The following is a 144,179-nucleotide window of genomic DNA, read 5'->3' on the forward strand; positions in this document are numbered from 1 at the left end:
TTCACCTTGAGAGGCATCGTCACCCATGAGAGGATTTATTGTGTTTATGCTCAAAGACAAGGAAACGTGCAGTGAATAATTAGTCAACAGTGAGCTGCTGATGGGAAGGGATGCCAATACAAGATCCCTATCTATCAGTTTTATGAATATAACAGCTTCTGTGTAAGTGTGTGTACGTGTCTGTCTGACATGTACTGTATCCAGGAACCCTCAATTGTAATTGCCAGTTCCATTACACACACACACACACACACAAAAGACACTGCACTGCCATTGTTACCTTCAGGAAAAGAAACACAACTCCACTGTTTGTAGAGATGCAACTGCAACTCAAATGCAAATTATGAGGCTGCTCAGATAATGTGCATAAGCATATAATAATAATCATACAATACAAAATATAATATAACAGAATAGTTACAGTTCTTGGTTGTCACTATTATAATAGTTATGAAAGAAGCAAGAAGCTCTGGGGTCTGACACTTATTTTGGTTATGTGTTAAAGAGTTCATTCATGTGTAATCGTGAGTTAGTGTGGCCTCCCTGAAGAAAAACCCAGCCTCACTTACAATAGGAAGTCTATTTATAGCACAACACCAAAACTACAGCGTTTAGTCATGGCTGGATAAGATGTCAAGTGTGTGTCAGGAGGATATCTCAATATCTGGGCTTAAGGTGAAGGCCTTTTGAAAAGCTGGTTTCAAAGGTTGTTGGAGGAGAATTGCCACCCCGAGCCTTTAGCTTAGAAAATAAATGATGTTATATTGATAAAATAACATAAAATCAAAAGTTTTCAGAGCACCCCCGCTTTCTAGTTTTTATGGCAGTGCTCATAGTTAAGTTACAGTGAGTGGTGCAAAGGTCAAAGTGGTGACCAGGAAATAATAGGAAATCCTGTTAATATGATCAAGAATAGGGCTTTTCGGGGAAGACATTGGTTAACTCAACAGTTTCCCACGAGCAATGAGTGAAGTTGAAAACTTAAAGGGATAGTTCACCCAAGATTCAAATTTCACTCATTATCTACTCACCCTCATGTAGACTAAGGGCTGGGAGAATTTTCAGAGTCCTCCATGCCTTCTCTGAGTTACGGGGGGGTCCGCGCAGCAGTATTTGTCCATATAATGGTTGTGAATGGTGCTCACTTTTCTTCGTCCAAAAAGACACACCAAAAAACATCCAAATACCTCCATACTGCTCGTCTGTATTTGGATGTTTTTTGGTGTGTCCTTTTGGACGAAGAAAAATGAGCACCATTCGCAACCATTATATGGACAAATACTGATGCGCCGACCCCCCCCCCCCCCCCACCCCCACCCGTAACTCCAAGAAGGCACGGAGGACTCTAAAAATTCTCCCAGCCCTTAGTCGACATGAGGGTGAGTAGAGTAAAAAAAATTCCTCCACACACCCAATGAACTCTGTTTGTTTTCATAGGCAGCAGCATAAATCAGTATGCTGTGGCAAAAACGAAACACCACCAACCATCTTAAAAAAACAAACACTGGAAAATATGCGTTTGTGCATGGGTGTGTGGTTCTGTGGGATACCTTGAACAAAAGAAGGTGCATAACAGGTGTCATAACGATTCTAGGTCAAAATATTTTACTATCATTACATCACGAGCGGTGTTACAATAACTGCCATGTAGCCTACTTTATTGCACATCTGCTTAAGACTGTTATATTAGTTTACAGTAGTAATAGTAGTTTAACAGTGGTAGAGTTCACAGTTTATACCCACAATACATGTACAGTATAAGCTGTTCAGTTACTCTGTCTTGTCTGGCTCTGTCTTGTGTGTCAGTGATTTCTTTCATATCTCATGTCATCTGTCAGACTCAGCTCCAACACTATAGTCTTCTCTTTGAAGCTCTGACCATCATGGAGTCATGACAGAGATTAGAGCAGCTGTAGTGTTCTGTTCAGAAACTGATTAAATTTTCTTGATGAGCAATGCAACCATGAAGTTGCCCCGTCAGTGCTTCTTTGACAGCTGCTCTAACAGGAAGTACCCGTTCTCCTGGATTCTAAGTGGCAGACGACAAACCTCAAGTCATTCATTATTGTATGCGTATGAATTAATTGCAGAGTTGTTGTTTTAATTGAGAGCTTTAATGATAGACTTAATGCTTCCACATGATCTTATAAAGTAAGAAAAAAGTTGGAAGCATCTTCACCAGTGCAGAAAAAAGGATGTTTATTTAGATGGTAAATTATTTCACTTGATGTCTTAATTTAATGTTGTGGCGTTTTTACTAAATGTTTTTCCATTACACATTTGCTGCTTAACCTGCAATATCTTCCTCACTATGTTGGATATGTATGACTCAGATGTGACCTTCAACAGACAAGTGACAATGATGAATAAAATCTGGCCTTTTTTCAGCTAATATTTTAGAATATAGGAAATCAATCATTTCTCATGGGCGTGTTTAAAAACATACATTCTGATATTATTCCATATTTTGACACTTCTTGAGTCTTCCATATACATAAGAGGAGATCATTGTGGCTTTGAAACGTAAGAACCATCTTATGTAACATAGTTTGTCATCTTCTCTCTCACGCAACCCTCAGGTGTCTAAAATCTCCAGATTATGGACACAATAGAATCTATTGATGGTTGATGCTTTGGCCTCCCTCATTGTCATGCCATGCGCAAGAACATGGTCTATGGCAGTAGTCCGAATGTCATTAGAAATGATCACTGTTTGTCTTCTTGTATTCTAAAGTGGTTTATTTTGGTTTCCACATCATGAGAAACAAGTGTGATCAATTTTGAGTCATTCTGTTTGATGGATGACACGTGTGGTTTATTTGTGTTCATGTTTTGCCACTTATTGTTACCATTATGCATCAGAAGTTCATCAAAGTGACAGCTGTTTTTTATTGCACAAGAATTGTGCTTCGAGTTTTGCAAAATGAATGACTGAGATCTGTTGTATGTAGACCACTGTATATGCAACTTTGTGTTGGTTGGGATGTACACTGTGTACATTGTTTTTGTGGGCAAAATAAAATTTATTTGTTACCATGTATGTGTGTGTTCTGTTCTTATAGGTGTTCTCTCACACTTATGTATGTATGTACTGTCCTGAACGGATAAGAAATGTTTTCCATTTATCATAGTGTTTTCCATTGAGCACATCAGTGTTTAACTGGTTCTTCTAAATGTCTTTTATGATGGTTTGTGTGTCATTTGAAAACAAAATACCATTTTGAGAAGAAATAACATTGTTGTGAATGTAAAGTTTGATTTTGCAGGATTGTGTGTGTGTTTTTTGATTTCTGTGTAGAGCTCTGAGAGTATGAGGCATGCTTTCAGAAAATGTGTGTAAACAATCGAGAAAACCTGTAGATTTCAGGTCAAACACTCAGAGAAACCAAAGTCTACGAGGCTGGATGGTAAATCCAGGTCGACATGGCTTACTGCATGGCTGACAGCAGTGACTGCTTTGTTATGACAAAAAGTTACACAAGCCCTGAAATTCCACATCTGGATACAGGCTGTTTGCATTGCTTTGTGGAGTTAGGGCCTTGAAGTTTTCACAGTAGCACCTAGACTTGTTTTGTAATCAAAAAGGACATGCAAATATGGGCCCCAAATGAGAAGTACTTAGATGAAAAAGAAGAAATCCTTATCTAAAAAGGCAATGTGTTTCCAAAAGTGTAGAATAAATTGTTTGTATCTGCGGTGCTAGTTCCATTATCTGGATTTTTTTTCTTCTTTCTTTTCTATTCCACTTTCAGGGCTGTATTCTTTTACTTCATACATTTGTAGAAACATCAGAAACTGAGAATTTATTTGTCTCCAGGGGTAAATTAGGTCATGTTAAAGTAAGAGTAAAAAACCCGATGATAACCTTCATACTGTAGTAGGTTTTAATTACCTGCCCACGCTTGTCTTTGACACAAGATAGTCAGTGCAAACTTCAGTTTTATTGACCAGTTAATGTTAAACTTAGACACTCACAAGGCAATAGGTCATATGTAGTACAAACCCATTCACCACATTAGTCAGATCTGATCACAAGGCTTTCACTTTCCTATTGAGACCGCTGACTGATAGTGTTCTTTACTGTGGTTTTACAAGGTTGAAGCCCCAAGTCCATTAACATTAAGAGAAACTAAGTAGTATTAAATATTCATTAAAAGGTGAGGTATTTCTGTAAATGTTAAAGTAAAGGAAAGGTACATTAATGTAATGATACATCCTCTCTTTCATCTTTTTTAAATCTAAAAGTACAGAACTACACAGATTTCTGTTACAAACTGGAATAAAAAGGAAAGAGGGAAACATAAAGTAGTGAACATTTAACCCCGACAACTCCAGAAAGCCATGTACATTTCCTCCTAAATGACTTCAAAGTTAGACAACATATTGTTCTACAACTGTATGACAATTCCACAAACATTTCCTTGACTTGTTCCTGCTTCACTGAAGCTACATTAGTCAAATACGCTCTCGCCAAACGTGCCATCTTCCCTTGATTGTTCAATGGAATGTAGCATACTTTTGTCTTGTCAAGGTTGATGATTCATCAGTCTTTGGTGTGACAAGAATAGAAGTAGAGGAAGCAGAAGTGCTGCATAAAACTAATTTGAGAGATAAAAAGGTATGTAGGGTTTACGTGGCTACACGATATTAATAGAGAATTTCAATAAACAAGGTTATGATTAAGAATATAGTTAAGTTATGTGTTTGTAGTGTAAAGTGTCAGTCTCAGCGGGTCTGGATGGACTCGGACTGAACATGAAGCCGGGTCTTGGTGGCCAGGGCAGCCTTGCGGGTCATGGTGGTGCATCGGGTCAGGATCTCCTCGGTCTTGGGTCGTGGCGGCATCTTGGGGGCCTTGTCGCTGCTTTCGGACATGAACGATCCAGAGCTGTCGGAGGTACTGGCGGGGCTGCGGCGGCCTGTGGGGCTGGAATTACTGCTGCTGTGCCCGCTGTCGCTGACGTGCGTGGTTGAGGGACTCCGGCGCTGCACTTCATCTTTCAAGCTCGCGGAAGACTCGCTGTCTGAGGAGAAGCCGGAGAGGCTGGAATCCTCACTGGCGTTGCTGCTGCTTCGCCGGCGGCCGTCTGAGGTCGAAGGATCCCTCGCCGGCTGCTTCTGAGACCAGGACTCAGAGAGGACGTCCAGGGACTGGGCCTTGTGGAGCCTGCTGGGCAGGATGGATGCACCTCTGGATGGACCTGCAGCATTCATATCTGGATTGCTTTCCTGGTTCACGCCCTGAGGCTCCCGGCTGGTTGTCAGGTTTAGGGAGGAGCTGTGCAGCTTCCTCTGCAGGCTGAAAACACCTGCTCGTGGGTTGTTGTACGGCTGCAGATACATGGAGGGGATGTAACCGGCCTTGCCATTGAATCTGGTGAGAGAATTACAAGGGGGAAAAAATTATTTCAAACTGTAGATCATAATTCATGGTTTGTAAAGAACATGGGAAGTCATTTGATATAGGTATTTTCCCTCAGCTCTTATTTCAGTTCAGTTCAGTTCCTGAATCTCTATACAGACAATGGAATGTTTGTGATGTAAAGACAGACAAGATGAGCTAGATACCTGATAAACCACCAGCCGTCGTCAGACTTCCTCAGGACCTCCACCACAGCGCCGATGGCCACAGACACCTCATCATCTTTCTTAGTGGAGTAGGTCTTCACGGCACAATAGAGGGCACCTAGAGGCCACAAACAACAACACATTCTTGAGTTACTCTTACTTGAATACATTTCCAAGACAAATATTTTTACTTTTACTCGAGTTAATTTCTAGGAAGGCTGAAAAGTACTCGTTACTTTCAGGTCTGCTCTTTTTTTTCTTTCTTTTTCTTTTTTTCTAAAATCCTATTGGACACAAGCTGTGTTTGTCAAAGAAGGAAACGCTAACCCCTAAAAGCAGCACATCAATGCAGGTGGTTTCAAAGAGTTAATTCTCAGAAACAAGAGTTAAAAGCTCCTTAAATTCATTTAGAAAAAAATATAGTAATTCATTGATGTGAAAAATACTCTTACTCTTACTTTTACTTAAAGTAAATTCAAAAGCAAGTACTTTTTAACATGTCGACTGAGCTACTTTTACAGAGTACTCTGTCCACCTCTGGTTGCGTGTAATAAACTGAACTTAGATGAGTGAATCTCTCACCTGCTGTCTGGAATCCAGCATCATCACCGTCTTCTTCCTCCAGTAACTCCAGATAGGGAGCAGGAAACCAAGCCAGGTGCTTTTCCTCATTCTCCACCAGCCACCAACCTGCAGAAAGAAAACAATGGTGATTGGAGTGATATAGCTCAAAGTTTATAACGGGGAAGATGAACGTTTTATTTCTGGTTGTATTTTCGAGGATGTAAAAACACTGACCTGCAGGGTCTTTGATCAGAACATCCAGCTTCTCGTCCAGAGCAACCTTGAATGGACGGTTCTTGGTGTCCTTGGTCTCGTACGGGGCCACGCAGCGGTAAGTCTGGGTGACAAACGGGTGGGTGATGCTGCCGCCGTGAGTACCACCCCCTCCTCCACCGCCTGATCCTTCACGCATGTCCTCGGACAGCATGATCATGACGCTGTGTGAGAGAGGACAGAGGTTATGAAATATGAGAACAGCCAGGACTCTCCTGATTTGTGCCACTGCTTTCCCCCATTTGAACTAAAACACCTACCTGTTCCTGGTGAAGTCTGGCTGCAGGTCCTGGTCTTTGGGAGTGAAGAAGCGTGTGACCTCTGAGCTCTGAGTCACTTTCTGGTCGCACTTCAGCAGCTCACCGCAGTAGCTCTCCAGAAACTTCATGCGTTTGACGGATTTCTTGGATCCATTCTGCTGGAGGTTGGCCTTCATGGCCTTCCCTGGAAAAGAGAAAAGAAATATTCCAAAGTGACTAAACCAGCTTTGAAACAACATTTATTTTTGTTTGTTTTTCATGAATTATGGCCTAAATGTGTGCATATTTTAAACTGAAGAAATATTAATTCAGATTTATGGAATGCTATGATGAATAACTTCTAATCAATTTGATGTAATAAATTAAATAAACCAAAAATAATCTTACCTCTGAATTTGGGGATCAGTCTGTCGTTTTTCTTCAGAGGGTTGAAGTGAGGGAAGCTCTTTTTCAGCTGCCTCTGTTTGAAAAATAAGAATATATTCTCAGTGAGCTTAGGACTTCCATTACCAAACCTGTTCATCACAAATCTATTTGATGATGTCGATTTGACTTACATGAAATTTCTTGAAATCCCCAAAGGACCTGTAGATAATCACTTCCGTTTCATCAGACCACAATACAGAGGTCATGAACACCTGTAAAAAATAAATAAATAAATGAATAAATGTAAAAAAAAAAAATAATAAATAAAAATCAATGTGTGATACAAATAATCAAATAATCAACCGACATAAAAGAAGCGTGTCTCATCCGTGGCCGTAACTTACCTTGAGTTTAGGTGAGTCCCTGTGGACCGATCCGATGATGCGGGCACTGATAACAAAGCGCTCTCCACTGGCCATCGTGTGCCTCTTTGTGTCAAAGCTCGCAGGAAGATTTGAGAGATTGGCCTTCAGTCGTCTGTCTGTCTGCCTGGTTTGGCTGTGACTGGAGCAGGAGTCGGCCGCAATATATATGGTTCAGAGGGCGGGGAGAGGGAGGCGGCTCCAGAGCACCTGGATGAAGAGAGAGATGCAAAGCTCCGAGGGGCGTGGCCTGCACGGAACGCGCTTAGCGGTGATGTTTTCCCTCCACCTAACCCTAACCTTTACAGAGGAAGAATGTTATGACTGGGAAAAAAGAAAAAAAAATAACTAGGGTGGGTTATCTGTAGGCTATAGGTTATCTGCAGGCTATATTTGTATCTGGAAAGGATCTGGTCTAAGACAAAAAGCAAAGGAAAACTAAGTAAAGTTTCACCCTTCAGCACACTATGCACAATTTTTGCACTATTATCAATCACCCCAGTCATCTGATAGGTCACAGGTTAACTCTTAGCTTATTATAAACAACAGTGTCTGTGCTGCCTCTGTAATCTCTCCTCAGTCTGTCTCTTTGTTCATTTAGCTGCTGTGGTATGACCCAAAATTCTTTTGTCGTTGAAAGTTGTTTAGGCTATACTTCAGTTTCTGTCTGCAGGGCCAAATTTGCATAAATTTCTTTTACTCACTCATTTTCAATTGAATGCCTATGCATAAACAACACAACGCTGTAATTTAAAGTGGTTGATAACAGCTTGTAACAATTTCTACCATCCTTGATGGTGAATATGCTTTTTGTTTTCTATGTTTCCTCAGCATCAGTTATTTGCACACAAACCTGTTTTTATCCTCTCAAGAATTATTTCTTTATCAGCTTCTACATTCCTATTTTCCTTGAGCACTTCCTGGCATTTCTTCCTCAGCGCTCGCAGCTAAAACATATTTGCACGTGCAATCACTTCACACCTGTCATCTGGCAGCAATATGCCTTATCAGCTCTCTGTGCGTCTGTCTGTGTGCTGATGTCTACTGAATATTTAGGGGTGTGCATGTGTGTGTTTGGGGTGAGCAGGTGTTTCTTCAAAGTGAGGACTGCATGAGAGGGCCAGAGTCAGACCGGGTTATCCCAACTAATCATCTGATGGCTGGGGCAAGAGTCCTTGTGTGAAGCGCTGCCAGGACTTTATGGACACAAACACACCCAGTGTTACGGTGTAAAAGGTCAGGACTGTCCAGTTGTCTGTGTGACCTGGGAGAATGTCAGCACCTGAGTGTAAAGCCACATGAGGTTTTTCCCACTAAAACCATGACTCTGGGCAAACATTCTGCACGTGCATTAAAACGTAGTGTAAAACGTCAGTGCAACGTGTTGCATGCCACTGTGGCATGAGAATAATGTCAGCAGCGGTCTGACAGGTACTTGCGTCCATCAGACCACATTAATATCTAATCATCTGTGCTCTCGTATTAACGTCATTGTGGGTGCAAGCCGCCAGATCTCTTTTTAAGCTGTATCTTATCACAGTTTTCCCACGTAGAAACCTGACTTTCAAATCTCTGACACATAGACCGCATTTCAGTTTCTTTTATGTTTCAATAGGTAAAAATAATTTCATATAAAAATAAGAATCAGCACTTTAAGAGATTAGTGAATGTACAGTAGTAGAACATTTTTGGTAAAATACACATTTTTGCAAAACATAAAACTGCTCAAAAAAAGACACAGAAGGGGAAAGAAAACACGTTTATTAGAGAGCTTGTAACCTTTGGACAAACCAAACTACCAGTCTCAGCCTATTCCCGCTCCATATTTTAACAGTTTACTGAATGTGGTATCAGTTTTCCCATCTACTGTAACTTACTCACATACACACACACCCATTTACGCACAGAGCAGTAAACCAATTGTTATCAATAAGTAAAATAATAAATTCATAAAATGCGGAATGGGAGGAGGTGTTGTGAGGTGTGTAAAACCTTGATTAAAAACAAACAAAAAACCCCCCATGAAATATAGATAGGACATAACACTAAATCACCATATGTATACATAAAAAATAATGCATTAAATAAAATAAAAATGTAATTTACACTTTAAAAAGTTGTACAAAACAAAGTAGGTCTTGAGTTGGCTTCTGAAATTCTCGACCTTCCCTGCCCTCAGGTCTTTAGGGATGCCGGTCTTGTGAACATAGTAATAAAAGGAAGTCAAACAAATAAAAGAAGCTATACCATAGGTTTCCATTCTGATTTAGGGTATAATTACAAGGCTGCAACCATCTTTAGGGTTAATACGTTAAAGCAAATATGATAAATAGGACCAAGAACAAAGAAATAGATCTTAGAGTTCTGAAGCAAACAAACTTTAAAACTGGTCGTGGTCAGCACATGTATGACTGAGCAATTCTAGGTCAAATATGGGGCTTATTCTTGTTCGGCAGATTATTATAATAGTTAGTGCATCAGGTTCTAAAAAGTTGTGTGTGCATTTCACATGCAGACTGAGTCTTCAGACTTGTCCTGGCTGAGCTGTAGACACTTCACTGCCATCTGTAATTTGATGTATAACATGTAAGGGAAGTACGTGGCCCTGTGTCATCAGAAAATACAGCAGTATGCTTTGAGTCATCAGCATAGCTATATGGAACTTGTTGCAACGCCCTTAGATGACATTTCCTTGTGGCAGTATGTAAAAGTTCAAATGTATAGGACCACAAATAACCTTTTGGACACTGCACGGCATGCTTATATCCGCATTGACAAAAAAACTCTATTAACTAAGATAAAAATGGAGAGATCATTTCAACAGCTGGAGGAAACATCCATCCACCAATCCATCCATCCTCAACTGCTTATCTGCGGTCGGGTCGCAGGGACAGCAGATCCACCAGATCCACCAGTTAGCCACAGACTTCACTCCCAGCTGGATGTGCGAGTGAGGCGCCCTGGAGGCAGATGCCCGAACCACCTCAACTGGCTGCTCTCCACGCAAAGGAACACTGAACTTTTAACCTTATCTTAGGGAGAAAACTTATTTTGGCCACAATTCAGTTCAGTTCAATTCAATTCAACTGAACAATAGAAGAAATGTGAGTGCTGCCCTGGGTGAGAGTGAATGAACCGCTCAGGTGCTCTTCAAGGACACAGGATGAAAAAAGCTGAAGATATAAAACACACAGCAAGGAGACTGTTCTGGTGCAAGTAAGTGGTAAAAAGTAAAAGGCAGTCCGATACTGATGGGTCCGAGGCACTCAAACTACACTGCCCTAGGCTGCACAAGCCACTTGAGTTTAAAAGCTGAGTTTTTGCATTGACAGACACCATTACATTGTTGCAGAAAGTCAGTTTACTCAGTGCCTCGGACCCATCAGTACTGGACTGCCTTTTACTTTTTACCACTTACTTGCACCAGGACAGTCTCCTTGCTGTGTGTTTTGTATCTTCAATTCAATTCAACTTAATTTATAAAGCGCACTTCACGCATAAGGCAGACTCAATGTGCTTCACAACAGGTAGTTACAGTAAAAACAGTCAATTAGAAATCAATCAGAGAGTGCAAGTAAACAACGTATGTATGCCATGTTCACCACATACACACTTGAACTCACACATGCACACATGCATACACACAGTTCAACAGAACGCTGTCGAAAAAAGATTTTTAAAAAAGGTTTTTAATCTGGCAACTGATGTGGCATGTCTAACTGTGTCAGGCAAGGTGTTCATACATCATTTGGATCTGGTGTGAGGGATGAATAAGCTGCCACTGCCTGTTGACCGAAGTGTTGTTGCTGAAGTGTATAAGTGATGAGCATCAGTGACGTACTGAGGTGCAAGGCCATGTGGTGCTTTGTAAACCAGGAGCAGTATTTTGAAAGTGATTCTTGTTCTAACACTCAAGTAGAAATGATACCTTGGAATTTAACATTTATGTATTTGACCTGAAGTTATTGACATTACTATCATGACTAATTATCTCTAGTGCTGCAAAAAACAAGACAAAACAAAAACAGAAAAATTGTGACCTTCTGTAAAATCATTTAATTCATTAAACTCAAGAGGTTCTATTCAATTTTTTTCTGTAGTCCTCTGAGGTATCTAAAATGTTACTCTTCAGAAAAGGGTTTACTATACTGGTTTTATAAACAAGGAAGAAAGAATTATTGCACTGAAATGTCTAATTGCTTTGTTGTAAAGAGTCATAAATGTGTCATTGGCCCCATTTCCTTGAGGGATGGATTAGTAGATTAAGGATTATGTGTTTATATTATATTCTTCTTCAGATTTAGAGTAATGCGGTCAGTGACCTGATATTTAATATGTTGTATCTGATGAAGAAAAGTCTTAAAGAGCCGGCTACCATCCTGTTGTATAGTTACTGAGACCCCAAAATAAATAGATAGAATAGAAAGAAACAAAACAAGATATCAAAAGAATACTCAATTACTTTGTTTCTTTTCACCTGCCCTGATCTTGAAATTCTGTAATGTTTCCTCAGAACAATGAACACTTGATTAACTGATGTTGAAACACAGAGATTTTCTCTATTGCTCAATGTACAATCTATAATCAGTTTAGTTTCACTTGGAATCAAGCAACAAAAACATTTACCCAAATGACAGATTTACTACATTGACTGTTTAGAAATCCTCCGCCTTCTCTGACAACTCTCCATTGTAAGTTGTTGGTGAACATTCCTCCGAGCATCAACACTGAGGACTCGTGGAGATCACTTGTAGGTTAATAATATGATCTTTGTAAGCCAGTGTAAGCATCAGTTCATTATTTAGCTATGCAAAGGATCTGATACCTAAGATTAATGGCTCCTGCTGTCAAAAAGACAGTGCCTGTCTGTGTGGGGGGAGAAAAAAAAAAAAAGATCAGGATTTTCCACATAGCACCACACATCATTTTGTTTGATTTGGACTGGCCTCACAATCACCTCTTTGTGTAGCCTGCCTTGAAACTGACAATGGAAATATCAGAGAAATTGTCCAGGTGCATGGCTCATACAGCAGCTATCCCTCTGTACGTGTTACCATAGCAATATTTGTCACACATTATTTTGAACACATGACGTTTATTATCATCTATACGTGAAAAGAACAAGGAAGAAAGATGTGTTTCCTGTCACTTTTTGATTTCGGGGACGGTGGGGGTCACATGAGCACATATTTAATTGGCTTCATTTCTTTTATGAGAGTAAAACAGCAGCGAGTAAGAGAGCAAAGATGTGAGGAGGAAAGCAATGACCTCAACTCAGGTGAGGACGTGACATGAGACACTTTTTTTTTTTTTTTATGGCCGGCAGCACAGCCCCAGGACAAACACTACCAAATTCCTCTGGATTGCAAGAATAGGTGTAAAGCGGCTCATAGTAACTGCTGAGACATCAAGCTCATGTTTGATATATACATGGAACCCTGAGACATTTCTTCTGCAGACACTGGTGGTTTTGCGCTGTTGGAGATAGATTTGTTAGAAGCTGTAAACTTAAAAAAAATAAAAAAAAATAAAAAAAAATCAAATCCAGATTCCATTCTGGAAATCATATTATCATTTGTTCTGTGGTAAAATAACCAAAAACATGAATACCAAAAACAAAACCAGTTTGATTATCTTTCAATGAAAATGCTGATTAGATTAGATGAGTGTGATTTAGATCTGATGTCATACTGATTTCATACGGATACTGTTTCCAGCACGTGCAATAAAGATTGCATTGGTAGGAAGCTGCAGATGTGAAATTCAGCCCATGCTTTGGCACGTCGTCCCTGAAGACGTCGCCAAATGTTTGTCCAGGCTTAATCATGCACAAAGGAAGGTGGAGTCAGTGGATAAGGGCTTCTGGGAAGTTCCTAGATGTTTGCAGTTGCAAGTAGACGGAAGTCAAGCAAGAGTAAAGAAACCAGATTGTAATTTTTACACCAGTGCCGGGAATCACTGCTTGTCAACCAAATATGCGCTCGCACGTGGAGCAGGTCAAAGGGATTTGCTCTGTGAAGCCTGAGTCACATGATTACAATAGATGCTGTTGTACTCGTGATCCTTGACAATGCCTTGACTTGCCTTTTCAACTTTAAGCCTGTTAAACATACTTATAATTTTTTCTTATCTAAACAAATTGCCATGACAGCCGCAACAATGACCTACCTAATACAATAAATTACAACTTTGATTTTTTTTTTTCTAAATGCCTCTCACAAAAAAAAAATACAAAAAAAACTTCTACCTGCAGTGGGGTCAGTTTTGACCTGGTTGTAATTATGAGTTTTTTATACAGATAAATGCACACATCATTATAAATATCGAGTTTATATTTGAATGTTTTTATTGGATTTTACTTTACACACACAGCTGCACATACAGCATAAGAACGTCTAGAAACTCAGGAACATCTAGAAACGCCAATGTTTCACACACACATACACACACTCCATAAAATCCATAAAAAATTATAATAATGAAAATAAACAAAATTAAATTGACAAAAATATTAGCTTTAATGACAATAAACGAAATAAACAGACATACCGACAAAGAAGAGCAAAAATAGCTGCAGAGACAATGCAAATCATCTACACAAAACCGACAAATAGATGAAAAAAAAAAATCAATAATACATTTAAATAAATAAATACAAATTAAAAAATAAATTCATAAATATCGAGTTTTACAACAAAATAAAAAATAATATTCTCATGATGAAAATCTGGTGATATTATATGTATAATATGTGTAATCATTTTAATTAATTTATTATTTATGTCAGGTCATAAATCAGTGTGTGGTCATGCAGCAAATCTGATTCCATGTAGACCCAACCACTCTCTCTTTCTTTCTCTCTCTCTCTCACTCACACACACACACACACACACACACACACACACACACACACACACACACACACACACACACACACACACACACACACACACACACACACACACACACTGCAGACATAATTTCAAAGCCATAAATCAGCCCTTGTGTTATTAACACTTCCTGCACATGCACAATGGGACGCAGTATCACGTGCCAAAAGATATTGTGTTTTGTATAGAGAAGACATTTAAATAACTCTCAGTTTCCTGTAATGGAAACTGACCTATTGCTCCTTTTGATAGGAGGTTTTCATTAATTCAATTACAGTAAAACTCTCTGACTCCCGAGTAGGTCCATGAAAAACAAAAATATTCTACATAAAATACAAAACATAAATAATACCATTACAACTATAAAGTAATGGTGGATCATGATATGATGTTAAAACTCTATCACTAGTTCCTCCTCAGCCTGGACACACATCTAGAGCAGCTTTCTCTTGGATTGGTTAACAATACTATTCTTATACCCATTTGGTTGACATGTAAAACTATACACTGAGAAGTTGAACAGTATTTCCTGCAGCTGTATTCTCATTGTATCATTGCTGGCCACATTTAGCCTCTACAGACTGCAGTTGACCATGTGATGGTTGTTTATGATCACAACTGATCTTCAAAACCAATCACCCAATCAATTTTCTTAATCTTCTTTGATGAAATCTATCTTGGTCCTGAGGTCTTTTTTTTTTTTTTTTGCAGATGACCTCACAACCAACTCGTCCTTTGGGATAATCAGCTGGTGTTTTAGCTTCCAGCTCTGGAGAGAATTTGGTAACCAACACCCTCACTAATTTGATCTTGACAGTGTGGATGATGCTCACAGCTCCGGTGCCAACAATCAGCGCAGTGCCAGGTCGCTTTGTCCTTCCAGTAATGTCTGCAGGATGTAATTTTGGTCCAAATACAATGTTCAACGAACCCTGATGGCCTCGATTTCTCACTACCTCATTCCACCCATGGGAGCACGTTTTTGGCTCATCCATCTGTTGGTTCGTGACACAGCACGTTACCTGGTGAAGCTGCTGACACTGATACTAATCTCATTTAGGCAAAGGCGGAAAAATCTCAGGTCATACTGAGATATGAGTATGGGACACATTTTCTGGTCATTGATTCATTAATAGTGGCAGCTGGTGCTAATCTGTTTTAGGCCTTTGTATTTCCTGCCGCCAACTCAGTTTTGATTATTCCTAGGAACAACCTGCATTGCTCCACAGCTCTACTAGACTTAAAAAAGATAAGAAAAGGGCAGATGATCAAAGATTGAGAGAAGATTAACGATATGGTCTGACATTGCTCATCCATCTGTTGGTTCATTGCATTGCAGACTAACCCTGATGCCAATCTTACTTAGGCAATGGCGGAAAAATCTCAGGTTGCGCCTCGGTGGGTGGGTGGGTGGGGTGTGTGTGTGTGTGTGTGTGTGTGTGTGTGTGTGTCATAAGTCATAAATCAGTATGATCTGAGTTTTTTCCTGGTGGGAAGATTATGTTTAATCTTCTCTACATCTTTGATCATCATATTTTTGGGTCAAACAGGGCCAGCCCTAGACTTTTAGGGACCCCAAACAAGATTTTGTTTGTGGCCCCCAAAACACTCCAAACTCAAACATCAAGTCACACACTGTTTACAACTGAATGAATAGACACGCACACACACACGTTTATGTGTTGAATGAATTGAAGTGAACCCTGGTAGGGAACCTTTCTTTCCCACCCCCCTCCAGCAGTTGAGGTCCTAAACAACCACATACAGTGTTTATGCCAGCACCAGCAGCCGGCAAAGACACATTTTCTATAATCACTTCACTTGAATCACAATCAGACGATCAAAGATGGAGAGAAGATTAATGATATGGTCTGCCCCAGCTCATCCGAGTTGGTTCATCATGACATGTCACCTTAAGGAAGCTGATACAGATATCAATGTCACTTAGGCAATGGCAGAAAAAACTCAGGTCATATTGACCTATACAGGACACATTTTCTGATCTGATCATACTGTAGGCCTTTGTGTTTCCTGCCGCCAACTCAGTTTTGATTATTCCCAGGAACAACCTGCATTGCTCCACTAGACTTAAAAAAAAAAAAAAATTCAGATGATCAAAGATGGTGAGAAGATTAATCATCCGGTCTGCCACAGCGCATCCATCTGTTGGTTCGTTAAGGAAGCTGACACTGATGCCGATCTCACTTAGGCAATGTTGGAAAAAACTAGGGTCACACTGACTTATGGGTCAAAGGCACATCACATTTTCTGATCATTGAGTCATGGCTGCTGGTGCTAATCTGTACCAAAGTGTTTGCAGAGTACGCCTTTCTGTTTAACTGCGGCCAACTCAGTTTTTTATTATTCCCAGGAACAACGTGCATTTCTCTGCTCCACCAAATTTAAAAAAGATAAGAAAAGGCCAAAGATGGAGAGAAAATTAACAATATAGTCTGCCACCCTCAGGCCAGACTGGGGGTGGCAGACCACATTGTTAAGGTTTGGTTGGACTGTAGAGGAATGCATGTGTTTCTGGGAATAATTAAAAACTGAGTTGGCAGCATTACAAACACTTTGCATCACTTAGCGGTGCAGATTGGCACCATCATTTAATGAACATAAATTGTGTCTTTGACCCATGTCTAAATGAAGAGTTAATTTGCAAAAGCAGATAAGTGCCATTTTGAAAAAAATGAGCTAAGGCTTTGTAATTATTCTTTGCATAGTTTTGTTTCCAATAAAACTTTATTTTTTTGAGATATGTCTGTTTTTTTACATCTCAAAGTCACTCAACTTTGGTTTGACTGATATCACCTTATGTAAAAAAAAAAAAAAAAAAAATGAAGATTCTAGAATTAAAAAAAAAAAGGAGTTATCTGCTTTTGCAAATGAACTCTTCAAATATAACCTGCAGTTTGATCCACGTCTAAATACCTGCGTATATTCCCCAATTGCCAAAGTTAAATTAGTATCAAGGTCAGGTATTTGTGTCAGCTATTACTTGACAGTGTGATTGCCAAAAAAAATTTTTTTGTTCCCCATGACGGAGCAACATTTTCCTTTCTCATCACTGAAAACGTGTCAGTCAGTCAGTCACTCATATGTCACATGAAACTCCACAACCAACAGTGATGCAATTACAGAAAGGTGTTCACTTGTAACTGATCTGGATTCCATCCTTTAGGCATGCAGGTAGACAAGCATACAAAGCGCAGGACTACTGTACATGGACACTTTTAAAATCTTGGCACACACATGTGTAAGTAACTGACGCCTCAAGACAAATATTCTTTCTGCAAAGCTCTTGGAGCGCATAATCTCCACAGCTATTCCACATGATGGCTGGAGGACGAAGTTGAACCCTAACAATGTTGTCGATGTTTTGACTTGTTCTATGGGTTCACCATGAGGCTGAAAGTTTTGGGGGGTTTTAGTGAAGTGTCTGTACAGTTCTGATTAATCCTGCAAAGTATCTCAACATCTGTCACCATGAGGCCCGACAGCTGTGTTTGTGTGTGAACTGTCTTTACAGCCATTAGATCAGTCTGAACGCTGCCCCTCCCCCAGTGACAGTGACAGATTGACCTGCTTGACATCAGCATATTAAAACTGTCATTTTCAGAATGGCAGCGTAAAGGAAAGTTTGTCATACCATCGTCATAACTCCGGCGCTCATCTGGTTTTCCAACACTTCACCTGCGTTCTCACAGCGTGGGCCGTAATTACCTCCACTGTGCTCTCTGGAAAGAAAACATGTCTGTGGCTTTCGTGCATTTCTAATGTGTGTGTAACAGGTCTCACATCCTGTTGACCATACATAGTAGAAACACTACTAGACTGTATGAAGTGTGTAGACACACCAGAGGGCAGTGCAGGGTAAGAAGTGACAGACAAGTGCAGCATTGAGCTTTCTCGTCCACAAACACCAAGTGCACCATCGAGTTGATTATTTTTGAGGAAATAATCCTCAAACATGTAAAATAAATTCTGAATACATTGTATCCAATCTCTCTGTCTTTTTCACATCAGGTTGTGTAATAATTACTGTAATGTGTGGTATAAAACAAGAACATTTACTTGGGAAACACGAGTCAGATATTGAAGACACAGTGAAGAGTTTTTGATATGTTTTTTTTTTTTCTTCAAATCCACAATCCATTCTTTACATTCACACCAGCAATCAAATCCAGACTTCTTATTCTCAAACAAACACACTTCTGATCTGTTATAATACAACTCTGATAAGCTTTTAAAAAAAGATGGCACCATCACATGGTAAGGGAACATGATCAGGGAGGAGAGTGTTTTCATAGGCATTTTTAACAAAAATACTTCTTTCGATGACGATAGATTCTTTAGGTTTTTCTTCCTTCTTCTTCTTCCATATACTATAACGATAGAATAAAATTTTGTCTCTGAAAACTGAAAGTTTTATGTTTGGAGAGTGCTATGTTGAACGTGTTGCATAGTCGAGGAGACATAAATGTAGGGATGGAGGGGAAGGGTCTTAAGTTAAAACGACACATAAGGAATAAAAAGCTCTTTGTTTAATGCAGTGTGCAGGGTTAAAAAAAAATTTGAATATTTCTATGTGATTGTTTTGGCTCCAAACCTTTAAAAACTAGTCAAATACCTTGAACCTTGAAGCTCATTCATAGGGGCATGTGAGTGTAAAATCCGGACTGTAAGCATTAGTGAGACATCGTCCGTCTTTGTGCAAATGTAACTCAACAGAACAAGATCCACAGCAATCACATGTGATAATAATCTCCCAAGCAGTTTCATGAACACGGAAGGGGAAAGATTGTTTTGTGTATCAGTCACATCACAGCTGTTAAAAGTGCCACTCTGCGTCCATCCTCTTGGCAGGCAAACAAAGAACCAGCTTAGCTTCAAAAAGAAAAAAAAAATACTGTTATTCTAGGTTACGGTCTGATTAAAGCTCCAATCCTAAAACCTGAAGAGCTCAAATCACGAACCAAAACTCTCCCAAACTCTCTTTGCGATTCACGTCTTTACAGATTGTGTTTATAAGAGCAGACTCCTCCGAGGAATCCTTGTCCAACGGTAGACAAATGTGTTTATGTAGCTCATTCCGCATCGGCTGGATGAAAGCTGAAAACATTTCTAGTTGCAAAACAAGTGGGGGAATTCCCAACTCAGCTTATAAAGTGTCTCGAGATACCGTGCCAAGCGTTTTTTTGTGTTTTTTCGTTTAAAAACCAGACGTTAAAACAAATGAAGAAAAGGGTACACAAATATGAACCACACCCAGTCTCTGCTGCTGGTTCTAATTTTACAAGCTCCGGCCAGGGAGCCGAACTGCTGTTTCTTCTTGTCTCATCCATACATACATTCATTTGTCCTGTCCTGTCCTCTCCTCTGATCAGTCAGCTGTCCCTCCACCGAATGAGAACATGCAAGAGTTTGCAAGTTGCCGAAAAAGCCAAAAAATTCTCATCCCCCGGTTGTTCTCCTTTTGCGTCTTCAGTAGCATCCACAGACCTCTGCTTTGCCTCAAGTCTTTGTCCATCAGAAAAAAAACAAAGATCCATGATGCTGGCCGGGGTCACCGGAACTCATAGATGGCTGCGCTGTGCTCGGGAACGTGGGTGAGGTTTAGTGACTGGTACCTGCAGAGTAACAGCACAGTATAGGTTAAAAAAATGAACTAATCCAATAGAAAGCATGCACATGAGTTATAGGCATTTTTGCTCATCCCTTGAGGCTTTCAGGCTGCATGACATTGCTGTCTCCATATCATAAATTCATGAGCTTCAGCCCTATTTCCTGCTTGTGACAGTGCATTTTTCTGATTAAATTAAAAGGGTTTCCAATGTTTAGTTTTTTTTATCTTAAAGATTATAATCCTTAATATTTCTAATGAAATACATATATTTTAATTTCATTTTTGCTCTGCATTTTTCAGCAATAGCCATTTTGTGTATGTGCAAGGTTTAAGGTTGCGTCGCCTTCACCCTTATGAGACATTCACTTAATCTAATGCGATTCCATCTGATCAATATCAGCCGCAGTGTTTACGGTTCACTCTCTTTACACTATATCAGAGCTGTATGGCAGGCATCCTGCTACTACTTAACACAGGGCTTTTATAGTGATGAAGCCACAGCAAGTGTGTCTATGTCAGACATCGACACATCAACAAAATAAAAACCACAACCATCACAATGAACACACACTCACCGAAGCATTTACCACTTCAATTTGATGAAAACAATAAAAAGCCATTCATTTGATTCAGAAAGTCTTAATCATTTGACTTTTTCCGCAAGTATTGTTTTCCAGTTCGTCAAAAGCCAACTGAAAATAAAAGGGTTTACGAGTGGAAGTGATGAATGTTGACATCTGAGATCCGACAGTTAATTATGCTTGAAAAAGCACGAGGAACAAGATGAATTGAGGTCTGGACTGATGCTTGTGTTCAGTCTGGCAGCAGAGCACAAAGTCGATCCTGTCAGACTGTACAGGCATGCGCTCATGAGTCCATAACAACATTCACTCTACCAGTTCTCACAATAACGCTAAATGCCACCATGATGGTAAGTATGACATAAGCAATGGCGGTTAATCATTTTCCACTTCTGAAACATGGTCTAAGATAAAAGGTATTTTGTGGTCGGGAAAAGAAACTGAGCAGACAGAGCAGGGAATTAAAATAAATGAATGGAATGAAATCAGTGGGTTTTTGTAACAATAGTTAAGCCATTATATGCACAGGGAGTTGAAAGGAAAACCAAAGAATGTCAAATAAAAAGGAAAGCGCTGAAGATGGAGTACAAGCAGGCCACTTGTTTGCCTATGAACAGGCAGAACGACCACATAAATAAGACACAACAGGCTGCGGGTGTGATTGTTCTGCTTAGTCAGTATAAAGTCTAATACACGGTCGCTCAGGAAAACCACATTCATCTACGAATCACTGGAGCAGCTCCCAGGGAACCCTGAAAAACACTGCAGAAAGCTCGGAAATTGTGTCTCTTAATGACTTTTCCCATTCAGATTTCCCCCATCTGCTCTGGGATTTGGTCCAGAAACCTTTCCTTTTTTCCCCCCTTTCCTCCCATATAACGACTACAGCTCAGCTCAGCTCACATGCAGGAACAGTAGTGATCATGTGGTGCGTTACCATTCAGAGCTCCTGTGGTAGTAGTAGCCCTCGATCGTTGCTGTGGATTTCTGGAAGCAGATGTAGTAGAATCCAGCAAAGGAAGCTCCGCTAATGTCTTTGATTGTGTGGTCTGGGACCAGAAACTGCTCCTGAGAGGACGGACAGGGAGAGAAACCGCAGCAGCTGCAGTTCAGAGGCTGTCGACTATAGCACACGCCGTATGGTCAGGCTCACTTTAGGTTAGTTTACGCTTACCTTCCACCTCATGAAAATATAGTCCGAGTTCTTCAGATCCTCATAGTCAAAATCATCTGAGTTGAATGTCTTTGCGTACTGGTAGAAGGCCTGGAACTTGCCCTTTACACAAAATTAAAATTGATGTCACAATAAAACCAGCCAACTGTTGAGTCAGTGTGTGGATGTGTAAATGATGAATTCAGTTTTCTGCCTTACCCAATGCTTGCGATCCACATCTTCATCTGCATCCCATTTCCTGGTGAGGAATGGCCGTTTCCTGCTGATGATCTCTCCAGCGAAGAACGTGGTCAGCGTTGGGTATTCCTACGGGAGTGAACGCCACAGAGAAACAAACAGGAATGTTTTGTTTTGTTATGTTTTGTTTTGTTAGCTCTGGTGCAGCCAACCTGTTACTGTTTTGTCTGTTCTTCTCTTTGTGAAAGTGAACAAATACTACATTCAATTCTAGTGTTAAAAGAGGAGACAATTTTCAATTTTCATGCTTGTACATTTCATTCAGAAATATACAAGCTTATATTCCTGGTTTATGATTTGTAAACAACTAATTTTAATTTTGTGGAATATATTTCTTCATCTTAAATTAAGTTTTTCTCTATGTCTTATAATGATCTGGTTACCTTAAAATTCCTCATTAACACCCCCTACTCCCACTCCAGCTTTAAAATACACGTTACAATTATCAGTAGACACCCAGCGTGTGTTTGCCAGCTTCTGGGGCAGCTCTAATGAGAGTGGGTCTGTTGTAGAGTTAACATGCTCTACAATGTAAACAACAGAACACAGAGTGGGGTTTGGCTGGAGCTGGACTGTACCAGTCTCTTCAAACAGCCACAATGAGCCCGTGGCCAGACGCAGCTTAAATTATGTATGTTTGTGGTTGAATGAAGAGAATTACTTCTCTCACCTCAGTCAGACCCTTTATCTTCAGGTAGCCACACAGGTATGAGTCCTCCATGGTGACATGCTTTGAAGGAAAACACACATAACAACAGATAAGGTCACTTCATAGCAGTTTCAGGTGTAATAGTTACCTCGATATTCAAATGACAGTAAGTGGGGATGCTGTAATGTGCTTTTATGAAGCTAATATTACATTGCTGTTAGTATCTTCTTACATAAAAACCATAAACATGCATGTTTATAGGAATTTTGCTACATGGTGAGGCCAAAGAAATACTGAACCTCCACAAGCAGCAATAACACTAAACGAAATGTCTCGTTGTAGTTGAACCGGGTTGTTAACTGCTGGTCGCAGGCACTGCTACACCGACAGCTAGCGAGGCGAGTTAGTCAACGACAGGCCAGGGCCCATTGATTTTCCAGCTGTCAATCACCACACCGTCCGTTTGACAGATCACCAAATAGCCATGACAGCTCGCCCCGAATAATGACATTTCCGCTTCACAACCCCACCTGCAAAACGACCTCCACGTCGTACGAGTTCCCTTTGCTCTTCTGGTGCCCCCTGAACTTGGAGCCGCTGTACAGCAACGAGGTGACAACACCGGGCTGCTGGGTGTTTATCGGTGGCGGCGGGATAAGCGAGGACGAGGATGCGAAGGCCGCAGCGGGGGAGTCGCTGAGGTATCCAGCGGGGACAGGCATGGTTCCCGCTTCGCTGGGTGGCACCGACCGCGGTCACTGGCCGTCTGAACGATGGCCGTCGTCAGCGTCCGTGAAGAGGTGGAGGAGGACTGGTGAGACCCACCAACGTCCAAATCCCCACTTATTCCCCTGTAGTTTAGTTTACCAACCACCAAGCTCCCAGAAAAGTAAGTGGACTTCGACGCGGCGACGTAGCATCAGCATCGAGCACTCTCATTGGCCACCAGAATCCACCTAGCGAAGATCTTGACTGCTCATTGGTTCAATTTCCGGAAGGCTTTGTGGGAGTTTCTGAGTGTAGTTTTTTTCTTGTTGTGTTACAGCGCTGTGGAAGCACTTAAAGACTACATTTCCCAACTGCTAACAGCGTTCACGGTGTTTTCTGTCAAGCGCAGGAAGGTCAGACGCGTGCTTTTGAATGTAGGACCAGTTTTCATGAAAGCAGAGGAAGAAATGTGTGTTTGCAAATAGAGACTTAGTGGCAGTGTACAGTGTGCCAGGACAGTGTAAACAGGAGCCGATGCTAACACGGAAAACAGCTTCTTTTATAAGAATGGTGCATCTAATTGACTGAAGTCTACCGCGTTGCTCTGCACTCAGCTAGCTTTTCTCAACACATCTTCTATCTAAACATCTTCCACTTACCTGCCACTATGTTTAGGAGTCTTGTGAAACTCCAGAGTCAGCTTGGAAGTGCCCTTTCTCTCAGTAAATCGTGCTCAAGAAGTCAGCACTCACGATTTACTTTGAAATACTCAACAGCAGCAGCAGGTAAGATAGGCTACTCAGTCTGACTGCAGCAGTATGTTTAAAAATAATTTCTGTTGTACTCATGTGATGTTTTCTGATGTCACCAGAAAGAAGGAAGTTTTATGAAGATGTCAGCATATCCCAAGGTGAAGGTGAGTGTCAGATATTATTATTATTATTAAAAGGTCCAGTGTAGAAGTTATTAAAACCCTGTGTGCACAGTGTCAAAGTAAAACAATGCTCTCCTTTTGGCATGTTAAAAGACCTACAGTGTTTCTGATGGAGGTGTAATGATGTAATTACAGAATCAGAATCACCTTTATTGTCATTGCACAATAAAAAGAATACAGCACAACAAAATGTGTTTGTGCAACCTCTAAAACAATGCCAACATACACACACCCATTCATAAATGCGTAAGTTCTAAAAGGAGCTAATATTGCACAGTCCCAGTTTATTGCAATTTGCTGTTCCAACCTTGTGTCATAGGTGGTGTATATGAGATTAACCTTGACAGACGGAAGCTGAAAACCCCTGGAGGGAAGCTGTTCACAGTGCCAAATGAAGCCCTGGCCATCGCTGTGGCAACTGAGTGGGATGCTCAAAGGGACACCCTCAAATTCTACACCATGCACCTGGTATGACCTTTGACCTCGGGTTCAAATAAGGGTAAATGTGTCATATAAACAGAGAGAGACTGCTTCTTGTAACATAATAGGACATATTGAATGTATTCAGCTTCAAGGACAATTTACAGTGATGATTTATCACACAACAAATGCCACATATTGAATTGTAGTTATGCTGTGCTTATGCGTACTTGTTTAGTCGTCCATTTTAATCTGATATAAATATTATGTGTTGCTTCCATGCTATAGAAAGATAGTTTAGAATCGAAACTATATCAACTGACATTACAACTTGGCACGGCTTTGTGTGTGTGTGAATTGTCTTTGTGAGAATTAGAGGTGTGAAAACCCGGTCATGGTTTCTGTAAAATATGGGAAGTGACAAAAAAAAAAAAAAAACATCTGCCATGTTTTCAGCTTTTCAGTCCCCCATTTAAGGTAACTTGTAAACTCTTCATGCAGACTACACTGTGCAACACAGCTCTGGACAATCCCACCCAGCGTAATGAGGACCAAATGATCAGTGCTGCTCTGAAGTTTCTGGAGACTGACACAGTTTGGTAAACTACTCATTTTGTTATTTACTTTTATTTATACATTTACATTAAGCTTTTCAAAATATGGCTTTATCATTGCTTTTAATTACTAACAACAGTGATTTATCAGCTTTTCTATACAACATTTATTTCTAACAACACTCAATATAATCATCCTCAGTTTGCACATCAACACATTTTCAGACAGACATTAAATGTCCATTCCCTCAATGAAGTGACAATCTTTCCTTTAACACTTTTATGCTTGTGGAATACATATGGATAATGATGATAGATAAAGACATTGTTAGCAGTAATGGTGTTGTTCTTCTGTGTGTAGTTACAGAATAGATGAGCCCCATGAATTGGTTGAGCTACAGAAGAATGAGTGGGACCCTGTGCTGCACTGGATTGAAAACAGGTAACAGCAGCATTAGTTTTTTTTTTATATATATAATTTACTGACACTAAAGCCCCCCAATACAGGACTTTCAAATTATTACTATTATTAAGATTACTAAGCTTGTTCCTAATTGTCTACATCTTCCTACAACTCATTTGCAGATACGATGTCACAATTGGCTCTTCATCTAATATTTTGGGTCCTGAGATTCCAGAGGCAACCAAAGACACTTTCCGGCAACACCTGAAGTCTTACAACTTTTGGTCACTGACAGGTCAGATATGTCTCAACTGTTCCGACATAAACACTTTAAACCATTTACTTGCTCATGAAAACAGACCTAGATTTCAATATGGCCTACATGTATTTATTGTATTGTATGTATATGTATTTAAGTGCCTGTATTTAAGTTGTGTGACTGGACAAGAGTCAACATGTTATTTTTGTGATAATTAACCTTATTGCTTGGAAACAGGATTTGATTGTGCTGTTACAGTTGCAGTAATATGGTTTCTCTTTTGCAGGGCTTGAGTATGTCATCACTCAGCTGAAGTCTGTTGTTCTGTCCCTGGGCATGATTGACAGACATCTGAGTGTGGAGCAGGCTGTGCTACTCTCCAGACTGGAGGAGGAATACCAGGTAGAGGAGAGTGTTTGCACCCACAATCTTTCCAACAACGTATTTGGTTAAAGGGATAGTTCACCCAAAATTCAAAATTCACTCATTTTCTACTCACCCTCATGTCGACTAAGGGTTGGGAGAAGTTTCAGAGCCATCCATACCTTTTTGGAGTTACAAGGGGGCTCCGCGCAGCACTGCATTGTCATATTATGGTCGCAAACGGGGCTTACTTTTTGTGATTTGCACTGACACCCAGTTCACAGCACTGGGAGCTTCCGCTACAAACAAGCTTAAAATATAGACTTATTTAATTTTTTTTGGAACAATTTCTCATGTCGGGGCTTCAATACAAGAGAGACATTACAGACGAGCAGTATGGAGGTATTTGGATGTTTTTTGGTGTGTCTTTTTGGACGAAGAATAGTGAGCCCCATTTGCGACTGTCATATGGCAATGCAGTGCTGCACGGAGCCCCACTGTAACTCCAAAAAGGCATGGAGGACTCTGAAACTTCTCCCCACCCTTAGTCGACATGAGGGTGAGTAGAAAATTAGTGAAATTAGAATTTTGGGTGAACTTTCCCTTTAATGTTGTTTTCCACTATTGTTTCTTACAAAGATGAGCATTATCACTGTACCTTACATCTGTCATAGTCAGAAAAATAAGTGCATACTGTCCTCGAGAGAAACAGCACCATCTTCTGTTTCAACAGTGTTTTCCATGATAGTTAACATGGAAGCACATAATATGCAAAGGAGTGTAGATGCTGACTTTGTTTATCACATTTTTCTTTACCTATTTGTCTTCTGTCTCTGCTTGTGATAATGATTTTGTCACTTTGTACAGCTTTGTGTATAGTGATCGGTTGCACTTGCTGCTTGGCGTCATTTGCTTACCTCCATTTTTCTCCCACACAGATTCGCCGCTGGGGAAACGTCGAGTGGGCCCATGACTACGACATGTATGAGCTGAGGGCACGCACAGCTGCCGGAGCTCTTTTTGTTCACCTCTCATCTGAGAGTTCAACTGTCAAGCGCAAACTTCTACAGGACTGAGAAACATACTGAGAAAGAATCACCTCAGTTCATCAACAATGTACATTCATGCAGAAAAACACAACATCATGTTCGTTCCATTCAGCAGTGACAGCAGCTCTGTCTGTCATCTGTTGCCGAAACATCTCACTCCAGCACAACATACTGGTTGTCGTTTTTTTTTTTTTTTTTTTTTGCAAAAAGTGTGGAAGCTGCCAAGAGTGGCACACCTCATAGAGTTTCCAGGCGGTTCTCAGTCATCCGTGACATTTTGGACGCTGGTGACTACTACTGTTGTCTGTTTGGTGGTGGAATGTTAATTCCCTGGCTGCTTTTTCTGTGTGCTACGTTTGAAATCTGGAAGGTGCATATGCTATTCTACCAACAAGCTGTCCATATTAACTGTGCTGTGCAGACAAAGGCTTACTGCATGTGTAAAATATCCACCTGCAGTCGGTAAAACATACTGCATCCATATAACTAACTAGTTAAGATTGCTAACTTTATGTTTTATGTATTTTGATATAAAATACCAAACAGAGAAAGCCTGGTCATGAGTAAGTATTGCCTCAACTTCATAGTGCTGTTTCTACAAAAAGTTTAATTTTACAGGTGAAGTGGCCCGCTCTGTGTCATCCTTCCATGTAAAAATCCGAAGGTTTCGTTGATTTTACAGTTAAATGATTCACAGAAATATATATAGTCTGACAGGTATTTGTCTGTGCCCTCTCCTCTGCATCTGAGCAAAACATGTCGGCAGAGTTTATTGTGAATTAAAACCCAAACAAGGCAAAACATTTTGACAAGTGTCTCTCTCTCTATTAATGAATATACTGTATGTACACATTCACTGTCTGTATCCTCTCACAGACCGAGTGCTGCAGTCATATAATAGCAATTTCAATTTTATTGTTGCAACCTTTGTACCTTTTATTTACACTTGCCCAACTCTCATGATGGGTGGTCTAACTGTCCAATCACGCTAAAGGTCAGGATTTGTTGGCCAATGACGTTGCTCTGTGGGCGGGACTTAATCGACGTTTCCTCATGTATCATCATCATCCCATGGACTGACTTGTTTGTTGTCGAGCAAGATGGAGTTCCTTTTGGGAAATCCTTACAGTACCCCAGTGGGGCACTGCATTGGTATGTAAATATATATTTAGGAAACGACCATGCATGCAGCTTGATGTGTTTGTCCCGGAAAGTGTGTGTTTAATGCAGTAGGCATTAACGGTTTTCCTACCATTAGCATGCTAACGTCCCTCAGTAAGTTCCCTACAGCTGGAGAGCCGCCGTTAGCCGCCTTGCTAACTAGTAGTTACGTTAACAGCTGCTGTCATTATGCTCGCGTTACCGTTTTCAAGCTAAAGCTCTTTTTTTCATCCCACTGTCATTTCACCAGTCAGCGTTAAACACACAACTACAGCCACTTTTAGCTCTGAGGTTGGCTACAAACTAAATCAGCTAGCAGTTAGCTAGCCGCCAGTCATCGCCATAAGCAGCTGTTTCTACTGAAACGTTCTTAAACGTTGTATTCTCAGCCTCCTTATTGTGTGTGTGTGTGTGTGTGTATGTGTGTGTGTGTTGCAGAGAGAGCCACAGATGGCTCCCTGCAAAGTGAAGACTGGACTCTCAACATGGAAATATGTGACATCATCAATGAAACAGAGGATGGGTGAGTACCCAGAGAAAAATCAATGAGTGTCCATAGATGTTATTGATTAACATTCATGTTTGTTAGTTTAATTTCTTCTTTAGGTGTCCCTTCGCTGTTTATGATGCATTTTAAATAGCCAGGCCTGTCTTTTCTTTACCTGTGTCATATTTAAACTAGAAGCCTAGCTCTAGTAATGTAAGTTGCATATATACAAGGCCTCTCTGCTTATCTCACTGTTCCATTAACCTTGTGTTTTAGCTGGTGTGTGAAGTCCAGGGTTTGTTTGATTAATGGGTTGTAAACTATGTAAAACATAGGTGGGTCTAGCCTGGCTTTACTCAATGTGCTGTAGCAGTCTATAAAAATAGGCGTGACTCTGCTTCTTTCTTGTCTCTGGGGAATGCAAGGGACTGTCATGTATCCTCCGCTGTGATGTGATGCTGATGTGATTTGTTAGAAGTGGTCAAAGAATTTAGGAAAAGTTAATTATTTCTATCTCACAGCAGAACAGTCGCTGTGTTCGTCCAGAGGTTGTGTAAAGTCAAGGAATCATTGACACACGCCCCGGCCTGGTCGTCTGTGTGTCAGTGCCATCCATTATGCCCCCTCAAACCTTTGGCTATTAACCTCGTGGTAACGCCACAGTTTAATGGCAGTCCATTAAAAAGTAGTGGGCATATGGATCCTTGCTATGCCTGTGTCTTTAATGTGTGCTTTTACTTGTTTGTGTGTGTGTGTATGTGTGTAGGCCAAAAGATGCCATTAGAGCAGTGAAGAAGAGGCTGAATGGCAACAGGAACTATAGAGAAGTGATGCTGGCTTTAACGGTGAGTTGGGTGGTTACACTGCATCAAAAATATTATTAAGTACATCCAGTTGTTCTATTGTCAACGTTGGCCATGTCAGAAATAGTCACATATGATGTCACGTATTTAATGTGTCTCTCACAATATGCAGGAATGTAAGTCATGTAAATATGTAGGTCACTTGATTGTATGACATAATGTGTACCTATTCACAGAAAAGCTGCGTCGTCATGCACTGTCTGGGTTGTGAAATCCTCATTGCAGTTACGTTTGATTTACAGCCTGTGACAAAAGCAGCAGCGTATTCTGAAAACAGTCTCTTCTCTGCACCCACCAGGTCCTGGAGACGTGTGTAAAGAACTGCGGCCATCGTTTTCATGCTTTAGTCACTAGCAGGGATTTTGTTGACGGTGTGCTCGTTAAAATCATCTCCCCTAAAAACAACCCACCTACAATCGTTCAAGATAAAGTCCTCGCCCTAATTCAGGTAAGATATCGATGAGATTGTGTGCACTTTTTTTTTATAGGTGTTTATTACATCAGGTGTGGCTGTGCAGCTGTCCAGGAGGTTGCCTGTCATCCCCAGGCAGCACCTCAGGTAAAGTCGTGTCTCCAGGGCTGCAGCCAGGAGCAGCTCCAGTTACCTGGCACAGCTCAGGTATCCCTGCAAGGCTCATGTGAGCTGCTCTTATTTCCATCAGGGGAACCATGTGACTACAGCTACAGCATTAGCTCCAGGAAGGCAGCACATTATACCTGTGAGAGAAACGAGTGAATCTAAGCGTTTCTTGTTTGTCTTGCCACTCGACAAACAAGTTCATGACAACAGAGTCAGCTGGGGAAATTGTGTGGGAAAGCAGAGCTTCCCTCATGCACACATAGCCAGGGTGTTGTTGACATTTCATTTAGCAGGATGTGTGTGCAGACTGCAGTGGTGTTGTGGAGCTCCTTCAGTGTGATAAAAATGAGCATGCTTGCAGTTAATAGTCTTGAGAGTAAGTTAATATTCCAGCCAATCTCTGTGAAAGACGTGGAAATCTGAATTTAGATCACAGTGGCTTGCAGTTGCTGTCACAAAATAGAACAAGAACTCCCTCAAAGTCTTTGTGCACTTGTATTTATAAAAGTGTGTCATGTGTTTGAGGTGCTGTGTAAAGGACTCTCGCTTTAGCAAGAGCTTTGTGGATTGAAACGATTGAGAGAGCAGACCTCATTTATTATACTGACATTTATTATACTCGCTTTGCTTGCTGTGTGTCCGCACTCTCTTCAACCGTCTTTTTTTTTTCTTCATTCGCTCACTCGTTGCCTTTCTCTCTTGTCTTCTTCAGGCATGGGCTGATGCTTTCAGGAGCAGTCCAGACCTTACAGGCGTGGTCCAAATCTATGAGGAGCTAAAGAGGAAAGGCATTGAATTCCCCATGTCAGAACTGGAGACCCTGTCGCCTATACACACACCCCAGCGGGTAGGAGCCAGAAGATTTTATGCAAAGATTAGTCAGAATAGATTATCTTTCTAATTAATCTTCCACATTATGTTCTGTTTATTATCTCATTGTCTGTTGCCTCTAGTCCGCAACTGCTCCAGAGGGCGACTCCACCCTACACAAGTACGCCGCCACCACCACTACTCAGCCCACACCGCAGGCCGTCCCACCAGCCTACAATACCCCACAGGTCCAGGTCCAGGTCCCCAACATCCATGCCTCTGGCTCCATCAATCCTACACCTGAGCAGGTACAGCATTGTCCCCATAAATAACTGAAACTAAACAGTTGCTTCAGATGTGTATCCAGCCTGTAACAACCCGCAGATGCCTACACATTCAAATTTCTGGTTTCTTCTCCATGGATATTGTTAGAATAAGTCATTGTTTAGTCTACTTTGTAATTGCACTATGATCACTTTTGATTGTCACTGGCACTTCAACCTGTTATCTGTCGCTTGAGCCTCAAGCGCTTATCTACTTAGCAGCCACAATTGCAAAGTGTGTGAAAATTATGTCAATATAATCTACTATCACGATTTTTAATGTTCAAGTAGTTTCAACTAGTTACAACTCTGTTCAGGTTTTCTAACATCAGCTTCTGTGTAGTCAACTGACGGTGGATGACTTTATCTCTGTGTCATCCAGATTTGCCGGCTGCGCAGTGAGTTGGACATTGTTCGCGGAAACACCAAGGTGATGTCAGAGATGTTGACTGAGATGGTCCCTGGACAGGAGGACGCCTCAGACTATGAATTACTACAGGCAAGGAAACACTTGTGTGTCTCTATCTGTGTCAACGTTCTGAAGTGTGTAAATGGGAAAATTTAAAAGGGAAGTATTTTGATTGTTTGAACAGACCTTTGCAAACCATTATGAAAAGCGTAACGTGAGACCATCATGTGTTACATGTGTTCACTTGTGTCTGTACACCTCGTAGGAGCTGAACAGGACTTGCAGAGCCATGCAACAGAGAATTATGGAGCTCATCTCCTGTGTCTCCAATGAAGCTGTGACCGAGGAGCTGCTGCACGTCAACGACGACCTCAACAACATTTTCTTACGTTACGAAAGGTTAGAATAGAAACCTCATGACAAGTCCACATGCAAATGCGGGTACAGACTCATCCGTAGGAGGAAATAAAAACACACACACATTCAAACTCGTCTCTAACTCGACGGTATTTCAGTGTTTGCACAGATTTGGTTAGGTAAACTTGAAGGGCTGTTGTTAATTGCTTTCATTTTGTCCCTCAGGTATGAGCGGTTTAGGTCTGGGAGGTCTTCAGCTCAGACTGTCAACAATGGGGTGAGTCAGCAATCCACTCAGGTGGTGAAACGCCAAGTGTTTGCATCACTCGACTCACCATCTCCAGGCTTTTATTTTCTGCTCATCTTTTCTCATTCGTTGACGTCCACACCTTTCAGTGTCAGTGATGTGTCTTTGCATGTTACATTACCCGTTGGGCTTAATGGTGTCTTCCAAGTGTGCTTATCTGTCAGTTACTGCCCTTTAGCAGATGTACATGCCTAGTTAATTGGGAACAGGCACAGCAATTATAGTTTACACTGACAGTCTTTTTCATGAATTTGTTGCGATATAATAGAGTCAGAGCCGGCCTGCTGTTTTTAAGTCCCGTCCAGTAGGGGGAAACATTGACTGCGACAAAACAATGCAAAGCAAAATCACTGCAATTTGCATATGCATTTTTGTTACCCATGTCAGAAGGAAATATAATCAACATAACAATACATCAGTCGCCTGAGAAGGCTGCCAGCATTATCGGAAGCTGAGCTTGGCTCCACATCTAACAGGTGCCCTTTTATTGTTTCCTGAATGGTTCCCACTTGGCAGTTTTATTGACGTCCATTCCAGTCCCGTATGGTTTCAAATGGACCTGTCAACAAATAACACAGTGTCTAAATCTAGATTGAGAATGGCATTTATCAACAGCTATGATTTAGTTCTGGTTTCCATGAATGTCACACGCCCACAGCTGCTAACAGTAGAACTTTTTCTCTGCTTCATAGCCTCTGTCGGTTTCCTCACTGCTGTTTTAATGCTGCGTAATACTGATTCATGATGTTTTCTCAATTAGATGCCGGTAAATGCCACCAGAAATCTTTTGGCTGCTTCATTGGCTTTCCAATTAATTAGGCATGCTTTATCTGCCATAGGTTCATACCATTACATTGTGTCCCTACACAGGCATGTCAATGGTATTCACTGTCTCTTCCTTTCTGTTCTTTTCTGTTCTACTGTTTCTGTGGCTAGCTGAGACAGGCAAGTATGAAAATATTGTCCCTAAATGACCAGTGTCACCCCCACCACCCCCACCCCCTCACCCCCCTCCACAGCGACGGTTGAAACATGGCTAAATTATATGGGCCCAGCCTCTCTACCACTCTCTTTCACCCCATACGGCATGTTTTGACTATGCAGCCCCCAGCAGCCAATGGCACAATGAAAACTGGAGGTAGACTGACGGCGACGCGGCCGCTGTCACGTTATGTTGCAGTATCTCAGACACAGAGTTTGAGATTTGCAAAATGATCTTGATACAGCAGCCCCTCCAGAGCCCAAAGATTCAGTCTCCCCTCCTCCTTCCCTGCCGTCGTTCTGCCTTCTTAAGGGGGTTGTTTTTGTCTTAATGGATAGCCAGCAGTTAGAACGCATCTGCTTTAACTGACAACAAATCAAAACTAAATGCCAAATTGGTCCATTTCCTCTGCGAAAAACAAAATATATTGTGAAACAGTGTTTTTGGAGCCCCTTAAGAAATAGTTTTCCAGGAGGATGTTTAATTTCCCGTTACCCTCAGTCACAGACATTTTCATGCTCTCCTGAAGCTAACCAACAAAATTTCCATCTTTTAAACTGTTCTTATTTATGCACTGTGCCTTCATTTTTTGTGTAGACCACTTTTTTTTTTTTCTTTTAATCTTTTAGTCCATATTTTGGCAAACACAGTCAAGTGTTGTGTTGTATAACCCTGCCTTTCCTTAGCCTCCCACAAAAGGATTTGTTTTGCGTCTCCTGAGCCACAGACCTTAAATCCTTCCCTCTGCTCCTTCGTGAAACATGAACTATATATTGTGTCTCATCACTCCTCCTTCACCAGGTCCTGAGTGAGGCTACAGAGGACAATCTGATCGACCTCGGCCCCGGCTCCCCGGCCGTGGTCAGCAACATGCCCAACGCAGCCCCGGCCAGCCTGCCCCCCACCATCGCTGCTGCCCCTGCTGCAGCGCCCTCCTCCCCTGCCACCTTGGCCTCTCGCCTGGCTGGTCTTGGTATGCATCTCCTACCTCAGACATTAGACAAGTGTTCACTTTGGGGCAACACAACTATCAGACAAATGAATTTCCCTTTGGGTATTAATAAAGTCATTTATCGTATCACATTGATCCTATCTAAAGAGGCTTTATCAACAATAGCTGGCTGTGTTGCTGACACAGTAACATTAGGCTGAACGGTGTCAACAGGAGCAGCTTTGTGAAATTAGCCTGCTGATTAATTAGTTATATAATAATGGAGCCAAACTGAGTCCCCTCATGCCAGACTTTAAAAAAAAAAAAATTTGGTCACCGAGACCACAGCTTTAGCAGAGACAGTTTATAATGTTGCTTTGTTGCCATAATTAAGTGTTTACTTGTGTATAAATGAGTGGATAAAATGAACAGTTCCACATTTCAGGTTTAACCTCTTTAGGTGATTATGGTTGATTCAACTTTAGGTCTGTGAGTTAATTATAGATCTAGTTTATCTTAGTATAATACTGGAAGTGGGGTAAAAGTAGTTCAAATCTACATCTGGTTCCTGCTCATAACCCTCCATAAAACCACATCTTGTCATTACGTTTGGGTTTGTGTATGGATTAAAATAACAAGATAGAATGAGGTCATTACTGAGCTTCAGTGGGTGAGCGTTGGTAGGTGTGTCTGAACTTTGGACTGAGCCTGGCCTGCTGCTTCCAGTCTTTCTGCACAGATATGATCTGCAAGAAAGCAAGTACACAGATTTTTCAAAAGAAGTTAGAGTATTTATTTACCTCCTGCATCTGAAGCACTCATAGCCCCGAGCTGATTCTGCGTTTGACCTGATAACGGCAGCATTGCACCACAGTGGGTTTCTGACACTGTTGCAGAGGCTCTGTAGTTGGCTCAGTAGTTTCTGCAGTGAGCTTGTGTTTTTACACTGAAGGGATACTTGATAAATCAAGTGTATTATTTATTCTCCAGACATGGGTGCGGACAGCGTGAGCAGCACTCTGAGCTCTCTGCCCAGCTGTAAGCCTCCTACTCAGGACGACTTTGATGTGTTCGCTCAGACCAGGACCGGAGCCATGTCCGAACCATGCAAGACGTAAGAAATCAATTTAAACCTCTTATTGATTCTACACTTCATTCATTTTTAAACATTAAAAATAACAGTTAATATGAATAGTGATATAGAGTATAAATCAGATGTGGCTTTTTAAAACCCACAGCCATCCTGAGGGGAAGACCTGTAAATCAACCTTTGTCATTTTTCATTTTGATATCTAGTGTGATGTTTTATTTATTTATTTTGCTTAGAGAGTGCCTGAGACAATTAATTGATTATCAAAAGATTCAGTTACATATTTGTTTTCAATGAGGAAGCAACAGGCAAAAACAGCACTTTACTAAAAACCCATGTCTGTGTCCTTTGTCAGTGGTGCAGCAGAGGACGGCCAGGCTCCAGCCAGCCTTCCTCCCACTCTGGACGTCGTGCAGCCAGCTGCAGGAGCGGTGAGTGACCCAGGCTCATGTATCCTGTGTGGGCCGTTACTACTTTTCACTCTGTTTTTTCATGGCCATGCAGAGAACATCTTCAGCTTGTCTGTGTGCTGTGTGACAGGCTGTATCTCATGACCGAAATGCTGCTGTTCAAACCTGTTCAGTTTGTAGCATTTTTTGCTTCTCTTAAGAATATCAAGTAGCAGTACCTGTTCTTATCTGTTGTTATTTATGCATTATTGGCAAGACTGGAATAGATTGTGTCTTATCAAACTGTACTCATCAAGTAGGAGAGCAAACACTTCAGACCAGGACCTAATTTATCACTCGCAGGTTGTTTTCCACTTTTGAAATCTAGTTTGCTGTGTATTGAAAGGATAAACTTTCGATCAGATTGTGCTTCACTGGATGAAAGTTAATTTCCTGCTGTGGCAGACACGTGTTTCCTGTATTTCTCCTCACCAGCATCACCAGCGCAATGTGCACACTGTAATGTGTGTTTGTGTGACTGTGGTCTTGCTCATGCGATGTGCTGCTGCACCATCCACAAACATTTATTTCATTAAAATTCCTTCATTTTTCGCCCCCTCTTGAAATATTTTCTTAAGTTGCATTTGAGTTAACTCTGAAGTTCATTTAAGTCACATCTTCTTTTGTGTTTGGGGTGGGATTTTTTTTTTCTTTTCTTTTTTTTTGTTCTGTTCTGTTCTCCGGCCACCTGTGGCGGTCTCGATGCTGCCCCCTGTAGGGTGTCGGCGGCCAGTCCTCTGTCATGGATGACATAGAGGAGTGGCTGTGTACTGATGTGGTGAGCCCATCATGATTTTTATTTCTGCCTGCATTATTCCTCCTCTCCTTTTCCTGTTTTATCCCCTTATCTTTTTCTAAGTGCTTTTTGTAACCAGAAAGTAATGCATTTCTCTAATATCACATTTCCTCACTCTTTGACCACATTTTAATACCCCAGCTTATTTAAAAGTTACTAACAGTGTGTTTTGAAGGTGAACTGACTTTTGTGAAAAAAAATTCTGAAATGAGCATAAGGCCTTGAATTCAATTGTCTATAATGAGGTTGTGTGGGTTTTGAATAACTAACCACTCTCAGCTTCGACAATCAAGCTCCTTCTATATGAGGGAAGGATATTTAGACGTAGCTTCACATTTGTATAAAGTTCCCTAAATACTTTTTGTTGCCTAATCTTAGCTGTGTCTGTCTGAACCGAAGCTTGACTTGAGAGTTTTTTTTAATGTGATGCAGGAGAAGAGAGGATGTATATGTTTGTATTTGTGGTCAAGAACAAGTGATAAAGAATTACAAGACTTCATGCTCATTTCACACTTAATCGAGAGACTGTGTTGCAGCATTAAGTGGAAATATCCTGGTGTTTTGGTGGGTTAGACAAATGGTGGATACATTTTGGTTTCTATAATAAGTCCTGTGGGCATCAATGGAAAATGGCACTGATGGGTAAGTGGCTCCTTGACTGGTGAATGTTAAATGATAAAAATGTTCTCTGCTCTGTTTGGGGCTCATGCTCAGGATCAGAATGTGTCTTGTCTGGTTTGCAGTGGTTTGCAGTGAAATCAGTGTGACAGGCAGTTGTTATCAGGTTTGACATTGTGTTTTTTTTTCGCCCTACAGAAAGGAGATGAGGGTGAAGAAGGCGTGACCAGTGAAGGTAAGACGACTCAAATCATAAAAACTAAAACACAGACAAGTTCTCAAAATGTTCTCCTCACCAGATTTAATTTCACATTCCTTTTACTCCAGAGTTCGACAAGTTCCTGGAGGAGAGAGCCAAAGCTGCAGAGATGACCCCCAGCCTACCGTCGCCCCCCACTGGTGAACCGGGCGCAGAACAGGCAACCCCCAGCCGCAAGAAGCCAGACAGGCCAGAGGACGCTTTGTTTGCCATGTAGAACCTTTCACCCCCGACCCTCCATCCATCAGCCTGAGAGTCCGACCAGCCCAGAAGCATCACCCCCTCCAGGACGGACTGACCTACACTAAAACACATCCACCTCCATTTTCACCACAACACAGTTGAGTTACACTACAGAGATTTGTACATGGCATCCTTGTAAAAAAGAGAAAAGAAAAGAAAAAAAGGGAATTATTCTTGCTCTCCGTTGATTTCCCGTTAGAAAAAGAAAACCAAATAAATAATAAATAGCCTATTTTGATACGCCACTAAACAATGGATCTCACCCACATGACGACCAGTGTCAGAGGCAATGAGGCAGCCTGCTTATTCCTTCTTCTTTACGTGTGAAGAATCTCCCTCCGCCTGCTGTGGACTGCAGAGCTTCGTGTTGCAGCTAATCGTTTAGAAAGATTCCTTGACATGAGTAGGGAATCCGTTTTCCTTTCCGAGCCCTCAGAGCATGCATTAAAACCACCAAACTTGATCATTTAAGTTTTAACTATATTAAAGAACCCCCGACAGAAAACGTTGTAGTTGCTATCGCAGAACCTAAAGGCAGAAACGCTGAGCGCACCCACGCGGATATCGTCGTGGTGTTTGTATCGGTCCCTTTTTTCCAAATCGGCCTGAGTTGAACTGTAAATCTGTAAATGACAAATGTCAAGTTTATGCGTTGTGTGTATATTTAAGCTACTGTATGTATGAAAAAGATGTGGATTTATTGTAGATTTTTTGAAAATGGTTCTATGTTTGCAGCTGCTTTGACAATGTAGGGACAATGTACCTTACCAGGGTCAAGTTTTCCACAAGAAAAGGGAATAATAGTAAACATCTGATCATGTACGAGCTCTAAATCAGAAAGATAAAAAGAAGGGAACCGTAATTCTAGTGACGGGCATGATAATTGCGCACCATACCGACAAAATGTGTCCTTTTACCTTCCTTTTTTTGATTCTGTCGTCTCACGTCGTAGATTTCTCTTTAGATTTAATTGTTTGATGATGTGTTGGTCACGACAGATTTACTGAGATTATTTTGCTGAGATTTTTATTAGCACAAAGCTGCTGTAGTTGGTTTTTACTTCCATCTGCTAAATGATACCGTCTAATTATTCTTGTTTATGTAACGATCTGTGTGCTGAAGGTGTGTCGCGTGTCGACGCTTTGGCGGGGAGCGGGAATGTTATTTTAAAGAGAATCCCAGTCAGAGTTCGTGGTAGCTGAGGAGACGCATGCTGTCGTTGGTGAGTTTTACTCATTGATTGTAGATTTTAACTCCTTTTTTTTGAATGGAAGATGCTGTATCCGTATCTAAAACTGAGTTTAGAGGACCAAATCCGTGCTGTCTTCTGGATGTGGAAGGAAAAATCCCGAATGACTTTGTGTTGTTCTCACCGTAGTCCAGTCCTGTCTGGAACCTAGACTCAGCTTCATATCCAGGGAAATGTAATGAGGGGGTTCCGTATCACACTACGAAAGCCGTTTGCACATTATTTTTCTCCTTTATTTCTTGACGCTGACATCTTAAAATGGCCTGACCTTTCAACGTGACATTTGTTTTCAGAAAATGAGCTTGCCGCAGACACACCGCTACAAATCAGACATTTCACTCTTTTGACAATAATAAAATGCAACATGTTACACAATCACAACAAGCTTAAAACAAGCGTGCACTTTGACAGCCGTGTTACCTTTTAACTCGTACTGTAAATCAGCTAACACTTAGCCAGATGTAAGTAATGAGAAACAGAGGTGTAGAAATAATTTATTCAGCACTATTTTTTTTTTCTTCAGATCAGTATTTGAAATGATTTTATTGTAGAAAGGGGAAAGGGAAATGAACTAAAAATGTGTAGGGAGAGTATGAAAAGTTCTCATAATGATGGAAAAATGTGTTTCAGTGTTTTTGGCTTTTGTTTATGGAGTTCAGACTTTCCTTTTTATACACTGCTGCTGGCTAATGTATCTTCTCTGTCATGTTTGTTCGTTTCATGGCGTGTTGTTGGTTGAATGTGTCCATACAGTGAACATACAGACGTGGTTTATAACAGGCAGGTCACTGATTTGTAACTATAAAAGAATCACCAGTTTTCCCCACTCATCCCATGAAAGAAACATATTTTTCATGAACTCACTCACTCAGTTTTACAGACTAACTAGCAGACGACTAAACAGACTCACATACTTACGGACACTTTCGTCAAAGCATTGACATCACACTTTTTTCTTTATTTTTTTGGAAAGGGACACTTCCTTTCTACTTCTGTTTTCTTGTTTTAGTATAAAATGTTTATACGTACGTGTGTCTGTGAACGTGTGTGTGTGTGTGTGTCAGCTGTTCTGCAAGTCAGAAACGTTTTTATCTCAGCTGAGCAAAAAGACGCCTCCAAATGTGTGTTTAAAGAATACATGTCGTCCCGTTTGATACCGCCCTGGTTTATTTCAGTGTGAGCTCTGTCGGTGGTTTGTAACTGAGTCTCAGCGTACTGTTAACTCTGCCAGAGTCATCTCAGACCTGTTTTGCAGAGGAACAATCCGTCTCTCTGTTTGTCGCTGGATGATATAAAAAGAGATGCTGTAAAGGGAGGCCGTGCTGTGTGACTGCTACTTTCTTGAGTTGCCTCATCTCTCATTTCTCTTTGTGTTGTTTGACTTATGCATGAACTCTAATAAAACATTAGCAGTGTGTGATCCAGATTTTTTTTTGGTCTCTGTTGTTTTTATTTTTATCTGAATCCAAATGTTCTGTGCAACATGAAGCTTCACCACGGCGTCCTGCCACCGCTCCTTGGCACACCGTCCTTTTGCCTGGATCGCTCTTCAGTTGGTAATAACCAAGGCTGACCTGCAGTAACCCTTTCCATTTACCTCACCCCCGCCACTCCACCACCCCGCCTCTCTCTCTGGAGGGCCGTGGGCCCCACACCAGGGGCTTCCCCATTGGCCATCTGGAATCGCCTCATCCCACAACATGGCCCCTCACATTCTGCCTCAGTTACTGGAGCGTTTTCCCGGTCAAAAAAGAAAGAGGGGTGTGTCTGCCAGACAGTAGACTGGAATACACCAGTACACAGGATCCAGTGTGACTCAACATGTGCCGTTTTTAAATGAGTAAATTATGTCTCTGAAATCGTACTGCACAAAAGAGCTGGGGGATTTTTCTCTAGAAGAGGTAAATGGATGCTTTTATGTTTTCAGTTTGATCACTGGAGAGAAAATAGATTCAAAGATTAGAATCAAAAATAATCATGGAAATTTAGAAATGTGAACTTGTTAAAGCTTGTTTGTTCAATTGTTAGAAGAAAAAAAAAAGATAAAAATCTGAATGTGAAGTAGAAATATAGTGATTTTTTTCCTTTGCCAGAAGCAGAGACACCATGTGCTACTTGTTGGCATGAGCACGAGTTACTGCGTGTATGGCAACATGCTGCTACAACTGCTACCACATAGTGTAGATATGTGTGATTTATGATACAGCGATTCAAGATTGAGATAAATTATGGTCAAGATGTGACTGTTGCCACAGTTAAATAGTAATAAGACTCAATAATTATTAAATCCTATGCATCATATTTAATCTTAACATCATAACATCTGTTGCAGAGGCCTGAAGGTGTGGAGCTTTTGATCGGTCAGAGATCGATTTGACTTCACAGAGGAGAAGAAATACGGAGGATTTACAATTCCACGGCCTTTATTCCACCGATGGACACTCCACTCCAGCCAGTGTGTGTGTGTGTGTCTATGAGATCCTCCTGTCCAAACACAGTTATTTAGCACACCCTGCTGGTTGGACTATGGAGCCTGAAGACACACACACACACACAGGTCAAAGCGAGCGGGAAATGAACCGGGTTATAAGAAAATCATGAACCATTAATAAATCTGAATCTTAAATGACAAAAGGAGCCAATAGAAAGTGTCACAGGTGTGAGTGGGACTGCTGGTCAGAGCTGTGGTGCATTGTAGTTGCATTGCATGTCATGTTTCCACAGTGCAATGGAGCTGCTCTGCAACACAGAACTTGACCATAACACAACCCAACACGTATAATCAAAGAATTATCTATTATTATACAATTTACATTTGTCAGCATGGCACAGGTAACCATCAGGTCAGCTCCACAGCACTGTTATTAACCTGAGTGCATCATATTGCCCAGTGTTGGTGAGACTGTTTATACAGGCTGGTGAATGATGTTATCTGTGCAAGTGTTATCTGTATGAGAATTACAATTACTGAAGTCATTCGATGGAAAATTCATAATCTATGTATTTTAATTATGTTTAGATTGTCAGAGATGAGGTGTGTTCTTAAAGATATATATTTTTTCAGCATTGTATTAAATGTGTTTCAACGTCCATAAACTATTAAAAACATTCTAGTGTTCGCCACATTGTTAAACTGAATGACTTGCACCTTCATTAACATAAACATGGGCATTGTAGTTTATTTTCAATCTATATCACATACATCATCTTTCTGCTGTAAATAATTGTATTCATCCACAACACACCACGTGAACTAGTTATTTAGGCTTGTTGTGATTTTTTCTTCTTTTTTTTTCTAATAAAGATTTCCATCCTTATTATTTCAACTTTTCCATCTGCAGTTTTTGTTAGGACTGTACCAAAAAGGTGTTGATCAATACCTATCATCATCTTTGAGAGCACTGTATGCAGTTACTGTTATTTGTTTATCTTCATTTTTGTGCGTCTAACTACTACTTCTTTGTAGGCTTCAGGTGCAGATGGCATTAAAATTTGTGAAAAGGGTCAAATAGCACCTATAACACCCACTCTGCAATTTTTTATTAAAGGTGGCATGTTTATCAAATGAGATGTGACAAATTTAAACAGATGTCTGGCAGATTTCTGACTTGTGTATTTCGAGGCCTTTTCCTTTATTAAATTGCTTGTTTTCCATTTTCTCTCTGGAAACCCCTCCAGTCACCTCCAGTCCTCCACTGCTGCTGTTGTATTCCTAGCAGGGACAACCTTCCAACAGCCTGAATGTAAACACATCTTCCAACTAACATTGATTGACATGCTGTGTTGATTTTCTCATTACTGACACACGCGCACTTGAAGCCATTTAAAAATAATAGCATATTCCAGTGTTAAAGTGTGCACAGGCTACACCTGCAGCCACTCTGCACACGTCACTGAATGGCAAAGGGCAGAGATGAATGTACGTCAAGGTTCCTCGGGCTATTTCACCGATCTTCATTAGCTGGTGGCTCCCAGAGATAGCAATGTGTTTCCATTGTGGCCCCTCAGATTATTAACCTCCCCCGGCATCGGCTCAAGGAAAGAATAATTACACTCATACGCTAAACAGATATGTTTATGTCATTAGATCCAAACAATATATTAATATTTATCTTCATACCGTTATCCTCGCCACAGCCCCAGTGAAACTTCATTGCTAAACAAGCACAGAAGATTAAATGACCTATTTGTGTTTATGATTTACTTTATATTAACGTTGCAGATCAATGGTTTCTCAATTTCCTCCACCTGCAGTTCCGCTGTTTTTTGCCCTGAGCTGCTAATTTAACCTGGGCTGGCACCATCCACATAATGAAGTCCCAACAAAACAACATGTCCACACTGCTAATAATGAGAAAAAATTATAGTGTATGTATGTAATTATAAGCAACTGGCTGAGGATGGCAGAGGGATATAACTTGGGAGTAAAGTGAGCAGATGAATTTGTAGTGGTTTAATAGAGGCCATTCAATGGGACACTGTGCCAGTAGCTACACTTTCATATATTCAGCGACATCATAATATGTGCATTGACTTTTCGGGCCTGACTGGTGCCTTGGTTTCTTTTTAGCTGCCTGGAAAGACCCCCATAGCCTCAGAGCACTTTATGCTAAGTTAATTTACCCAAATATATCCGCGGCGTGGTGGCAGCCGTGGCCCCCGCTATTCAACATCAACAACTTTGTTAATGGAAACTTGCTGATCCATAAACGCTTGTGCCGCTGCAGACGTTTGCTGGGGGGCAGCTCACATATGAATGTTAAAAACCCACAGATCGATGAGGGGCATTTGCAAAGGAGGCATAAAGGTGTGTTTAATTATAATTGCGTCAGGGGTTTCGTGGTTATGTGTGTGTTTGTGGGGGGGTTGCTGTTGAGAATCAGGAAGGGGCCCCTGTATTTAAATAGGGTCGCATCTCGGCCTCACCTTGCAAGTGTTATGCTATATTAAATGCCACTCATGTTAAGTGTGTTGAAACTCCACTGATGTAGTCAAGACATAATATAAAGGTTAAATTGAAAAATGTCCCTTCAATGGCACAAGAACACGCCATGATTGATCTCCCTTGTACGGGCAAGAAATGTTAGCCAGACCTCTGTTTCGTTAGGCTCCTTTTTAAGTGTGTGAATACAACACGTTATAATCAGGGTTGACTGGATTAGGATTTAAGTGTCAGTCAATCAGGATTTCAAAAGGTCAATGAAAAAATGTGTAATATAAGTGGATCTGAAATAATTGAATTCAGTCAGAAAAATGCCTTTTCACAGAGAACACCGTGACTCGCTCCGGTCTCTGTGTCTGTGGTGTGTTAGATGTGTATGTTGTTGGATAAATTGAGATTTTGATGATTAGGCTGTATTGAATTTAGTTCTGTATAAAAATATAACCCTAAATATGTAGAGTGAGTGAGCCGACATGCAACCATGAAAATTAAATGGAGTTTAGCCATCATTCATGTCAAAATATCTGCAATGAAAATGGCTGGCAATGTAGTAGCAAACTAAAAATTGTTAGGAGTTAATTTTGATTCAAAACAAAAAACAAAACAACAACCAAAAAAAAGAAGAAAAAAACACATCAGTGTAGAAACAAGCAGGTTCTTCTTTTTTTTTCTCCTAACAAAATAAAAGAACAGTGGATTGTGATGCTGAAATCCTCCTGCTCCTCAACCTGATGTTTGAAATAATAAAATACCATGACTAACAGCGGCCATTAATCACAGATAAATCTATGTTAAACAGGCGACACAGGGGAAAATGATGAAATTCTCAATTAATTCTTCTTTTATGAAGAAAACCATGAGACCTTCTGATCTGAAGATAATTCAATAAATCCACCAAGTGGGGTTTGTCTTACGTTTTAAACACATCATACTCCGGTTTATATACATACATACATAGAATACTGTAAACCTAGTCTATGTCAGCACTAGACAAAGCACAAACAGTATAAGGACGATATGAACACAGCACTGTATTGTTCACATTTTATCTTGGACAGCATGTCGCTTTCTTTAAGTGACATTTTCCATCTGGAATCCATCACATGATACTGTACCTCTTTTTTTTGTTCCACGTTTACATTTTCAAGTCAGTAAAGTTTTCCCCTTTTGAAAGCTCTCTTGTCTTTGGATGTCCTCATACCTCCAGTTTTGGACTCCGCTGCTTCTGAGGGAATAAGATCAGCCTCTGCTTTTCCTTTGCTCCTATTTGATCACAGAGTCCAGAAGTGCAGGTTCAGGTGCTGGGGCTCCAGAACATGTACAGGTGGCCCCGCGGGCCCAATGTGCACAGGGCCGTGGGAGGATCTGAACCCAGACACAGGTGGATCTGGAGTGGAAAGGATGTAGTCAATGCTAAACTTGATCTCTGACTCTGGTTTTCCTTGCTGGCTGGGGTTTGGGATGAGATGGTTCTGCTGTGGACCCAGCTGCCGCCTTTCTGGGTTCAAAGGGCAGAGGGTGGAGTTGGACTCAGGGTTCCGTGCCGCAGGAAGGTCCTGATTGCTGTGGCCCTCCAAAGGGTGGAACGGGGTTTCTCCTGAATCACGGAGGCCGATTTTCATGTTTCTCCTGCGCCGCCGCCGCCGAAAGTTACCATTTTCAAACAGGTCGAGCATGGATTCACAGCCAGTGGCAAAAGTCCAGTAGTTTCCTTTTCCCTTCTCATTTCCTTCTGTCCGAGGAACCTAAGGGGGAATAGATAGAAAAGACTAATTATTTATGATTATTATAATAAGAGAAAGAAATATTTTTTTGGGAATGGGGAGAAAAGGAACTACTTTACATTGTATAATTTAATTTCAATAATCTAAAGATAGAAGGGACACAATTAGGGAGAAAAAACTGTAAAATTTAAAATCAGCAATATCGGTGACTATAAAAATGCTAAATAGTGTCTGTACCTTGATGAAGCAGCTGTTCAGAGACAGGTTGTGCCTGATAGAGTTCTGCCAGGCTCTCTGGTTGGAGCGGTAGTACGGGAACCTCTTCATGATGAACTCATAGATGCCCGACAGAGTGACCCGCTGCTCAGGGCTCTGCTGGATGGCCATGGCTATCAGAGCAATGTAGCTGACACACAGACAAGTGACAAGATTAAACATGTAAATTGACACACACACACACATAATATTGTGTATACATTTGTATGTATTTGAACCACTTAATCATGTTTTTCAGACCACAAATAGAAGTAATGTGAAATTCTGTAGCAGATCTCTGAAACATGAAGGCAGTCCAAATTGTGCTTATAAGCAAAAGTCATGAAGTAGCCTATTAATGTGATTAAAAAAAAACAAAAAAAATGTCATAATGGTAAGAATGATGAGAGGTTTGGGTTAAGATTAATGAGGAGAGAAGGTTTCTAAAATGATTGCATTGCTTAACTCGGCTGCTGTATAGAAATCATTTACTGTGGTGAGAACTACATTATTATATTATTAAAAAAAGTATTCTAAATACATTTTTTGTCTATTTTTGAGAAATAAACTGAAATTTAGTCATGCGTAGTGCACTTCTTAAATCAAGTGACTACCAAAATAACAGTCACTTCTGGTTATCAATAAGTTATGAGAGATAATATGCAGCATTTGCATTGTGTTGATTAAAGTGAACTAGGTTGCCTTGTAAAATCTTGATGAAATTTTGATGGAAAAAGAAATAAAACTTGTATTCAAGGAATAAATAAATCCAGGTAAAACTTCTTCATAATCACTGATGTTTGAAAGCCTTTTGTATGTATTTGTTACACCAGTTGAAGAACTGAAATAGAAAAAAGTTAGGCTACTCAAATATTTAAAAGAAAAAATGAGATAACAGATGGATTCAAAGTCCTCCATACCTGTACGCGGGTCTACACATTTTCTTCTCCTCGTCAGTGCTAGAGGAAGGGTATCCGTCTCCATCGTAGTTGAAACAGTTGAAGGGGTAGTGGGAGTTATCAAACATAGCTTCACTCTGAGGAGTCAGATGTGTGGTCCAAACTCTCTGGCTCCTCTGACAGTCCTGGCCAAAGCCCAGCAGCAACACCCTGTCCTGCTGCTCTGCTTTGCCACCATGCTCTGCTCAGCCAGCTGACACTCACTCTGAGCTCGGCTGATGACGGCTGCCCCTCCAGCCCCCCTCTCCCCCCCTCCCCGTCACAGCTGCTCTCCAAGAACGGCTGCGAGTCTGAACACTCAGGACCACCTCTATCTGAGCTCTTTGAACTCTGGCCCTGGCCTTGTGCTCTTTGTCATCAACCTTTATTTTTTCATCTCTTTGTCTTCATTTCAATACTGTTCATGATTGTAGCAGCAAAGGCCCAGTTTTAATTACATTTTTGAGAAGAGCTTATTTTTGTCAAGTGGTGGAAATACAGTATAACTCAAAAACCATCAGACGCTTACATCCTCAGTATTAACTTCACGTTTATATCAAATCTAAATAAAAACATAGCAAAAACATCACCAAAATTTTTAATTGAACAAATGTCAGGAATATCGTGTAGTTTCTGGTGCTGCTCTATATACTGTTGCATTTAAAACTTAATTGTGCAAAGCTACAGCTACGAGCTCAGCTACTGGACACGCTTTTGCTGTGAAAGTCTCGCAAACAGGAAATACTCAAGTGCAGAGCCAGTGGGCATCAGTGCATCCAAACTGCTGAAGGCGACATCAAATAACTGCTAGGCTGAGCAGGATTCTAGTCTTTTTATTTCTATTTCCAGCAGCACACATCAACCCTGGGCTGTGGCGTCTGTTGGCCTCTGGTGAACAGTGAATATTGGCTCTCTTGGTCAGCAGCCAGATCCAGTCCAAATCAGGCAAACTATTTGTAAGTACTCAGTCAATTGCGCATTGCTTCCCACAAGACTAAAAATCAATGCAGTAGAACCAGATACATACTGTATATTGTCTTTCTTTTCTCCACACATTCATCTTACCTATCATATTATATCACCTACATTAACCACAATGCAACTCAACCAATGACCATCAGACATTTGTAGCTATCTGAAATAACTCACTCATTCCCTCCTCCTATTATGCATTCATAAAAAATATATATGTATATAAGATAGAAACATCCAAATTCTGTGCATAATTCAATCTGTGCAAACTGACTATGAATAGCATGTAAATATATATATTATTTACTATTGACAGGGTACATTTTGAATATGAATTATAGTGTATATTTGGTTCTACTTAGCTGTACTATATTATTCATATTATGTGATTTGGAGCACTGTAACGCAACAATTTCCTACTGGGAATTAATAAAAGTATCCGACTTTGATTCTGAAATCAAAGCGGAGGACGGCAAAACATCAACACTTTTAGTCCTGAGGGTGAGCCACACCTCAAAAACATTTTCACTTCAAAATACACTTCCCAGAATGCCATGTGACATATTTTTCATAAGGCCTGACAAACACTGAATTTAGAATATAGTCTTCCGTCCTCTTCCTCTTCCCTTGCTTTGTTTCCCACATATGAACTGTTTCATTTTCCAGTCTAAACAGAACTCTACAGGACGGCCCAGTTTGTAGCACAGACTTTGAGTTCAATGTTTTACTCTTCAGTCCTGATCCCAAATAAATTGAATGTCACTTGAGTTCTTCTTTCTCAGACTTGACAAAGCCTCTCCAGAGCCACGGGAGACATTTAACTGCTTCACAGCTTGAGTCGTGCTACTGCTACTAGTAAATAGACTCTGACATATAATACCGGTTAAGCCCCTTTAACTTGGACTAATCTGGTCCGGTCCGGACTGTCTCACTTCAAGTCATCTGGACCTGGAGCGAATGTGCTGGACATATTGCTCCTCTCATCCAGCAGGATTCTGGGTGGTCTGCTGTGTTGGTAGGTCATGTTTTATTTTGCTTCTTTTTATAGCCTAATCTCTTCAACTGTACTTAAAACAGCTAACCCCAAACCAACAAACAAGATCCTTTGCATCTTTGTTTTCTTTTTCTCTCCGTTAACTCTTTGGGGTGTGTGTGTGTGTCCACTCTGTCAGACGTTTAGTCAACAACGGGAAGTTTTGTAGATGCTATCTATAATGCTCTATAATGGCCATAAATTGTTTCCGTGTCTATAAAACAGGGGGATGTGTATTTTGAAGGGTTCTTAACAGGGCAATTGGAGGTCTCCCGTGAGGCGACAGAGGCCGGGAAAACAGCCTGAGGTCTGGCAGGCCTCTGTGTGTGGCCCCGCTGGTGCAGGACAAACCTATAGGCTCTACATCAGTGCAACGCGGAGACATTAAAGCAGCGCTGTTTGTTTCTGATAGGGTAATGAAGCAGCTAAAAGGTCAATGCTGTACTCAGTTTCAGGTTTTTTAAGTGGCTTAATTAAAAGCTGTAGTGTATCTTGAAGCGTGAAAAGCACTCATTGGTCCTTGAATCTGTCTCTTTTTGTCTTTATACTGTACATCAGACTGAAATGCAGGTCAAATAAATGCCATGTAGGATGCAACAATGCAGGGCGCCATAAGGTAATGTTGTCTGTTTTTTCTATACTTTTACTGCTTTTTTTTAAGAAAGTTATTGGGATGAAAATTATGCTATTACAAATTACTCCATGTGGTTTACACATGAAATTCAGTTCAGTATTGTCCAAGGGTCAAATAAATATGCCATCATGTTGCATTATTTATTTTTATTTCTTTGTGAGCTTCACTTGCTTTAATTTAGACATTTTAACTGTCAATTTATTTATTTTTATTTTTTGATAATAATATCAAACAACCATTTGTAGCCCGTAGCCTGTCTTGCCTTTCAAAAATCTAAATAATTAAAATGAGGCGTCCAGTCAAAAAAATAAAAAGAAGAAAGGAATTTTAAAAAAGCCTTTAGAAAAAGATGTTGTTCATCTGTGCCTCTTCAAAGTGGTTTACAAACAGTCGTTATGAGCTCTGTTTTGTTGAGCTGCTTTCTGAACTGCTGTGTTCATTACTGGTGTTTGTTATTTCTTCCTCTTCTTTCATCAAAATTATGTAATACAGCATTTTTGCACTGCAGCGTCACATATTATTTGATTGATCAAAGTATCAGCTAAACTATATGGTTGGGCCAAAATATTATGAGGAAACATTCAGTTATTCTCCAAACCATGACTTGAATGTAAAGGCTGATGTGTAATATAGCTTATTACAAAAACCTACCAAATTAAAAGCCTGTTAAATGCAGTTATACGTAGTCAGTATTTCATCTGTGGAATGGTAGCCTACAGTACTTACTACTTAATAATTCCTCATACTCATTAATCATTAAAGACATTTGTTCTATTGTTGGCAGCTACTGACTTTGTAAATGTGATTTTAAACTAAAAAAATATGATGTGGTTATAAAATAGGAATAATATTTACAATAAGTTTCATCTTTCCCAACCACACAACAGCAAAATGTTCCTTGCACATGATGGATCAGCAATCAAATTGAATGTAAAATAAAATAGTCAGTGTCAGACTTGTAAGCTTTAACAGAATTGAATTCCTATTTTCAGGTTAAAAGGCCTGAATACCTCCACGACCAAATACACCACTCGGTTGGTCTATGCCTCTTTTCTTTTTGGCCAAACACTCAATCAAAAATCAAACAAGTATTGACCAAAGTGCTGAAATGACCTGAGCGCATTCAGCTGTCAGGAGCTTTCTGGGCGTCTTCGCTCCAGACGACAAAAACAGATCCATCAAATCTGCAAATACAGAGAGAATGAGTGCAGAGGAGAAGAGGAGGTCATCGTATCAGGTTGGTTTGAACTGAGATCTGATAAGCACCTCATGGCTCGCTCCCATGACGAGGCTTCCTCTGGCGTCCTGTCTGCGGCCGGCCGCAGTGATTACAGCCCTTAGTTCTCCTCTGGTCTCTCTCTGTCCCTCTGATGGTTGTCTCAGATGCCGCTTCCTCCATTCATAGCTCTGTCTGCCTGTGTGTGTGTGTGTGTGTGTGTGTGTGTGTGTGTGTGTGTGTGTGTGTGTGTGTGTGTGTGTGTGTGTGTGTGTGTGTGTGTGTGTGTGTGTGTGTGTGTGTGTGTGAGTGTACATGCATTTATGTAAACCAACCAAGTAGCTTTTCCGGGGGCTGTTCTGTGAGGAAAGGTTATCAAAACACAACAGTGCAGTGGGAACTGTAAACATGCATGTGCACAGAGTTGGGGCTGAGGGCCATTTTCCTTTGCACTGTACTGTGCAGCCATCCTCACTGCAAACATTCACTGTCAAATTACACTGGCTTATGTGGAGTGCTGCAGATAAGAGCTCCTGAACAGGCTTGTTTTCACCTGAGTTTTTTTTTTTTTTTTTTTTACACTAGTCCCAACAATTCTGCCTTATTTGGGTGTGTTGTGTTTATCTTGATTAGAGCTAATAACACGCTGTAGCTGTGCCACATTTTTCACAACAGAAAGATTTTGTGTATTTATTCTAAACTGCCCAGTATAATGCCATAAAAAAACACTTCACAAACTCAAAAGGAATTAAAAAGTTGCTGCAGCATACTAATGCCAAACTCTTTACCAACACTACAAGACCCTTTCCCAGGGTTGTTAATTAAACCCCGTTCCAATTTGAATAATTTCTCATGATAGCTGAGTGATTCCTGTTTCCCAGGAGCTACAGTCTGTAATTTTTGTGGGCATAATACGTTTAATCACTTCTCTATTGTAAAAGGTCTAACTTTAATTTCCGTAACTAAGATAGCAGATGTTTGGCTTGTGATTTCTTAAAATTAAAAGTAGCATTGAAAGTCAAAAGTGTGTTTCTTGATGATTCTTTACTTTGTGTGCAGAATAATTTATGTTTCTTTTTTTCCACAATCATCCTCTGGAGGTGGTATATAATCTTTTTGTTTACTCTAAATCTGAGTTAAAGACAGTCATGGCTCAGGTAACTTAACAAAGTCTGAAGTGAAAACTTCAAATGTCCAGTGCTATAGTGAATGTGTGAATTAAGTATTTGCATATAAATAGTCACTGTCATTGATAATAATTATAAAAAGTCAAATTATTATTCTAGGCTGTATATTTTTGCAAGTTTTGAAGGTAAAAATGCCTGGAGGGGATCTTTAATCAAATGTCCTGTCGCTTGACATCCAGCGATCTTCAAAATAGATATTACACAAACATAAAATAGGCTCAAGGAAAATTGCACTTATTTGCTTTTCTTCGAAGAGAGAAATTAGAAGATTGGTATGAGCCTCACGCCAATTGAAGTTGGAGAGATGCTCTTTTAAATTGTATCTGTAAATAAGGACAGAGCCAGGCTGCTCACTGTGTTTATGTCCTGCCAAGCTGACCGCATCCAAACTGCATGTCTGTACACCAGTTGACAAAAAGACAAGTGATTCCACCTGAGATTATCTCAGTAAACAAAAAAAAAGCATTATTTTCCGACCATTACCAAACCAATACAACTGTATGGTTATGTAGTCTTTTAAACCGTTTGACTGTATTCCACCACAGTCTTGGAAGTGTGTGTATACCAAGGCTTGAAAAGGCCTGGACTCATTATGTTGGAGGTGGAGTTGAACAGTTGAATTCCTTATGGTCAACATGAGGTCAAATAAGGTCAAAGCACTTACTGCAGAGGGTGCTAGGAAATCACTGGTTCCACCTTAAAACAGCACACAATCAAACATTATACCACTTTAGCTTTACAGGCTGTAGGGTGTTGTTGAACTATATGGATGTACTTAATCCTTTCTTGAATAAAATGTAAACATACATTTCACTGTTAACGAATACTCTGGTGCTTCATCTCCTGAAGGAAACAGAGGCTCTTTAATATTCTGCTCATTTTGTTTTATTGCACTTTTAACCATGATGCAAAGAAATGAACAATAAAATCCACAGAAACAATGAGTTGATATAAAAAAAGAAGCATTTTCACCTCAAGAACACATCATCTAATGTTTCTCCATGGATCCACCCATACGTCCAGACACACTGTACTGACCTGATACAGGACTATGGAAACTTAGACTGCATAACAAAACCCTTATGGAAACCGATGGAGTCAGCACACACATATATATGTAGACCTCTGCATCTTATTTATAGCTCGTACCTGGGAGAAGTTCAAACCTTTCCGCTATGAAACCAGACATTCAAGTATTTCTATCATTGCACAGGCACTAGATTTTTCCTACTGTATATATTAACTTTCAGCCAGTGACTGAATCGCTGACACCAACAGTTTAAGCTAACAGCTGTTGGTGCTGAATGAAATATACATCCTGAAAAATAATCTTTCCACAACAGCAACATCTTGGACATCAAATATATTACAAAGAAACAATAATATAAAACTATTAGTGTCACATTTGGCTCTTGGTACCATAAACTTAACCTCATATCTGTTGCATTGAAAGAAATAAAAACAGTAGTTGGTTAAATGTTGTAAACAGAGGCACAGTCTTGCTCTTCTGAATCTTACCAATACTTACGGTGGCTATAAACCAATTAAAGCATGTTTGACACTTAAAAACGGGGTGAGATATGGAGATGGTTCATTTTACTGAGAGGCACGGACCTGGCAGCTACTTTTGCACAAGCTCAGTTTGCCCTCTTTTGGACAAATAAAGAAGTACACCTCTGTGATGTAAATTTAATAGTTACTCTTAAACAGAAAAATGGAGCTGTGTTAGTATTCACTGTAAACAATAAATATGAATTTTAATAAATACTCTCTCAAGGACATTTATGGGCAAAATTAATGGACAAATCCAGGAGTAAACCTGCACTCCAATCACATGTTCCCATTTTGAATACCGATGATAGAAGCTGAGGCAGCTCAGCAGAAATAAAATTTATATTTATATATATAAAAAAAGACACTATGCAATAAAACATTTTGCAGCAAAACTCAAAACATTATTTTGATCATTAAGACAACAGGAAGTCAACCTCCACCTCCTCCTCCACTGTGAATGTTCAACCAAAACACTTGCAATACCAACGATACGTAGAAACACATAATTCAACTTGTGAAGAGAGCGGAGGGGGAGGGTCAGGAGATTCTTTACAAGTCCCGCAGAATTCACTGAATTCAAAAAAAGGGTCCTGAACGAGACAAAGAGTCTCTTGCAAGACTTTCATGGTTTGGTAATGCTGCGGTGGGTCGGTGGGTGTTTGGGTCAGCTGTGGTGATAACTATCCTACACTACAGTCAGGGTTGGATAATTTAAGGAGTCTAGGTGATGCAGGGTGGGTTTCAGTTCTGTCTGGGCCCAGATCAATCCAGAAGTTTTCGACATCATCACCTGCATCTGGAGCTTTAGGGTGCAGTTAAAGTCGCTGCACTGTTTTGACAAAAGTCCGGTCCTATCCAGCAGGCTTCCACTTCCAGACAGCTTATAATTTACCTCAGGCAGGTGGGCTTCTCGGTGGCTTCAGCAAAAATCAAGCCCTCTGGGGTGTAGGCTACAGATGGAGCTCATCTGTGTTTCAGGATACTAGTTCACTTTAAAAGAAAGACTGAATCTCAGCTCAGTCCAGTCTCTTATCTCCAGGAACTCAGTCTTATCCAGCTGCCAGCGCCCCCGGACAGCTACCTCCGTCGCGGGCCGGTGTGAATGTGGTCTGTCCCTCGGTCGCCCTGGAGGTCGTCCTCCACCACATAATTGTAGCCCTCCTTTTCAATGCACTCTGACAGCACATTCAGCACCTAGTGACACAAGACAAGATATTTTAATTGTCTGTCAAGCTGGGTCAGAGTCTAGCCTCTTACAAAGACACACTGAACGGCAGTTCAATAAGAAGATTGATATTACCCCCAGATCAGACACTTAGTTTACACTGAAATAAGGGGAAACAACTAGCTTCACTCTGTCCAAAGGTTACAAGAACACATTTAACTACTTACCTTAGACTAATTCAGAGGTTCCATTGCTTGTTTAGTTTGTATAAAGACTGGAGGGTTAAAATGTCATTTTATGATTTTTGGAGATGATAGTAGGTGGATTTTGTCGGTTCAGGCCAGAGAGAAGCTATCTTTACTATCTTAAAGCTAAGATATGCTTAGCTAATAGGTTAAAGAGATAGTAGCATTTTTTTTAAGTGGGGTTGCATGATCTACAAATAGCCCATAAGTTCTTTAATTGCAGTAGAAGACTCTCTGCGCTCCTCCCGTTAGCAACGCCAGCCCATAGCCCTGCCCAGAGATTTACAACATACAGTGTTGTGAACAGACCCAAAGAAACGGCCTATTTTCGCGGCCTAAAAGAGGTTTTACCTGAAAAAAAATACACAGTTCCATTGTTCGCTATAATATAATTTTTTTCCAGCCACTCAAAGTGCAGGAAAAACTCTGTTTTTATTTGGCCGTGAAAACAGGCCATTTCTTTGGGTCTGTTCACAACACTGTACGTTGTAAATCTCTGGGCAGGGCTATGGGCTGGCGTTGCTAACGGGAGGAGTGCAGAGAGTCTTCTACTGCAATTAAAGTACTTAGGGGCTATTTGTAGATCATACAACCCCACTTTAAAAAAAAATGCTACTATCCCTTTAAGTGTATTTATCAATGTGTTTAACAGTTTGTGTGACTAAACTGACAATGATTTTAGTTCCCGATTCTTAACTGATTGACTCAAGTCAATCTGTATTCAATTTTCTGTCATAGGAGAGAAGTCAGTAAATACCCACAATTAAAAAGCTGAAACCAATAATGTCTTTGGCACTTTTTCACAAAAATGATCAAATTTACTGATTAAAAAAATGCCAATTACTTGGTCAATTGAGTTACTGCACATTGCACAGGCACACACTATAAAATGAAGCACTGACCAGGCGTAGTCGTCGGTCCATGGCATCCAGGTGTGGCTGGATGAGGATGGGACTCAGGCGGTCCCTCACCAGGGATTCTGCCATGAGCATGGACAGCTTGTATTCTTCCTTAGCCAGCAGCTGCAGACGCAAGTGGGTCGACTTCCTGACCCTGCAGAAAGAGAGCAGTGGGAGAGTAAATGCAATGCAATGCAATCCCGTGAATGCAACAAATCACATGCAAATCCTGCTTGTGTAACTCAAGCAAGATAACGTTGTGGGCAATTAGGAAGTTTAGTAGCCTCTCAGAGATTACTATCTTTATCTCCTTTTAGTCCTTAGGGATCAATAATGCCATAATACCCCTCTAATCAAGCGACATAAAATCCCCACAAAGAAAGCCTTACCTGCAGCACTGAGTCAGAGGCACCAGGATGGACGTCTCGTCGTGGGAGTGTTTTCCAAAGCTACAATAAAAAACAGAATCACAAACTGTGCTGAATGTGATCACTGACTAGTAGTTTCATTCTTCTTGTGCTGTTGTACAAGCGTCTGTTTGTCTAGTGCAATAGTTGTGCATCAGCTTATGCAGATCTTATCATGATATACTTCGTTTTTATATAGAAGAGGCATGTTTTGCTGTCCTGTATACTACTACTACATTCGTCATGTATTTATAGATGCTTATATAATCATTTAAATAATAATAAACTGCTTGAAAAAAACATGATATATAGGCAACATATTATCTGAGCAATAGTTTTCTGCTCAATATTACGCACTGATTTATTATTATTGCATATAAGCTAATTATGATTAAATATATAGTTTATGACTTCTATATGTAATGCATTAAAGGACTGCACTTCAATACTGAAGTGTTTTAAAGCCCTCGATCATTCCCACTGCATCTATAACTCAGCAGCCAACACATTAAGGTTATTAAATCTTCATGTCAGTCAGCATCAGTGTGCACAGCAACCACAGGCATTTTCCCCAGGATAAACTTAATGAAATAGACACCATGTTCACGATACGAGCATGTTGTGAGTTTATTTGTGTAACTTTCGCCTTTTTTGGATTTTAATATGGATGTACAAGTGTATTTTAACATGGATGTACAAGTGCAATTAAGTTCTGAGTGACAAATGATGCAACAAGCTGTGCCTCACCCTCTGCCGTTGTCTAGATGAATGATGAAGGTCTCATTTCCAAACTTTTCAAACGTCTCATAATGGTGGCGATCCATGTTCCCTGTGTTGGAAAACATGAAACTATTCAGGGGACAGTATCGTCCTGTAACAAAGGACATTCACCAGCCTGCATGCATCTGTAGTTAAACAGTGTGAGGCATGCTAACTCACCCATGAGGAAGTCAAAGACGGTCATGTCCATGATGTCCAGCAGTCGTGTCCCACTGTCATATGGTGGAGTCTGTTTGACCTCCTCGCAGTAGTCCGGGTCCACCTCCCATCTGAGCATTTATCACAAAAAAACATTTTGTTCACATTTCTAATCTGGTAGTATTTATTTCATTTATTCATCTGCTTTCCAAAAACATCAACACAATCCAATCTGCCTCCCTTGTTTCTTCTTAATTATCTTGTGCTGTGCAGAATTTGGGAAAACAAGTAAATTGTGACAAGACTGCATTTAGTGTTTATTTGCACAGAAGGATTTGCACAGTCTGTTGTGTTGTTTTTGGATGTGGGTCAGCTGTGACACACGGTGAACACATCACAGACCTCTTGCTCAGCTCTCATGAGTTATTGCCTCTGCTAACCGACGGCGAGTGTAATAAATACCACCAGATAGTTGGACTCCACAGTGTCTGCCTCTACTGAGTGTCTGTGAATGCATCACTGTCTGAGTGTGGGATAGATTCCTTACTCTGCCTTCTTGCGTTTGTGGTAGGAGCGTCTCCACGGGTTCCTCCAGGTCTTGCGCTTGGCGAGGGCCAGGTCTGGAAGGAAAGCGGCAAGGGAGCCCTCTATCTGGTCTGGTTTACCGCACAGAGCGTGTTCAGTGGAGCAGTAGTACGAACACTCGCCGTAGAAACACACGTTGTTGGCTGAGAATCACAGAAAGAACACACATTGTTATTTCTGCTCAGTGAGACCACTGAGAATGAAAAAGTTACATACAGTATATATGTATATATAGTATTTACTACATCATATGTGTTAAATATGTTATATGTGACTTCATTCTTTCTGTCCTTAAGGGATTCACACCAGATACATTTAATGCCCAATTTTGTACGAGATTAAAATTACCTGGGGACGTTCAGTGGCTTGTATTAATTGCTGAGATTGCCAGTAATTCTCCATGTGTATAATATGTAAAGTAAAAAGTTGCATCGCTAATTAACTGTCGTGCTTTAGTACAAGCTAAAGTCCCCTGATAATACTAATCCGTTGCAAATGAATATCCCAGTAATTCAGGGCACAGAACTCGCTTTGCTCTACATTATGAGGAAACCCTCCATTTGGTTCGGACTACAACTTCTTCAAGTTGAGGAAACTGTGCCAAGGTTTTTTTTTTCGACTTTGTCACATTGTGCGTTTCCTTCTGCCTTGTGGTGCAAAAAAAGAACTGGTAAAGAATTTGTGCAGCATTTTCTTTTTGTCTGTTCCGTGGGTGTAAGCAAAATCAGTTCCAAGATTTGATCTCGGTGAAACTTTTCCTCTCGTTAATGTGTCTCTGAAAACCTGGAAGCCTGCACCCCTCGGTGTACCTGGTGAAATGAAGAAGGTCCTCCAGAGCTTTTTGTCTCGTGTCATGTCTCTGATCTCCTTCGTCATGTTGACCAGCCTGCCGGCCACGGGAGGGACGCGCCGAAAGTCCAGGATCCTGCAGGACGGAGACAAATACAGAGGGGATAAGCTCTGGCGTCACAGGAGAGCAGAGGTTGAGGCTCCCCACAGGACGCCTGTTTCACAGTTTGAACTAACGGGGGGAGCTCCGAGGGAGAGACAAGGGGCAAAGATACTGTGTGAGGTGAAGTGAAGGCTACAGCTACAAAGAACAGGAAGTTAATTGCTGATGCGGGCCACGCAACAACAAGGTCATATATAACAGAAATGATACACATACAGAACTTGTATTGTGGCTTTCAGACTCACTGCTTCCCAGGCGATCACTGTCTCTGTCTATCACAAATAGATGTCCATAAATCTGCTTAGAAACTGTAAAAAATATAACTCCAGAATCACTTTTCCTTCCATAAGTAGAGTGCAAACAGAAACTGCTAATCTGGCATTACATTTAATGGTCGTGATTTAGGAACATAAGCAAAACAAAACAGTGGCTCAAAGTGTCACACCCTGTAGGACAGAGGATAAATGTAGGCAAAATCTAAAATATGAATCACAAAGTCATGGATACAGAAGGTTTGTTTGCAAATGAGACAGTTTTAAGGTTTAAAACTGAATTTAAGGAGTAATAATGGTGATAATAACAATAACTCACAGTACTGTTTTGGGGGGATGTTACAGTTTTTGAGTTGTCTGTCCTGAACGGGTCACAACAAGGACAAGCTATTTGTAAATGTAGGCAAAATAAGATGTGACCTGACATGGGACTCAATCCCACAATCTCGCCTGATCCGTCCCCCCACTGGGCTAAAGACCTACATCCAAGTGGAAATACTGTCGTCACGCAATTGAATATCACTGTCAACAGGGGGCACTGTGACATAAATAATATAATACCTGCCATTCACACCGCACGGCGGTAAACCTCGCAGCGGTTCGGCTGTGGCTGTGACTCTACATCAGACACATTTTAACTTCCACATCAGTTCAACGCCCTTCACAATGTAAATTCTCACCCATCCTGGGGATTTATATCAATAGTCCTCCTCTCTGTGGGACTGTGTCTTTGCATGATTTTAATATCTATGTGTATGTGTGTGTCCATTGGGGGAAAAATAAGGTGACTTTTTACAGAGAGCTTGTGTGTCTGTCTCCCTGAGTGCGTGCCACATGCCTATTTTATGCATGTGCAGCCGCCTACCATCAATACCATCCAGCTATAACATCAGCACAGGCTCTTTAAAAATTGATGCCCCTGACAGCACCTAATGGCCAAAGCCTGAGGGCAGAGAGGCACAGGAAGAGCGGCTGAGATTAAAAATGGAGGCAGCAGAATGAGGAAAAGAGGTAGAGAGACGTGGGAAAACCAGGTGGAGACAGAGAGAGAGAGAAGAAAAAAAGGGGGGGACAGCCATTAATCGAGAGCCCCTTGTACAAATGATGCCATCAGGTAGCTTGGTGGTGGGTGGACGGAGACAGACGCACACAGTCATGTCTCTTTCCTGCTCGCTGGCAAACAGACAGAAGGACACGGGAACAAGTGCCACACAGCGTGGTTTGGCCTGCTGGGCCTGGGCCTGCTGCCACGCTAAAAGGAACAGCTAGAGCTGGCTTCACTTCCCTTTGCCACACACACACTTTTAGCCCCCCTCCCCCAGGTAAACCTTATTCCCATGGTGCCCACGTTAAGCTTGGTGATATATTCAGGTTGGGACCGAAATGCCTGTGCATCAAACAAAAGCGAGAATCATCACATTCACATATTCCCAGTAGAAAAATGTAGAAGACCCCAAGTGGCTCTCATGAATATGGAGCTATATGCTTTCATATTTTAAGGTCATATTGTACCTTCTATTGTCTTTATATCTGCTGACTACCTAATGCAGCGATGCCAAGTGCACTTCCCATTTAAATCTAATCATATAATTAATGAAGCTTAAAGCTGTGCAGCCTATATAATAAAATACAGCGTCTCTTTGTGGGTATGTGCACACGCCCGTGCAAGTGCTGCTTTAAAAAGAGTGTGTGTCTGTGGGCCCCCTGGGAGGCAGTGTAGCCTAAGTCTGTGCACCAGCAGCAGCAGGAGCAGCAGCAGCAGCAGCAGCAGCGGCAGCGGCAACTCTGTAGCCAGGCTCTAATTTAGAACAGACAAAATAAGGAAAAAAAAATAAAGCGCTGCTTTTGGCAAACCCTGCCTGGCTTATATTTAGAATGGGCACAGGGCCTTTCATGCCTTTGGTTTCCTCCTCTTCCCCTTAACCCACACATATGCCGGGAGTGTGTGAGCGTGTTTTCATGTGTGTGTGTGTGTGTGTGTGTGTGTGTGTGTGTGTGTGTGTGTGTGTGTGTGTGTGTGTGTGTGTGTGTGTGTGTGTGTGTGTAGAGGAGGCCCAGATGTGTAGCAGACTGGTGTAGAAAGCTGCTGCTAATGCAATTGCTGCTGAACTGTGTCATTGTGCCTGAAGGAAAAGCAGATTCAACATCACATCCCTCCATGGGCCCATATGTGTGTGTGTGTGTACTGTATGTGAGCGGATGTGTATGTGTGTGACCTCAGTATCACCATGTGTCACCAGCATTCGCAGCACAACACCATTCCTCCGCTCATAATTACGTGCAGCCACAGTGACATCAGCTCCACTTCAAAGCAACACGGCTGCCGAAACTCATCGGCCTCTCTCTCTCTGGTCGATCAGAGACCCTCACGAGGTTTTCTCTTTTCATTAAAGTCTCTCCAAGCAGGCGGGCCCAGCAGGCTGGCCATAAAGTGTTAGCCTTGTAAAGGCAGTGAAGTCAGAGAGCATGGTGGTTAGCTAAGCAAGGAGGCTGCAGTCATTGTTCAGTCAGATGCTGGCTGCGGGAGGGAAGCATTCATTCTCTATGACTCATGGCCCTCCAAGAGCTCCAAGCCTCTACTGTACGGGTTCCCAGCTCACACTCACTGTGCTTAAAAAATAAATAAAGATGAGCCTCTGAAGGACAGCAGCAGTGAAAAGGAGAAGCAAACGTAGAAATAAACATGCAGAAGGAGTGCTTTGAAGAGAAATGGTTGTGCCTGCACACATATACTGAACAGCACTGTATCAGTAACGCTATAGCCTATTGATCACAGATAAGCTTTACTGTAAAACTGAGGTACCCAGGTCGAGCCACTCAGGTCTGCTGTTCTCCAGGGATTCTGCTCCTCCTGGGTGGTTAATGAGCCGATACCAGGAAAGGCAAATTAGCAAATCGAGGGGGGAATGGTGGTGGGGGGCGCAGAAGCAGCAGGATGTTGCCCACCCCTGAGTGTTTGGACAAGAAAGAGTTAAAATAGGGGTCGAGTTCAAAACGTCTGTGACCTCCACTGCTGCCTGGGGGCATTTATCTTTTCAGAGCCTGTCATTTAATAATACTTTAGTTAAAAAAGAAATAAAATTGCTACTTCAGTTTGGTTGATCTATATTCAGCTTCTGGTTTGTGTCAAATCATCATCATTAGTCCGTTAACGTTACACCACCAAACGCTCCCTCTCTTCCACACACACACACACACACACACTGAACAGGCTGGTTTTCACCTACTTGTCCAGGTGGAAGGCAGCGATCTCGGCGTTGTGTCTCTCGAAGTCGGAGAAGTAGAAGAAGTCTGGAGGCGTCTCCTGCTCCCGTGTCTGCCTGCGTGGACACAAGGACAAAGGCTTAGAGGTTACGTACTGTATAGCTACAGTGCAAAGCAGAGGTTTAGACAGTCAGCATATGCTAAAGGCACAGAGTTACATTCATAATGCAACATGTTGAATTAGAGCTGCAACTGGAGATTGTTTCTTATTAATTATTTGGGCTCTCGAACATTGAAAAATAGCTGAAATTAACATGTTTTGCCGCAAAAATATTCAAATTACTTTTGTAAAAAGACAAAGAAAACCAGTTAACAGTCACATTTCATCATTTCTGTCTGAGAAATGACCAATATATTTACATTTTTTAATTTACTGCAGACCAGCTGATCAATTGATCACTTATCATTTCATAATAAACACAATGCATACCACAGGAATTCATCATTCCTGTATACACTGATACTGCTGCATCGTGACCCAAATCTTCAGTGCAACTTCACATTCCCGAAGACGCCTCACACCACTGCAGCCAAGTCAGTGATAAAACTCTGCAGCTTTACACCCATGTACCTAATACTGTGAACAGCATTTGTGAGCAATAACCAAGACGCAATAAACTAGTGTCCTTGCCTTGGAGGAGGAGAAAAAAAAGGACCTCCTCAGAGTTAGAGTGGGTGTTTTGTGGGGCAACATGGAGGGAGAGGGACAATTCAAGGTCAAAGACTTCCTCCTCCTCAAAACATCCACTCCTGTTCTCGATCTGTACCTATTTCTGTCCAGCTCTGATCCTTCCCCCAAAAAACTGCTTTTCACACACATTCTGCCTTAAAGCTCTTACTGGAGGGAAAAGAGGCTCTTAAAGGCTTAAATCCCAGAGCTGATGGAACACGGGCCAGGACGGGGCAGCACAGACAGGACGGCCGGGGTAAAAAAGGCAAAGTCAAAGGAAGAGGAGGTGAAAAGCCTCCCAGAGAAGGTGCTGCGTGTTTGAAAATATGTAAATGTCTTTGAAAAGTACAAGCGTTTCCATCATCAACATTGCAATCTTTCTACAGAAGAGCTGCATATTTTAGCCATTTTTCCTTTTATCCTCTCTGCCTTTCTTTCTTTTTCTTTTTCTTTTTTATTGACAACAGCAAATACTTTCCAGGAAGGCAGCGTGTAATGATTTGGACTGCATTTCTGTTTCAGCTAGTTGAGGGAGGATGAGAAGAATGGAAACTATCTTGGCAACTTCTCTGTCTCTACTTCTCTTCACTTTATTCCCTCCGGATGCCTCTCACTGTTTATTTCGCTCAAAATCCTCTATCTCACCTCTTCTGCTTCTCCCTCTTCCCTCGCACAGAACTGCTTCTTTTCTTTTTTTTTCCTGTGTCCACTTGCTTAACACTTTATATCTGTCCGCCTCATTCTCTTTCTCCCTGTCTCTCTTTCCTTTTCCATCCTCTGCTCCTTTCCTCAGCTGGCTGGCTGATTGTAACTCCACAGCTGCGTGGCTGACATTTGCACTAGTCATTAACTAACCCAACACGGAGCCCAGAAACACACTCATCTGCTAAAAATCCCTCTATTTCCTCCTCTCTTTATCACTCTGGTTCTGTCTTTTCCTCAAATCTTTCTCCATCCTCTATCTTCCTTTCAGCCTTTGACAGACAGCCACATACAAATGTGTGGCCGGGTTTGACCATAGTGAGCAAAAAAGTGCAAAAACATGCTTTGAAAACAGTTTAGGGCTCTTTAGCTCGCATTTCTGCTGCTGGCAACTGTGATCAGCATCAAAAATTAACATATCCAGTGTGTCAGTGGTGAACTATTCCTCCTTTTTTATGTCTCTCAGCCTCTTTCCTCTCCTCTCCTCTCTCCCGCTCATCCCTCACTCCCGAGTGGCTGTCGAGGCTCTGCCAGTAAAGGCCGAGCGCTGTCTGTTGATTGTATCGCTCTCTTCTTCTGGATAGCCTCGCTTCAGGGACACAGCTCTCACTCTACATCAAGGAAAAATGATACTGACTTTGAAAGCGGAGAGCGGTGTCTATTTAAACCAGCGCTGCTCAGCACCACAACAAGACAATATCATTCAGTCTAGCATACGAAGTGACTACAACTGTCTTATTGATGGGGACAGTTGTGCAAAGTCAGGCCCTGAATTTATTTCCTGCCGAATGTCAGGAAAATTAGTCTCCGATGAATAAATCAGCCATGTTTCTTAGGCAATGTGATGTATAAAAGTTTGAGATGAACTTTAGGGAAGTGAAGTGAGCGTGAGGTGGAAGGATTCAAGCTGAAAAATTCAATGACGATGTGAACGACAGCCTGCTTAGAAATGTATGTCTAACAACAGCTGTGTGATGGAAACTTCAAAGTTTTATATGCTAAGAATGAGAGAAAATCAGTATAATAAAACATAAAACACATGCCAGAAGCTGCAGGTTAGCTTAGCATAAAGACTGGAAACAGGTGGAAACAGCTAGCCCAGCTCGGTCCTGAATCTGAACTCTGTTTACCAGAACCTCACTAATGAATACGTTTCATCTTGTCTGTTTAAAAGCTGAAAAGGAGAGAAAGCTTTTTTTAATTAATGAACCTTTAGTCTAAGATCTTTTCTGCATGTTAACTGGATGAGAACGGCAACACGGATGCAATGGTAATTAAATCAGAATAATTGGTGACTAATGTTTTTCCTGGATTGGACACACACAAGGCAGTGATGGTGGAACGAGCTAGACTCGTTCTTGAAAACAGGCACCTCTAACGCCCTGACACTCCTAACTCGCTCCTAATGAGCACTTGATTTTCTTGATCTTCTTGCATTTTGTCTGAAAGAACATTTCAGCACTTAGTGCCTCCTTCAAGGTCTCTTTCTGTTCTGACTTGTGTGGGTGTTGTCCCTCTCCTGTGAAACACTTTGAATTGAAGATTCTGTTTAATCTAAATGTAAATGTAAAAAAAATTGTCTTTAATTTGACCTAGGTTTTACCCTAAAAACATGATAACACAAATCATGATTCATCTATTTTTTAATTCACACTCCAATAATAGATAATTGATTTTTTGAGTGGTTTTACATGTTGGGTTAAGCAGTGGTGTCTTAAGCTTTGAGCTTTAGGGCTGCTGGTGTTTTGCCTCCAGGCTGAACCTTTAGATACAACAGACAAGACAAAAGTAGTTTGAATGACAATAGGATTAATTGTCAACGCTATAGAAAAAATGTCAAACCTATAGGATTATTATGTAACTGCCACCAAGCAAAAAAAAAAGAAGAAAAAAAAAACTCTCCTGGAGACATGTCAACGTCAACAATTAACTTTGACATTTGAGCGAAAGCATTGATCTCCAGCATTCCTGAGATAATCCAATAGAGTAAAGAAAGACAATCTGATTAGGTTCACAGGAGAAGAAAGCACACAGACAATATGTCTGATAGCAAAGTCTCACTTGGCAACATTTCCTGACCGTGCTGACTGTACAGGAGCACGGCCGTGGAGGTTTCATGCAGGATAAGCATGAGCAAACATTCTACTGCAATGATTCATGGCCATTCGACCTTAAAGAAATCCACAAGCATACCTCACATGGTGCTACTACATTTCTGTCTCTATAGGGGAAAATACCACAATAAGCCGCTTCTGCCCGTGCTCCTATTCTTCAGCTCCGACAAGCACCAAAAACACGTCAGTCAAACGTGTTTACGTGAGCATGTTCTGTGTCACTGTTTCTGGATAATGGCACGACCGTGTGAACACGAGCGCTGCGTTTGCATCGCAGAGAAAATATTCTGTGCCTGTGGCCCCGGCTCGAGATGTGGCTCTCTGCTCTCCACTGAATGCCAGCCAGGAAGCAGGAAGGCTGGATAATTACCGTGATCCACATCCAATTGAAATGTCAATAAAGTTATTTAGAGCATGGCATGACGCCCCCCCTCCCTCCCCTCCTCAACGCTGACCTAGAGAGAGAGACGGAACAAGTGAAAAGAGGGAAGCGAGGAAGAAGCGAGGTAAGGCGAGGAGATCAATGTGACAAAGGTGCTGCACTGCAGTGAAACAGAGACAATAACCAGGGACAAACTACAGGAGATTTGTGCTCTTTGAACTTAACAAATATGCAGCTGTTCGGCATTACACTACATTATGTCTGAATCCTCTAACAGCAGCACCTGTGTTCAGGCAAATCTGAGCATGTTGTGATCAAGCAAACCATTAGGGGCTTGTTGTTACGAGGAAGCTGCGCTGTCAATGCAAGGCAGAGGGAACATACATAAATGCATGACCACATAATAAAGTCTATAAATGTTTGAGCACACAGTATGCGCTAAGCTCGGAGAAAACAGAGAGGAGGGCAGAGATGCTGGTTACTCAACAGCTTCTCGTCCCTTTCACTTTGGACTGCCTGGTTGAGCTTAACCTTTAAAATATTTACAAATCCACGGCGGATTTATGCTGAATGATAAGTAGAAATCTTGCAGCGGGCCGCCAGGAGAAGCATACATTTATTTTTCCTCCTGCAGCGAAGAGTGGGACCTGCCAAATGCTGATCTGTATGTACAGAAGAAACTGTATATTTTTTTAAGGAGATTTGGTGGCGCCACTACGGCCGTCTGTCTGCACCAACATCGGATCCTTTATCATCGGCAGCAGGTGAGATGTACCGAGCCAAAGCGCGCCCACAGTGACCCCGGCCCCCGCCGTAAACACACAGTTTACACTGGGGTGGCCAGACAGTTTCTTGGCTCTGCTCCCCGCTCCGAGGGGCCCCGGCAACCACCGTGGCAGCGCAGGTCTACAGCAGCAAACACACAGCGGTGGGAGAATATAAAGGTGAGTGAGAGCACTGCATCTGGAAAATCTACCTGTGCACATACAGCACATAGCTGACCTCTGCAACGCCAGCAGGAGAGAGAGAGAGAGAGAGGAAGGAGGGAAAATAAGTAAGAGGCATTTCCTTCTGCCCTGGTATTGACATCAAGTCAGAGAGAGATATCTCACCTGAAGCTGCAGCATAAAACACACTCATCAGATGCACTGTTATTTGTTCAAGTTTCTTTACTTTCAATGGAGGTAAAGAAAGTGCCATGCGCACTCCTACACAGCAGCAAGAGTTCAGCACAGTTAGAGCAGAACATTAGACACCTCGTCCCTGTGATGGGATGGAACCGAGCGGTAACCTCCGAGACTGAGAGATGAAGGCAACATGTACCAAACCTGGATTCTTTGAATGGCTGCGTGAAGCCGGCTCCAAAAGTGAGTCAATCGATTTTAACCATGTTAACTTAACAACAGAAGTTTTTAAGCCTGGTACAAAAAGTGGTTTTGGTCTCTACGGCTGATTTCTTCCTTTGTGAGAAGTTCTCAGGGGTGAATTTTTGTATAACTCGCTAATTTGAATGTTGTAAGGGCTTCAATTTCTGCATAATTTAGAGCGGTGCGACTTTGAGTGACACTTGGGTAAACATATGCATGCCAGAAAAAATCTTGGCCGCACAAAGTCTTGGCCCCTCCCCTTTTTGGATTAGCTGCGATCTTGGCGGAGTCAGGTATTGGCAAGATGGCGACACCGGAGAGGCTCACTCTGAGCTTCAAAAGCTCTCCTCAGAAACCTGTTGGCGACATCGTGGAGCCGACGTCCATCTTTATTTATAGTCTACGGATAAAACCATCATAGAGCAGCCAAAGTGTTCCTGTTTCAGCATTTAACTTCAGAGACTTTCACAGGGAAAGCAGCACTGCTCTCTCACAAAGCTGGGGAGGCTCAAAGTGCAGCGGTGGCCAAGATATTAGAACTTTGAGTTGCTTAAAAAGCTCAGCCTCCCTGGATCCTACATCTCCCATAATGCAATTTAATAGCATGTTTTATTAGATTTCTCCTGCCTGGTAAGTATCCACTTCGTTTGAACTCTATGCTCCAGTTTGCGAGACAGACTTTCTCTTATAAATGTGTCGTCTCCAAGCCAAAGACCTGCAGACTTTAATAGACTCCCGTCCAAACCACAGAAGAAATTATTAGATTTTTTTTCCCGAGAATGAGAAGCTCTTCTCCTGATGTGTAAACCAAATCCTTTGTGTACGTTACAATGTCTTGTTCAACTGGCCAGCTGTGACACATACATAGAGTATGTTTAAAAAATGCTTCTTCTCTTTTTTTGTATCCTCCGCTGCTTTATCCTTGTTGTAAAATTTAACTTGAGCATTCCTGGGTGCTCACACTCCAAATCCTTGTTTCCCTTTTTGAATACAAAGTTGCATCCCAGCGGCTCCAAGTCATTCATCATGAAGAATCCAGAAGTTGTGACAGCTCAACATTATGCACAAAGCATTTCAGTGAATTCCTTCCACACAGATGAACATAGTGTAGTGTGGCTTTATTTTCTCTCACTTCTGAACGCTGCTTGCTCATGCTCTTGCATCCTCTGATTTATCTTGAACTGAGCTGAAATATGGAAATGAAACATTGTCAAAAATGTTGTCTCCCTCGACTTTGTAATAAGGGTGAATATCTGATCCAAGGTGATGTTTAATAACCCAAATGTCACTGTGTCACTGTGCATTTGGGCGTAGTGCAGAGAGGATGTTTTATCTGGTTTCAAAGTCAAACTGCCAATCGATCACCATAAGCCTTTAGCTATAGTCGTAGGCCACAGAGAAGAGGGGAAGCAGAGCGGAGGAGTAAAAAGATATGCTGTAAAATATAAAAGGACAAGGGCATCCTCCATCCCCAGCGGGTGCCCACCAAAGGGCTGACTCCACACACTTGTCACACATCATCTGTCAAACCCACGGGCACGGCAGAGTGCGTGCAGGCTCAAACACAACCTGTGAACACACACATCTATACGTCCTATCAAACTCTACTGTGCACGCACGCACACACACACACACACACACAAGAGGGAACAGCTTGAAAGAGGTTTTATAAAAACCTCAAGAGGGGGGTGTTGCGCTGTGAGGAGGCAGGTAAGCTTTAAATGCGAGAGGGTAAGTAGTGAATCCCACCTACGGGTCAAAAACACCGCCATCATCAGCACCACGGGGAAAACAGAGATGAGAGGAGGCAGTACATTGTTGTATCTCAAGCATAACGTGAGTGAAAGCTGACCTTTGCAATGACATTTGATAAATTGAGAAAAAAAAGTCTTTTGCAAGCGCTTGAGACGGGCGCACCTGCACGTTTGTGTCTGACGATACGTGACCGTGTTTACCGCTGTTCGCTGCTACAACCCTCCTCCGCTGTAATCTGATGTCTGCGTCGGCCATCGCACGCACAAATGGGAAAGTGTGACAGGTTATTTGGTTTGAGTGAGTGTCAGCGAGTGTACACAGAGGTGACATTTTTGTATGTGAGAGCGAGAGGATATAAAGAGGGTGGAATGGAAAGAAGGAAAGAAAGAAAGAAAGAAAGAAAGAAAGAAAGAAAGAAAGAAAGAAAGAAAGAAAGAAAGAACGTAATCCACATGAAAGAAGAGAAAGGAAAAAAGGAATGACAGAGTGTGGGAAGACAACGGCAAATGGTGAGAATGTAAGGGTCAAAGGAATTAAGGAAACATTGGTATATAAAACAAAGATGACAGAAAGAAAGAAATGAGGAATAAAAGGAGGAAGGACGGACAGAAAAACAGAAAGAAGAAAACAAGAAAGATAAAGAAAGAGATTGGAATGAAGTTAACAAAGAAGGAAATGGAAAGAGTAAGAAAGGAACGTTTTCTTTGAGGAAGTAAAGAATAAAATAAGAGAGGAGAGGGAGTAAGTAAAAGAAGACATCTTTACAGGTGGAAAACAGTCAGTCAGACATCAGGCTGCTTCCTGACCGCAGACACATTAGCACCCAACGTGAAAACCACTCACACACTTTCATTCTTTATTTGGATCATTTAGACGCTCAGTTCACTGAGACGTGTCTGAAAATCATCTCAGATACTTTTTTCTGCACTGACAATATGAGAACTAAACATGAAAAGAGTTAGCTCACATTTAGCACATTAGCTCCGGCTCTGAGGACCCCGTTAGGTCAAAGTGCGCTGTGTGCAGCCACAATGCGTCAGGTACTAAAAGTTTTTAACTGGCACACCACAAACACCCAGGGGCTCTCTACATAACCTTCACACTGTGATCCAGGTGTGTGTGTTGGTCCTCACTTTGTGTGTGGCTTGGGTTATGTGAGGTTTTTTTGTTGTAAGTGTGATGGCTGTCATAGCTCCCCAGGCACTGCCATGCTCTTCATCCTCTTCTTCCTCCTCCTCCTTTACTCCCTTACCTCTTCAGATCCCAGGCCTGACATACAGAGAGACAGCTGTTTCCTTCCAGCAAAGCTCTCTCTCCCTCTCTCTCTCCCAAAAATGTGTGTGTGTGTGCATGTGTAAAGAGAGAGACAGATGAGGACAGACACACTGAGTGAACAGGAGCGAGCCACAAATATGCACATGTAGGCAACACAGAAGAAAAAAAAGACACACACACACATACTGGCAAGTGATGAAGGTATAAATACACACAAACACGCGCATGCACACAAACACACACATTGCAAAAACCAGCGTTACAGCCTGACTCTTATCTAGAAATGAGCTATTCTCCATGAAGAACAGCTATGTATTCATGTTCAATGTGCCCTCCTCCTGAGACCAATTTATACACAGCCATGATTCACATACAGCACAATGTGTATGAATAAAAACAATGTCAATATATTGAATTATGCAATTGAGATGATTTTTTAAAAAGAAACTACATCCTGTTTAAGTTTAGCCGCAGTGTCCTCAGGGCCAGCACCATGTAAATGCAGCCATCCTGAATAAATAGCCAATGCCTCCAGAACACAACAGACTGGAGCCACTTCAAAGAGGCCTGTGCTTTAGCAAAGAATAGTCCTAAATGAAAATCACTGAGCAAAACACAGCTATTAGAGGTTTAGCGTGTGGCAAGACACCATGAAGAGTGTTAGCTGGTGGAGGAGGAGGAGGAGGGAGATGCTGGAAGACTGATGCTCAGCAAGATTCTTATTGAGAGGCTTTTTAGTTGACGGCAAGAGACGAGGGACAGAGAGGTGAAATGTGTGCGTGCCGTGCACTATTAGTTTATGTCTGCAGGGATTTGCATTGTCATTTTCTTTGCATTAAACATGGAAAGGCACGAGCATGTAAACACACACAGAGGCTGAGTACACAGTAAAATCCCCAGCAGCTACAATGCTCCATCCAGTCTCCTCTTCCTCCTCCTCCCGCCTGAGCTGTTGTCATGTCATCCTGTAAATATCCCGGGCAGATAAACAGGCCATAAAGATGAAGCCATCATCTCAACATAATCTGAGACAGATATACCGCTGCTTCTGACAGCCAGCTCGATCTCCTTATCTGTACAGGATGCCTCTCCCCAACAGTACACGTCCTAATACAGCACTGCCTCTCATCTCAGCACCTCTATCTTCCTTACTGTCTCTGTAAGTCTTTCTTTATTAGAAAAAAAAGCAGCAGCCCCAGTGCCTCTGTCTGTGAGCCTCTCTCTCTCTCTTTCTCTGTCCATTTGGATCTCCCACTCAAAAAAAAACCGCCCAATGCTTTTTTGGGGGAAAATGTTTTTTGTGGTTTGACTGGACCAGAGGACTACCGGTGACTCATCCTTCCAGGGTTGGGAAAAATATTCATAGAAAATATCCAATAAGTTCTTATTTTGTTTCAAATGCATCAAAGCCAGAAGAAAATCAGGAAGGGCTCCAAGTTAATTAAACTGCCTTTGATTATAAAATTGAGTTTGGGAACACAATTAAGCACCGCAAAATGCCTGAAGCCATCCATTCCACCTTGAAGGTGGGATGGATGGATGGATGGGTGCATCAGAGTCCAGTGTGAAGGGACATAAAGTGATGTAAATGAGATTCATAAATGTCCATGTTAATGGATAGATGAATGAAAAATATCTGCTAAGCGATTTAAATATTTCAAGGTTTTTTATTTCAAGTTAAGTTAAGGAGAATGCATGCACCAAAAGCAAAAAAATAAAACATGACGACATGATAAAACACATGCACAAGATTGGAACTCAGTCTTGTCACAGAAATGTAAACATGCATAGTTGAATTCTCATATAAGCTATATAAAAGGACAACTGAACTGTTTTCTAATCTGCATTTCTTAAGAAGAGGGGGATTACGCGTGTGTGTGCGTGTGTGTGTGTGTGTGTGTGTGTGTGTGTGTCTCGGTGAGTGGGAAGGAGAGATGATGAATTTCCCCCATACAGCGTAAAAAGATGATCCTTTCATTCACCATTCATTCAGCTTTCAAACGAATGACATCAATGATCGGTCGGCTCACATGAAGCTGCTCAGGAATGCAGCATACAGGTCCGCATTCTGACCAAATAATCACATTATGCTACACAATTGAAAGCACTATGAATATATAGGGAGCTGAATTATACCTTTGAAATGGGTAATGTGTATTGTGATACATATGTTTTCAAATAAATCTTTTTTTTAGTGCTTAGAAATGAGTTGAGGATTAGATAATGTAGTTTGAATAAATCATAGATTTTTGCTGTTCTGCACATCGAGCGCTAGCTTGAAGACAAACCACCAATTTCTATAAGGAAGCAGTTAACCGCTCTTTTCATTTACAATTTAATGTTTCCAAAACGTAATTTCATGATTGTATTGACCAAAAATGTTTGGAGCCATCCATCAAAGCCATGCTAGCAGCTCTGGAAGCACAGCGTTGGTTAGGGCTAAATGTTAACATGCTCAAAATAACGATAATGCGAGCTCATTGCTCATGCTAAGGAGGCACAATGTTTAATATGTTCACTTAATTAGCACTGATACAATGTTTCTTTCAGTCTGGACTTTAGTGGCGGACCAACAGACAGACCACTGTCGAACCACAGAGCCTTACCACTAGCTTGGCTACAAAACTAGCCGATGGGTGTAATTGAACTGAAATGATACAAAGTTAACATAACGTAATTCCTTGTTTTTTCTGCAATTTGTCACAATAACCACAGACCAAGATTTCCTACATATTCTTAAGTGAAATTACCGGTGTATCATAACTGCAATAATAATAATTACAGTTGACTGATTTTTATAGTGGTTGAAAAGGAAATACAGTAAAATAAGTTTTTTTTTTTTTTTGCTCTGAGCCAGAAACACATTGATTGGTTTAGTTAAACCAAAATAGACGAGAGAGAGAACCTACAATATTATTACGAAGCCCCACTTGCTTGATGTATGTTCACCATTTCTGATCAGGGTTATTTATTTGCCATTCAGCCTCGCCAGCTAGCAATCTGTGGTTTGGCTCTGCCTATTTAGGTTTAACCGAAGCACTAAGATTATATCTACTGCCCTCTGCCTCTGAGTATCATTAGAGTGACTTAAAGTCAAACCTGCTGCTTCATATTCTAGTATCCTACAACGGTGACGCACAGTAAAGAATCACAGTTTAAGATGGACGGTGGATGCATCATCACATTCAATTATCCATATCTGTAATTGCTGCATATTTGACTTCATTGGAAGTGCTTCAAGTGCCCGTTTATAAATAGCCTCTATTCAGAATGAGAATCTCTACTGGATGATTAGGGGACAGACTTGGCTAAGACTGATTGCTGTGGCCTTTCCAGAGCTATTCTGGCTGTGCTGAGTGTGTGCCTTCCACTCAACATTGATCTATCGACCCACGGTCCAGTAAAACCTCGCTCAGACCAAAAGGTGAATCTCATTTCTAAACACATGCAACAGCAATCCGGTCGCACACACAGACAGCAACGGCCACAGCCAAAGCCCATGCGCACACTCACACAAACACACAAACACACAGACACAGACTAACAAGCATGTTGATTTTTGATGACAAGATTGATGTAGCTTCTCTGAATTCTCCTTGCGTCAACAATAGCCAGCCACTCTCTTTCTCCAGTGTGTGTGTGTGTGTGAGTGTGGCTGTGCACCACTGAACAGCTTTTGTGGGCCTTTGTGACAGCATTGCAATCACCACAGTGTAATTGGAATTGAGCAGCTCATCCATGTAACCGTGCAGCTCGGTAGGTGGGGTTGGGAAAGCGATTGCTATCGTTGGCTATAATGAGATGCAGGTTGATGCCTCAGGGTTAAAGGTTAGCTACAGGAGGCATCACTACAGTATATTCATGGAAAAGAAAATCCTCACGTGCCCCTGTCAGGTCAACCAACACAAAAAAATCCATCAAGATTAAGGCTTCATATATTTGATCAAAATTTATCTTTTAATAATTCACTTTTTTTTCTTTTTTTCCAGCCTTATTAATATATTCATTATGACATTTTTAATATGAATAATTGAAGAGGGATTCTCATTCCTGGAAAAAGTGTAATCCTAAAGAGAGAGAAGTCAGTCTCTTAAGTTTCAGGTTTCACACTCCACACTCATAATTTTCTCATCATCCGTAAGCTCACTCACCTAACGCTGAGCTTTCCCCTCCAGTGTGCAGCAACAAAAGCTTATGGCCGTGGCCTTAATGTAACTACATACAGAGCTGCTTCTTTACAGCTCTGCCATGGCCACTCTTTCTCTCACTTTATTTCCATGTTTCACCTTCCCTTTTGCTCTCTCTCTTTTGCTCTCATCCCCTCAGGCAGTCAAGTGTGCAGAGGGTAGCCTGCTTTTATAGCTGGGTATTTACAGTGCAGATGTGTCAGGTCCTCAACCCAATGCTTTGTTGCTCCAGTAACATTATTCCCTCGCATGACTTTGTGTCTGTGTTTTTTTAAGGCTGCATTGATTATGCCCATTGAGCCACAGTTCAAATGTAAATGAATATTCATGGTTTGCTACAGGAAATTTGACTGTAGTCTGACAATATAGCAGCCTCCAGCTGTCTGTAAATGTGTACTTTGGCAAAATCTTTAAACAAAAACAAATTGTCGAAAATAGTTTTATCACTGTATTAACTGCTTGTATCTTTGTTGATTTTATTTTGCCTCTCTGCAGTGAGAGAGAAAGATGACAGTCAGACGGCCTTGGGCCAGACTTGATCCCTTGCCTCTGTGGTTATGACTAAACCCAAATATGTCAAGATATAACTTTGAGAGTATTTTTATATAAAAATCTCTCTCTTTTTTTGTTTCTTTGAAATGGATTATACGATTAATCATAGACATATTACATCCATTCCAATGTGATATTAAATGACAGGAAATCAGACATACTGTACCCAGTATCATGGGACAGAGGTGTGCATTATCCCTGTCTGGAAAAACTTGTGCTTTATAACTAGAGAATGTGGTTAAATACTGTTACTGCTCCCGTACTGTATGATATACAAAACATCACATAAAAGGCTAAGAAATGTAAACTTGAATGTGTTGTAGTGTGGTAGAGGTTTACGTGTAATGTGGAGTTTAACTAAAATATGTTTAAATTTGTAAAAGCATGGCCATCTTGACTGCTGAAATGATGTTTGAAGTGATGGGTTGGATGTTTTTGGATTTCATTTCTTGCGGCGTATTAGTGTAGGTATTAAGATTTAAGTATTTTGTGGATGACATGATATTTTGTACACACAGTGACTGAGCCTCTCTTGACAACCCTTTGAAGCTCATTGGGGTGTCCCGTTTTCACCTTTTCTGTTATCATGTTTGTATGCTTTTACTTATTTTATTCCAATTTGTGTGAAAATGAATTGAAATGGGTGAAATGTGACTTAAATTCAATGTATTTGATAAACGCATATTGCTTTTGCCTCTCAGTTTTATTCTCATATCTTTCACTGTAGCTACAACCCAATAAAATAAACAGATGGAATATAAAGAGAGAATAACTCAGTGGACAGAAAATCAATTGGCAACACTTTTGGAAAACCAGTGATTTCCTAGTGAAAGGAACATTTAGTTTCTTCATCTTCCATTAAAATGAACTGTATAGATTTGAGTTTTGGACAAACAAGACGTATGAAGATGTCACCTTGGGCTCTGGAAAATGTAAGAGACACCTGGGCCCAATTATGATAATAAAAGTAATCATAGATGTAGCCTGGCTAAAATATACAGTATACTTGCAATGACCATATGAAATGTAATATAAAATCGTTTAAAGCAAACGGCAGAGAAGAGGAGAAACTCTCCGACGTGAACACATAAGTGCCTGAGATGAAACCCAAACCAACTGTTTTTTTCCCCTCCCCGAACAACAATTACTGCTAATTATCAGCTGCTCTGCTCTCCTCACACTCTGCCCTTAGCACTCTGAGCACGTCGCAGATATCCAGCCGCTCACTTCTCAGACCATTCTTCTCTGCGTCTATCTCCTTCTTCCCCTGCGCACGCACGCAGCCCTCATCTGCCTGTAACCAAAACAGCACAGGAGGATGCCAGGGTGTCGCAGGGGCCTGATGGGACAGCGTGAGTTCTGCCGCTGTTCATTATTCATGCCCGCCCTCCTCGTCGCAGTTTCCCCTTCTTTCTTCCCTCAATCCCCTCACCCGGCCCTTTTGCTCTCGCAGCGTGCAATGGATTTATTAGAAGGTATTACCGAGGAGGCCCTGGTGTTACTGTGCTTACATCCTGATGGACACAATGCAGGAAGGAGAGAGGTGAGAGTGAGAGAGGAGGAGGAGGAACAGACAAGGCAGGAATAAACACAAGCACCACTTGTGAGAGAAGACAGGAAAGAAGAACAAACACATTTACTTTGAACTATCTACCTGCAAGAAGACAAGTGGGTATGTTTTAATTTACCAATGCAGTGTGGACCTCTTTTTGTGCACTATACCTGCTCTGCCTTGTCTCTTTCTTTGTCTGTAAATCCATCCATCACACCTTGCATGCACTTGTCTCTCTCCCTTTTAGTCTCTTACTGTTCATGTAAAGTGAACATGCCTGGCTCACCCTGACTGAAGCCTCAGGAGAGCAGTCACCTATGGGCTGCGTTTGTCACCGCGTTGCATCACAGCAGTGAAAGTTGGGCAGTAATAGAATATCTTAATGCCAGAGACTGTTCATTCCAGATTATCTCTCTCTGTTTGACACAGCTTAATGGCACAAACACACTCTGCAGACAGGCCTGGGCACTATTAATCTTCCTTTGAGAGAGTGGCCCAGTCACACACATGCACACGCGCGCATTCACGCATTCCCTGAGGCGGCAGGGACGAGTCAGCATGATTAAGTGTGTCACCGAACGGGCATGTGCACAAATGTATGAATGTGCTGTTGCATTTGCATACATGTCTCTTAGGTTTGCCGTTCGTGTGTGTGCAAGTGCATATTAGTGACACGCACAGTCGCACACACATACACACATGCGTGCAAGATGCTACATCGTGTCGTTCGTGGCATCAGAAACGGAGCATGAAAGACACGGGCCTTTTCCTAAGCTCATCAAGCTCCTCTCAGAGCTGATAGGCCACAGCTTACTGTACCAGCAGCACTCACTGCTACAAGCTACACTACTGAGAACAAAGCCGAAGCTCTATGGAGCACCGCACAAGGCCAGCGCCATCCAAACCCCAGAAGAACCTCTCCATCGCGCCGCTCATTGTGCCGCCGACTTATCAGGCCATTCCTGAATAGGACCCACTAATAGAATTATGAGGAGCGAATGAAAGGAGAAGAGAATGGCGGCGATGTTTCTGTTGAGAGCCGATTCATTTCCAGAGGAGGCGACGGTCTTGTGGACATATGTTGTAGCCATTGTGCAGACTCCAGTCAATAAGGCCATGGCTGACACTAAATGAACTCCCAGGCACAGGGTAAGAGCACCCGAGGGAGACACATCCACATCTGTGATTGGAGAGCAGGCAAGAGACAGAAAGAGAGAGGGAGATGTGAAGTGCAGGCAGTTCTCTATCCAGTGAAGTTTGATGCTGAGTGAGCAGGTGGAAAAGAAGAATTTGAAGTCGCACACACACACATACATACACACACCCAGGCTACCAGCTGTCTCCTTCCTGCGCACACACACATGCACATCTTAATGCTGTTAAGTGTACAGTGATGCGAGTGAAGAGTGTGTGTGTGTCCCCAGGAGAGAGGCTGAGGCCAGAGCAGGCCGACTATCTAGAAACAGCTGGACATGGAAGATTGGCACTGGTACACGGCAGAGAACCTCACACCGGGGTCGTTTAATAGTTTATAATGCACTAGTGTCCTGTCTCACATTATTAACTCTGTCATGAAGTTTTTAAGGTCATTTTAAATACATTTACAGCGTGTACGCTGCGCAAAGAACATCTGTTTCTCAAATGTGTTATGAAAAAGACATCTCATTATTAAAAAATCGAATTAAGAACCAGTTGTAGGTGGGGGAAAAACTCGTATATGTTGTTATAATTTGAGTGCAAAATGACAACTCACGAATACCGCTCATCACAAAGTAACTGCTGGCTCAGAAATTAGATTCAAACTCAAAAGGACAAAAAAAAATCTCCTCACAGCAGGTTCAGACATCTTTGCTGAGTCCAGCTCCCTCCCTGAAAAGTGTCGGCTCGCTGCTGTTTATTGGACTTCATTTTGCATTTTGCTCTGGTGTTTTCATTCATCAGCCCTGTGTGCTGAGAAGATTCCCCGCTAGCATCAATAATTTAGGCAAATAAGGCAAATTATAGCATCTCAATTAGGAGAGGGGGGGCAGCATGTTCTTCTCCACTGAAGCCATAATTTGTGACTGATACGACGGGTATATTTTCAGACAAAAACATGTTTTCTCATGGAAATCGACTGACTGAAACGATTAGTCATTTTCTTTATATTTGATCATTTTTGCACCACAGTCCTCAATTGTTTATAATACATACAGACTGCATTTATATTACTCAGACACACACAAATAGCTCCACTGGCAACTGTCTCCAGCTCTAAACTGGATGGATAACAACATGTCTGCACTTTAAGCACATGATCAGGTTTTATATGACACACCACTGCCCTTGGGGACTTGTGTATTGGAAATGTAGTTACTGTATCCAGACATTTCAAGGAGCCAGAGCCTCTATGAAGGCAGAGCTAATCTCATTGGCTGAGATTAGCATCAGTGGGCAGAGCTGGAGCACAACAGTTGCTGAGTTGATGAATTACATCCCAAACTGAAACAAAGAAGCAACAGTAATAGAGGAAAAATATTGCTTTTATATGATGTTCATGTTGGGCTGAAACTGTTTAGTCTATGAAACACCAGAAACCAGTAAAAATGCCCAGAGCCATTTTTCACCCAACTTTTCTCCAAACTACAACGGCAAACGATTCTATTAACTATAATCTGAGATCAAGAAAAGAAGCAGATTGAAACATCTGAGAAAGGTTGATTTAGAAGGAAGTGTTGCTGGTTTGGTTAACCTCGGCTGAAAGGAAAGCCTTTGAGAACAAATTGCATTTTGGTGCAATTTCTGATACAGATCAAATCAAAAAGAAGCAGCCAATAGTCATATATTGAATTTCCACAAGACATTATGGTCTCAGTAGATGCTTCACTTCCAGTAACATGTCTTATCTTGTTAACAAACACAATGCATATTATGAACACAGGTGCACTAGGCAAACAGAGCGCACACACTCACAGGAGCAAGCATTATCATGTGCACGCATTTTACTCCTCCTCTTTGTAACACTACACCATGTGTCAGAGCAAAGTGTGTGACACACCTAATGTGCATCCATGTGCAGCTTCACACTCTACACATCTCTACTGCTTGCTTCCATCTGCAGACAACACTAATAACCTGAAGCAAACAGCAGAAGAGCGACCCGCTTTCACTTTAGAGGGCAGAGAAAACGCAAAGGAGAGTTGTGTTCTTGGAGGTATGTGGTGACTGAATAATATAGCCCCCCAGAGCCTTCGTGTGATCTCCAAATGGCAAAGTAAGTATGGCCCGGCTACATGTAGATGCCATCAGATTGCCTCTGATTGAGGCTGAAGTCATCCCTCTCCTCTTCTTGTCTTTCATGTTGGCTACATTAGTGACAGGAGAGTAATCAAAGCTGCCATTAATGCCTGGCCATTTCCTCTGCCCTTGTCATGCAGGCCCACGGGGCAGGACTACGTTTCCACTGGACTGAAGTACAGAGTGGGGGGAAAAAGCGGCTAAAACCACCCAGCTAATGGATTTTCCTCATTTCCTGTGGCTTTGGACTTGAAAGAAAGAAAGAAAAAAAACCCACGATGTTGGTGATGGTAAGAGTAGTGATTTGTTAAGAGAGATAATTTAGAGACTTAAGTTCTTATCTTTTAATCAGCATAAAGTGAAGCTGGAAATGTTTAATGCAGTGCATCAGGCCATCTTATACTATGGCTGGCTTTTAATGTGGGACACCAAGTTCAGAAACCGGAGAGGTCTTGCTGTGTGGATGCTAAAAAATATATTTTTACACAAATTATTGGATCAATGGATGTCAAACGTTATGTGAAATTTGAAAAGAAAAAAATCTATTCGATTGGATTTTGTTAAATATATTCCATCTTTTCTGCTCTGCACTATCAAGACATCAAAAAGCTGTTATCTGAAAAGAAAATTTCAATTACATCCATAATGATGCAACAGGTATAATGAAGCAATAGTTTGATACAGTATTGCAAAGTCCTTTCGGCATTGCAGAGACCATGGATTCACTGTGCCTGGGTAAACAGCTGGCACCGGTCTAAAGTGGGTCAAAAAGGTTAAGAAAAATCTCTACCAACACCTCTCTGAAGCTTACAAAGTAACAGTTACTCCATATCCAGTATGTCCCCTTATATTTCTGTTTTTGTTTTATCTCTGAAAAAGATGTTTCCACCTGCTTCTTCATGCTAATACAGGCTAAACTAAATGCGTCCTTGCTGTAATATTGTCATTCTTGTCCAACTCTCAACACCAGAGCTGAAATTGTTTATTTCCAAATTATGTTCAACAGTTCCTTTTTCTATATTTGCTGTAACACCTGCTGCATCATCAATAGACACGAATAACAGTCCTTTCAAATATTCTTGTGCTGTGCTATATTTGCTTTGCTGTCATTGAAATAGAAAAATATACTCACAATAACAAATTCAGGCATTTGTAATGAAATATTCACTAACATTTTGAGGCATGTAAGATAAATACAAATATATTTTGAGTTATCTTTTGAGCATTTTGGAGGCTCTGTGGTTGGGACAATGCGTATGTGGTTCGTGCTGTACAAGGTGAGCCACAGGGGAACCTGTATGTGACTATATTTACATTTAAAATGTCATTAGAATGGGATTAAAGGTTTTTTCCCCTCTGAATTCACCTGTACTGCCTTGCCTCATTCATAATGTCTGACAAAGAGGACTGAATTAGACATGAGAAGATAAACCATTCATATATCCGTTAGCAACGATCCATTAAATCCAGTTGAAGTGGCTCATTCTGCCAGGCAGCACCTCATCCTGTCTGCCTCCCACTCACTCGCTCTCTCTGTCTCTCCATCTCTGACTCATACAGCACACTACAAACAATCAAGGTGGGTTTTTTTTTTTAATCCTGTGGCTGCAGTGCTTAATTTCATTTAAGTGTGCCTCAACTTGTGAGTTTCTTTGATCAATGCCAGCTTTAAATTAACATCCACCACTGTGCCAGTCTATGGAATTAAACTTATAGTCTTGTCCCGGCGCTCTGAGCATGGGATGCAAACTATGTGAGTAATTAGTAGTATAACCCCCACAAATTCTTTCATGTCTGGATTGAAATTTATTGCTGAAACAATTAGTCTAATTATACTGTTTGCCGCATGGCTAAGAAGGCGGTGGCATGCCGTTGTAACAGGATCCAACTTGTACATGTCTGTGTGTCTCCAGTCTAGACTATTACAAAAGCAGAAACATAGAGATTGTGTAAAAAAGTGCACAGATGTGCTTTGGCAACAGGGTAACCAACTAGCATGTCTGATTTATGACACACAGACCTCTGTGGATTACAGTTCGCACCTCACAGCTAAAGTAATGCACACATGACAGCAGCACAGGCGAGGGGTGTTGGAGCAGGTATTTTTCTGTTGTTACTGGAAAAAACCACTGAGTGGCAGCGAGGGACTCTCGAGTCTCACAGCTACGAGCTTGTGAGCGCTAACTGACGAGAGAGAGAAAACCCCCAAAAAGTGGGTTAGCAGAGAGAGAGAGACGGTGAATGAAAGAGCAATAATAAAAACTGGGTGGTGAGAAAAAAAATGAATCAGCAGGACACAAATCAAGGGATTTGAAAAGTCTTTTGTAAGAAGCAGCAGAAGAGAGAGGGGGAGGACAAGCATCAAGGTCTGGTGAGCTGTGAGTGACTGCAGCCAGGGCCTGTGGTGTCCTGAAATCCCAGGGCTGTGTCTGGTAAATTGGTGGGTGGGGTACACGGTGGCTGTTGATAAGCAGATAGAAAACAGGGCTCAGCGCCTATAAATACACTATAAATACACATAGGGAAACCCTGTAGTCATGGGACTAGTTTTGCAAGGGCAGAGAGGGAAGGAGGCAAAGCTCCACAACAGAGCTGCTGCAAAAAGACTCAAGTGAAAAACAGAGAGTGGGGCGGACGGAGGGAGAAATAAACTGGAAAGAGGGAATGACAGACAGACACAAACAAAACAGAACGGAACGAAGAAAGTATCCAGGAAATTTCACTAAAAAAATATACAAGCAGCATACTTGATCAGGTCCCACTAACAACCATGAGTCAGTTCTTCTGTTATGTAACACCAGTAAATAAAGGGAAAGGGCGCATCTTACTTCTCCAACCTCAGAAGAACCAACCTCTTTTTTATTGCACCACCATTATAACCTCAGAAATACAGGAGGAAGCCGAATGGATGGACACTGCAGGAAAGAACAAAACAAAACTGACCTTGTTAAGCATTTATGAGGACTGTCTGGGAGGCTTTATGGGCAGGGAAAAACAAGTTTTGCGAGAGGAGGAACAATAAATGACAGATTCAGATTTTCCAAGGATGTGAGATCTGCGAGAGTAAGTGGAAGAAAGAAAGTCACAGGAGAGAGGGAGGGAGGGGAGCAGCGTGGTGTGCAGCCAGACTGTTTCTCCCAGCTGAATCCTTCATATCATATCAGGAGAAAATGAGAGGATGAAGGTGTTGCTGGAGCGAGTGAGAGCCGGCGCTCTCCTCTTTGCTTTCTATTCTCCCAAGACCAGAGATTGAGAGGTGTGGCTGGAGGAAAAAAAGGAGTGATGGTGAAGAGGAGTGACGGGGAGGGAAAAGGGACAGAGGAAAACAGTAAAAGGCCTGGAGAGGGTTGGAAAAGAAGCAGAGAGCTGAATGAGGAAGTAAAGCGGTAAAAAAAAAAAAGGAGGATAAAAAATAGGTGGAGAGCAAAGAAAGATAAAATTTGCTGAATGAGTGAGCTGATGGAGTGGTGGAGTTTGACGGTGGGATATAAAGCAGGTTTAGCATACCAAAGATATCATCAAGACATTTCCTCATGATTTGCAAGGACAGGAGGAATTCTTACAGTGACCAAAAACCTGTTGTGCATGTGAGCATTGTTTTAGGACAGACTGGAATAAATACCAAGCTAACCACCGAACCAAAATGAAGGGCGGGGGCGGTATTTGATGAGCACAGATTCTGAAATCCATTCAGGCTCATCTTCATCTTCTTACTTTGAGAGAAGACAGTATCGGCAATGTGCAGTTAAATGTCTCCACAACATTAGCAAAGAAACTAAGCAAGTAAAGATGGAGAAAAGTCCGGCAGCCAACTGGCCGACGAGGCTCAAACTGTCGCTTGGTTGCTCATGTGTCCTCACGTGTTTCCCAACGAGAGAACTAAGCATTAAATCCTGCTGCTTCATGCCAGATTCTCCTCTGCCTTGAGAAAAAAAACTGTCTTGAAATGCATCTAGCTACAGTTACTAACGATGTACACACCATGCACCACTGATGCATGCACATTCACATCAGGAAGTAAAAATAAAACCGGAGGAGAAAAAAATCGGTGATCTGTGTAAATTTGCATATACAGTACGTAGTGTTTTCTCAAGTCCGATGGCACTTAAATGTAGCTCTTCCATTACGGTGCAGCCGAACAGCGGAGTGGATATTGGCTGAGAGCTCAGACAAACTGCTTCAAATGTTTCCTTACATGGTATGACAGATGTGAAAGCCCCTCTTCAGTCTGTCTAATAAATTATGAGTTGCACTCTTATATTTAGGAGAGGGAGTGTTTTGGGTAGAGAGTGCTGCATGTTTAAGTGGTCTGTCTGCTTGAGTTGTTCATGAACACTGAATTAGGGGAGGACATGTGGAATTAGAGGTGTATTAGACTCTGGGCTATGATTTTACCGGATCATTACTTTGAATGATGAGACGGACACGCCCCCCTCTGAAGTTAGCTCGTGCTTGGACAAGAACTGAGACTCCAAAGCTCATATTTGAATAAGCTCTGGACAAACACCATAAATGCCCCCCCCATCCCTCCCTCCCTCCCTCCCTCCCTCCGACTCCCCCTCCTCCCACCATGCGCTGAGTTAACTGAACACGCAGCATCACAGTTGGTAGGAAAGTGCTCTCTCTCCCTACACACTAATCCGTGCCATTTTGCCAAGCTGCTTTCTCCTCTCTGGTCCTAACAATGCTGAAGTCACTTTTCCTCCCTCTCTCTTTTTTTTCTTTTTTTTTTTTTTGCAAACAACAACAAATCATAATCCCTTGGTGAGCCCGACCGTATGGTCTTTTCTTTATCCTTTCTTTATCCACACCCCACTGACATTAATAATCTGTAGGACTGGGGAGATGGTATGGGGCCAAAAACATTCACAATAAAAACAACAAAACATTCAAATAATCTTACTGTCAATTTTTTAAAGCTGCGACTGGCATTCTTGTTGAAATTGAATGTTTTAAAAGTTATTTATATGACAATATTTTGGTATAAATGATGAGGACATTATTTTTACTCAGCACACACTGCTACATGATTAATTGACCAACATTTTAAGCTGCGCTCATCGGTTTGTAACAACAATTATGCGAAATAACCAAAGTGGAAAGGGTTTTCAATGTATCTGTTAGTGCTTTCTGATTCAAGTGAGCTTTTTGGTGACTTTAAACATATTGTTTTTGTTTTGTGGCAGATTTACTGTTTTGACTCATTGTCATGGTTCCTGTCTGCCTAGTTTTCAGTGGCAGAAAACATCTGAAAAGCAACTTTGTACTAATAAATTTAAGGAAAACTAGCTCCTTTGTTCTCACCATTACAGGTTAACATGGTAGCCCGCTAAATAATACACTAAACCATTGTTGTGGTAACAGCTTGTTGTCCTGCCATGCGGTGGCCACAAACATCAGTTAAAATTGCCTTAAATCACAGAAAATAACAAACAAGACATTCATAGTGAAGAAATGTGCATATTTTATGTTCTCCAGTAGTCAATTCATGAAATAATTGGCAGGAATATACCTTTGTATCACTGCATTTGTTGTAATTTTTGGTCACATTTCATCGTGGTTGCTATTTGAATCAATATATATCTAATCTCTAATGTAATGTTTTTGTTTCAGCTGTGAGTACATTTGCATTTCGGGCCAATAAAGCAACCATGAACTGTAATGAAACTAAATTGTTATGCACAGTTAAAATTAAAGTGCCCCAATAAAATATGTGGGTATATTATTGTGCCACTTAAGCAGCATATCCCAAGTGAAACAAATTACATGCTGTCACCACTTTAACATTATGTTAATTTTTAAGACAACCAGTGCTGTCTGAGTGGAGAGGCCGACTCTGGTGCCGCACATCCAAACCTTTTTCCGTCCTGTTTCTTGTGAGGCAGTAATTCATGTTGAGACTTGGGTGTTTGGGCCTCTTTTTAATCTTCCCATCTGAGGTTGGTTGCATCACTTGTTTTGACTACCCAGCCTCCTTCTTTATCTCAGAAGAGGACGTTACGAGGCTTGAGGGATAGTAAAGTGCAAGTATTGAATTGTAGAGAGTGGAGCCTTCCGCTTTAATCAAGCTCATGCCGTATGCAGCAGTGTGGAACAGATGTTGTTTAATCTGCATCCATACCATAACCAGACTGCTGACAGCTGTGTTTCACACAACCGCTTTCCCATCACAACCTTAGTCGCCACTCTGCTGTTTGCTAATTATGTATCACAACATGCCCTCATAGTGCCACGTTCCTGAATGCCTCCCTAAGAGGGCGACTCTTCAGTGGGGAAGAGAAGGCCTAATTAGACCAAGTGTCCATCTGCTGAAAGGGAGAGGTGGAGGGTGAGTTGAAGAAATGAGATAAATGCAGTAAAAAACGCCCATAACCTTGCAGTGGTATAATTAAACCTGACAATCAGGAATGTTGGAGAGCGATGGGTGAACATGGTGTTTTACCTCCTGCTTCATTACAGGCTAATGATCCCCCTAAGGTGTTTTCCTTGACACTAACTACAGCTTACAAAAGGGATCAGTTTCTGCCGCCGGGACAGTAAGAAGACGCGGGAAGCTTTAATGGTGAGGGAAGGTGAAGACAGAAAGAAAGAGGAAGATCACAGGAGAAACCTTAAGCTCTGCAGACCAGATTGAAGCTTCACTACACTATAAAACACTTGATGCCTCTGTAAAACTAAAGCTATGTCTCCTTGTGGCAGGATAACAGATACTGTGCGTTTTATATGAACCACAGAGCATGGCTGTTTCTCCAGGCCATCACAGGCCATCAAAAGAAAAGTTGAAGCACAGAGTGTTTACTTCACATTTTTTGAAGGTGTGTTAGCCCCATGCAGTACATCTCTCCTTCACAGCCAAATCAAAGCACATCCTCCCTCTATAATCACCCCCCAAATCAGTTTGGAGCAGTTTCATCAAACTGCAGTTCGCTTGGCCAGAACATTCAGCATCAATCAACCAAAGCGAGACAGGTGAAAACGCGTCTTCCAAGAGAAGTGCTGTGTCTCAGAAGTGCAAATGCATCTAGGCCAAGTACAGAAAACAACCCAAAAAAACACACAAAGGTTTGAATGGTACAAGAAGACAGATGTTGACATCTGCTAGCTGGCAGCTGAGCAAAACAAACTATAGTCAGAACTCAGTTATTTCTTCAAATGCTCTAAAACTGGTATAAACAGCAGAGAAAGTAAATGAGTCCACAATTCTTGGCTAACGTTAAAGGGAGTGCAGTTAGATTTACTCACAGTCACCCTGCTGCCAAAATCTCTAACCTCATAAAATGACAGGTTTCCGAAACTGCGTCCAGTAAACTAAACTTGTGAGTCAGTGTGAATTTTGTTTACAAGACCGGCTCTCCTTGTATTATGCATCTTGAGAGCAAATGAACCACATATTAAAAAGCGTTAACATGGATTGGCCCCAAAAAAAGGCAGCACATGGTCTGATCACACAGTTAAAACTGTGAAAAGCTTCATATACTTTTTGTGATGCTCGTTTTTAGCCCTGTGAATATTCAGTGTGCAACGTGAGCGTGTAAAAGCGCTGGTGATTCCACTTAACTCCAGGATGTAAAACCAAATACAGGACACATGACACTGTCCTACTCTGTCTTTGTTCATTGACTCTGGGAAGCCATAAAATACTCATTTCCAGTCATGAAACACCCTCTGTGCCTCTGCTTCCAGCATCTGCTCCTCAATAAGACTGGCAGCGCAGTGGGCCGGGCCCAGCCCAGATGAATCGATGTCGGCCGCGATTGTCACATCAGCTGTTGAGGTGTACTGTGTCGAGACAGAAGAGTGGAGCATGCCTGAGTGACAGCTCCTTCAAAGCAAAGAGACAAGATGACAGATGGTATCAAAGCCCACACTTCCACAGAAACACGGAGCTGGATCAGTTTCTCTGAAATGTTTATGGGCGAGTAATTAAGCTTCTCTTTATTATTTCAAAGACACAATGAACGAGTTTATCTGGGATGAACCGCAATTGTGACGGCCCAAGAACAAGTTTCCTCTGAGACTGCGGAGAAATGGCAGCATGGCACACATTTAAAATGCATGCATGTGTGTGTGTGCAAGTGTGCGGCTCTGGCGATTGCTCAGGCACATACACACACAAAAGTGCACACACACGCAGATGGCAGAGGAATTTAGCCGAGGCTTTGATATGCAGATTGGATGCTGGCTTGTCATTTCTGCTGGCTGCAACACGGTGTTATCATTCCTTCAGCACAGCATTAGAGCTAATAATATTTACCTGAAGGGGGCAGTTGACTGATAATATCGTCAAGACATTCCTGCTCTTGGAAGGAAGCGAGCACGGGCTGCGTGAAATTTGCCGTAACGGTATCACTGCAGTGCTCAGGCACACACACACACACACGTACAAAACAGACACAGATCAGCACACAAAGACAAGAAATATGACCACTTTCTGTCTCCTAGGCAACTACAGTATGAGCACTGTGACAGTTTGAAGTGCCGCATGTCATAAGTCGTCAGAGGTAGCAATAAGATGCACACGCACACACACGCACACACTGAGATTTCAATTGCAGCGACAGCAGTGCAGAGTGAGGAAGTTTTGAGATGATGTGGGGTTTTTATAAAGTGCAAAAAAAAAAGGTGTTGAAGGAAAAAGAGAAGCAGACAGACGTCAAACTTACCGATTATGCTAATCAGCTACATTGATTAAAAGTGGCACGGTGTGTTAGAATATATTAGCGAGGAAAACATCGCTGGCTTACTAATATCTACATTCTACATAAATCATGATGGCTGATTACTGAGGATGGCAGGAAGCCAACAGTACATTAACAGATTATTACAGTGAGCTTCTTGCTCATGTGCAGCTTTTTTCTTCTATCCCCACTAGACTAGATTAGTTGCATAAGCTTCTGTTACTCATTGCTAATAGCATGTTTTTATGGTATGCTGGGCCATAGGTCTGCACCGCCCTTTGTCCCATATTGGAGATTCTTTATCAGTCAGCCAGTTTACCCTTTGTTTTTTTTTTATTGCAGCAGAATCTACAGCATTAAATTTACTTGACACAGGAAGCTGAAGTTGGTTATTTATTCATCCTGTAAGACTAATGAAAGGAAAGTGTTTGTCATGTACAGAAGGATGTTAATATAATGTAATGTAAAAACAAATAATAAAAATAAATGGAAGAAAAAGTACTTCAGTGTTGGGGATTGTTTAACCAGTTTTCACTTGAAATCTGAAGACCTCAAAAGAGCATCTTTTTGTTTTTATAAAAAAGACATACACAACCTTGCTTTGGGCCTTGACCATCTGCAGAGAAAGACAGTAATTTCTTGATAGCAGACAACCTGGCCTCATATCGATCATTACAGTTGACTACTTTTTGCCAAAACTGAAGAAAATAGAAAATGAGCAGGTGCAACGGTTTCAATATCAATTTCACACAATGTGAATCTGCCCATAGGGAATCTTGCTCTATCTTGTCTTGCAGATAACATTTATTTTCCTGACGGTATTCTGACATGGAGTCATTTTAGCATTAATATTCCACTAGCACACCTTTTTCCTCTTTTCAGCAGAGGGAGCTTGATATCTGGCGGCAATAGTATTGTATGTTGGAGGTACGGTAGCATCTGGGTGGATTTCATCTTTTTCTCCACCATTATTTTCTTTATCTCTCTACATGCTAGGATCAGGCAACACTATACACATATGGGAAAACAGTGCATCTGTGCTCTACATGATCCTGGTGCACCAGTGGCCTGCAGTGTGTCACAGCCTCTGCAGAGAGACAGTAAAGGGGTCAGATTACTAAGCCTGAGGGGTCCATATGTATCGCTCCGCTGCTCACTGATATATATGTTCAGCTACTGCAAATTTCATCTACAGCCCATGTGATAACTGATGTATAGGCTATGTGAGAGTTAATGGCTACATGTGCTGGTATGAGTGTTTCTCCTAAAATGAGCTCAAACTGAGCGCTTCAACACAAATTTTCCCTTTGCTGTAAACACTTTAATTTCTGCTTCAGCATAAACTGTACGGCCGACAATAATACCCTGGTGAAACAATTACTGCACAGGGGAAACAGTCAAATCATTAAGCAGAGAGCTGTGCTGCTAAATCGCACATCTCACAGCGGTTGTAATTTTAGATTAATTATTGGTGCTACTGCAGAAATGAATAGAACAGAGATATTTCCTGAGGTCAATCCGCGCTTTTAGAAGCAATTATAATATTCTGCTTTTATTCACGATCCCTGTGTGCACAGCATGTGCCCACTGTGTTGCATTTACAGCCCAGGTAGACACACTTCTGATTATGAGAATCTTGAATGTGATGGATGGGATGTCTACAAATGCTGACATAGATAGGAGTTATGTGTGATGTGTTCCCATTATTTTTCATTGCATCCTGAATATCATTTTTGTTTGTGCACACAAGGATGTACTGTCATTGTAATGTGAGCATGTAATAAAAGTGCTTATATCAGGTATAACCTTCATTTGAATCAAAAGCATGTAATGTATGCAAATGCATCTTTGGATTTCATTGATGTGCTACTGTACCTATTGTATGCCGCAAGCATGTACACTATAGGCTATAATTACTATATGTACTGTACTGCATGCATCCAGTTATTCTTGTGATAATGTTTAAATCCTTTATGTCACGGTTCGCTACAGCTGCAGAAGTGTGTGTTGCACCATTTCCAGATACTGTATGCACGCCGGCAGTTTGAGGGTTAATATGGCGCTCTTTCTACCCCCCAGCTCTGCCACTGTGCCGCGGTGAATTTCCTCTATTTCCAAACGGAGCTGCACTCATCATCTGTGCTCTGAATGACTTGTCCTGAGGCGGTTCATCCCTTTATTTCCTGACTCAAAGTCAAAGCACAGGCACAGAAGACCTTGTGAATACAATATCGCACAGTAAACAACCACACATGCACGAGCGCTGACAAACAACCGATGTGACCGGCAAAATATATATAAGAAATGATGGGAGGAAACAGAGGCGAGTCCACAGAGGAGTTTGTTTGTTTGACATCCCTTTTGTTCGGCTGCGTCCAGGAACAATTGCTGAATTGTCCAGTTTTTTTTTTTTTTTTATCAGTGTCCCAGTGTTTAGTGTTTGCCTCATTCAAAGACAAATCTCGGCAGCTTTAAGCAAGGATAATAAGGGTTTTTGTTAAGACATGCCCACCCTGTCCTCAGACAAAGCTCCCTCAATCTTGTTCTTTTCGTCCCACGGCTGATGCAGCTTAATGATACAACATCAGCTCTAATGTGCAACCAAGTCCCCGCTAATATTTCACATTTAATACAGATATTTCCTCCAGGCTGTTATTTGTGCTTCTGTCAATATGTTATTGACACAAACGAGGTGACATTATGTGGCTCCCCGTCTCTTGCCTCCCCAATCTGTCAATCAAAAATTACTCATGGACCCACCGCCGCAGCACCGATATAGATCACTCGGTAGGGAGGGGGGCAGCGGAAAGAGCACATATCTCCTTTGGGAAAACGCAGATTGACTTGCATGTGACTGAGCCAACAGCGGTCTGATTGACAAGCGATACAATTAAATGGAAGCTAGAAGAAACAGAAGACCATCATTATATCAATCATCAGTGCTTCCCCCCCGCCTTTCTTCGTCAGTCATCTTGCGCTCGTCATCTGAGGGGCTTTGTTTGCTCTGAGACTAATTTCACTGCAAATATTAGAATCATGCTTCCTCACTCAGTTCACACCAGCACAAAGCGTGCAGCGTCGTGGCAGAGAGATAAAAAGAAGGAAGGGGAGGCAGGAAGAGACAAAGACGAGCGGAGAATAAAAGATTGTTTTTACTACCAAGGCACTCAGGTTCAAAGTGCTCAGTAAAGTACAAGACTACAGCTGGGACTCAAACACATTGTACAGCAGGTCTATTTCTGTAAGGTACCCGTTACACAGGTGCCTAGAGGTCCTTAAGGTATTACATGGACACCTTTTTTTTATTTGCACTAAAAGGTACATGGGCATTCCTGACAGGAAAAGGCACATTACATGTATTGTATTATTATGAATGTATTATTTGATCTTGAAGGTAAGCTTTTGAAGGTACAAAATGCTTTGTTACTGGAGGGCTCCTCCCAAAGGGACTGCACCTTTTCAAAGAGAACACCTTGTTTTTCTACAGGTCTACACGAGTGTGGCTACAGGCAATCAAACCAGACTCGAGCGATGATGGCCACAATGGTCATAATTGGTTACCTTTTTGTGAGTTATGGCTGAAGCAAACAGGAATCACTGTGCTCTCAAAGTGATGTTAAGTTTCAGTAGCAAGCAAGCGAGTCCTTGGGGGAACGCTTTTACCCCCAGAGACTCACCTGTCAGCCAGCATTGCAGTCAGCCTTTCCCTGTGATTGGGGGAGGTTGTTGGGGGTGTACACAACCTGACAGAAACAGCTGGGAGCACCACTTTGCACACGCTGTTCAAGAATCTAAAGAAAAGCATGAGTATCATGTGACTACTCTATGGGGGTGCCTCAAGGGAGTGTTTTAGGCACTCTATCTTTTTTAATCTCTATATAGATGATTGACCATTTATCTGTCCAGATGTTCATATCCAAATGTATGCATATGATAAAAGCTAATTGTAAATAGAAAGCTGCATCAATCAAAAATCCAAAACTGATTTTAAAGAAGCAGTCACAACCTTACTGGTTGGATGGTGTATGGTCAATGTGGTAAATTGAGGGCATAGAAAATTGCTGTGGAACGGCTGTCAACAAGTGACACTGTGTCCTACTTGCGTCCTGCCTCGTGTCAGGCGGTTTCAGCCCTTCATCTGGTTACTTCTACAGTCCGTGGTCACGTAAGTATTTTATTTTGAAATCCCAATAAAGCTGTTTTTATTGACATGTTTTTTCTTTCTGTTACTAGACACAATCGTGTGGTTTTTTCTGATGTCCAATTATAGAAATACGATCACTCACTAGACACTGTGCTACTTTATTTTTTGCACTCAGTGAGCAATAACAGCAATTTCCCTCTCTTTACCAATGTACAAAGTATTTATTTACTTTAGCCCACCACCTACTCCAGACTTAACAGTATAAAGCGTTTGTTTATGAGAACAAAAGAAGAAATTATGGAAATGCCGCAATTTGTGATTACGGCCACAGGCATAACGCGATGCAGAGGATGACGGGGATGATAATTGAGCTTAGTCACCAAACTGAACGTCAAAGTGGGTGTTATTCAGGTTACGGTGTTTTTGTCTGTCTGCTTATGCAACACAGGGCCGGGATTCAACTGGGATTTTTAAGTGCGACCCCATGATCTCACAAGGCCTGTGGTCTTAAACATTGCACAACAACTTAGAGTTAGATTAGACTAGTTAAGACCGGGTTTATTCCATGTCTGGAAAACTGTAGACCGCAGACAGTTCATTGGGCTGATTCATCAATGTTACATCACAGTGGACAGGTACTGAACGCCATTTTGTGGTGTCTAAATAAAGCAGAGGCTGATTAAATCTGCCACATAAACACAATCATGCCAAGGTAAGTCTTGCTTCACAGACACATAAAGCGAAGAACCTCTGCCACCAGGAACCAGAGGCACTGATCAGTTAGAAACTCTCACTTTCTCTCTCTCTCTCAGTGAAGAAAAAAGAAGAGAGAATACCTAAAGAATCGATACGGCAAGCCTGTTAATGGATTTCTGCATCTGTGCTGCTCAGTAAAGAACATGTGGGAGAGAAAAACAAATAGCAAACAGAGTTGCAGAGGAAGGGAGGGAGGGGAGGAGGGAGGGAGGGGGGGTGAATGATGGAGAATACTGAGAATGAGAAGGAGACAGAGGGGCCAATAGCCGGATAGAGCAGATGAACGAGAGTGCAGGTTTCCACAGATATGGATGGTTGGAGGGTCGATCGTTACCCAGACACCGCATGCCTGCCTGCCTGCCTGCCTTCGCTGCCTGATTGCCTGGCACACATTTGCATTAGAGTTGAGAGGAGCCGAGCAGAAGAGCACAGCCGGAGAAAGCTTTGATCTCTCAGCCTCTGTCTCTTTGATGCACCATGTGGAAACACACCAGCAGATTTGGAAACGAAGAGATGATGTTGGGTGTTAAGTGGATGTGTGCATACGTGCGAATGTGTGTGTGTGTGTGGGGATGCTGGCATATGGGCGTGTGTGATCTCTGCACGGGAAATGATCTATATAGCAGGAATGACTGTGCAAATCTGTCAAGACCTTGATTGCAGTCCAAATGAACACACACATACACATGCCAGCATGGGTTGCCCTACTTTGTTAAAGTCAAGTGTATTCAAGCAAGAGGGAATGAAAAAAGCCCCCACCACCACCACCACCATCCCACCCCACCCCGGGCCCCCCACCCCCCCTTTCGCTCTCGCCGTTTTCCAGGATTATCAAACATCACGGCAGCTCTGACAACCACAACTGTCAAGCAACAGATTTACATCCAGCCCCAATCACCCCACGCTTTTCTCGGAAAATGTCATTTCACATTTCCGTCTGGGTTCAAATTCGAGGCAGCGCACCGAGATAATCTGTGGATTTGGACTCTGCGCGTGTATTGACAACACCCTCTGCCCACATCTCTCTCATCTGTCTCTCCTCCTTACCCCCCCCCTCCCCTCACCCTCTTCCCTCTATCATCTCCAGTACTTGCCCCCTCACCTCTCTTGCACCCCACACCTCTCCTCTCTCCTATTCCTTTTCCTCTCACCTCGCTCTCATCTCTCCTGTTCCCCGGTCTGTCAGGATGATTTCAGGCTTGTTGCATCTGGCCTGACTTAGCATGGTAGGATTGAAGCAGTAATTACAACAGTCTCTGAATAGCTTTTCCTCCCACGGAAAACCTTGCTACCTATCATCCACAGGCTTAACCCCGCTCTCCATGCTGACATGCAGGGGCCAGACAACAGCCTGTGTAGAAAACCATTAACCCACAATTAAATTACAATCACCATAACAAAAGGATGGGTGACATTTAAATCCACCACTGGAGAAGGGATTAGGGATGTGTTATCTTCTAAATATGACAGTGAGGATAAAGAAAATGTGAGTTAATCAAATATTTCACAGTATCTACCAGTGGGGTCGTTTTTAACTGGGTAGTTTCACTGGGTAGACTTATCTCCCCTATAGGTTAAGCCCAGGTGCAGAAGTGAGATTACTCAGGCGCAGAAGGAGCAGAAAGTGTTGCTTTCACGTCTCGTCTCCTCTTCATGAGAGATATGAATGATAGGCTGTAATTCTACATTCTCATATCACAACTGGAATTGGATTCAGATGTAGATATTTGACACCCCTAGAGGTGGATGAGTCCCTTCATCCTGAACAGGACATGAGTAGATATCAAACTACATGCCATCCAGCAAATTATTACAGAGATCTTTAACTCTGAGTCACAATTGACTTAGAATTAGTCAGCAATCTTTAATAATGACGCAAATAAGCATTTATAGTCCGAAAAGGTAAGGTCTGCTGAATGTTATTTGGCCCACACACTGAGAGTATCGCGAGTTGCAAATCATGCAGTGACTAGACAGTGGCATTTAGCTGACTGGGAGGTTTAACATTATCAAAATACCAAGAATTGATCAGAAGAATCAGTCATAAAATGACAGAGCCGATGTTGCCCGAGGGCTGAAGACCTCCAACGTGGCGGCTAAATGATGTGATGTGTCACCTGAAAGCCGTGTGAGGTGAAATGTCTATTCAACATTTGGCTCTGACACAGCAGAATGATGTCGGCCTTCAATCGAATATCAAGGTTGTGCTGAAATGAAAGCAATTTGATATAGCCAGAGAGGAGAATGAGGAAATGAGATTGATGCTGTGAGGAGAATGAGTAGGTGGTGGGATGTGAAAAGGAAGTCAGTCGAGGTAGAAAGCTGCATGGTTGGTGTTTTATGCTGAAATGGCACTCAAGGTTTAACATGATAAGAAAGAGATTGCTTTTTCTTAAAGGCAAGATGGACGTGAGACAGAACGCCCTGCCTCACGACAGCAGGCCAGAGGAGAGGGCAGAGTAACCAGAGCAATAGCAGCAAGAGGAGGAAACCGTTTTTAACACATACAGTGCGTTAAATGCGTCTCTGCTGAAAAGCAAAGTGACTTACTTCATAGGTTTGAACAGAGCCTGGCCGTAGTTCTGAAAGGTCATGATGAGCTTCAGCTGAGTGCCTCCGGACTTCATCGCTGTTGGAGGCAAAAAGACAACACTGTTATTACATTTAGCACAAACTTTTGATATTTTACTGCTCTACCAAAATGATAAAGTCTGACCCTCTGGAATCTAGGGTTAGATTCAGAATAAAATAGCCAGTACTTCTAAGTTACGTCTGTGTTTTTAGTGCATGAGCTACTTAGCATAGCTTATGAGGCTGTGGACTAACCAACAATACCATGATTGCTTTCAGTTAACCACTGAATACATTGTCCTTCATTTTTGTCTGCCAGGGTTTCATTTTGAAGCTATCTTTGCTGTAGCTTTTTTTTTTTTTTTTTTACTTCCAACTATAGCACAAAAACAAAACAAACTCATTTGCAACAAACTGACAAGATGATAGACAGATAAGCCAGAATTTTAATATTATAACATATCACACAACAGTGAACATTGACCTGCACAAATTCCCAAAACCTAATGTGACGATATGAATCAGTTTGTTTAATCTAACCGACAGTTTAAAAAAAAAATGCAACAATTTAAAAACAAAGAAAACTTTCAAATCTGTTTTTAAGTTTGTTTTTTTTTGTTTTTTTTGGGGGGGTGACATGTAGCAAAGGGCCACGGGTTGGATTCAAACCCACTGCGTGCAATTTGGACAATGCATGGCACACTATCAGATGATTCACCTCCGAAATCTCCAAATTCTATTATCTGACAATACAGAAATAATCCACATTTGACACGTTGTCTTGTTAGTTAAAGACTTGAATGATTACTTGTCAGTGTGGCTCCATCTATCTCCTGAAACGCCCTCTTCAGCTGAAAACCAAAATGCATGGTTGAGCCATCCTTCAATAAAACTCTAATCTAAATTCTTTTCACTCATCTGTTCACAGCAAAAATACAAAACTGAAGCACACAAACAAACCACAGCAAGCGCACTAACAACGTCAAAGATCTGCTAACAAGCCTCCATGCTTTCATCTAAATTAACAAACAAGCATATTAAGCTATTGAACATTGTTGTTAATCAATTCTCTGTTGAACAGCTGATCAATTAAGCGTTTAATCAATGCACACACACTTATTTTGGTTAGTTTAGATTGACCATATGGGGTTAGATTCCATTTACATTGTATTAACACCCATGTTAGGCCACAGTGACTTTGATATTGACTGGATTTTTTATTTCAGAGACAGGACACACCTGAAGCCTGAGACATTGATTTCCTCTGCCATGTTGGTGAAGTGCACCGTTATGTGCGTAGATGTGTGTTTGTGTCTCTATGTGTGTGTGTGTGTGCTCTAAAAAGACTGAGTTGCTGATGTCACAGTGTTTGTTTGATGGGAAGGGAGACAGAGGGGGTGAAGGACAGCCAGTGCTCTCCCAACGCTCTCTGTTCCTCCGCTGTTTACTCTCTCTGTGTATTCTCTGGAGGCTCTGTGTGTCTCTCCCTCTCTTTCTCTTTCTCTCTCTGTCTTTTTTGTGTTTTCTATTCATCCCTCCGTCCTTCTTGTTTTCTCCCTTTTTGAACATTGTAATGCGGTCTAAAGGCCCTCGTGGGACTGGGCTCAGTGCTCGAGCGAGGACCGTACAGAGCTAAAACAATCTGAAATTCTCAAACAAAAGAAAAGAGCACAGCCGCTACCGTGTCTGTTATTTCTTCGAGTGATCGATTGGGAATGGTGTTTTGGTGGCCTTTTGCCAAAGTACAACCTTCTCAATCAATTTTCTCATTTATTTCTACATATGGGAACCACGCGGACAAGTGCAATGTTCGCAGGGAAAAGAAATTACAAGTGGAAGGATCGATGTCTGTCTGACCTCACCTGCTACTCTGTCAAGTTGTGTGTTCATGTGGAAGTTTGAAGACACTTTGAATAAAGGCAAATCTGACTGTAATTGCCGGGAAGTCGAGCATGCCGAGCGACTGTATACAAGGTCCGTGAAAATAACGTTTCATTTCAAGCTTCACTCGCAGTAAGGAAACCGTATTCATCAAGACACGTTGCAAAAATGTTTACTTCTATCTCTCCTTGGGCTGCAGCCAAGACTTTCACTATCATCTGTAATAACGCTCATCATATCTGCTGCTTCTGAACGCTGCGTCTTCATTGATTAACACTGCAAAAAAAGGTTACAGTGCATAATACGTCCAAGCAGTGCTATCCTTAAGTTTAGATAATAAGCGACTGCTGTTGGTTTCTATTGGTATTCTGCCTCAGGCCTGTGTTAAGGCTGTAATTATTGAGCCACCATGTATTTAGCTGGCTAGAGACGCTGAGAATTGCTTCCTCTATCCACCCCGGCAGAAAGACAAGAAAGCAAGAGGGAGAAAATCTGGGAAAATTAGAGAACATTTTGAGCAGAAAGAAGGAAAAGGGAGAAACATTTTTCTTTTTTCCTCCAGTGACCAGGCAGCACGGGAGCTAGCTTTATAAACAGTTAATCCTACTGCCAGATAAGTATTTAATCTTTGCTACAGGCCAGTTACAGTTTTGTCATTGGCAGATAAACCTGAAATCTGCAATCACTTTTTACAGCGAGTGCGAGATGGGAGACCTTGAGACGACAAGCACTCTTGGAATGTGGGAACTGGACTGAGCCAAAAAGGAAGACAATCCCCCCCCCAAAATGGAAAAAAAGCAGAAATAGACTCCGTATAACTGCCCCAGGATGGATTATCGCCACTGTCAGGCATCCACCTGCACTCGCAGCAAAGGCTTTTGCGGCTTTCTGTGGGCAGCCAAATTTACTGTGTTCTTGTCAATCAAATAAAAAGCCACAGGGTTTGATTTGAATCAAACCTCAGCATACAGTAACTGTGAGATTCACAGCGAGACCAGGTGTGCTCTCAGGTTTGATGTACTCTGCTGTGACGCTGTGTGTGGGGGATGCGCGGTGCCTCATTATTCCTTGTGTGCAGATTCAGCGCTGTCCCACAATAGCCTGCAGCTGACTTCCATCACCATGCATACTTGCGCGTTTTAGAAATTGCGTTCGTATCGTCGGTGTCTGTGGCAGAGAGGAGCACACACTCGTCAATCGCTGGTAGACCCAGTCCCTGCATGTTGGAGGAACACATTCCCCTTTGGCTGACTGTTAGGACTGACGCTCTGTGTTGCCAGTCTGGGCTGTTTTCCACCCATCTGGGCCACTTCTTATTTGTTTGAGCAGGAAACATTTGTATTGTGAAACCTGTGACACATTTGAACCATTTAGACTGCACCAACCCTTCTCCTCTCCAGGTATTATGACTGAGACTGGCAGGGCACTTAGTTCAATACCTCTATACGCAGTAAATGAAAACCAATAAAACCAAATGTCTTGTCGGTTACAACGCAGCTGAGTTTTTTTTTTTCTGTGATAGAAACCTTGTAAAAGCTTATGCTAAGTGATGACTTTTCACATTAAAGATAGATAATTTTTATTACTGTTAACATGGTTTTGGGATTGCCTTATTAAACTACAAAAACAGAAGTACAGAGCGGCTTCTCTTTTCTACAGTATATCAGGGAGCTTCTCTTTTAGCACCACAGGATGACCTAAGCCTATTAACATCTACTCTATCAGTATGAGGTATTCTTATTAAGGTAAAATGTTTACTGACATGATATCTGTGACCCATTTGAAAATTATTTTAATAAGTCTTTAATACAGATATAATAAATCTGAGCGACCGGGTGAGTTTGAATCCTCAATTAGATTGATTGGTATTAGTCAAATCCGGAAACACTGCTGATGCATTTTCTCATACAGATGCCTCTCTAAACTGAACTTTGATCTCTCTACAGCACACACACACTCAGATGGACACACACACCGAGAGACATCAGACAACTAAATTGGCACAGGTTCAATCCATGACCACGACCAAAGTCTGCACCCATCTGTAGGTTAGGGGCCTATTGAAGTGTCCTTGATCGAGACATTGGACTATCCAGCAGCTTGTTGGTTAGAGGTCACCGGTGACAGTGGTCCTGATTGTATCATCTTTATACCTCAACACATGTCACAAGACTTGTGCCAACCTAAAATAAGTGCACACTGAGATTCATCTGTGCATTGAAGCCCTCCTGCTGCCTGCTGCTGCTGCTGCTGCCATTGACTCATCCCCTCTGCTGTGTTTCTTATGACTCACCCACACTGGTGATCCTCTGGGTGACCAGGTCCTTCAGCAGGGCATCGATGACCGGGTTGTGTCTGGAGTACAGCTCGTATCGATTAATCCCAATGTGGAAGCGGAGCCAGTTGGGGTAGGAGTCGGCACTCAGCTCCCCTGTGGGGCTGAACTCATCTACATTTCCTTCAGCATTCCTGGGCGAGATGAGGAAGAGCAAGAAAAGGGATAGAAGGGGAGAGAAAGAGGATTTTCAGGTTTTGTGTATAGAGTAATGTGTTGTGCAACAGCCCATGAGCACAGATGCAGAATTAGACTAATGTGATTGCACAGAATTAAACTGTAAGCCATTTCATGTGATGTTTTGATCTTTAGAGAAATTATAAAATGTTTAATCATGGCTTTTGTTGCATTAGAGCTGACTGTGAAATGCTTCGGGCTTGCTTTTTAAAAACTGACTATAAGAGCAAAAAATAAAAACACTTTACCATGCCTGATCCTCTGCAGCTTTAGGGTCAAATCTGATGTCTGTGTTGACGTTGAACAGAGTGTCCTCGTCTGTCAGAGGTGGCAGGGATCTTTTATACAAGGGGTGGTCGTAGAGGGCCATCAACCTTGAACCCTTCACCTGCATGTTCTTGATCACCGCGGCGTCCTGGAGGAACTGTCTCTTCCTGTCACCTCGCAGCCCGTGGTGCTCCAGCCTCCTGACAGCCTGCGTTTTGTCGCCTGCAGCCGGGACCTTCTCCAGGGAGTGCGAGGAGACATTGGAGCTGGGTTCGTTGCTGAAGTCCTGGAGGATCCGCAGGGTGTGCTTGTTAGGCCAGCCCTGCTTCCCCCAGCTCTGAGGCTCCTCGCTCGGCGTGTGGGAGCAGGAGCAGCCGCTGTTGCCGTGCCTCTCCAGCTTTGGTAACAAGTCTATCATTATGTGCATAGAGCATGCAATGAGGAACACCATGAGGATCAGAACCCGGAATTTGCGCAGGAGGATCATCTTCATGGTCTCCCTTTTGAGTAGATGTGAGTATTTACTGCAAATGATCAGCACGCAGATAAACAAGCTGACTACATCGCTGATGATGTTTATTAGACTGGACGCCAATCTAATGAAATATACATTAAACACGTATGACCCATCTTCACTTGCCGTCTTGAGTAACGTATTCAGTGTTCAGCCTTTGTATTTTCAACATCAGAGTTGCGCTTTTTTTTATTCGCGTCGGGGTGAGAGTCCAGGCGAGATTTTTTTTCAGAAGCGCAAAATCATCCGCAAGTGCCCAGGTAGAACAGGTCGAGTCGGTTCAGACCAGCGGTCGATTTGCGCAAGCCACATCCTCTTCAAGCTGCCGCTTCCCCCCCTCTCCTGGCCACCACCAAATATTTCAGGAGGATTACAGGGCAGCGGGGAAGTGAGTAGGATCCAAAGGCGACTGTGACACGCGGGGAAATTGATCCATTAAACGTGTGTGTCCAAAGAGGTCCGAGTGCGCGCATCGGTCTCGCCGTCCCAGCCTCGATCCTGTGAGGAAGGGGAAGAGCAGCCGTGAATCAGCTGGGACGTCGGCACGGAGAGAGAGAGGGAGGGAGAGGGGGGAAAGAAAAATATATACGTGGAAGTGCAGGTCTTCACATTTAAATATTTTTTTAAGTGAAAGTCCCCGGAAAGTAGTCGACGTGTGTGCTCTCATCCAACCTCAGCGATCCCAGCGATGCGTAATTCTGTCACATCTGGTGTTAAGACTAAAAAAAAAAAAAAAAAAAAAACACCCGAGGCAAGCCGATGTGAATAAACTGCACAGGTAACAGGAGATAGAAATCCTCCCGCGGGGGCCGGGGGCAACCTCTAGGAGTAAAGCTGGATAAGAGAATGCACCTCTTGTAGCATGTGTGAATCTGGGTGGGTGTGTTAAATATGATGGTGAAGCCAGGACTAGATCCTGCCTTTGCGCAGCGTCACCGTGCGCAGATTGGCTGAGAGGAGAGAGACAGAGAGAGAGAGAGAGAAAGAGAGAGAGGGAGAGAAAGAGAGAGAGAGAGACCATGTGAAGCACATAACTGCTTGTCTGTATTTCTCTTGGAATAAATCCTCCCTGCACATCCTGGTTGCGCAAGAAGAGGGCGTCTTTCCACTGGCCAATATTCAGGGTGGCTGTGGCTCACACGCGGCAGCAAAGGATTTTTTTTTTTTTTTTTTTTTTTTTTTTTAGGAATTCATCTGCTGGAATCCCTCTGAAATGTCTCCTCCGGGACGAGTCAATCCATCGATGATACATTAGACAGGCCTATTAGACCGCTCATCAGTCTGAGGATCCAGTTCCATCCTGCACTGCTGCCACTCAGCAGCAATCACATCTTCAATAATGTTTAAAGGCTGCATGAAATGAAAACCGCACAGCACCTTTTAAAGAAAAGGAAAATAGAGAGAGGGGGTGACTTATGCTGTAGGGAAATAAACTTGAGTCCATGCTTTTCTGCTGCTCTGTGACCTCTAACCTATAAACCACATCCAGCACATATAGCATATAAATTACCACCGGCCAAATGCAGCTCTCTCCATATGCAGTCAGTGAACTAATGTTTCTTTTTTTACGGCTAATTGGCACCGGCATTGTGGCTGCATCCATGCTTCCCCGTGGCTGTAAATAGGCAGGAGGGACAGGGTAATAAACTGCTTGCATTTCATAGTATGGCATATATACATGAGTAACTGATCACTCCGTCTGCCATTACCTCCCTAGATTAGTTTATAATTAAAAAGAGCCCAGAGAGGGAGGGGGAGAGGGGGAGAGAGAAAGATGCCAGTGGCTGGTGTGTTAACCATAGAACAAGATCCTCAAGAGAGAAAGGTGGAGATGGGTTCAAGATAGGCTGAAATAGATACTAAATGAAAGCAGCAGTGTAGAGAGCTTTGTTAATCAGAGGCTGTGTGTGTACGTGTGCCTGCGTGGTACAGGAGAGATTGATCCATTATAGGGAAGTCCTCATCTTTTCCTTTAAACCGCAGTGTAATGACGGGGTTTACACACATAAGACACACCGCCCATTGACATTTGAGGGCATTTTAACAGTGACTAATTCCCAACAAAGCAAAAAGGTCCCTCAGATCGCCTCCTTTGGTGTTTGATGTCAGTGATAGCACAGGCGTAGAAGACAAAGTGATGCTTGTTGCCTATCCAGATCTCACGCCAGCAGCTGTAGCCCGTGGCCTACTAGCCTGAGGTGAAACAAGCAGAGATGAATGTGTATTGATGTCAGTCAGACATGGATCTCGGCAGTCGATGGGTCAATGGTTCCTCACAAGGCCCGTCTTGTGCAATCCTAGCTGAGCCTTTTCAGGAAGAATCAAGAGGACTGCTCGATACCCCTGCTCTCTTTCTCACTGTCAGGCTGTTACATTAACACTTTTTTTTTTCTTACTCTCATTTTATCTGCTGTCACATGACATTAGTGCTTTAACATGTGGTAATAAGAGTGGACGGTTGTGAGATGACAATTTGCAACTCCAAATTAATAATCTCATTCTGTTGCTGGGCAGAAATACAAGATAATCTGACAACGCACAGCGCAAGAAAACAACAAATCCTCAGACAAAAGGATCCAACCCTCATATTTCCTGTGTCAAATTTCAGCCGATGTTTGCAGCGTGACCAATCCTTTCTGACAAAGTGCCTATTATGACATAAGCAGCTGATTGAGAAACACATGCTCCGATATCCTGTATGACAACAGTATTAAAGGCACCTAGACTTTGCACAGACAAGATCAGGAAGAGTGGAGGAGGAGGAGGAGGGCAGGGCATCCTAACAGATAGCTGACGACAGCACAGGTCGTAAATACACAAGATTTATGTCCTCTACACTTCACAGTGTCTCTCAGAGAGATAGCACAGGGGGGGATAGCAAGATAGCACTATCCATGTTCCTATCTGCACTCTCACTGTGAAGGGTGAGGTTCGCTACTGTACAAAGTCCTCCAAACACACCGAGGCCAGAGGTGATTCAAGTTGAGATGAAAAATGACATTTTCATTTTGTTAGCTGATATTCTGGATCATAACACACCTCTGCTCTGTCTAAAAAATGAACGTCTTAACAGTTTTCTCTTTATTTTACTACATAAAGACATTACTATTATTTTCTGTAGCTCTTTCTTTTCTCAAGGAACTCCTATTTTTTAAATAGCAAACAAAACAGGTTTGGTTGCATTCAAGTGTCTTTGTTAAAGCATAAGGAAGTCATGACATTTAAAAAATAAAAAAAAGTTGTCAACTCTTCCTTGTTGGATTGTATCTCCCTGTAACTTCCTGTATCAGGTAGGAGTGTATCACAACAAAGCACCATTAGAAGTTGCAGGGAAATGTTTTTTTTTGTTTGTTTGTTTCCTTTAACTGTATTCATAATTTCTTATGTGAGATCCAGCTGTTATTTTGATGACTCATTGTATTATTTTAGCAGCAGATGTAACAACAGCAGCATTGATACACTATGTGAAAATGAAATGTGAATGTCGTCCTGAAGCTGTATGGAAATAAAATGCTGACAGTTGTTTAATATTCCATTTTTAAAAAATGAAATAAATAAATAAGCGAGAGCAGGTTGGAAGGTGAACTGAGGCATGGACGTCCCTGCTTCACATCCTTCTGCCATTCATATGTGCTTCTGCATTGCCGGCGTTCCATACGTATTTGTCTGAGTAAATTCATTTGTCTGAATTTGCCCTTGCCGTGACCAGGGCTGAGTGCGGAACAACACTAATTTCCATCCCTGAGCAGCGCCACACTCACTGCATCTGATATGGCGCATTTGAATGGATATTACAGATAACAATGCCCTCTGTTGGCCCCAATAAGCCTCACGTTGCTCCCGCCGCTCCTCCATCTCCTTGACCCTCCTCCTCCTCCTCCTCCTCCTCCTCCTCTTCTTCCTCGCCCCCCTCCTCTTCTCTCATCCCCTCCTCGCCTCAATTTACAGTTGTTCAGTTCAGGAACCAAACACATTTAAACTGTTGCGAAAATCATGTGTAAAAACATCCACAGTCACAGGAGACCTATAGTGACATTCTGCAATCACCAGGCGTGTTTCTGAGTCGCTCTCAGCCAAAGACGCACTCCTTTTATTTCAAACGCACAATTGTTCTTGGTTCTGTTTGTATTCTTTTGTTATCCCTTTTCATCTATTTTCTTATAATGTTTGAATGAATGATGCGTCTCTTGTTTACACAATTATCACTTGTGGGTGTCAGCACAAAGCAAGGTTGACATTCTGCTTGATTGCATATTAGGGACGTGTGAGAAGAGATGCGTGTTTTCTTTGTGATCATCACTTGGTTTTTACTTACAGAAGGATGCAAGTTGTTTATAAAAAAAAATAATTGCCGGCTCGATTAGACAAAATCCAATATTCATAGAGAATTCATTGTTTCTTTGAGGATGCCTGGAGGCTTAAACAACATCTTGGCAGCTCTTTACAGATTAGTGGCTCTACACAAGTATTAGTGTATCTACAAAGTATGTGATGTGCTCCTTCATGAATAATTAAGACAAAACAGTAACTTAAAGTGTGTTGTTTTGTTCTCAATAGTGTAACCACAATCAGTAGGGTGATGAATAAAGCTACCTATATGCTAATTTTATATAATGCATATATTACATATGGTGATTAACACTGGGGAGTATTCAATACTTAAATTTCAACATGTTCTCTCATACTACTCAACTATTCGGTCACCACTCTGAAGGTGAAGACAATTTGCTGCCACTTGATCGTGGGAAATCAATACCAAAAACTTGAACTGACTTTGATCTTGAATCAATATTTAACAGAAAAAGATATAAAAACTGACTTTGCAGCAACTTTTAATAATGCAGATTTGATCTGAAACCAAGGGAGATATAAAATATGGATGCCCAGCAAAAGAAACAACTGATGGCCCCAGTGACTCTGGAGTAGTGAAGTGGGAGTCCATGCAGGAGGACAAATTAAAGCAGAAGTAAGCGATCCGGTCGTTTTGGCTAATGCTGCGTTCCAGGCAGGCTTTTGAAACCGTAAATTACAGCTTCAAGTCACGACTTACGACTTTGTAGCGTTCCAGGCAACCCACTCGTGTTTTTCCGACCTGTTTTACCTGTGAAAGTCACTATAACGGCCACTTGTAACTTCCGACCCGTGAACTCGTACCAGATCGAACTGGTACCACTTCACAGGTTGAAAAAACACGAGTTACGAGTTGCCTTGAACGCACCATAACTTCTTGTCAGCCGATGGAGTTAGCAGCCCCCGCCCTCGTCATGGATCTATTGGTCCTCGTCCCTACGTCACCACATTCACGGCGCATCCCTTGGCTGCACACACAGAGAGGACCACCCCTTTATGCCGTTCTCTCTCCTCATTGGATAAAGGTTGTAGGATACAAGAAAAGTTTTCTCCTCGGCTCAGAGCAGAGCAGAGGGACTGAGAGACCCATGTTTCGGTCCAAACACTCTATGTAAGTGATTGCTGTCGGAAGATAGAACTATTTAAGACTTATATTAACACAAAAATATCGCTTACTTCTGCTTTAATAGCTGATGAAGGGAAATGCTCCTCTGAAACAGAAACTGAGGGATTCTCAATAAAGCAGTACCTATCTCACTGCAGACTGGCAGCTGCCCAGAGAACCAGCTGGAAGAAGCAAAGGACCAAACACCAACACAAAGCCTCAGAGGGATATCTCCACTCTGCAGCTGATGAGGGTTCATGAAGATTTGGAGATGTGCAAACATCCCACCACCATGAACAATGCTGAGGTTGGTAAACAAGGAGAACACAAGAAGGCCCAGGCTTTGAAAAGAGGCCATGGTGGATCTGAGTGTGAAACTGCAGAAGAATGAATTAACTTTGATGAAGAAGAACATTAACTTTGTTCCCTGCAATAGTATATAGAGGTCAACTTCCAGCTGCAGGAGCCTCGTACACAGCTGCAGCAGCACGCCCCGAGTCTGAGAACTGCTGCGAAGGAGAAGAAGGGTCCAATAAAATGCTCGTGGTGCAGAACCCACAGGGATCAAGAGCAGTAGACAGACCAGGCAGCAACAACAGGATGTAGGAGAAGAGGCTGCCAAGAAACCAGGAGCAAGAAAAGCCCTGAGCTCACAAACTGACGGAGCGGCCCTGGATGTGAGGGCTCAACTTCATGAAAACTATTTTAATGTCTCAATTAACAGCAGATCAGCTGAGTAAAGATAAAAATAAATGGACACTTCGGAGCAGATGCAAAAGTAAAGACCACTTATGTCATGGAGACTGAAAAAGGTTAATGCTGGAGAGGAGCAGCTGCAGGTTCATCTGGAACAGAGGCAGGAGGACAGGACAGGGCAGGGCTGTAAGAATCAAAGAGGGTGAAGCAGCAGGAGAGGGAGATGGGCTCCAGGATGAATGATGGAGAGCTGCATCAGGGAGGTGCTGGACGTGAAGGCCAAGAAGAAGCAACATGGCAGGTCAGGATCTTCAGATAGATCTCGGCCTGGATTTCTCACTGTTTTCTTTGGTGCTATCGCCAAATGGTGGGAAGAGCTGCAGTGAGATCATGTTGGAAAGTGTGGTGATGACTGTTTTTGTAAAGATATGAGACAAATATTTATTGTAAGAATAATTTGGAACATAAATGGAACAGAAATATCCTTTCTTATTGCTTCTTGTTAGAAATACACATCTCACACCTTGCACCATTGTAGTGATTCAGTCATTCATCTATTTTTCACTTGTCACATGAACGTCTCCTAGCAGAAATAGACAAGGAAAAGTTCCGTTGACATCACATTGACAGCAATATTACACAAAACTTGACACATTTGTACATGTCTCTCCTGCACAGTCAAAATAACCGGTTTCAACCATTTCAGCAGCTGCATTTTAGAGACATTTTCTGTCACAAACAAATTATAGATAAAGTTATAATGAAAAGAAGTCCAACATTCAAGTAGCCTTCAAACTACAGTATATGTAGAAAGCCAGAGCAGGCAGCTCAGTGATGGAGCTGGGGTGAGAGGTCGGATATATTAAAATGGATTTGAGTGTATACTGAGAGCCGGTGAAGAGAAGGTTTTTATCATCATGAGGCCATAAATGGTACAAATACAGAATAGTTGAAATATTTGTGGATGGTGGACTGACCTAAGTGCACTGCAGTCTCACTGAGTTGTGCACTGATCTAACTTGAGAGATAATGAATGAAGGAGTGAAAAGAATGAGGGAACAAAAAAAGAAGGAGGCTGCAGCCTGCAGTATACCAGATAGCCAGAGTAAAAAGAAAGGCAGGAAAGAATGCATGTTACTCCTCATATCAGGACTCTTAAGTGGTGATACAGGTTCCCCAGGGTCATCTCTTAAAACATCTTAAAAGCCCAGACTGTCTGTTGCTATAATAAGATGTTATTGAGAAAAGTTCTCCTGACCCTGTCTGCCTCCTCCTGCTATCAGACGGTGGGACTGACCCTCCTTGCTGCACCACCTTAGGGTTATTTTTAAGTCTGTTTGGGAGGCACACGGTCTGCACTATACTTACCCAGGTACATGTCTTGTTTGGCTTGTGTGTGTGTGTGTGTCACTGTGTGTAGTTCAAACTCTGAGAAGTGTGTACAGCGTCCTGTGGAGCGGGAGAGAAAGACCAGCACTGTGTAAATGAGTGTTTGGGGTTAGTGCAGGAGTGTGTGTGTGTTTGTGGGTGGGTACCTGGGTCACTAGGTACAGTGATCAGTGTGTTTTGGGGCAGCTGCATCCAACCAGAGGCCCTTGCTGTGTTTGTCCTCCTGGCTACCCTGTAATCCTATAATTAGAGCTTGGGCGGACCACTTTAATGAAGGCTGGCTTGGACGGATGAGTGTTCCTGTTTGGATCATTTCAGTACAAGCGTGTGTTTATTTTAGAGTGTGGCTCCGTCGACCGCCAGGCCTCCCCAGCATGGCTCTCGCTCGCTGCTCAGGCCCAGATATAGCGACCCTCAGCAAACTCCCTGGTCCCTGTCATATGTGGTACATTTGTTTGTTTAACTTTTACTCCGGTTGCCTGGGATGCTCTTTGACCCATTGGTTCCCTCATTCAAGTTACGCTATGAAGCTTACACCTCTCCATATGCTGAATATGAATCCAAAGTTAGGTACTTTTAGCTTGAGCTCAACTTGGAGGGAGTTCAAACTCCAGGAAAATCTAGACTGGCTGTGTTTCTTTACTTGGGTCTTTTTAAGAGAAGAAATAATGTGTTGATTTGTGAGGTCTGGAGGTGCTGGCGGCCAGATATTTGTTTGTTTTCCTCCTGCAAAGCCACGGTAGCTGTTTCCCTATTTCCAGTTATTTTATGCTAACTTAAGTTATCTGGCTGTAACTTCATATTTAATGTACATGAGACCAGTATTGTTCTATTCACTCTACTCTATGCTCAGCTGGAGAAAATGTGTGAATTTATTGTGTGTGAATTCAAACTTGCTAATGGTCAAATGAGCATACCCCTCTGGACAAGGTTTGCCACCTGTCCCTTATTTCTCACACATAACAGTTGGTAACTCTACCAACAACTTTGTTAAAATACAATACTATCAGGAAATAAAAAATAACTGAGTGCAGTTTTAAATGCTGCTACAGGGCTCTCGTGTAAACAATAACAGAAGACCGTGTTGAGGGATGTCGTCTGCACCACCATTACTGGCGGGTTTTTACTGTGAACAGAATCATCAGGTCTCCTTTCCAAGACGGATCTGGTGATTATAAACAGTAGGCACACTGAATAAAACAGTTTCATAAACTGTAGGGTGGACATGAGACATCAGGGAAGCATTAAGAGCCGAGACTCCTGCTAATCTTTGTTTTGATTGTTTTGAACAGCAGCTGAATTATCCACAGAGTTGTCTTTATGTCCTTAATGAACAGATCAGAGGATTTAAAACAGTAGAAACACGGAATAAAGTAATTTCATGTTTAAATCAGCGATTTGGTTTCTAAGCTGCCTATCATTTGCTTAGACTTCTTTTAAACATATAGGACATTTTCAGACATTTAAATGTGGGAAAACTTGCCTATCATATAGGAAGTGGTGACTGGCAGACCACTAATTTTACTTTTGACAACCAGTTCCTAAATGAATGTGTTTATATCATTGTAAACTGTATTTACCTTGAGGGGTTTTGGGAATAAAAATCTTTTTTGATAGAGTCCGTCATAATTGGCTCCATCAACATGAAATGGGCCATTTTCATAATTTGCACATTTTATATGATAAGCAATTAATTAGTAAGGACAAAAAATCATTAGTTGTAGGCTGATATTACGGAGGAACTAGAACTAATGAAACTGCCTCAATTGAAAGAAATGCATCACATTTCACTGCATCTACTTTTCTCATAATAGTACATTTCAAATTAGGATTTTCTTACTTTTACTTGAGTTGAATTTTGCCCCATTTCCCCCCCCCCAAGTTTAATTTAAAATTTAATTTAAAATTTCACCAACTGATGAGTATTTCTACTATTTCTTCACTACTATGTAGTGCTTTTTAATTTCTTGTTAAACAGTTTTACTCTTGCTTTAATGTCTGTACCTTTCATTTCAAATGCTATTTTTCCACATGCCCACATATTCAATTTCATGCAAATATTTGAATTAATCACAGTAACCACCATTTGTGTAAAAAAAGAAACATTGTTATCTTTTGACATGCTCCCTTTTGCTAAACAAATTTTTTGCTCCTACTACGCTTTTACATGACCTCTTTTACAGATACCATCTCACAAAATCAACATTTATATTAGAACATTTTATGGGTTTAGTGCAGACCGCCTTCATAGGGAGAGCGTGTGCTGCAAGAGCCAAGCCTCATGTTGGGACCTGAAAAGGATATAAACGTCCTGACGGCTGGAAAACACAGAAATCTCACTATTAATCCAGCCGTCTGCCCGGCACAGACATGTTTGGGTTGCTAAATGCAGTGGGAGTGGGGGAATCACACTCCACTAAATCTCAACAGTTATGACAGCCAGGCTAAAATGGAGCTAAATGGAGACAGATCCTGAAGTCGTTAAGACATAATGAGAGAGAGGGAGAGATATCTCAAAGATTTGACTCAGGGCCAACACCATTATGAGAATAATGTATGAACCTATTCCATCAGGGATCTTTACTCTGAGTAACACACATACACATACAGTTTACCTGCATAAACCAGCCGTACTCTTGCACGCACACACCTGCTGAAGCTTTGAAACTCATTCCTCCATCTCTGTACAGTAGTTTGAGTATCACAGCAGTTGGCTTATCTCCTCTTTTATTTTTCTCCTTTACTATCTCCTCCTCTCCTCTCCTCTCGATGCTATGGGATGTCACCAAAGTCCCATCACAGGTATCAGCTTCTACTTGGCAAGAATTGTCTCTGCGTGTGTATGTGCACTTACATGTGCATGACCGGTCATGGTGACAGTAAAAGAGGCACTTATATTTGTTTTTCTGCTGGAGATACAAGTCTGGGTTTGGATCATGCACACGCACACACACATACACACAACCACAAAACTGCAGTTAGGAGGATTTTAGTTGATAAAATAAATTTTGAGGATATTGTTTCATGGGGTTATGGCACTCCTGGGCCATGAAGCCATACAAAAACACATAACAAAATTTTATATAATCTCCCCTTTTATGATCCGTTTTATGGGCCTACTTGTGTGCGTAAGATCAATGACGAATTGATCAGGACTCCACCATTCATTCAAGGGTCTGGCAACATGAGTATAGTGCCTGATTTGTATTTGTACCAAAAACAAAACTTTATTTTAGAGTGTCTTGTTTCAGGAAACTGTACAATGTGATGTAAATCAGCTTCAGAAACACACATTACTGACGTCACACTGAAGGAGACCGCGTCAAAATTGTTGCAATAACTTCCTGAAACATTCTACCTGACACCCGTATGTCACACCATAATCAGCCAGATGTGCCAAAGTGAGAAAGGAGCTATTTCAACTTCTACTTGTACCGTTTTCATTCACAACACAAATGTTTATGCCGACACTATGAATGCCTCCCAGGAAGGAGACTGTCTGAAAACGCGCGTGGTCATCCTCCACATTTGAAAATGACACCAGATCTTCTCTCTCTCTCAAAGACGGCATGCGTTTCACCACTGCCTTCAAGTGTGGCCTTTCTGATAAGGTATAGATATATTTGCCTTCCAAACATCACATCACACAAACCAGTTCTCCTCAAGCAGAACTGGACCCTGAGGGAGGCCATTTGCAGGTCTATGGTTCTGAGTCTGAACAACTGTTATGTGTGTCTGCCTGAATGTATAAAGCATATCAGAGCATCCAAGCTCACTGCTTCTGTCGCTGCCTGTGTCTCTTTTATCGAAATAAGTTACAGTTTTACCTCTTAGTTACATACAATTACAGTCATGCTAACAGCTCTCTGTTACCATAGTGAGCCATAGCACATATTTCTTTTCACAATGAGAATGCTTCACATGGTGTCTTTCAAACAAACCACCAGAGTAGACATTATAGAAGGAAATAACACATTTCCTCATTCTTCCCAGTACAATCAATTATGAAAACAGTTACTTTTCTTTTTAGATCATAACATTATTCATAATACACATTCTGATATTTACCAGGCCATAGCAGGTATAATGTGTACTATGTTAACTCAACATAGTCGGCATGCTAATGTTTGCGACTTAGCAATTACAGTAGAGGCCGCAGTTTTGGACAAATACACATTTTGAACTAATAATGCTGCTGGAGAAGAAGCCAGGTCATCACCAATGGAATTACAATCCATCCTGAAGGGAACAGGAGAGTCTGTACCTGATTTTGTTGCAATTCATACAATAATTGTTGGAACATTTATCTTAACCCTAGAACACTAACGTCGGGTGATTTTCACCCATGAAATTATTGTTTCATAATTTTCATTATGTTGCTGTTGTCTGAGTTTCATGGGTCCCTGGGTAGCTTCATACTGCTCACTGACGTCATTGAAGGTAGGCATGTTACCCTGCTGCCATCCCTAGTTTTTTCAGCAGGCACATGTTCGGGTGGATTTCACCCGACGTTAGTGTTTATGTATCTAAATCTGGCTACCATTTCTGGTGATGCTGAAAATGTTTCTTTTTACTCCACCAAATAAGGCTCAAATGTCCCACAAATGGTCTGAAGGACAAAGTCCCAGCTCCATTAGTTTTTTTTTTAAGGAAGTTTTTGTTAAAAAAAAACAAAAAAAATCACAAATTTTTGACATTTTTTTATAGGGTCACCATGATACCTTTTTTTCATTTTGTGAAACATTGTATAGTGGAAAATTAAGGAAGTGTACTTCAATTTGCCATGTATTGTTGTATTTTAATATACTTTGGTGAGAAATATTTTTTTATGGGTATATTATATCGGGTAAAAAATACCCGGCGTTAGTGATGATGTTACTTTTTGTAACGTTAGTGTTCTAGGGTTAAAACCACAAATTCCAAGCAATTGCAGGGTGGCACTTGAATGAAATATCAGGGGAGCAACAAAGTCATTAATAGATGTCCTCTGGGGGGAAAATTTATATCTGTCCAAAGTTTCAGAAAATCCATTCAATGTGTCAGCCTGGGCCAAAGTGGTGGACTTACAGCCTCTCTCATCCTCTAGTGCATCACGATCATGGCTGAAACCTATATTCCAATTCATTAACACATAAGAGCTCTATATTCTGTGTTGCTCCTTTTGTTCCGCGAGGCACTTTGATATAAATGAAAGTACACATAAATATTAAAACTGTGTGCACTAAGGAAAGACACACTGAGTGGTGACGGTGTGAAAGGGCACTGTAAATGCGAAACAACACGGGTTGCATTTCTGATAACAGAGTGATAGACGCCCATCTATATTCACGACGATCAAAAGGTCAAAGCGTTGTCCTGACATTCTCTACACCTCTGGAGCTCATATCCCCCCCACCAGGTCGTGGAAATGTTATTGTAACAGAGACGATCGCCGGACGGAGCCCAGTATGCAGCAGGAAGTGTGTATCCTGAATGAAGTTTCCACGAGATTCGGTGCAGCTTGACCTTTCAGCGATAGCCTCGATGTGAGGTACTTTCCCCTCAGGGTAAAAAGAAAAGGCGCGTCTGCTGTTTTCTTCCCCTCAATGGGAGCTTTATTGAACAGGGGGCGAGAGAAAGGAGGGCGGCTGTTGCTCCTCCACTTTCCCTATCGAATGGCAGGCAAAATTGCAATAGAGTGCGACCCTCGTCCATTTCTCAACCTTGGAGAGAAACCTGATTTTTTTTTGTACCTCTTCTACAGAAATAGTCCTCACCATGCAAATGCATTAGGGATGCAAAGTGTATTAAAATTTGAAATCATTCAGGATAAGGGACATACTCCAGTGTTCTCCTTAATGCTGGGTGATATGAGCCATGAAACCTTCATGGCTTTATGTCTGCACTTTGTGCATCTATAATTTTATTGTTTTTGTGGTTTTACACCTCAGCTTATACTGTACATGATTTTGCTTAGTGATACCTGCTGCAATAAAGGATGATCAAACCTTGAGGCATTAGTGCCTCATAAAATATATAAGCGCGTGCAAGACCTTTGCCGTCCTCCTGTTTGCCATTCAAAGGACATATTGATTTAGCTTTACACCAAACCGTTCTCATCTTATTTCCCCTAAGACTGCGGTGACTAAAGCCCCTCGTGCCTGCGTTATAGATATTGAACTGTTACCCTTAATAGATCAACACACGCTGAAACACACCTTTAGCTTCCTCCGCTTAACACTGTGACCCACAGAACACGTCATCCGTCGGATGAAATTCTCACTTCAGAAAAAAAAAAAATCTCAGATGATTATTTGAAATTGTTTCATGTGCTGGAGGGTGTTGAATTCTCTAAACCCTTAAAGAGCCATGTAATCCTTCAATGGAATTTAAAACATAAGAAGGGCTTTCACATAAACAGTGAAATGTTAAAGGGCTTTGAAATGAAACTCTGGTGAATTAGATGTGCTTATTGTTTTTTTTTTTATGTGTATTTTATTGATCCCATTTAGTTATACGTTAAAAAGCTATATAAACCTTCACTGGGTTCGGTTTGTCTCTCTCTCTCTCTTTCCTCCACCTCTCATTGCTTCATTTCACCTCTAGGTCCCAGAAAACAGAAGCCTTGTGTCTTTCTACGTAAAAGACAACAGCTCTGTTGTAATAGGTGGTGGTTTGCGGTGGCCAGGGCAGGTGGCTGGCCTTGATTGCATTAGACTGATGACGCACTTGAAACGCCAAAGGAGAAGAAAAAGGCAGAGGGTCTATTACTTGCCACCTGCCAGTGGTTTAGTAGGAAAAAAGGGGAAAACTCTGAAGTGTATCGGATACAGAAAGGTATGAGGGAGGGAATTCAAGGCGCAGAATGAGAACAGAGGCAGGAGAAGCTACAAGACATGATGATGCTGAAAACTTGACAGGACATGAGGGAAAAGACACAATAGGAATTCACTATCAGCACTTCCTGATCTTTTATTCCAACATCAAATGGTAACACATTGCAAAGCTAATTTCCCACAGAACACAGAATAAACACTAAAGCCTCAGTTTTCTGTTTCCCCTAGATTACTGCACATCAGTATATCACAGTGATTTCCCTCTATCTGATTCCTTGATGTCTGAGCTCCCACCTGTCTGCCTGGGCTTTTTGCTGGAGCTTTGTTGGGCCCCGAGAGCAGCTTAATACCTGTGGCTGATCTTAAACTGGTAAAAGGTTTTCTCTTGGGCCTCCTGCTGGATCTTATTTCCTTCTGCTGGAGGTCCTTTTTGCAGACCTGGACACTAAAAGGCTGAGGATGGATATTAACACAGGTGGTGTGGATGGGTTATTGAGAGTGAAACCTTGAAGTGTATGTAGTTCAAGGATTGTGAGATTCTTTTAGATTCTAAGTGATCCAGGAAGAAGTAAAGACAGGTCAACATATTTCAGACTTCTTCTAAATATCAATGGTAGCACATAACAATGGCAGCAGATGCCTTGTTCTCCATTAGCATGGATGGACGACACTAGCAATCATCAGAAATGGGGAGGTTGAAATAGTTCTCAACAAGGGTGATATTTGCTGCATATTTGTTGAACATAATAGAGTCAGGGCCTTGTTATGTTGTATGTCCCAGGCTTTCAAAGAGGCTTGAATTCAAAGCAAGAGTCTACAGCGTTCAGTGCATTTCAGAGCAATGGATGCTGTGCCAGGGTAAATAAGGTGGAAAGCCAGATGATTTGTAACAGCACTCACCTAAATGGATACCACTCACTACCACTGAAAAGCAGAGTCTGTGTGCAATGACAAATTCAAACCAAGCATAGATGTACTCTGTGGCCAGTGATCACAATCAGGCCCAGAGACACCAATAGCCTCCGTCTCTATCCGTCATTTAGCCCACTTTAAATTAAAGAAAGCAAGGGAAAACAATTCAGGGCACTCTGAATAGATCTCAGTCAAATGGGGAGTGGGTGGTGCGGGGGTGGAGGGGTCAATTGGATTAGTAGTCTTCAATCATTCAATCTTATTATTGATCCCCAGCCGGAGGAAATATCTGAAGGGCTGCTGCAGTATCCAAAGTGGGATTGATTGGGAAAATGGGACAGACAGAAGCTGATTTAGTTGATGCATCCAATCACTTCAAAGTTTTACAATCACTGAACTCTTCACCTGAAATACACCACACTCACGGCGTACATTTAAAACACTGTGCAACTTTTTGAACTCGAAATAGGTTACGATTTCATCATTAAGTCTAAACATGGTTCTGAAAGGTTGCAACGTGACATTTTAAGCTAAATGCTCATATCAATGTGCTAACAGGATGCTCATAATGTCAATATTAGCATGCTGAAAATAAAAAGCTGAACGTTTAAGCAACAGAACACCCAGCAAACATTGGATGGAAAATAATCCCGACATTTCTCTGAGCTGTAATTCAAACACTGCCAACCAGTACCCAATACCGCTGCATCTGCTGAGACATAGAAATCACGGCTCTGCTACCCAGTTTACCCACTGGCACATTGTGAAATATGTGTCATTTTCTTTCTATCTTCCTGAATATAGCAGTGTGATGCACAGATGTAATTTTAGAAAGGTACAGTTGTGTACACATTGAAAATGACTTGGACTGAATGAATTTGGCAAAGCTTTTACCTTATAAACCCTGAGTTTAAGAGCAGCTTCTATGGTCTAAATAAGAAAAATCCACCAGATGCAGGTTTTTCTGATTAACACTCCTGCATACTGGCCTGACTGGACAATCATGACCAATTCTATATGTCAACAAGAGAGTTAGGTTACATTTAAATAAAAATAGCAATTATTTAAGATTTGTACTTCTGGACTAATCCAAATAAATCTTCATAAAGCACCTTTGGAGTAAAAAATGAACTGAATTCAACCGGAACTCCATGCTGTCTAAGTCATACCTTAGACAGCAATTTTCTATGCCATTGAAACTATAAAATTATGGTATTTACAATCATATGGATGAACAATTCAGAATCATTCAAGATAATTGTACAATTGATGCCAAAACTGGTCTAAAGGCTCTAAAGGCTCATAATGTGTACAGAGTCCCATTAACGGCCATTATGGTTGGATGACTGTGATTTCTCCAGCCACCCACAGACTTGTGACGTAAATGCGCTGCCATGTTACATGCTTTGTTAGCAGTTGCAGGGGCCTCTGGGTAATTTACTTCCTCTTACAAACTTTATCCGTCACCGGCAGGAAATACAACAAAAAGGAGAGGCTCACAGACGACAGAGGTGAGACTAGCTGTGATACAACAAGACGCTGTAGTTATGAGGGTGATGTATCACCATGCACTACACAGGCATACTAACATCGCTTGGCTTTGCTTTTTTGGCTGGATAAAAAGAGCTTTTTAGCCTTCGTGGTTGAGCAGTCACTGAGTCACAGGTATTGATCAACAACCCTTATCGACCCCCATCAGGACATTTTGTTCTATAAGGCCAATAGAAGTCTTACTTGTTGGTCCTTTTAAGTAGAGCTAAATGATGCCGGGAAAACATCCAACACCATAACAGAGCTGCCAGAGCCCTGATTTCCTGCTAGGTATTGTGCGCAGAGATGGTGGGAGTAAGTTCAGCTGCAATTACAGTCTCTGTGCATGTGCAGTGCAGCCCACTTCGGTCTTTTGGTATTGCGTGTGAGACTCCGATTTTCAGTCCAGTTCACTCTGGCTGACTGACAACCAGGCAGCACCAGGCAAGCATTTTCACACACAAACAAAACAAAAAAAAAGGAATCATTATTCAACTGGTTGACATGTACCTGAAATCATACCTACATTACTCACAGATTTGAGATTTATTAAGCCCAGGCTAGCACATTCAATTTTGGGAGGTCACCTTTTTTAATCTCCCCTTTCTCTCTCTCTGTCATTTTCTCTTTACTCACATCGTCTCTGCCTGACATCCTCTGTCCACTCCTCCATGCCCTCCTTCTCTGGTCGCCGTTTACGCCTTGCCTCTTCTCCATATGAGGGCCTGATGTGGGGTTGAAAGGGAAAGTGACTCAGTAACTCATTTCATCTGATTGTCAACATGGATTTCTCGCTGCTGCAGTGGGAGGGTGGTGTGGGCTGGGGGCTGGGTGCTGTACCTGAACGTGCCTTCTTTGTATGTGTCTAAATTAAATGTAATTGGAGCTCTGCCTTGTGTAAATGACAATGTGTGATATTTACAGGATCAGCTAGATAGGAAAATCAAAGTTTCATCTATTCATGGGAATCAAATCATTACATTTTCAGAGGTTTTGAATAAAACTTGGCTTAAACTTTAGAGTTGTGTTTTCTCTCTGGATGAGGTGAAGTAGACATTAGAAGCTACAGAAAGAGTCCATACAATGGTTTTCCTCAGGATGTGAATTATTGATCCTCAGACTAGGAGTCCAGAAAGCTGACATGCATTGCCAAACTGATTTATGTCTCTAGAATCCATCAAAAACAGTCATCAATTCATCCTCTGGAAAGGCACCAAAAAAACTGTTGTTTGTGAATCACAAGACCTACGGTAAACAATGTTGTCATTAAAATGGAAGGTAGACACATTAAGCGCGTGGCATCTGTCATTTGAAAGATAGACGCGTGGAGATCGTGATAACATACATGAAATATCACCGTCATTATTGGCCACCCAGTATATCTGACAGACGGCCCATCTCAAAATGGCTGTTGTTGTCTTATCTGGCCGGTGGCAGATTGAAATGTTAATGAGGCCTTTTGATCAACAGCACCCCTGTCTGTCAAGCTAACCTTTAAAGTGATCAGACTGTTTGTCCAGAGGAGGAAAAAATCCAGCCGCCAGTCCGCTGACCTCTCACTCAAATTAAGAGATACAAATAATTTTGGCTGCATGTGGTTGGTTTCCTCACCTCCTGCTGTGACCAGGTATTGATCTGGTCTTGAAAAGAAAAGACAGCAGAGGAAGGTCTTTGATGGGGGAAGAGGGGATTTGTACCAGAAATCCCAGATGGAGATGAGTTTCAGAGAAGTAACTGCCATCGTCAGCGAGCGGAGAGCGACAGCAAAGAGATTTAAGCCTGAAAGAGAAGCAGAGAGCAGAGAGGAACTGCCAAGAGAGAAAAGGAGGAGACTGAGAGGACCGAGGAAGGAGGGAATGAATACGGTATATTCATCCAGAGTTAAGAAGGAACAAAGAGCACATCTTTGATGTTTCTCAATCTCCACGGTCACAATGGAGAGTATAACTTCATTATGACTGACAAAGGAGACTGGGATGAATGGCTCTAGCATGTCTCACTGTGTGGCTATCATCATCACTGAGAGCATCTATTACACAGTGGTAAATCCAGTGCTGATTGCAAATTGGTCCCCCGGGAGTAATTTGTCAGACAATTCCAGAAATCCTGTTTAAGCATTTGTGCATCATCTGTAGATCAAAGGACGTGTATATGCAACATGTCAGACTAAATATGTGATTCAAGCCGCTGCTGTATATACACATGCTGTACAGTATACGCTGCCATCCTTCTCTTAACAGGTTGTGAGTGTCCAACTGATTCGCAGATGAAAAAGACACATCTGCCTCCTTTAAAAAACAATCTCTCATCTCCTCCCTTCTCGCCAATGGCAAACACCGCGCTGACAGGAATGTATGAATTACAGTGACAGAGGGACAACACCGTTTACACTAGCTGTCCTTGGATGTAAGAAAATATTGAATAGGAAAGCAATGGCATAAACAAGTTGTTTTCCTTGACATGAAAACATGTCTCAGAATGAATTTTCCCTTCTGCAATTTTTTTTGGGGTATATTTTGTAAGCGGTATACAATAAGTATCCTTGAGGTGTGTTTGGACTTTTGTAGCCAGTACAATTGCTTTTGCAAAGAAGTAGGTTTACTTATTTCTTCTGCCACGATAGCACTACACACCATTGGTGCTCGCATTTTGATAGATATCAACAGAATATCAGCACAAGTTCAATTTAAAGTGTCTTACAATACATTTTTACTCTTTACTTTTTTATTTATAGATATAAAAACAAAAACTCTTTTGATGCAAATCAAAGGCAATGACATTACCATTTATGGTACTTGAGTACTTAAACTTACTTGATAAAGGGTTAAACACTACACTGCAATTTCATTTCAAATTGAGATCCAAAGTTAACAGCCTAATTATTACTAATAGCTGAATATTTTTAAAGTGAAAAAATGTTATTAAATTATTTATTTTTATAAATATAAATAAATAATGAATTGATTTATTAAAATAAATAAAATAATATAATACATTTATAATAAATATATAAATAATTAAATCAATGCCATATTATGCTATGAAGGCTTCTTTAAAAAGAGTGGAAAACATTGTTCAGATGTTGTATCAGATGCTGTTAAATATGCCCACAAAACTAAACATGCACTATAGCTGTAGAATCAATGTAGAAAATGTAACAGATAATTCATATCTGATTTGAGGTTTCATACAATTGTCAAGCTTTCACCTTTTTCCCCAGAGACAAAACACACAGTATGTACTGTAGGCCTACCACTGCACAGGTGATACATGTTCCTGCTGTATGTTGGAGGATGAGGTTCGACGTGTCACAAGCCTCAAACTGGCACCTGAACACTGAACTAAAGCACAAACAACCCCTCAGGGCAGAAGTGTACATTCTATTACTCAGAGCAGCCACCGTCCCCGCTTATTAGATCCATACTCGTCCACACCTACACTACACCAACACACCTATGTACATCGCACCACATGTTCACACGGTGAGCAACACGATGACCTTGTCAATCCAAGTAAATTCGTTATATATATATAGGCTATACTATATGTGTGTGTGTGAAGAGCAAAATAACATGATCATTTTCACTGTCACTCTGTGGTGCTCGTTACTGCTGCTGAAAAGCTGGAGTGGTTGTACAGCAGGTTTTCAATTGAACTAAAAGATGTTTCATTATGGATCATATTTCTCAGAAATCATGGGATTAAGAGCCCTTTCAAACCTGATCATAGAAGCTAAAGAAATATCTCACCTATTTTATTACCCATTATTTTTACTGTCTGAATAGGAACATTTTGGAGCTGCGAGATATCTTTTCACCTGCAATGATTAATTATATCATTCATTTTAAGGACTTGAAGGAAATTTTAAACAGCCTCTGGCTTGTGTAACCTTACAATTTTTTTTGTGTCACATTTCTGATGAAACAATCATAGGTCTAAAGAAATGCAGAACAGAAAAAGATGAGAACAACATCGTCGGCTACGAAGAATTTGGAACAAAGATCTAATCAGCTCTGGAAAAAAAATGATAACCTTAATTATTTCCATTCAAAAATCATTTTTACATGACATCTCTGCAGCACTGTTAGAGCGAAGGTCATGAGGAACACAACTGCTTCAAGTGACCCTGTACTGCAACATCACTCAATCATTGTTCCAACATGAGATATACAATGTCTCATTTATCTCACTGCGCTCTCCTCATTAACCATGCTAGACTCTGAGACGGTCTCGGGAGGCCTAATAGCTGCAATTAGCAAAAGTGCTGCTCTGTAGCACGACTATTATGGCACACATGACACCCAGACCCTCCTCCCCACACACACACTCACACACACATACATACAGAAAGACGCATACACTGCCGCTGCAAACCTGTCAGAAAGAATTGTAGCCCTGGTGCGTTGAGTGAAAGTTAAGATGGAGGGAGAGACAGACCCAGCAGGCAAAAGCAGAGTTTCTTGTGCATTTGCTAATGATGTTGGGTCTTGTGTGCCAGGGTTGATTTCATTGGCTGTCAGGATGAGCACCACTGGGTCTGGATTAGCACTGGGGGTGCAGAGGAGAAAAACAGACACACACACACAGGAAAAAAAAACGCACTATAAAATAAAGTCTAATAAGGGCTGTTTTTAATTTCACTAAAAGTACCTCCATTAGCTGTATTTAAACCACTTTATCCATTTAAACATAATCTCAGCCCTGGTGGATAAACAATTGACTTTGTGAGGGCTGTTGCTGCAGATTTTCCATAATTTTAGTTTCATTAGTTAATCCTCATTTCACTAAGTGTTTCTAATGTACAATAAAGGAAATTGACAGGTCTGGGTGGAATGAGGGCTGTTATATAATCCAATTACAGAAGTCATGGCCTGTGCTTTTTAGTGATCAGTACTGTCTAATTACACATTTTTGGATGATTGGTTTGTTGATCTGATGTTTAATTGATTTGTTTTGACATTACTCATTTGTTCTCTCATTTTCTGCACCCATTTGCTTGGTTCATTTATGCATTTATAGATTAATTAATTCACTAAATGATTAATTTGGTGACTGATTGACTGCTGGTACCATCCATTTAAGGATAATTGTGACATATAAACCTCCTTTGACTGTAAACAATGAGAATATAGAGATGGACAGCATGTCTCTGCTTCATCCCACTGTACAGAAATGAAGCCAAAACATCCCAGATGTGGTCACTGCCATCTGGTGCTGGTGACCTTGTTTGGAGCCAGAGTCTGAGCTGTGCCCGCCCTCACCCTCACCTAGGCAAATCACAGCTGTCAATCATGACATCTCTACTTAAAATCACAGAAACTGCATGTGAGAAAAATGTATTTTTGGTGTGTCCTAGTTTGACCCTCGTCCCAACCAGTGTGACCCAGGCTGCAGCCGACAACCGAGGGGCAACAAAGACGTCATGGATCAGGTTTTGGGGCGCTAACATGATGTCACTGGGGTCGATGTCATCTTTGACCTCTGGAAAGAGTCACTCCAATCCCCCATCCTCATTCCCACACCAAAGCACAGTCCAAGTGCTTCATTAAAGGGATAGTTCAACATTTTGGAAAATTGGCCCATTGCCATAATCGCTATAGTCATACAGTAGCAGTAGGTTCGTTACCTTTATTTGTTGGTGTACAGTAAGCTATTTTTAGAATGGCAGAGCAGAGCTGTGAGCTGCTCAGAGCTACTCTGATGAGTTTGATGAGGGAAACCAAGAAATTCCCTTAGCCTCCATAAATACACAATCCAACAACTCCAAAATGCTGTCGTGGACAAGTTGTGACCTGCACATTCACCACGCTATGAGATAATAATGGAACGTCACGAGATGGAGTTGTTTTAGAGGTAAATTCATGCAAAACCAATGATGCGCGTTGTCTTCAGGGACAGTTTTTCAGCAATCAGACTCTGTATTTACCTAGAAAACGGTTCAGTTTTGTAACGTTCCATTATCATCTCATAGCGTGGTGAATGTGCAGGTCACAACTTGTCCACAAGAGCGTTTTTGAGTTTTTGGATTGTGTATTTGTGAGTTTGATGAGGGAAGCCAAGAAATTCCATTAGCCTAGCGTAGCTCCGCCGATTTAAAAATAGATTACACCGACAAATAAAGGTAACGAACCTACTGCTATGACTATAGCGAGGGCCAATTTGCCAAAATGTTGAACTATCCCTTTAATTAATCTAAATTTGTCATATAAAAATGAAAACATTGCTTTAAGAAGCCTGTCAGTCCCTCTGATCAGTCACTTGCTGGCTTAGGTTAGGAGTGCTCATTTGTCTCTGCCTGGTGTCACAACCGGGACTGACCTGAGTACAGTGTCAACAACATTTTGTTTCCTTGCCATTGACTGTTCAGTGACAGCGGCCTCACACACTGGATGCCTCTGTGAGTCTGGCTGGGAAAACGCTACAGAGAGAGTTTGGGGATTTCAGCACAAATCTTCAAATATCTTCTGCTATAGAGCGAGTAAGGAGTTGTCTGACTGCAATGCCCGGTGCACTGACATGCCTTAACATTTGGCGCCTCTACAGCACTGGGTGAGAATTCCAACTCTCCACTCTTGCACAATGCTCCACAGAAGAAAAGGCCTGGTCGGTTCAGCTAGTTTGAGAGGGACTTAACCCGAAAATCCACAACTGAGTGGAAGGACAGCATTCTTCAGGTTCAGCACCAACGCTCTCTGCCTGCAACTCCTCTAAAGGTGAGCCATGCGTATAATTAACTTTATGATGCCAGCCTTGGCTGTCATGATTATCACGCAAAATGTTGAATGATTTTTGGGTCTATCTGGACTCATTCGGTAAGAGTGGAGTGTATGTAGACTGTTTCAAATGATGCTCTAATGAGAGAGAGTGAGGAAGATGTGACTTGCATGTAGGTTATATATTGTGCAGTGTGCGTAGAAAGAGAGACTTTGCAGAATGTTTTGAAGTGGAGCTGGGTTGGTCCTTGATGGCAAACTCTTATTATGAAGCATTTACATTATAGATGAACAGCAGTTTGTGTCCCCTACAGATCACAACATGACAGTCTCTGTATGTTGTCTTTTAGACTGTAACACTGTATATGTGGCAATATATATGTCTTAAGATAAGATTGTATGCATGAATCTATAGCTTCACTTGTAACTCCAGTAGCTGATTCTCACTGAATTCTCTAAAGCAGATATGTGGCAGTAAATCAACATGAGGGCCTGAAAATAAACTGAAATAGAGAGGTAATTTCTCAGCACTGCTGTGCTCTACGTCTTAGCTACAAAAGGCATCATTGGACTAGACAGAGTCTGTATTTGTCTCAGTCTGAGCTGCTGTTTTCTCTATGAGGACAGCTGTCAAGGTCTTACATAAAGGAGAAGGATAGGGTGATAGCGGAGAGAGAAGAGGATGATAAGGAATGAGGTGGAGAGGAGTGCCTATGTCCAATTTCTCTCTTCCTGAAACCTTTGCCATTTTATATACAGTAGCTGGAACAGAGAGGTAGGGGGAGAAGATGAGGGAAATGATGGAGAGTGAGCAGGAGGAATGATAGAAATAAAGAAGGGGACGGGGGTAATGACAGAGGGGGAGTCGGTTTAATTGCTTTGACAACCTTATACCCGCCGAGTTTAAAACTGAAGCTTGGAGAAGAGGAGGGACTAAGCGGCCGGTGTCGACAGAACCAGGTCTAGTAATCTTCAGAGAAGCTCCTATTATCTGCCACACTGTCTCCGAGCCCAGAGCCCGATCCCTGGGGTACAGCTTGTGCCTCTATCCAGATTCACACACAGGTAAACCCAGCAAATACACACCATAGGGGAAGCTAGCAGACAGATAATCTGATAAGCAGAGAGAGACACATGCAACCATGCAGACAGACAGACAGGCAGGCAGGTAGACAGTCAGTCGGAGGCGGACAGGCAGGAGGGCAGGCCGGCTACGCTCAGGCACCCAATGTCCCCAAGCAGCTAGAGATATTGCTGCTCCACTGAACAGCATAATGACAGTCTCTTCTACTTCACATGGGCCGGCCGATGTGAAAATCTACTCATAGTCGTCCTTTGCTTCAATTTCATCAGGGGAGTACACTGTGGCGAGGCCTGAAAAGGAGCAAATATGGGAGTAAATGACTGCAGGACTCAGGGATGGGAAGTTTTTTTTGGGGGGGCTGGGTGTGTGGGTTAAGTAAACTGATTCAACGGCAGGTAAGTTTGGATGGTATCCACACAAGGGTAAATGAACTGAACTAGATCTTTTTTTAGTTCTCGTATTTGAGCAGTGGCTGCAGCAGCAAGTCGGTAAGTGTGTAGTGCAGATCTATCTTCAGACCAGCTCCAGACCAACATGCTCCACAGGGAGCTGAGAGGAGAGAGCCAAGTCTTCTGGTGAGGTCCCAACACACACACACACACACACACACAGAAAACACAACTCGTCCTTGATTAGGACATATGAACACATCTTGCAAGCTGTTGCTATGGCTACTTTGTCAAACCAGCTCATAGCTCTGGTTTCCTGCTGCATTATGTTCTTATACCCACACACACTCACTTTCTCTCTCACTCCTGAGCCAGTCACTCTCCTGCTTTCGTTATCCAGATGATTCACAAGGAAATTATATCATCTGGCGCAATGATGCAGACTCCGGAGTGTGATAGCGTGTTTTATTTGGTCTGATAGGATGGCAATTAGCCACGTAATGGATGGGCAACCTATCATACAAGGCTAATTAAACAAGCATTCACGCTACAGTAGTTGGGTTTTTAGTTCAGAGAGCCATCTAAGCTGTTTCCTCCACTGGTTCATGGTGCAGATATAAGGCACCATCTCACCATTACTCACAGTTTTATTGTTTTCTGATCTTTCTATCTTTTTTCCCCCCTATGTTTTGGCCTGAATAGACACTAGTCAGCGCAGCCCTGTTTCACCTGCATTATTTGCTCTAGCCTCTGTTCCTTTATGGTGCCATGTGTTTACCTGAGTGTAAGGTTGCTTATAGTGTGTTTTGCGAGAGGAGAGCGCATACTTGTGAAATGAATCAATTAGACTGTAACTGCAGATAGGTGATTGTTACTTTTTCTTTGCTTTGTTTGAATAAAAACAAATTCTGTGCCCATCGCCCGAAGGCCTTTATTTTTCTTTTTCAAGATTGCGTGGTGGCTATTGTGGTTTTTAAATTACAGTAGTTACAGGGAGGTGTGCGTATGTGTTTTTTTCCTCTCTTTTTTTGGTGCAGCACAGACTCAAACTTTTAATGCACTATTCATTAATGTGCTTCTTCAGCAGATAGTGCAGTGAAGATAACCTCAGTCACTCACAGCTATGCCTCCTCCTTTTGGGAGGGAACTGAAAAAGACAAGAAAGCAATTATATCTCTACCACCATGCTCATTTTCAGGTACTCTCTCTCTCACTTCTCTCTTCTTCCCTCTCTCTCTCTCGGTGTTCTCTCAGGCAGATGACAAATGGAGGAAGAGGAGCAGAGCTGCAGGTGCTGATGGTGTGTGTGTGTGTGTGTGTGTATGTGTGTGTGGTGGTAGTGTGAGGGGGTGATCATGCTCCATTTCAGCTCATGTTATGGTGGGGAAGCAGCAGTGACCACAAGCACTGACAATTTTTCGGGCTTTTAGCTGCATGTCTTCGCCGCTAAAATCAGACTTAATGGCCTCATTTTAGTCATACTCTGCTTCTTGAGTGAGATCCCACTCTGACTGAGCTGTGCACCTTTCACACCCTGCAACCGACCCTGTAACTGAGACTCTGCTGTATTGTGAATTTTTGCGACCAGCAGATGACGTCCGGATGGGTAATTTAATGTGTGCGGTATCTGTCCAGGCACTGGAAATAAGAAATTGTGTTTATTGTATCAATTCAACAGCCACAGGGAGTTAAATTTCATATTTAACCCAGTGTCATGGCTGTACTCCATGTGTGCTTACTCTTTAACAGAGGATTAACACAACAGTGACTGTGCTGCCAATTATTCTGCAGGTGTTGAGATAATAAAAAAGAAAGTTTGATTAACGTTTACATAAAAAATAATAAAAAAGAAAAGTTTGATTAACTTCTACATAAAAAAAATGCACTATGGCCACATTATAGTTAAAGGGACAACGAGGAGTTTTGGAAAAGCGAAGCGTTTTCACACTACATTTATGAGCCTCCGCGCGCACCGTAAAATTCTTTTGACCGGCGCAAGACGGACTCACGTTTTCATTCATCAATAATTAAAGTCGGAGGTTCAAAGAGGTTCACATACCGTCGTAGTTCCGACCATAAACGGCGATTCAGCGGCGTTATTCTCATGACTCGTTGCGAAACCGAAAGTAAAAAACGCTGGTCGGCTCGACCAGCATCTCCGCCACCACTAATAATAACAAAATAACAATAGAGACAGAACGATATATTTATCGAAAATGGGCCCATTAACAAGTGTGGGTAGCGGAGATTCATCCACATTAATGTGAGACTTTTTTATAACCGAATAGAAACTCCTCGTTGTCCCTTTAATTGATTATTGTTTGTTTTGAGGGGAATTGTAATGTCAGTTCAATTTAGAGAATTTTTTATAGGAACTTTTTCTTCATGATCCAATCCAAATGGTTTGTAATTATGTCATGAGGTCATCATTGCCTTGACAGTCAAATCAATGATTTTTCCCCCCTCCCTTCATCGCTTCCTCCCATCATCAGAGTTGAGGTTTACTACGTACATGTATGTAAGTGTCTGACACAGATAACCGGACACATTAAGCTGATACCATCTCTCTGCTGTCTGAACTGTCTTTTAACCAAAATAGGTCGACCAGGGTAAACAGAGGTGATCGCCTACAGTAGTCCCATTTAGGAAAGGCCCATTTGGACAGGCAGTGTTTTCATCATGCTTCCCAAACTTGGAATACTATATCAAATGTATGTGATCTGCCTAACTTCATTTACTAAGGATTTGAAAACATGGTTAGCGGACAAAATTGCTCCCACAATTTGTCATACAGTAAGCTCATTTTTACTTGTACGCAACATACAGTATTGTAGTGTATGCAATGTCTATTTTTTGAAAACAGACCATACACACTAAGCACTTCAAAATACAATGAAATGGGGCTACGCGCAATAACATCAGCACCAAGCACTTGAATTAACACTAAAGCACTTTAGCACCTGGCACGTTAAAATCTTACTAACTTCTTGTCACTGTGGAAGATTTCTGATCTGAGATCAACAATTCTATCAATTTTGCCTTGTGTTTGCCTGTTTTTATGATTGACAGCAACCTGCCAATGGGACTGGAGACAGACATTAGCCCTAGGCTATACTCTCAAACACATGAGAATGTTCATTAACATGTATGTCCTATTTAAAAATGAATGAAATAAATCTCAAATCTCAACCAGTCATTCTATACGTGCAGTCAGATATAATGGAAAAAAACATGTGAGCAACATGAAGCTTCCAGCTCTGTTTGAACAATGGATGAACCACCTCTGCTGCAGGAAAAAGACTCATGTTTCAACTAATACTGTCAGCAGCAGTTCAGACTGACATATGGTGATAATGACGTATTGAAACAACAGGCCTGAGATAAAAATATGATCATAAAACCTTTCAAGGTCAAGTTTCCCGAGTGCTTATAATCGCTTGACCCGTTTTGCCTTAACAGTTATAATGAACACCTAGGTGCTTTCTGTGACCGTAATGGATGGAGAGTGCGGTTATGTCTTGCCATTACGTCTCCATGACAGCTCATTGTCCGCGTCGAGTAAGGATGCATTGTTATCGACTGAATGTCCCTCTCAGACAGAGGCAGGATGTGGCCATCACACCGCTGATCCTGACAACACTCTCACAACCTTGAGAGAGCGTGACAGACATTCGAAGTGGAGGTGTAGCAGCACACAGACCACAGACCAGCTGTAAAAAAAAAAAAAAAAAAAAAAAGAGCTTCAAATGCCTCTCTCTAACAGGACTGAGGTGGACCAACAGACAACATATTGTTAGACCCTTCATGAATAACAAGGCAAGAGTATCAAGCCGTGTTTGCTGTCATCCTCCACTTGCCGGAGATCAGTTCATATAATTCATCTGATCTTTGTTATTATGTAGCGAGCAGGAAATCCTGTGTAATCTGATGATGACAAAAACAAACCATAGATATTATCTGACACTCGATCTAAACCGAGTGGAGGATTCAAAATGCAATCATCCAAAATGTTTTCAGAAAGCAGCCCAGTGCTTGTGGGTAGCGGATGATCGCTGACCTCCTAAAGCTTTTTCTGTTACACTTAACTATGTTTTATGACAGAACAGGTTTTACAGCATGCAGATTATCTAACTGCTTCTACAGGGTTGTTGACAAAAACTGCCTCAACCAACCAGGTTCAGAGCTGAATGATATGATCAAAACCATGTGACTGCTTGCACAGGTGAAGATAACCACAGCTGATGTTTGGATGCTTGGCAGCGCTGTCAGAATGGCAGTCACGCATCGTTGCCTGATAACAATGAATGTACATTTTCCTCCTTCTTGTTTCCTCATTGACCGGTTATCCTTCAGTTGTGCACTCAGTTGCAGGTGAAAACGCCAACAATGGTGCATCTCACGAGCAGGATGCCACAACAGCAAGAAGAGGAAACCCCAAGATGTGTTTTTTTGCTTCCTGCCATTTTATCACAAACACAAACTACATAAGAGAAAGCTTTAACAGTGAATCAAGATGAATTCAAAGGAGAAAAAACAAAATATGAGTGTACACTTATAGCCTAACACTGAGTTTTTCTGTGTTTGATTTGAGCCTCACAAGAAAAGAGTGTTATTTGGTGTGCCTTGTACGTATTGTAAATTCCTCTGAGATAAGTGTAGAGATGAACAGAGGGGATGGTTATGCTCTAAAGTTATAAAAAGCTGAAATGCCCTTGTGAGTTTTATTCCTTTGCCCTCTTTAATTTAAGGATTGCATTCATTCTAAATACACAACTGACTCTAGTTGATAAAACTATTATATTCTCCTAAATTGACAATTCATTAAACCACAGACGATCATCGTTTGGCAGCACAGGTATTTTAAGTTTTTGTTTGTTTTCTTTACTACTCCATATTCTAGAGAGTTTGGAGGGTGGCATTATTTTTAAACCAGCATTCCAAAGCAAAAAGTGTAAGAAAACCCTTTTTTTTAAGTCAGCATGAAAGACATGCAGTGTGCATGTGTGTAACCCATAATAGCAAGCTATTTTGAAAAGCTGAGGGCATGTCATGACCCAGCTGTATTATTATGCAGGGTTACAGGTTACAATAGAAAAATACATGTTCAGACTGAATCATGTGCCAGAGTTATTTTATTCACACTTGTTTTTTTGGTTTGGTTTTTTGTTGAGGTTTGTTTGGTTTTTTTTGGCATGGGAAAGTATCATATCTCATCATACCATCAAAACACTGATTAACCCATAACTTCCTCTTGTCTCTTGGTTTATGTAATATTAAAAACATTCAAACATAAATCTTACTCCTATGCTGCTTGTGCAGTTATCTGTGAGAACAAATGACATTTTAAATGTATTTATAACGGGGCTGAATAGCTCTACCCTAATTTGTTTGCATCCATTTATTCTATGGACTTGCCGCTGGTGACGATGAAGACACATGGTTTTAGCTTTTAGCATTCTTTGCATCTAGCATTATGTTTGCATGCATGATGCCTCCCTGTGCATATTTATGACATTTACAGGCTTTTTTGTTTGGGCACAAACCAGCTGGAAACATTAAAATTCAGCTTGAGACAAAGAGTTTTAGTGATACAGTAGCATTAGCTTACTCTGTATAGACACAGCTGACAAAAGAGTCCCCAATTTCACAGTGAGTTCAGCAGGAGAAATGCTTTGGTGCCTGAAATCTGCAATTACTGTAAATAAAGTTGTAAATCCTTCACTGTTGTTATTGTAAACATCAAACAATCCCTCGGTTTCATCATTTCTTTAAATATTTAATAACAATTTAAATTCTAAACTCACTGTATATCTGTAGTCTAACAATATATGCACCATTGAAGCCTATGGCTACAGCTGTCTTCCCTTTAAGATCAGACACTCTCAAAAACACAGTCACAGTGTCACTTTGCTGGTGAATAATGTCTTGTGGCAGCTTTGCAAACACGAGCAGTGGCTTGTTGAGCTGCTTTTGTTCCTGTCTGTCTCTAAGCTCAGAAGAAGAATTGGCTTTGGATGCTGAAGTTGCATTTTATTTACACAGATGCTGTACAACAATACTGTGCGACACAAAGCATTTATTCAACAGCGGCCCTGCATTATTAGGAACATAAAGACGATACAAGATATCATGTGCTCATACATGTAACAGGAGCCGATTGCTTTTCATATCTGCTGTAACGGAGCGCTGATATTCTGCTGCTCTTAGCTCAGAGAAAGACGACTGCCTTTCTTCTTGAAAGGATTTTGGAAAGCTGAGACGATGACTAAATTAAAGCAATATTGTCTTTTTCCCCCTCCCCCCTTCTCTCTCTCTCTCTCTCTGTGGCTCTTCCACTCACTCCTTCTCTCTCATCTCTCCCTTTCCCTCTATCATCTTTCAATCTCTGTCTCTCTGTTTTTCTGATTGATACAGCCATTTCACAAAGATTTCACGCTTGAGGAATCCCAAATGGGTCTGCTCTCATGACAAACAGATCAATTTTTATAGACTTGAAAGTTGCTGGTCTTGAAAATTGTTTGACTATCTTCAAGACACCGCAGAGTTTTGTGGCAATGATCTCTCTCTCCCCTTCTCTCTCTCTCTCTGTGCTCCTTCTGAGTCATGGGCTTCATATGCTGTTGTTGTGTTGGTGTCATAAACCATTTATGAAGTCGCTAATATCCTTCGCCACCCTGATACATTTCGCACTAACCTTTCACACTCGAATGAATTTGCGAAGGTGAACCACAAAATGTGTCAAAGGGGCAAAATGCTGCATTTTGAGGAGGCTCAAACATTGTTAAATATGCTGACACAAAGACCTGCATGATATGCTTTATGGTCTGGAGGCTTGTAACGTAAACAGCAGGTGGCTGAGTCTCTGAGCAGTGTGGCTGCTGCTGCAAGAAAAAGATGTTTCTAAGAGATCCACCTGCCTCTTTGAGATACCATTGGCAGCCTGGAGTCACACTTCAGTCTGCAGCTAGCATATGCACACAAACATACACTCACTGAATCAAACCCACATGCACGGTGCAGAAACACACAAGCGCCAGAACGCAAACACACAAAATAGTGTATGAACACTTGTGCAAAAACGACAGACACATTTACGTACGGTATATGCATGCATGCGTCTGCGAGTGCACACATGCAAGGACGCACACAAGCGGTGTAATTTTAAAATGCCCGTGTCTCCACGTGCGGTGATATTCTCCTTTAAGCAGATTTCCTCAGTGAACAAGAGCAGTCATGTCTCTAAAAATGCTTTGATCACAGCTGGATCCTGTGGTGGCAAGGTGAGCAGCACATTTACATCTCATTCACAGAGAACACAGCAAGGTGAGCCTGGCTGCCTCACTGCTCCCTCCTGCATGTGTGTGCTTGCTTTTCATTTTCTACATTATGTCTGCTTTCTTGTACCATGCGTGCAACTGCATCAAAGCCAACAGGTTTTTAGGCCCGATATGATAATTATACAACATATGCATGCATGCAATTGCATATAGGCAGGTAAAAGTCCCCTCGGCTTACAGTACTGAATAGGTGGCAGTTTATATTTTCTTTGCCACAAACCACCTTCCTTCCCTTTTGAAGATTTTTTTTCACCATATTGGTTGGTTTTACTTTTTGCTTGCAAAATTGTTTGTGTGGAGTCGGCACTTTCTTGCTGCCATGTGCCAACATTTTCCACCACCTCAGACTGCACACTCAGTTGTTTTCTGACAAAAAAAAAAAAAGAAGAAAAAAAAACATCCAGCAGAAAGGCTTTCTAGATCATATGGGCTTAAACGCATCACCTGGTGTGACTATTGACAGCTCAGTGAATAAATTGTGAGAAAGCATACTCCCAATATTAATGTGGAATTTTTCAGCTTCTCCAAGGGCATTTCTGGCCCGGCTAATTTTTCATGTGATTGACTTAATCTTACTCCACCTGTGTGCTCGGGACCATGTCGGGCTGTAGCTGCGTTCGTGTGAGCGACTGCATGCAGAATGTGAGCAAACCACAATTTTCAGGGCTGTAATTCTCCATCTGTCTGCAGGACTTTTCGACACAAGAGGCCTTGGGTGTGTGTTTGTTTGTGTGTGTGTATGTGTGTGTAGGATGACATCATTTACCAGTCTACTAAATCCCGAGCAGGCAGCAACATAAGCAGCCGGAGTGGTGGATTGTGCTCCAGAGGGCAATGACTCGTAACACTGATGTGGGGGGGACAGTAGGTGGAAGGACAAGTTGAGCTTGATTTACTTCTCAGCCAACAGTGGAGCAGCTTCACCTGCTGAGATGTTAACAACAGTCATGTGCACGTTTGTGACTTGATGGCCAATTTTTTTCCCCCCCATTTGCCCCAGAAAACAGAAATTCAAGTTTTTAAGGGAAGAAAAGAAAAAGGATGGACAAACCAATCACCTGAGCAGCAGTTCAGTTATGATGCGGTTGTTACCTGGCAAAAGAAGCAGGTGCGGGGCCCAGTGGTGGCCATCTGCAGCCATCCAGGTCTAATCAGACCAGGTAATGATGCGCTGCTTGGTTTGTCCAGTCCCAGACGGCGATGGAAACAGGTGAGTCTGATTAATCAGGAGGCAGCTCCACAGCTCTGGTAAACAGCAAGCAGACACAATTCATATATCACTGCATGATTGTTCTCAGCTGGACAGGACGGAGCTCACCCACCCTTAATCATTTCTGAGCTACGTCCCTGTTAGCATGCATACTGTATAGTGGACCTCCTGAGGATCCTCTCAGAATAGTTTTGCGGTTGTGGAGGAGGTTTCGTTCTTTTGTTTGAAGTGCTGCTTCTGCTGCACAACTCTCACCACTTTGGAACAGTTCAGATATTATTTTGAGATCGTGTGAGTTGATTCTGAAAAAAATCTTATCAACTGCTTCACAAGCCACTAACATCCAATTCTGTCCTTCAAGGCCACTGGCACTGGGAGAGGAAAAAACATAAGTCACAGAAATCTTATCTTTTCAACACATTTCTTCTTTTAATGTAATGAGCTATGTACAGCATCAAGCTGAGATTATTTTTATAGGCCCTATTGTTTCCAAGGGCAACAACCCACATTACATATCAAGAGTACTGTTTTGAAAAAAATATTTCTCCGTTTTATCTGGCGAAGCAGCAGTCAGTGTTTGAAGGCAAATCTCAGCAAAGAGCTGATGAGTAAATGTTTAAGATATATGCTTTGGGGTTGATTTTGTGCCATATTGAAGAGACAAGCACACAGGGACGTTGAGATATTGATGTTTTAGTCAGAATTGATTGGTCTAAAGAGGGAGGGTGTGAAATAAGTTACAGGTCAAGTTTGCATTGCTTTGGCAGGACACAAACAGAAATCGGAATACAGGTTAGGACACAAACATGTCAGTGACTTGGATTGCATTTGGTCCTGCTCAGACACACAAACCAAATATGACCTTGTTATATCTAAAATAAGACAGCTGGGGATTTGACAGTAGTAGTAGTAAATTAAAGCAACCCATTGACAGTGACATGAGGTGCTGTGGGTTCACTGGGAAAAAGGCTTTTTCCTTTTCCAGCGTATGATAGGCTACAAGCCAGCACTGAGTCAGCACTGAGGCAGACTGGAAAGACACAAAAGTAGTGAAAGTTGTTGTTAAGGCGTTCAGAAATGGCCGTTTGTCCTGTTTGAGTGTCCACGAGTTGCAGCATGAATTTGATTGGTCGTTATCGAGAGGGCGGGATATTCAATGCCTGGGGCGAGACCGAGCTCGGTGTGTGTGTGTGTCTCAGACGTTTGACGGATCCAATATCAGTGGCTGATGAATCGTGCGCAGGGTGACGTACAATCTGTGCGCCTGCATTATCCAATGCGAAAAAAAACAAAACAGACTTTCATCCCGGATTTACTCGAAAATAGAATTTTGCACAAAGTTTGGGCTCCATCGTCTGGTCTGATGATCATTACACTAATGTCAATTTTCTTTTCTGTACAGCTTTAAGCTAATTTAAGTAAAACGAGGTACAATTTATTTTCTGCACAGTGATGCAAGTCACAGCTAGTAAGTAAACATGAAATTTAACAAAGTACAATTCAAATCAGCTATTTAATTATTTAATTTAATTTGGAAGTTTTGCTGTTGCCATATAGCCAGTGTTAGCGTTAGCAGCAAAGTTCGTCCCTATGTTTTTACGGAAGTTAGTATGCTAATCAGTTAGCCTCCACTTGTCACCTCACTTTCTGATAGGAGCTCACTGCAGCCTCAATCTACCCTGAATGTATAGCGCTGCTCAGAGAGATTTAATCTCTTGCCTTGTAAACACGCCGATTGGCTGAAGCTTGTCAAACAACAATCACCAACACCCACGATTGGAAGGAAACCGCATTCAACAGCATACAAATGAATCACTACATACATAGTATATAACAGTTGAGCTGTGCAATTTCTTCTGAACAAGTCGAGGCCTAATGTAAAATGTAAAAAATAAATGAACTCATAAAAACCCATAAGCAAGAGTAGAGTGAAAGTATTGAATGTTCAACTGTAAAAACACCCTACTGTGTAGATCAAGGTAGCTATGTTGCCATAGATGCAATTGTATATATTTATATCCACTTTTTCCTTCATATCTGATAACTGCACTGTGGAGTTTTGTGGTAAGATCACATTTTAACAGCGGGAAGACTAGTTAGAGTCTCTAGATGCAAAGCTCTGGTTCGTATCTGTAGGTGCAGAAGTCTGGGATGAAAGGAAAATTGCAGGTTGTGACATGGGTGAGATGCAGAATATTTAAACAGTAAATGTGGAATTATTTTTATGTTTTCTTGTCTAGTTTTAGGTTGCATCATCTGAGTCGACTGTACATTTTCCTGGTGTGTCTACAGTGCAGTGCCTGGATAAAATGTACAGAAAATGCACTGGCTTTAGATAAAACTGTCAGAAACACTTGTTTTCTCAATACAATGATTTACAAAACACTTGCACTGGTGTAAAGATAGTCTCATGCTGAGTGCAGAACAGTGAATAAATAGTCCACAGTAATGCGCAAAGGCAAGATGCAGCCAACTTGCATGAAAGCAGGATTTCAACATCAATAACCAACATTTTTGATGCACATACTGTAAAATGCACCGTATAAGCTCACAGCGAATCTTCCCCGCATTGGTTAGATATGACTGCTCTCCACTTTCCAATGATTTTCTGTCCAGGTTGGTGCATAACACGACTTCCATTATCTCCTGAAACTCAAGAACTCGAGCATAAACGACAATTTCACCAATCAATACGGTAATTTCATACAGGAATATACAAGGAGTTACAAATGGGGTTACGGAGGGAGGTGTGTGGGGGGCAATGTCACATTTTATCCCCAAGACACTGAGGATAAAAGCAGACATCAGTGGATCCGTCTGGCGGCGGCGGGTATCAGTAGAAAAATGGACAATTGGACACTTTTATCTGCTGGCTTTGATGTTGGTGAGGAAACTAATGGCGGTTCAAGGACGAGCGCAAAGCCACGGGAGGGTAGGGTCTGAGGAGGGGTGGGGCAGGCTGGGGGGGGGAATGAAAATGTGCATGTATGCAAGAGAAATGAGCGAGGACTGGCTGAGATAAAAGAGAAATATAACAAGGAGAGTAAAGAGAGGAAGAGGCAGTTTCCTCAACAGTGACTGGTCTTTAAACATTTACCTGTGCTGAGGGGAGAAATGGCTGTTTGATTCCATTACACTTCTATAACAGCTGTAGTTAATGGCTGTGTCACAGTCTATTAACTGCATTCATCTTTGCCTCTGATATATAACAGGACATCAGCGTTGAACAAAGACAGATGACTGTGGCTCTCCGCGATGCCATTACAACTCGTGCCTTATTTCCATTCACAGGACGTAGCGGAGGACACACACACACACACGTATGTAGGGCATTCACCACAAACACACAGGAAATATGTATAGCCTATATGTTCTATTATACTGTACCAGTGCATCAAACAAAGCAGACAAAACATCCATCTCTGTGTGCTCTCCACACAGTTGTAGCAGTGACAGCCGGCAGACGAGTGTGATAAAGGAAAATGGAAAGAGGCGGATTTAATCTAAATGTGTATCTGTGGAATCACAGCACATGGCTGCACATATACATTGTTGACAGACACAGCATCGACTACAGAAAAGATATACTGTATTACACATGACTGACCATGTGTACGCTGGAGCTGAATATGTGAATCAAACCTACGTCATAAACACACGGTGATGCTGAAAAGAGGTTTGGAACAACAGGCATTTAGACCTTTACTGAACGCATCCATCATCTCATGTGGACACAAGTACGAAAACAAACAAATCCAAGAGTAATCAAGGTTTATATTTTGCCTTTTCTGCTCCATATTCATTTGAGAAAGATTCTGAATTAACTTGGCCAATTACACATTATCTATATTAAATAAAAATAATTTCCTCCTCCTCCAGCACAAAGGGAGAAGTCTCTTAGAATAGGCAAGGGTATAATATTAAATTACAGAATAGGTTTCTGACATTTAATATCACACCAGAGGTTTGATCTCAGCTACAAGCTGTGTGATATTTCCTCTGGATTTAAGTAATTAAAAGGTTGGTTGTGCTTCAAGTTATATGCATCTAAGGTTTCTTTGCAGCTTCAACGTGAATGAAAACACACTGATAACATGATATAGGAAAAGGGAGGACAGTATAACCCAGAAACAAATCCAGTCAGCCATATACCCTTAATTATTCAATATTTAAAAAAATAAATAAAAAAATAAAAAAACACACACACTTCAGTATCTACTTTACTGATAAATGTCACTGGTCAAATGCATTTGAATTGAAACATGGGTCTCTATTTGACATTTACAGCACTGTATTTGCAGTCTACCTTCTTTATTTGGATGTGACATTTATGCTACATAGTTCCTTCAAAAATTCAGACAAAACAAAAAGTTATTTCCATAGGACCAACTTTCTGCTGATAATGCAATGTGTCATTATCTACAAAGAGACCATAATCTGCAAGTGTCTGAAATCTCCATTTACTACTCAATATGGAGTAATCTACAGATTGTCTGCTTCATAGAGAACAGTTAATGGGTGAACAAGAGATTTAGGACACATCCCTACATGTGGTCTCTGATCCACCTTTTGGATCCAACGTTCATTTGTTCAGTGCGTTTTAGCTTTTCACACCGACAATAAAAGAAAAATTCTGATAAGACTTCAAGCAGTGCGCACCAAGCACGTATCAAATATGTTTTTGTATGAGGCAAACGCAGACATGGATAAAGAGCTCCTTGCACGTTTAGTTAATTTCATAAGGGGATTATACATGGTCTCAAAAGTGCCTCCAGATGAGCCGCTCTCAGATGAGGTTCTCACTGCTACTCCGGCTCTCGCTGCCCAGCATTAACCTATTTAGGGCAGCTTTTAGGCCTCTCCATCGCCCCTATACTCTTTCACAATTTATGAGGCCTAATCAATACGGAGTGGAGCACCTACATGATAAAATGGTCCAGGGGAAGCCGCAGAGGAGAGCACATCAAAGACAGGCCCCCCCTTTACTGCAAGAGATACCACTCTCCAAATTAATATAACCCAATACATAACGTGAAGAGCCCAGACCCCACAGTAAGAGGACAGGGCCCAGAGGCTAATACCCTGTAAAAGCAGTTTTATTCTACCCTTCCTCTTCCCTGACTTGGTCTACACCCCTTCATAAAGCTTTATCATAAGCTAATTAAGCTCAAAAACAATGAAATAACTCACAGGGTGGCAGCCGGTACAGCGCTTATTGTATGAGCCTCTTGGCAAGAGTACCCCACAAAAATTATATTGTCACTTACCTATTAATGAAGACAAGTTTGCAGGCATTCTTTAGGCCATTTTAATTTATATTAATTCTCTGTCAGCCCTTGTTATGGGCATTATTAAGCTGCACCCGGAAGCAAAACAAGGCTTTTGACCTGAGCAGGAGTTGGAATAAATCTCTCTCTATCATTTAGCTGCTGTGAGCAGGAAAAAATACCTCAACAAACAACCTGTCAGAAGGAGCTATGTGAGGAGAATTTAAAGGAGCTGACAGAGTTTTGAATGTATTCCAGTGTCCATGCTAACTATGCAGATTCAAAGTAGACCCAAAGAAAAGAATAGAGTGTGTAGAAGACAACTTATTGTACTGGCTCTGTCTGATTATAGGTCTTTTCCACAGAGGACATTTTGACATGTCACAATAAGTGGGTTCAAACAAGAATTTACAAAATGTAAATACGTATAATAATTGCCTGGCATCTGTGATTGAAAAGACTTCTTCATATATGTAAACTGACAAACCTTCAGAGCCAGCAGTATTCACACTGTCAAGAATGAATCCAGCAGTGGGTGTAGTGATGGCACTAAAGTTGCAAAGGTGATCTATTATAAGAATGCCAGGTCGCTAATGTTGAAGAGAGGGTCATGGATAATGTCCACACGAGGACTCTGCATCACAACACCAGTTCTAATAAAATTAATGGGCAGCGATTGACTAATGAGGCTGAAACTGCACCATTCCAGTCAATTTAACCAAACGGTCAGTCCTCAGTTTGCATTGTGATCACGTAAAACTACGGAATACACATCACAGCTCTCTATGTGCATCGCTCAAAAACCTCAAGGTTATAAGTTTACCCACTAACCAAGCTGAAATGTGCCATGCTCACTCCTGCAGTGTTGCTAGTTGTCTCTCTGGCAGCCAGATCAGTTGTCGTACCCCCCACCCTCCTCCGTTCCAGGAAGAGGGACCTATTGTTAAATGATCCATTCTTTCTCTGTGGCTCCGTTGGCTCGTTCACAGCTACCGGTCAGTGGAAAGTGGCTAATCTGCCATACTGTCTGTGTTTGTGGGGCTGTAACGGCACAGACTGAATGTTATTTGTATTCCCTGCACAGCACCGCTACCTACTGATCTAACTGCCTTGGCTGTCTGGCATAAATATCCACACTGTCTACCTGACTGCTGAACTGACTGACGACCTGTCTGAATGCCTGATTGTGTCTAACTGGCTGCATCAATATCGATGTCCGCCTTTCCTTCTGAAAACCTGACGATTTGAATTTTTGCCTGAAGGCGGACTACCTGTCCGTCAAACAGCTTGCCTGCTCGACTCTCGGAATGTCTGAATATTTGACTACCTGACTGTATACCTCCCTCTCTCTTCCACCTGCTTGTCCCAGTAGCAGTCTGCCGGCAGGAGCCAGAAAGTGAATCAAACACAATCGCATCAAGTGACTGGAAAATGGAGATGAAAGATTAAATCTATTATTGATGGCTTTATTTTGGCAAGTGATTAATACGACCTACCCATCTCCCATCAGGTGGTAAAAATGAAAATGGTACAAAGAAAAATCAAACCTGACACAGCATCTATGAAAACACCCCGTACATCTGCAAATCATTTCTTTCAAACTCTTTCTACTGCAAACAAAAGTTGTTAACTACATCCAGACTGCTGCAGATAAGACCGGATATTCAAGGTGAAAAGCTCAGAGCCACCGCGATAATCAGAGCAAGGGGAGCTGGCCACAGCTAGTGCCGAAATGGATCTCTCGCTGGGGAAAAAATTGCATGTGGTGCATTATTATTATTTTTTTTATTAGGTCAAAAAATGCTTTGTAGAGCATTTATTGCAGCGAGAGGGAATAGCAGATGAATTTCTTACTGGGATAATGTGCAACAGAGCGTCTTCCTCTGCACGTTGTCTCCATAAATATTCAGATCCACAGTCCTTGGGTCATGTTGGGCAAAAAGAAAGCAGTGGTTATCCAAACTGCTGGCGTGTTTTTAAAAAAAAAAGACCGACAGAGGTCACGCTGACTGAATGACCCCATGGCTTGTTTCATTTCTTCCATACATAGCATTTATAGTATTCTTTACTTCAGTGAAGTATGGAGGCAGATTCTGTTACTACTGCAGTCAGGCAGAGCTGTTTCTAACTGTGTCTTTACACTAATCTTTGCTAATTGGCTGCATTTTCATATTTCTTTATACTTTACCACACGCAATCTGTTCTATTTCCCATAACAGTCCCATTCATTTCCCCCATGGCTAAGTCAGAGATTCACAGCTGCAGATAGTAACTAATGTCTCAGCTTTCAGTTTGGTGCCTTGTTTACAGTTTCTCAGAATCCGCAGCACACCTTCCCATAAAAATCTGCAGGATATATTCTTACCCACACACACACACACACACACCCTCCACCACTGCCACCTATATCCTTTGTCCCTCCATCACGCCGCCTTTTTCATCTCTTCTATCTTCCCTCCGAAAGTCAGCGGCCTGCTCAATTAGCCATCTGCTGGTCTGGCCGGCAGCGTCGGCCGCAGTGTGAACAGCCAGTTTGATGGTGCGACCCCGGGGATCAGAACAGGTGAGTGGGCTGCAATCAGCCGCTTTGATTACTCCTTTAACCACTACACAGCGACCAATTTACCACAGGGTTACCACTGAACCTATTAACCTGTTAGCCTGCACAGCCACCGCAAGGAAATTGGATGCTGGAGGAAGGATGTAATGCGCTGTTTTCTGATGGAGATCATGTAATGTGTGCCCTTCAGGTGGAGCAAAATAAGAGCAAGAGCGTTGCCGTGTGTGCATGGGACTCTAGCAACACCTGGCTGCCTGTGTTACAGTAATCAGAAGGACAATCCTGGAAATTACTGTTACTTATTTAAGATGTCTGTCCTGACTTGGCCTTAACTGATTTTATTTCTATCCAAACTCATTAAGTCGTACGGAAACATCTCCAACATGCATCACTGTACAGCCTGAGAGTTTACCCCTGTGTGTGTGTATGATAATTGTCGGTAAGAGGAGGCAGCAATTAGAGAGCTGCTGGTAGGCCCCACTGATAATGCTGTTAATTGTTTTTTTCCTCTGAACTGGATGCACTTTTACATTCCCTATTCATGTGTTTACATCGTTGGAGGAATCATTTAAATGTTCTCAGATGAACATTGTAAGTTCAGCTTTTGTAGCAACGATAAACCCACCAGGCAGACACGTGTTATAACCAGAATCGTACAGGCCAGAGCTCACAGCGGGGAGGGAAACCTACAGCAATGAAAATGATCATAATAATTTGCAAAGAAAAAAAAGAGTTGACTTTCCATGCAATTTTCCTGCAAAAATGATGGAAATTGTGGTTCTACTGAGAATAATTTCAGCTCTACTTTGCACTTGGAGTCAATTACACTAAGCTACACGCCAATGGGATAAATGAGCCCACAGAACAAAAGCATGTCAGTGGAGGGACGGATGAAAGAAAGGGATGGATCTGTTGGTTGTAGCAACACAGGCCGTCCTTAGATCAGAGCAGTGTGGGATTTCACTGAATACCAGATTAGCTTTGAGTGTCGGTGTCCTGGAAAACAAAGTCCTGCTGCTACACTGTTCTAACAAGGTCCTGGAGTGATACAAGCTCAAGGAGTTTGAAATCTGCTGGGGCACCTGAAGTTTCCAAATCAGCAAAAGTGGTTTGTTTGGAGTAATTAGAGGAAGAGCTGGCAAGTTTGCACCAGCATTGATTGCCACTAGGGTGAAAACACAAAACATTAGCCTCCCTCATAGAAACTCAAACTCCTGGTTGAATTTAAAAATGAGCCATTTGTAAGTTTTGCTATTGCTACACAGCCACTAACAGTCTTAACAGCCTG

The 144,179-nt window shown here is 41.7% G+C and overlaps 6 protein-coding genes across 7 annotated transcripts; 2 read left to right on the forward strand and 4 right to left on the reverse strand.

Annotated features, from left to right (window-relative positions):
- Positions 1 to 4,725: 4,725 nt before the first annotated feature.
- noxo1b (NADPH oxidase organizer 1b) lies at positions 4,726 to 7,510 on the reverse strand (the record flags this gene model as incomplete). The annotated part of the gene is made up of 8 exons (XM_083993900.1): positions 4,726 to 5,374; positions 5,569 to 5,686; positions 6,151 to 6,258; positions 6,367 to 6,569; positions 6,666 to 6,849; positions 7,053 to 7,125; positions 7,223 to 7,303; positions 7,436 to 7,510. 8 exons carry the CDS (start codon positions 7,508 to 7,510, stop codon positions 4,726 to 4,728), a joined length of 1,491 nt encoding a protein of 496 aa, XP_083850026.1.
- A 10,986-nt stretch (positions 7,511 to 18,496) lies between these two features.
- On the reverse strand, positions 18,497 to 23,497 carry LOC311002686 (glucose-induced degradation protein 4 homolog). Its single transcript, XM_083994118.1, has 6 exons — positions 23,144 to 23,497; positions 22,635 to 22,694; positions 21,926 to 22,033; positions 21,728 to 21,829; positions 21,491 to 21,621; positions 18,497 to 19,976 (listed from the first exon to the last, which is right to left on the reverse strand). Exons 1-6 carry the CDS (start codon positions 23,333 to 23,335, stop codon positions 19,913 to 19,915), a joined length of 657 nt encoding a protein of 218 aa, XP_083850244.1. The 5' UTR covers positions 23,336 to 23,497; the 3' UTR covers positions 18,497 to 19,912.
- Positions 23,498 to 23,740: 243 nt separating this feature from the next.
- On the forward strand, positions 23,741 to 28,024 carry atpaf2 (ATP synthase mitochondrial F1 complex assembly factor 2). 2 transcript variants are annotated; one of them, XM_083994116.1, is made up of 8 exons: positions 23,741 to 24,106; positions 24,193 to 24,237; positions 24,575 to 24,723; positions 25,177 to 25,274; positions 25,591 to 25,671; positions 25,815 to 25,927; positions 26,178 to 26,293; positions 27,193 to 28,024. In XM_083994116.1, exons 1-8 carry the CDS (start codon positions 23,989 to 23,991, stop codon positions 27,328 to 27,330), a joined length of 858 nt encoding a protein of 285 aa, XP_083850242.1. In that variant the 5' UTR covers positions 23,741 to 23,988; the 3' UTR covers positions 27,331 to 28,024. The 2 variants fall into 2 exon arrangements, with proteins under 2 accessions (XP_083850242.1, XP_083850243.1); XM_083994117.1 differs by having other exon boundaries at positions 24,193 to 24,231.
- Positions 28,025 to 28,361: 337 nt separating this feature from the next.
- On the forward strand, positions 28,362 to 40,636 carry tom1l2b (target of myb1 like 2 membrane trafficking protein b). The gene is made up of 15 exons (XM_083994489.1): positions 28,362 to 28,455; positions 28,903 to 28,987; positions 29,718 to 29,796; positions 30,113 to 30,262; positions 31,107 to 31,241; positions 31,348 to 31,512; positions 31,910 to 32,026; positions 32,202 to 32,335; positions 32,519 to 32,570; positions 34,384 to 34,555; positions 35,504 to 35,627; positions 35,959 to 36,034; positions 36,771 to 36,830; positions 37,665 to 37,701; positions 37,794 to 40,636. Exons 1-15 carry the CDS (start codon positions 28,404 to 28,406, stop codon positions 37,940 to 37,942), a joined length of 1,587 nt encoding a protein of 528 aa, XP_083850615.1. The 5' UTR covers positions 28,362 to 28,403; the 3' UTR covers positions 37,943 to 40,636.
- A 4,794-nt stretch (positions 40,637 to 45,430) lies between these two features.
- On the reverse strand, positions 45,431 to 47,275 carry foxl3 (forkhead box L3; the record flags this gene model as incomplete). The annotated part of the gene is made up of 3 exons (XM_083994002.1): positions 47,059 to 47,275; positions 46,121 to 46,289; positions 45,431 to 45,904 (listed from the first exon to the last, which is right to left on the reverse strand). The coding sequence occupies exons 1-3, from the start codon at positions 47,163 to 47,165 to the stop codon at positions 45,431 to 45,433; spliced, it is 750 nt and encodes a 249-aa protein (XP_083850128.1). The 5' UTR covers positions 47,166 to 47,275.
- Positions 47,276 to 52,991: 5,716 nt separating this feature from the next.
- On the reverse strand, positions 52,992 to 102,663 carry fam20cb (FAM20C golgi associated secretory pathway kinase b). Its single transcript, XM_083994358.1, has 11 exons — positions 101,002 to 102,663; positions 100,535 to 100,710; positions 96,340 to 96,418; positions 62,343 to 62,435; positions 58,701 to 58,816; positions 57,854 to 58,034; positions 57,328 to 57,437; positions 57,136 to 57,217; positions 56,371 to 56,430; positions 55,985 to 56,135; positions 52,992 to 54,866 (listed from the first exon to the last, which is right to left on the reverse strand). The coding sequence occupies exons 1-11, from the start codon at positions 101,511 to 101,513 to the stop codon at positions 54,750 to 54,752; spliced, it is 1,677 nt and encodes a 558-aa protein (XP_083850484.1). The 5' UTR covers positions 101,514 to 102,663; the 3' UTR covers positions 52,992 to 54,749.
- Positions 102,664 to 144,179: the final 41,516 nt, after the last annotated feature.

Source organism: Trachurus trachurus, assembly GCF_905171665.1.
Source record: "Trachurus trachurus genome assembly, chromosome: 19".
NCBI classification, from domain to species: domain Eukaryota; kingdom Metazoa; phylum Chordata; class Actinopteri; order Carangiformes; family Carangidae; genus Trachurus; species Trachurus trachurus.

Excerpts from the sequence above, each read along its gene's own strand:
- LOC311002686 (XM_083994118.1), bottom strand. The coding sequence starts at position 23,335 with ATGCCTGTCCCCGCTGGATACCTCAGCGACTCCCCCGCTGCGGCCTTC. Across the intron at positions 22,034-22,634 it reads AGATAAAGGGTCTGACTGAG|GAATACCCAACGCTGACCAC; the intron begins GTGAGAGAAGTA and ends TCACTCCCGTAG. Across the intron at positions 21,830-21,925 it reads ATGTGGATCGCAAGCATTGG|GGCAAGTTCCAGGCCTTCTA; the intron begins GTAAGGCAGAAA and ends TTTTGTGTAAAG.
- atpaf2 (XM_083994116.1), top strand. The coding sequence starts at position 23,989 with ATGTTTAGGAGTCTTGTGAAACTCCAGAGTCAGCTTGGAAGTGCCCTT. Across the intron at positions 24,238-24,574 it reads CAGCATATCCCAAGGTGAAG|GTGGTGTATATGAGATTAAC; the intron begins GTGAGTGTCAGA and ends CTTGTGTCATAG. Across the intron at positions 26,294-27,192 it reads GACTGGAGGAGGAATACCAG|ATTCGCCGCTGGGGAAACGT; the intron begins GTAGAGGAGAGT and ends TCTCCCACACAG.
- tom1l2b (XM_083994489.1), top strand. The coding sequence starts at position 28,404 with ATGGAGTTCCTTTTGGGAAATCCTTACAGTACCCCAGTGGGGCACTGC. Across the intron at positions 28,456-28,902 it reads CCCAGTGGGGCACTGCATTG|AGAGAGCCACAGATGGCTCC; the intron begins GTATGTAAATAT and ends TGTGTGTTGCAG. Across the intron at positions 34,556-35,503 it reads CTCTCGCCTGGCTGGTCTTG|ACATGGGTGCGGACAGCGTG; the intron begins GTATGCATCTCC and ends TTTATTCTCCAG.
- fam20cb (XM_083994358.1), bottom strand. The coding sequence starts at position 101,513 with ATGAAGATGATCCTCCTGCGCAAATTCCGGGTTCTGATCCTCATGGTG. Across the intron at positions 96,419-100,534 it reads CCAGAGGATCACCAGTGTGG|CGATGAAGTCCGGAGGCACT; the intron begins GTGAGTCATAAG and ends TGCCTCCAACAG. Across the intron at positions 57,438-57,853 it reads CACAAACGCAAGAAGGCAGA|ATGGGAGGTGGACCCGGACT; the intron begins GTAAGGAATCTA and ends ATAAATGCTCAG.